Source organism: Euprymna scolopes, chromosome 11, assembly GCF_053919585.1.
Source record: "Euprymna scolopes isolate OS-2025 chromosome 11, ASM5391958v1, whole genome shotgun sequence".
In the NCBI taxonomy this organism is placed as follows: domain Eukaryota; kingdom Metazoa; phylum Mollusca; class Cephalopoda; order Sepiida; family Sepiolidae; genus Euprymna; species Euprymna scolopes.
Genome location: NC_136492.1, coordinates 100,519,383 through 100,663,561, shown reverse-complemented (window position 1 = coordinate 100,663,561; position 144,179 = coordinate 100,519,383). Strand labels below are relative to the sequence as shown.

The window sequence follows — 144,179 nt, the reverse complement described above, 5'->3', positions numbered from 1 at the left end:
TCCGTAACAAGCTGATAATTAGTAGCTTTTGAATAAGGTAGAGCGGTTACACCTGATAAACTTGTTTTTATCCTTTCAAAGGATTCAACTTCCTCCTTTGTAAAATCTATTTTCTTAGATTTTTGATTCAACCGAATACACTCGGTGAGTGGTAAACTGATTTCACTGAAATTTGTACTAATTTTCTGTAAAAATTTGCCATGCCAAGGAATCGACGCAGTGATTTTGAATCGTTTGGTTGAGGAAATTCATTTAATTCGCGGATTTTCTTGTCACTTGGCTTAAGACCATCAACAGATATGTGAAATCCCAAAAATTCAAGTTGAAAAACATTGAAAATACATTTAGAAAGGGAAATTTTAAGGTCGTACTCACTGAGTTTCTGTAAAACAGTATCGAGGTGTTTGGAATGCTCTTCTTCACTATTTGAGAAAATAAGAATATCATCGATGTATATAAAAATACAATCGATGTCGCGGAAAATATTGTCCATCATCCTTTGGAAAGTACTAGATGCGTTCCGCAAACCGAAAGGCATGTAATTGTACTCATATAAACCGAAGGGTGTTGTGATGGCTGTTTTGCATACATCATCCGGATGGACTGGTACTTGGTGATAAGCAGAAGATAAATCAATTTTTGAAAAAACTTTCTTACCGTGCAGTTTTGATGACAAGGAATTTATGTTTGGCACTTGGTATCGATCTGGTTTTGTTATAGTGTTTAGTAACCTGTAGTCACCTACAGGTCTATAAGTCCCATCAGATTTATTCACCATGTGCAAGGCCGAACTCCACTCTGATTTAGAGGGGGATATAATTCCGGCATTCTGGAGTTTCCTGAATTCCTCTTTTGCTATGTTGTATTTCTGGGCTGATAACTGCCTCGTTTTAGAGAAAGATGGAGGGTTACTGCCAGTTTCAATTCTATGAAACACTTTAGGTTTTGTTGCATTGGAATCGCGATGTGGAGAAATTAAGTTGGGATATTTTTGCGAAATTGTGTGAACTGTTGTGTCGGCAACGTTATCCGAGCATAAAGCAATGTTCATAAGTATTGGTGATGGCTGTGCGTTTGAATATCTTTTGGTTGTTTGATCAATCAATTTGTTATTTGTGCAATCAACTATTAATCCAAAATGATTCAGAAAATCATAACCTAGGAGAGGTCTGGTAGTTTCTGCAATGAGAAAGGTCCAAGTGAAATCACGCCTCAAGTTATGAAGTGCCAGGTTTAATACTGCTTGACCGGAACATTCAATGTTCTGACCGTTAGCTGACACAATTGAGATGTTTGTTGGGTATATAACTATACCGCTTATATATTTTCTTGGGATTACAGATATTGCAGCTCCCGTATCCACAACAAAATTCAATTTTATAGCTCCTAACCGTGCGGCTACTTCAAGAAGCGGCGAAGATGTGGAAGCTATCACGCTTCGCCGGGTTAGTTTTCCGATGTTTTACTAAAAGCAGGGGAGGCAGGACGAGAACTGGGTTGCATTTGCACATTCCGTTTGTCTGGCCATTTACACCATGGTTTGCAATATTTTGCACGTTCGGCAAAATATAGATGTGAACGGCAGATTTTGGGTCTCTGATCCTTGTTAAAAGGACGAACTCCATTTGGACAATTATATGATTTTTGTGACGGATTACTTTTTCTTTGAGATCCGTCATCACTCTGGTTACGATGGTTTTGGTTCCATGATATCTGTTGTATATGCGTGGCTTCCTGTCTATTAAAATATAACAGCAGGTCATCGGACATTTTACCAAGTCTTTCCAGATCGAGATCAATTTGTGCTGCTACCACGGGTTTGATCGAATGAGGTAGGGCTTGGATGAACTTATGTCGGACAATGTCTTCTCCAACACCAATTCTACCTGCTAACGACATGAGTTCGTTCAAATAAATCGAAGGACGTCCTGTCATGATTGAAGATGACATTAGTTTGTCCAGCATTTCAGGCTTTGATTTTTCATACTGATTAATCACAGCATCTTTTAACTTATCAAAGTCTTTTGATTCCAGTATGCTGTTTTGTAATTTTCCAACTATATCCGTTGGTAGTGACGCGAGAATATGATAAAATTTTTGTCTTGGTTGCTTAATGTTCATAATACTGAACTGGGCTTCCATTATTGAAAACCAAGCTAGTACATTTGAATCAATAAATGCCGGAGTTTTCATCGCAATTGACTGCACTGGTTTATCTTGTTCTGCTGCCATGTCGACTTCGTTTTCTGCCATTTTAGTTTTCCCTTTTGTTATTCACACTTTTGCTGTATGTTGTCTTTTATAATTTTGTTATGAAGATAGGTTTTTAGGTTAAAAATTTTTTTTTTTTTTTTTTTTTGAAAAGTAGATTTTTATATTCAGAAGGATTTGTTTTATCGTTTTCATACAAAAATTTTTTTATTTTTGTTGAATTTCCATAGTTTTTCGCGACCTTGGTGAAATTGTTTCTTGAGTTTTTTTATTTACTTTTGTTGAAATTTACATCAAAAGTTGATTATTTGAAGTATTAGAAGGCAGTTTTTTTGTTTGTTTGTTGGTCCATGGTGAATTTGTAGTGAAATTATTTCTTGGGTTTTCATTTTGTTTAGTTTCATTGAAATTCACATCAAAAGATTGGTTACTTGAAGCATCAGAAGATAGCCTTTTTTTTTTTTTTTTTTTTTTTTTTATAGAAATGTTTGCGTGTTCAAAATAATCACGTCGGTGGGTCGCCAGTTTTGGCCTTTTCCAATGTTTCTTACATTTGTTTATTATTTATTAATTAATTTTACTATTATTGTGGGGAAAAGAAGTAAAGAGAGCAAGACAGAGAGTCGAATTTACGATGTTCTTTCGTAGAAAATATATCAACAAAACAAATACAGTTAACTCTCAATTTATAAAAAAAGATTTATTACTTTTTAGGAAATATTTCAATGAAAATAATAGTTCATTTATGAGTGAACAAAAGGGGGGAATTAGTTGAGATTAAGGAAGTTTTAAAATAATTGTTTACATAAAATTAATTAAAAATGAGCATGCGATAATAGAAGGGGGAATACAAAAGTTAGTTACTGTGTCTGTGTGTTCGCCCACATTGTTTTATCAGCCGACTCGCCTGCTACGTTCACAGTGTTGTCGCGTTAGTTTTGAGCTGCAGACAGTAGTGATATATATATCTTTCAACACTATCTCTGAATTTTTGTTAACTGCCCTTTTTTTTGGAAAATACAGAGGTTTTTAAATATTTTCACCGGCTCCCAGACACATAATTTTCGACAGCCCGGAAAACTCTCTGATTGGTCAAAAAAAATCAAAACATTGAACCTCCAGAGCAATTCAGTAAAAAGAAAAAGGGCGCCTCTAGCCGCTTGCGCAGAAAACGTCTCGGGGCACTTGAATTTCCGGCAGCGAAAGAGTGAACATCGTAGCTCACCATAATCACCACTTATCAAGGCCCGGAAGCCACTCAGAGGGTTAGTGCAAGTACATTACGTTAGCGTGGAGATTTGATGAAGTGTTTACTTAAGGGGGTGGTTCATTAGGAATTTGTTAACGTTGGACTTGAAGACATCCAAGTTGTAGTCAGGTGGGAAGCAGGCAGACGGAACAGAGTTCCACATGCGTGCAGTTCTAAGAAAGAAGCTTTGTTCATGGAATCCACGTTTTGATTTAGGCACAGATAAAGAGTGGGGGAAATTTTTCACAGTGGATTCAGCTAGACGGACGTTTTTCGTGAAAGATTGGCGAGGGGGAACCAGAGATTGGAGTTCAGACGAGCACCTGCCATGGAAATAACGATAAAACAAGGATAGGCTCGCAACGTCTCTTCTGTGGGAGAGAGGTTGCAGAGTAGAGAAAAGGACATCCCCAACTAAGCCACAAAGTCTATTTTGTACTCTGTCAAGGCAGGATAGGCTGTTTTTAGCAGCTCCTGCCCAGATATGGCAACAGTATTCCACCTTTGGATGTACTTGGCTTTTATATAGATAGAGAATTGCATAAGTAGTGAGATATCTTGTGGAGCGGTAGAAGGATCCCACCATCTTTCCAGCGACCTTGGCAACAGACTTGATGTACGTGTTCCATTTCAGATAAGGAGTAAAGGTCAAAGGTCAGCAACCGAGAAGGCTAACATGCTTGCCAGTCGGTTTGCCTCAAACTCCACACTGGACCCTCTAAACCACCCCCTACCTCAATTTCCTATGCGGACAGACGCCACGCTAGACGATCTGATAATCACCCCTGCTCAGGTGCATGCTATCATAAAAAACCTTGACACTTCCAAAGCATGTGGACCCGACCTCATCCCAGCTGTGCTATCAAAAAAGTGCTCAGCCGAAGTAGCTCCAGTTCTCTCCAAACTCTACAACAAATGCCTTAATGAATCTTGCTTTTCGAGCTGTTGGAAAACTGCTTCTGTGGTACTACTATTCAAGAATTCTGGCGAAAGAACTGACCCATTAAATTTTCGCCCTATTAGCCTCCTCCCACTTTTTGCCAAAATATTTGAGACCTTAATTAACCATGCTCTAGTCCAGCACCTTACAGATGCTAAACTTCTGACCGACCATCAATATGGATTTAGACAAGCTCGTTCCACGGCAGACATCCTAACTGTAATCTCTGAACGCATATACCATTCACTGGACAAAGCGGGAGAGGGCAGAGCGGTAGCTCTAGATATATCTAAGGCTTTTGACAGGGTATGGCATGAGGGTCTCCTCAGGAAGATTAGATCTTACGGTATCACTGGTAGAATACTTAACATAATTAAATCCTTCTTAGATAAGAGAAAAATCCAGGTTGTCCTCGACGGTCGTACATCTAGACAATATGATATAAATGCGGGAGTGCCCCAGGGATCTATCCTTGGACCTCTGCTGTTCCTGATATTCATAAATAACCTCCCCGACAAAATTGCCTCTGAGATGGGTATATATGCTGATGACACCACACTCTATAGCAGGCACGACAGGAAAACAAATGAACATATATCTAAAGCAATGGCAGAAACACTAGAGGATGACTTCCAATCAGTAGTGGAATGGGGACAAAAATGGATGGTAACGTTCAATGCCACCAAGACAAAACTGGTTTCATTCAATAATTACAAGAAACCTTCTCTACCACCTATAGCAATGGCCAACGACTCTTTATCTGAGAGTACGTCTCTCAAGCTCCTTGGCCTAACATTCACAGGAAACATGAGCTGGAACAATTACATCGAGGGCATCGCCAGGGCCGCTACAAGGAAGGTGGGCTCTCTCTACCGTGCTAGAAAACTTCTAACACCCGAAAGTATCCTGTACCTCTATAAGGCCACTATTCGCCCATGTATGGAGTATTGCTGTCATATTTGGGCTGGTGCATCGGCTACTAGTCTCTCGCTCCTTGACAGGATTCAAAAGAGAGTCGCAAATCTGATAGGCCCTAAACTGGCATCTAAACTTCAGCCTCTGTCCCATCGTCAAAACGTTGCATCCCTCTGCCTGTTCTACAAGTATTATAATGGTGAATGCTCTGAAGAACTGCAAGCACTTGTGCCCCACGACGTGAACACCCTCGACAGACCCGACAAGCTGCAAAATCCCACCCCCACACTGTAGAGATCCCTAGATGTAAAAGATCTTTCTACTCCAGTAGTTTCTTCCCCAGAACTGCTAGACTTTGGAATTCCATTCCAGGTCACTGCTTCCCCAACTGTACATGCATAAGTTCAAGTGTAACGTGAACCAACATCTCGCTGCCCTAATCCCTACATAGTACCCCAGTAGATGTTTCTCCTGATAGTAGCCCCCTACACCAAAGTGGCAATGTGCCTTGTTTGGGGTGAAAATGTAATAAAAAAAAAAAAAAAAAAAAAAAACAGAAGCTTGTCAAAACACGGGGCCTCACCCAGACGAGAGCCATCCATCCCAATTGATGCCAGATGGGGATCAGAGCGTTGATGATGTAAGGATAGGAGTTTGGTTTTGGATGCATTAAAGGTAACCAGCCACGTCTTCCTTCACTGAACCACGCGCTCGAGATCAGAGGAGAGAGAATCAGAGAGAACTTTGTCATTTACAGTCTTTGATGTGTTGCCGTAGATGGTCGTGTCATCAGCATAGATGTCAACGAATGATTTAATTATGTGTTTAGGGAGGTCATTGATGTAGATCAGGAAGAGAGTTGGGCCCAGGATTGACCCCTGAGGGACTCCAGCATTTATATTGCAGGCCTCCGATTTTTGTCCATCTACCACTACTCTTATGAGCCTATCGGAGAGAAATGATTTAATGATTGAGAAAACATTTCCAGTTATACCGTAGCTGGAAATCTTGTTAAGTAGACCGTTATGCGATACCTTGTCGAAGGCCTTTGATATGTCAAGAGTAATTGCCATAGAAAGGAAGCCTTTGTCAAGAGATTCACTAATCCTGTGCGATATAACCGTCAGCACATCTGCGGTAGATCTTGCAGAGCGGAAACCATATTGTGTGTCACTAAGAAGGTTGTTCCTGCTGAGGTGGTTGACTATTTCTCTATTTAATATGGATTCCAGCAACTTACTCATAACACGCAGGAGACTTATTGGTCTGTACTGAGAGGGGGATGACTTATCACCTGAATTCTTAAATACAGGGCAAACTGATGAGGTCTTCCAGGGAGTCGGAAAGCACTTCTCCTTAAGGCAGCGCTTAAATAGTTTTGTAAGTATGGGAGCGAGTTCTGGTTGAAGCTTTTTTAACGCTATAATTGGGATGCCATCAGGGCCAGTTGTTAACTTTTCATACAATTGGCATTTAGAGAAAAGCGAATTTCAAAAATATTTTTTTAATAGCTTTTGCTGGAGCCGGTCTGGCACCTATAAAAAAGGCACTGTATGCGAAACCCAGTTAGTCGAGTGAAATTTTCCTTGAAGTGTTAACAAGCACCACGACACTCGCTCCGTCTCACAATGTTAAACCCGTTAATATGATTTTGCACGTCTTGCACATGGAACTTGTAAATCTCTTTGAATTAATTACTAAAGGAAAATATATAACTTTGTATTGCATCAGATATGTTCATGGAACTGATTAAAATAATAAATTTTATTTTCCTATACTGCAAAAATGACAGTAAGAGAAAGATTTCTCTCTCTCTCTCTCTCTCTCTCTCTCTCTCTCGCACATTTTAATTTAAATCCTATCAGACCGTTTTTAAAAAAATATATATATAGTCCTAGCAACTATACATATAGTTACAAACATTGCCTTTATGCCAGGACACTTCTTTTCCACATTTTCACAAACATCGGACTTTTAATTCATTTATTATTTTCTTGCTTATGTGTTACATCGGCACACACATAGAAAATACATCAACAATAAAAGCTTGATTCATTATTCCTTGCTATGTTAAATAAAAACCAATATTGTTAATCAGAGGATCCATAATGAACTAATTAAGTTCAACCACGTCGTAGCTGCACTCACATGAAGTCATGGCTAATCATGGCACCCCCTTGGTCAATCACCTACAACAATTTCAAAACAACACAGAACTCATCAGAAAGATTACAACCTGACATCCTGAAGCAATTGTTCCTCAGCAGATTACCGTCCAGCATTCAGATGATCCTAGCATCTTCCAAAGATAACACATCGGTCGAGGAATTGGTGGATCTGATGGACAAAATTACGGAAGTCAACATTTCCTTAGCTCCGATGCACGTTTGAGCCTCCAGAGATCTTCTCCCCGAAGCCACAGACGTCTCTATGGACGTGAGCAGAGAATGGAAAGACAAACACAGCTAATTTGAAACCTAACTGATAGGCTGCACCACATGGAGCTGGCACAGTGTAGACACCGACAGAAAGCACAGGATTATCCTCAAACTCAACACTGCAGCGAGCAGGACTATCCTCGGCAACGAAGCAGCAGCCGTAGTAGCAGCAGCCTTTGTTGTTTCCACACACATCATGGAAAGAGGGTTTACAAATGCCACAAGCCTTGCTGGTGCGTTAGAAGCCAGCAGAAAATGACCAAGACAGGCAGTAAGGGCGACCAATACTCCTGGTCAGGCCCACACGCATCGCACCTTCTATGTCACAGACAAAAACACTGGTACACGCTTTCTCGTTGATACTGGTGCAGAGGTTAGCATCATACCAAAGAGACTGGTGAAAGAGAAGTGACCCCAGTCAACTTTCTGTTTATGAGCATGAACCACTCACCTATTTCAGTTTTTAGAGAAAAATCTTTAATGTTGAATTTGGGTTTTCAACGTGTTTTCCAGTGGATATTTACCATTGCACAGCTACCAGTTCTGATTCTTGGAGCGGATCTTTTACACTACTTCGGCATCCTCATAGACGTCAAGCATGGGAAATTAATCAAAATTAATTAAAAACACTGGAATTACCGTGCAGGGGAGGATTAATAATACAGCGGGGATAAGCTCAGTTATACTGAAAAATGCAATGGACGTATACCCTGGCCTTTTAAAAGATTTTCCCAGCATAACTCGTCCCATGTTTAGTGATGACAAGGTTTGCCACAACGTTACTCATCACATCCAAACCAAGGGATTGCCTGCGAGCGCACGCACAGACTCAAACCCGATTGTCTGAAAGCCGCCAAACAAGAATTTCGGCACTTAGGCATAATTTGACCCTCCAATAGTAGCTGGTCATCACCACTCCACATGGTGTCCAAGAAGACGGCCGACAACTGGTGCCCTTGCAGGGATTACCAGGCACTCAATAGCGGCAACACTCTGGACAATTACCCAATTCCCTACCTCCAAGACTTTTCAAATTTTCTCCATGGGAATTTGATATTTTCTAAAATCGATCTTGTACACTCGTACAATCAGATTCCAGTCAATCCCAAAGATATACCCAAAACTGTGATCACTACCCCATTCGGAGCAAAAATTACACCATAAATAGCAAATGTGTAGTTTCAACATTTTTTATTAGACTAAATGTAAGACAATCGAGGCTGCCATATTGTTTTTAAAATTTGGCCTTTCTAAGGTTTGACAAATTGGATTTTTAAGGCCAAATTTGGCTTTTTTTACACTCTTTTATTAACCGTTTTTGGCCGCCATATTTTTGGTAATTGAAAGAGTATAAAAAAGGCCAAATTTGGCCTTAAAAAGGCTGGTATGTTTGTTTCTTTTAGTTTACCGAACCCTTGGAATTCATCTTTAATTTGTTGACTCTTTGGTACGCTGAGAACAAATATCGCATTTATTTTTGCTCAAACAAGTAGTTATCCATATTTGAAGATATTCAGTATCCAACGTAATCAATATTGCTTTTGCTGGCAGCCATCTTTTCCCCCCATTTAGGAAAAAACGCCAAAAAAAGCCAAACGGAGCCAAAAGGGTGAAAACATGGCCCCCAAAACATTTTTCGACTTCAAGGACGAAATGACCGCCCACGCTTCCGGATATTTTTCCACTTCCCGATATCGAAACAGACAATCGTTTTTTCACTTTCTTAATTACATTTAATATTAAATTTCTTTATTATTCCTGATATTCATAAATGACTTCCCTGATAAAATTGTTTCAGAGATGGGTATATTTGCCGATGATACCACTCTCTATAACAGGCATGAGGGAAAAACAAATGAACACATATCTAAGGAAATGGCAGAAACACTAGAGGATGACCAATTTGTAGTGGAATGGGGACAAAAATGGATGGTCACATTCAATGCTGCCAAGACTAAGCTTGTTTCCTTCAATAACTACAAGAAACCTTTTCTACCACCAATAGCAATGGCTAAGAACACACTGCCTGAAAGTACTTCCTTTAAACTCCTCGGCCTAACATTTACAGGGAACATGAACTGGAATATATACATTGGCAAGGCTGCTGCAAAGAAGGTAGGCTCTCTCTACCGTGCCAGAAAATTACTTATGCCTGAAAGTATCCTGTACCTCTATAAGGCCACCATTCGCCCATGTATGGAGTATTGTTGTCACATTTGGGCGGGTGCATCTGCTGCTTGTCTCTCACTCCTTGAAAGGGTTCAAAAAAGAGTCGCCAACCTAATAGGTCCTAAATTGTCATCTGTTCCATCGACGAAATGTAGCATCCCCCTGCCTGTTCTACAAATACTTTAATGGTGAATGCTCTGACAAACTGCAAGCACTTGTACTTCCTCGACGTGATTACCCCCGACAAATCCGACAAGCAACTGTCCCACCCCTTTACAGTAGAGATCCCTAGGTGTAAGAAAGCCTTTTACTTCAATAGTTTCTTCTTCAGAACTGCTTTCCCAACTGTACTGATATGCAGAAGTTCAAGTGTAATGTAAACAAACATCTTTCTACTCATTTCCCTTCATAATGCCCCTGCAAATTATGTCCCCGATAGTAGCCTCCTACTTCAAAGTGGCACTTGCCTTGTTTGGAGTGAAAATTGAATAAAAAAAAAATAAATAAAAACATTATTTTTTTCACTTTCTTAATTATATTCATTTTTTTCACTTTCTTGCTAAACTGCATGCACGCGCGTAGTTACTTGACGTTTCATAAGGTGTATGAATACATGGCAGACATTTAAATTACAAGGAATATTTTTCATAAAATAAAAAGTTTTCACCTCATTTAATAGTAAAAATATTGCTGTTAGTAAGTTTTCACGAGCGGTTTACAAAAGCATATTTATATTTTTCGTTCTTTTTGGGGGGAGGGGAGGGGGATATTCAATTATTATATAGTGTAGTTTAACAGGTGCTTCTGCAGTTTAATTAACTGTTTTTTCATAAATATGCGCCGACATTTACCGAGTAGAATACCATTTAAAATTTCACATAAATTCTGTGTTTACATTTGGGGGAGGCGGTGGCGAATGTGTTGTGGCGGCCGCAGCACCACTGCCTCCCCCAAAAGTAAACACAGAATTTCTGTAAAATGTTAAATGGTATTCTACTCGGTAAATGTCGGCGTGTTACTTGTGGAAAAACGGTTAATTAAACTGCAGAAGCACCTATTAAACTACACAAGTTCTGTAACTGAATACCCCCCCCAAAAAAAAAGAACGAAAAACATAAAATATGCTTTTATAAACCGCTTGTGAAAACTTAATTTTTTTAGATCAATTAAAAGGGGTTAATACCATGAAAACCATAAATTTGCAATGAGTTTGATTATCAGCAACATCGAATATCCCTAAAAATACAAATTAGTGGTCGGTTCTGTTGCAGCGAAAGGTAATATTTACCTTTTCATTTATTTTAATAAATATTATTCTAAATACTGTTTTTAATGTGTTGTCTTGTCTTTATGTTTTTCCTTTCGCTCAAGATTTCTTGGAATTTACTCCTTCACCCCTCCATTAATCTTACTTTTTTTTTTTTGCGTCAACGCCGGTGGTGGGGAAGAGGGATTCTAGTTACATGTGGCATATTTAGCCTTTTTTGGCGTTTTTTCGTAATTGGAAAACAAGATGGCTGCCATTAAAAATGATAGGGATTACGTTGGATACTGAATGTCTTCAAATACGGATAACTGCATGTTTGCGCAAAAAATAAATGCGATATTCGTTCTCAGCGAATTATTTTAACCCCCTTTCTCCTATTTAAAGTCAAAGGGACTTATTTTGTGGTGGTTCCCATATGAGGAAAAAACCCTTTTTGTTGAAAGAAAGACTGAACTTGAAACAAAGATTTTCTGCTTTTTGTATGTTCCTTTCTTTTCAGTGGGTATGTGTAAATGAATGCCAATCCTCAAAATGAATAGACATTTTGACCTTTACTTAAAAAAATCACCAAAAATCAGGAAATTAACCAATTTTAATGAAATTTTCAGTATTTATCAAATAATAATCACGAAATATATTGAACCCATTATTTTTATTTAAATCTTAGTGGAAAGGTATTATTTTGTTCAAACAAAAAATACCTTTACTAAAGTTATGGTTTGTAAAAAATTTCTTTCCTACACACCCAATTTCCTCTCTGTAGATAGCAAATGAAACTCCACAAACAAAGCCATACCTTTAACTCAAATTTTATTCAAGATATATCTGAAATGAAAGTTCTTTGATCACAGTAAGTCCCTTGCAAAAACAGTGGCTGAATTTGCTATCCATACGCAATGGAGCCTTTAGATATGATTCCTCTGTGTGAATGTTAGTCCAGGGTTTCCTTAGAAGGATGTCCATGTTGTACATGGTGAACACGGCGTGAATGTTGTCACCCAATATGGCATATTTTGGGACCTCGTGATCTCTGGAAGAAATAGGAATAATTTCCCAAAATCAAATATATCAAGCCGAACACTGTAGAATATCCTCATTGGATAAAATAAGTTCAGCAATTATGTTGTTTCTGTATTTAGTGAAATGTCCTTCGTCCACCCACTGCATGGTGTCCAATGAAGGTAAAATTCTGGCACTCTATAACAGAGCACCGCTGTGTGAGTCTTTACCGTTCCGTGTTCATTTGTCAGACTGAAAAATAACGCACATGTAATACAAAATTGGTACCAAACTGGCGCATTCAAATTGAACCAATCAAAGACCGTCTAGCAAATCATGTTAGGCAGGCAAACAAAATGGCATTGGTTATGGAATTTCTCACACACTGCGAAGGAGGAGAGGAAAAACTAATGGATAATCATTACTTTTTCCCAATACAAATTAATTAATAAAACGGTTGGATAAACAACGAATAACAAGTTACTCCATAAACATAAGTCTTAACTTAGACAATTTTATAATTACAATATTTTTTTTTTTTATTCAGTTAAATTTATTAACCTAATATGATTATTTTTGAAAATTCAAATTGAGATTCAAATTTATAATTTTTATTCAGTTAACTTCTTCATATTACACTGCCAAGGAGGAGAGGAAAAAGTAATGGATAATCATTACTTTTTCACAATACAAGTTAATTACAACTTTAATTCAATAAAATTTTTAATATTAATATGTGTGCCATTGTCTGTTGTCAATCTTCTGTATAAACTTCAACTTTTCATGCATCCAGACATTAGCTAATTTCCACTATATGGACCGACCTGAGGAGCCTCATCCTTATAATTAGAACAAAACCACTCCCCTAAGGTATCTTGATGATTAACTCCTACGCAGGAAATGTCACCCAATATGGCATATTTTGGGACCTCATGATCTCTGGATGAAATAGGAATAATTTTCCATAATCAAATATATCAAGCCGAACACTGTAGAATATTCTCATTGGGTAAAATAAGTTCAGCAATTATGTTGTCTCTGTATTTAGAGAAATGTCCTTCGTCCACCCACTGCATGGTGTCCAATGAAGGTAAAATCCTGGCACTCTATAACAGAGCACCGCTGTTTGAGTCTTTACTGTTCCATGTTCATTTGTCAGACTGAAAAATAACGCACATGTAATACAAAATTGGTGCCAAACTGGCGCATTCACATTGAACCAATCAAAGACCGTCTAGCAAATCATGTTAGGCAAGCAAACAAAATGGCATTGGTTATGAAATTTCTCACAGGTTTTCAGAAAAAAAAAAAAAAATTAAACGGATTTATTTTTGTTTTTCTTTTTAATGAAAATTAAGCATTGTAAAATATAACAATTAAAAACAAATTATTTAATATTTACAGGAACATTACGATAAAAGCCCCTAAATTCTGTATTAATGAATTCGATACAACTCGAAGAAAAGTGAATTTCTCGAACTACCGATATTATCATTGAATTAAGCATTGTTTATTTAATATTTTCACACAAAAAAAATTATAATAGCAAAAAATATTTCTACTTTGTTTTTAATTACAGGCTTCGCATAATTTTTATATGTAAGATTTTAATATATTCCTTGCTTGAAAGAATGTGAAACTTTCGATGTAAAATAATTTTTATATAATATTGAACAATAATTTAAAAAAAAAATTAATTTAAAAACAGCAACGTAGAAAAATAATTAAATTAAAAAATAGAAAAAATTATGTTCAAAAAAACGTTCAGAATATTAATGTACGGATGCATGTATGGGGAAAAAAGAAAAGAAAACTAACATCCTCCTTCCTCAATTACATGACGTCATTTTCACAGTCTGTCAACTGGATGAAATTTTGGGCTTCCGTATATTCCGTGTTTACAAAACTTTCGTTTGTTGCGTTTTGCGAACGGAGGAAACACTCGTTTGGGGGCTAATGATTTATGGATTGTACAAACAAGGTGTTATTATTATTATTATTTTTATTTTAGTTTAATTCAATATCTTAGGACTTTACTAATTGTCTTTGAAATAGACCCAGAAAACTAATATTTATCTTTTAAAGGATTTTTACAATATTTAATTTCAAAATTTAGCTGAATTGATTAGCTCGCCGTGAAAACATTTTTTATAACTTTTTTCTTTTTTTTCACGTGTACAAATATTTTTTTCGTTTTGGAAATTAAGTTTAGTTTGGCCTTTTGGTCAAGATCAAAGTGTAGTATCTGTTCTTCAGATGCTGCACTTCCATTTCTTGTTCTCTTTCGGTGGAGGATCAGTCCTCCACGACTGAGACAATTTTTATTTTTGTACCTTTTCTCCACGTTAAAAAACGACCCTGGTGTCTAACCAAGACCGTCTTAAAAGACAAGATGGCCGGTGGGCAAAAATAATTTAATCTGCTGACGTCATCACGGGTAGTCCATTAGTTGCTTCTTGACACCGGTAAACACCGGTAGTGACTCGTGGATATCTCCATTCAGCAAAGTAAGTTTTAACGTGCTCCCCCCTGTATTTAACACGATGTAACTATAATTTAATTCAATATTATCATCCTAAGTTTTTTACCATTCAAAAGAAGAAGCTTCAAATAAATTGCTAATATTAAAAAAAATTTTTTTACAGCATACAAAACTAATGAAAATGCGAGACAACATCGACTCTTTTGAAGAGACGATTTTTTTAAGCTGTTGACATGTTTTAAAAATTTAGCAAAAATTAATTTTCCTGAAATTTTCAATATTTAAAAATAAATTATGCCGGCTGATAACATTTTGAAACTTTTTTTTAAAGCTAGAAAGATAAAATTTAAAAATACTTATTTATATATATATATATATATATATATATATATATATATATATATATATATATATATATATATATATATATATATATATATGAAACTTAAAAGTAAAAAAAAACAAAAAACGCGCGTTCATTTCGGGTTTGTATTACTGTACACATAGATTCGAAAAAGTTGTCAAAAAAACAAATATATGACAAATAAATGTTACCAAAGGCAAGATCTACCAAACTAGATATATTTTTTCGTGTTTTTATTCAATGTAACATGGTTATTCAGCTCGAAAAACAAGGTGTTATAAATAAAAAAACTAGAAAAAAATATGTCAAGCTATGTCACGGTAACATATATTGAGCGAGTTTTTAACAGTATTTTAACCAGTTTTTTATGAATTTAGGAAAACTCGTCTCGGGAAAACTCGTCTCGGGAAAACTCGTCTCGGGAAAACTCGTCTCCGGAAAACTCGTCCCCTTTCGCTAGGTAGGAAAACTGGTCCCTTATTGAATAAATATCGATTGAAAACACATTTTATGATCGTTCTTGAAGGAGATATTGTTTTTTAAAATAAACTATAGCACCCCCCCATAATATTTTTTTAAAAATATTTTTACTTGTTTAATGTTTTTTTGTTTTGTTTTTTTAAATAAAATCGATTTTCTAAGTGTCCGTTTTCTACCTAACTGGCTAAGTTCTTAATGGTTTAACTTATTTTAAAGCGTTTATTATGTTCATACAAAGTTAATTACAATTTTTTTTTGTTCTTATTTTAACGATGTTTTTTGGAGTCATAAAAACAATAAAAAAAAATAAAACCCAAAAATTAAAAAACAGGGAGCGCTTCTTCTTCGTTACGCTTTTGGTTTTGTTTTTTTAATTATGATAGTTTTTTGTTGTTATGTTTTTGTTTTCTGTCATACCAAATGCACTCATGCGTTATTTAAAATTATGATTTTATCAATTATCAACATTTATTGTCGTCCTGTCAAATTTTGCAAATTAAAAGCGAAATATTTTTTTGGCGCGAGAGATGCCTATGCCATGTGCTAACAATCTCTCGTTAACTCATTTTTAATTTTTTTAATTTTTACTTCAAAATTCTAAAATCAATCATTCAGAGAAAAAGTAATCACTAAATAAATTGGTACTGGTCGCGGTAAGAGTTCCCTGCCGAACACCCTCCAAAAACAATGATGTCTCCCGTTTCACGCGCAGCCGCAAAGGACATGTTTTAGTTGGTGCCGGGAAAACTCGTCCCGGGAAAACTCGTCTTGGGAAAACTCGTCTCCGGAAAACTCGTCTCCGGAAAACTCGTCTCGGGAAAACTCGTCCCTTTTCGCTAGGTAGGAAAACTGGTCCCTTATTGAATAAATATCGAGTGAAAACACATTTTATGATCGTTCTTGAAGGAGATATTGTTTTTTAAAATAAACTATATTTATAATAATATTTTTTAAAAAATATTTTTACTTGTTTAATGTTTTTTTTGTATTTTTAATAAAAGCGTTTATTATGTTCATAAACGAGACCGCATATTTTTTTATATTAATATAAAAAGAATTTACTTATATACTGTTGTTTATAAAAGGGTAAAATCGATTTTTCTACCTCGCCGACTATGTTGTTTATTTAATTTATTTGGAATCGTTTATTTGGTAAAGAAAAAAAAAAAAAAAAAAAACATGTCGAGTGTTACGGGAGAACGAGAAATAATGCCCGGTATATCACATCTTAGGAGGTCTTGATAATCGCTAAAAAATAGAAAATTAAAGAAATTACTGAGGGAGATTTGGTTTTAAAAAGAAAATAATAAATTTTAATATTTTTTCAAACATAATTTAGAGAGAGAGGGGAGGGATAAAACCTATATCTCCCTTCGAAAAGCAACCAACAAAAAATGATAAACGATAGCGGAGTTTTCAATAAAATTGATTAATAAATTTATTTAGTGATTACTTTCTCTCTTAATGATTGATTTTAAAATTTTGAAGTAAAAATTAAAAAAATTAAAAATGAGTTAACGAGAGATTGTTAGCACATGGCATCTCTCGCGTCAAAAAAATATTTCGCTTTTAATTTATTAGTTAATTTTTGCAAAATTTGACAGGACGACAATAAATGTTGATAATTGATAAATCATAATTTTAAATAACGCATGAGTGCATTTGGTATGACAGAAAACAAAAACATAACAACAAAAAAACTATCATAATTAAAAAACAAAACCAAAAGCGTAACGAAGAATCGAATCGCTCCCTGTTTTTAAATTTTTGGGTTTTGTTTTTTTTTATTGTTTTTTATGACTCCAAAAAACATCGTTAAAATAAGAACAAAAACAAATTTGTAATTAACTTTGTATGAACATACTAAACGCTTTAAAATAAGTTAAACCACTTAGAACTTAGCCAGTTAGGTAGAAAACGGACACTTAGAAAATCGATTTTATTTAAAAAAACAAAAACAAAAAAACATTAAACAAGTAAAAATATTTTTTAAAAAATATTATGGGGGGGGGCTATAGTTTATTTTAAAAAACAATATCTCCTTCAAGAACGATCATAAAATGTGTTTTCAATCGATATTTATTCAATAAGGGACCAGTTTTCCTACCTAGCGAAAGGGGACGAGTTTTCCCGAGACGAGTTTTCCGGAGACGAGTTTTCCCGAGACGAGTTTTCCCGAGACGAGTTTTCCGGAGACGAGTTTTCCCGAGACGAGTTTTCCCGGGACGAGTTTTCCTAAATTCGTTTTAGTTGCCATAGTAACAACACTTTTTATCGACATTGTTTTACTGTTTAAAGACATTACTACACATTTATTAATAATATCTCACTTTTATCGACTTTTTAAAACTTTTTTTTTTACTCTTTTTAAATGACAACGTTAATGTTTATGAATATTGAAATAAAACATTACTACACATTTATTAATATCTTTTTTTTTTTCTTTACTGTTTATGTGTCAATTTTATCGACTTTTTTTTTTTTACTGTTTATGTGTCAATTTTATCGACTTTTTCTTTTCTTATATTGAATATTGAAATAGAAGACATTACTACACATTTATTAATAATATCTTTTTTTTTTTTTTTTTACTGTTTTACTGTTTGTGTCACTTTTATCGACTTTTTCTTTTATGAAACTTATCGGCGGTTCTTGAAATTTACTTACCACAAAACTTGTCGGCGGTTCTTGAAATTTACTTAGCACAAAATGATGATAGAATAATAAATTTACTTACGTTTAATCAATGTTATTTTCTTTTTTAAATAGCATTTTCTTTTTAAATGACGACGTTTTTACTGTTTATGAATATTAAAAGAAAAATAATTACTAAACATTTATTAATAAGAAAATGGGTGCTAGTGCACTTATGATCCGCGCTATATTTTAAATCGTATTTCTAAGCTTAAAGTTTAATGTTCATAAACAGTAAAAACGTCGTCATTTAAAAAGAAAATGCTATTTAAAAAAGAAAATAACATTGATTAAACGTAAGTAAATTTATTATTCTATCATCATTTTGTGCTAAGTAAATTTCAAGAACCGCCGACAAGTTTTGTGGTAAGTAAATTTCAAGAACCGCCGATAAGTTTCATAAAAGAAAAAGTCGATAAAAGTGACACAAACAGTAAAACAGTAAAAAAAAAAAAAAGAAGATATTTCAATATTCAATATAAGAAAAGAAAAAGTCGATAAAATTGACACATAAACAGTAAAGAAAAAAAAAGATATTAATAAATGTGTAGTAATGTTTTATTTCAATATTCATAAACATTAACGTTGTCATTTAAAAAGAGTAAAAAAAAGTTTTAAAAAGTCGATAAAAGTGATTAAAAGTGAGATATTATTAATAAATGTGTAGTAATGTCTTTAAACAGTAAAACAATGTCGATAAAAAGTGTTGTTACTATGGCAACTAAAACATGTCCTTTGCGGCTGCGCGAGAAACGGGAGACATCATTGTTTTTGGAGGGTGTTCGGCAGGGAACTCTTACCGCGACCAGTACCAATAAATTTATTAATCAATTTTATTAAAAAATCCGCTATCGTTTATCAAGATTCTTTTTAATTTCATTTTTTGTTGGTTGTTTTTCCGAGGGAGATATACCCCCCTCTCTAAATTATATTTCAAAAAATATTAAAATTTTGGTTTGTATTACTGTACACATATATTCGAAAAATAATAAACTAGACAAAATACTGTTAGAAATTCGCTCAATATATATTACCGTGACATAGGTTGACATATATTCGGTGTTTTTTTTAATAGTATTTTGTCTAGTTTATTATTTATAACACCTATTCCCGAACTTACTGTGTTTAAGACAGAGTCGGCCGCTATTTTGAATTGTCCAATACATCGGTAAACACTGTATGTTTTTCGAGCTGAATAAACATGTTACATTGAATAAAAACACGAAAAATATATCCAGTTTGGTAGGAAAGTAACTTATCTTGCCTTTGATAACATTTATTTGTTATATATTTGTTTTTTGACAATTTTTTCGAATCTATGTGTACAGTAATACAAACCCAAATCGATTTTACCCTTTTATAACAACAGTAAATAAGTAAATTCTTTTTATATTAATATAAAAAAATATGCGGTCTCGTTTATGAACATAATAAACGCTTTAAAATAAGTGAAACCACTAAGAACTTAGCCAGTTAGGTAGAAAACGGACACTTAGAAAATCGATTTTATTTAAAAAAAAAAAAAAAAAACATCAAACAAGTAAAAAAATTTTTTTTTAATATTATGGGGGGGGGGCTATAGTCTATTTAAAAAACAATTTCTCCTTCAAGAACGATCATAAAATGTGTTTTCAATCGATATTTATTCAATAAGGGACCAGTTTTCCTACCTAGCGAAAGGGGACGAGTTTTCCGGAGACGAGTTTTCCGGAGACGAGTTTTCCCGAGACGAGTTTTCCCGGGACGAGTTTTCCGGGCACCGTTTTTTATTTATAACACCTTTTCCCAAACTTACCGTGTTAAAGAGGGAGTCAGACGCCATCTTGAATTTTCCGGGTTTGTATTACTGTACACATAGATTCGAAAAAGTTGTCAAAAAACAAATATATAACAAATAAATGTTATCAAAGGCAAGATAAGTTACTTTTCTACCTAACTGGATATATTTTTTGTGTTTTTATTCAATATAACATATTTATTCAGCTCGAAAAACATACAGTGTTTACCGATGTATTGGAAAATTTTAAATGGCGGCCGACTCTCTCTTTAACACGGTAAGTTCGGAAAAAGGTGTAATAAATAATAAACTAGACAAAATACTCTTAGAAATTTGCTCAATATAAGTTACCGTGACATAACTTGATATATATTCGGTGGTTTTTTAATAGTATTTTGTCTAGTTTATTATTTATAACACCTTTTCCCGAACTTACCGTGTTAAAGAGAGAGTCGGCCGCCATTTTAAATTTTCCAATACATCGGTAAACACTGTATGCTTTTTGAGCTGAATAAACATGTTAAATTGAATAAAAACACGAAAATTATATCCAGTTTGGTAGAAAAGTAATTTATCTTGCCTTTGATAACATTTATTTGTTATATATTTGTTTTTTTGACAACTTTTTCGAATCTATGTGTACAGTAATACAAACCCAATTTTCCAATACATCGGTAAACACTGTATGGTTTTCGAACTGAATAAACATGTTACATTGAATAAAAACACGAAAAATATATCCAGTTTGGTAGAAAAGTAACTTATCTTGCCTTTGATAACATTTATTTGTTTTTTGACAACTTTTTCGAATCTATGTTACAGTAATACAAACCCACGTATTTTAACAAACTGAAAATATGGATATAAAAAAAATGATTTTGCATGTTATTTTTGTTATGTGGTGAAATAATCTTAAATAAGAAACATGATTTTTTCTTTAGGTTAATTATTTTTTTTACTGTGCAATATTTCATGAATTTATTAAAAATATTGTTTTTGATTTTGAAAAAATATTGTGGTTCATTTGCATTTAAAAATATTGTGGTTCATTTTGATTAAAAAATATTCATTTTGATTTTAAAAAAATATTGTTCATTTTGATTAAAAAATATTCATTTTGATTTTAAAAAAATATTGTTCACTTTGATTAAAAAATATTCCTTTTGATTAAAAAAAAATTCATTTTGATTTAAAAAAATATTGTTCATTTGATTAAAAAAATAGTTTAATTTTAATATTTCAAATGTTTTGCTTGTGTTCTGCTTCAAATATTCATAATCTTACATGCATAATTTTCATTTAATTATATTAAATAAACTTCAAGTTTACTACAAATCAAATCGTGTTCCTTCACTTTTTAAAATGTAATTTATAAGTAATTAAAGAACTCATTCTAATCTTTAAAATCTATAATACAACGAAATATTCAATTGCTTATAATACTTAAAAAAACGACTTGTGTTTTATTATTATTTTATTATTTTTTTATTATTAATATTAGATGAGTTTCAGTATAAATCATCGTGTTCTTTCTTTATTTCAATCCAATTTTGAAGTTTTGTAACGCTGTCTGTAAAAATTACTGTTCATTATTGACAGTCTAAGAGTTCCACATATCTTGCTTGTTGGGACCTCGGCGATGACGTTATTTTTTCAGCTGGCCGGCCATCTTTATAACGAAGGCCACGGTCTAACTCTGTCCCGTGGGGAGGCATAGTAAATAGGTACAATCAAAAAGTAGTCGGAAACCTAAATCGGCTTTCAAAACTAGGTCAAATTCAAGGAAAACAAAATGGCTGTGGTGTCGCTAAATTCTTAAAAATGAGAATTTTTCCGTTCTATTTATAGATTTTGTCATTTTTAGAAACTCGCAATATTCCAACCACGAATTTTTGTCTACTTTTTATAAAACATTATTTTATTATCAACAATCACATTTTAATTAATTTTTGCTATAAAAAAAGGTGGTTGCAAACTCACTTGTAAAACAGTTCATTATTTATGAGAAAAGATCAAATGGGATTAGTAAAAAGTGAAATCAGTGAAAAATGAAAGACAAAAATATAAGAATTGCAATCAAGGAGCAGCAAAAATAGTCGAAGAAACGAGAGTAGTAGAATTTAAAAAGAAAACCACGATAATATTGTATTCTCTTGATAATATATCTATAATATAAAGCTGAATGTGTGTGTGTGTGTGTGTGTGTGTGTGTGTGTGTGTGTGGTCACGAATAGGCTCCTATATGGTTGACTATTTTAAAAAAGACTGATTACATATAATGATAGATGTATCGAGACACAGGAATGGGTATGTTTGATCTGGCAGAACAGTGGTTCATTAAAATTGTGGGGTCTGCGTTCGTGCCTGGTCCACAAAGTATGGAAATAAAAAATTTAAAAATAAAAAAAAACGTTTACAAGTGTTTTTGATATAGATGTACATAATAATATTTTGATAAGTATGTTTTAACTTAAATAGGGATGGTATAATAAAATTGTGGGGTCTGCGTTTACGCCTGGCCTCCATAGAATGGAAATAGGCACAAACTTTAATAAAGACTTTTCATATCTATCTGCGTAAGTATACTTTGATAATTATGTTTCAGTTTGAAGAAATATGGTATAATAAAATTATGGGGTGTTCGTTCGCGCATGAACAGGCACGACAGGAAAACAAATTAACACATATCTAAAGAAATGGCAGAAACACTAGAGGATGACCTCCAATCTGTAGTGGAATGGGGACAATAATGGATGGTCACGTTCAATGCCGCCAAGACTAAACTAGTTTCATTCAATAATTACAAGAAACCTTCTCTACCACCTATAGCAATGGCCAACAACTCTTTATCTGAGAGTATGTGTTTCAAGCTCCTTGGTCTAACGTTCACAGGAAACATGAGTTGGAACAATTACATCGAGGGCATTGCCAGGGCCGCTGCAAGGAAGGTGGGCTCTCTCTACCATGCTAGAAAACTACTAACACCTGAAAGTATCCTGTACCTCTATAAGGCAACCATTCGCCTATGTATGGAGTATTGCTGTCATATTTGGGCTGGTGCATCGGCTACTATTCTCTCGCTCTTTGACAAGGTTCAAAAGAGAGTCGCCAATCTGATAGGCCCTGAACTGGCATTTAAGCTTCAGCCTCTGTCCCATCGACGAAACGTTGCATCCCTCTGCCTGTTCTACACGTATTTAAATGGTGAATACTCTGACGAACTGCAAGCACTTGTGCCCCCACGGCGTGAACACCCGCGACAGACCCGACAGGCTGCAAAATCCCACTCCCACACTGTAGAGATCCCTAGATGTAAAAGATCTTTCTACTCCAGTAGTTTCTTCCCCAGAACTGTTAGACAGTGGAATTCCATTCCTGGTCCCTGCTTCCCCAACTGTACTGACGTGCAGAAGTTCAAGTGCAACAAGAACCAACATCTTTCTGCCCAAATCCCTACATTGTACCCCAGTAGTTGTTGCCCCTGATAGTAGCCCCCTACACCAAAGTGACAATGTGCCTTGTTTGGGGTGAAAATGTAATTAAAAAAAATTTAAAAAAAAAGGTTTTTTAATATAGATCCACAGAATATTGTGATAAGTGTTTCAGTGTGAACAGGTATGGTATAATAAATTATGGGGTTTATCTATTTTATTTTTACTTTCATCATATTTTGCTTTGGTTTTGATACCCCCAAATTCGAAGCTATCGCTTTACAACCCTTCCTTTTCATAACCTATCATACTTTAATAAATCAGAGTCCATTTTCTGTAGGCTGCTTTTTAACCCAGTCAACGACGGGTACTTTTGCTAGTATATATATATATATGTTTTTTTTATTTTTATGGCCATTTTATCTGTTTAGTTACATATGTTTCATGTAACTAAACAGATAAAACGGTAATAAAAAAAATAAAACGCATATTTGCTCTGCAATAGTATTGAGCACTTTCTTCAGGTTTTTACTAATTACCAATTTTACTATATATATATGTGTGTGTGTGTGTGTGTGTGTGTGTGTGTGTGTGTGTGTGTGCATATGTATATATATATATATATATATATATATATATATATATATATATATATATAAAAGAGAAAAGAAATTAAAACTGTAAATTAAAATTTACAATTAAATTTATTATTCGATAGAATACTCCTGCAAACAATGACGAAAATCCTTATTCCGTGGAGTTTCAAAGAATGCTAATTCTTCTCATCAGAGGGCAGAAAGAAAGTACCAAATTATATATATCTCTATATATAAAAATGTAACTCTTGGTTCGTTCGCAATTAATAGTCTAAAGAACCACTGGACGGATGGCTCCCACGTTTTGGTATATGTTTACTATACCCATGTGTGTTTTTATATATTTCTTTTTAATTACAACATTATACTTAATTTTTCTATAATAAATAGGTGGTTTTCTTTGTACCGATAGGCCATTTTTTTTATTTAGGGACAATTATTTATTACCGCTTCCTGTCACGTGACCAGTGTTTCCAATTTAGTGTTTTTCCTGCTAGATCTGGAGATTTCGTTTGCAATCTAGCGGGGAATTCTAGAAAATCTGGAGATATTTGGCACCCACACACCCACAATTTAAGATTAAAAAATAAAGAAAAGCGCTTGAAAATACTTTAAAACATAAAATAAACTCATTCATGTAAGTAAAAAAAAGTAGCAATTATTGCCTTTGGTAACAATATTTTATTGATTATTTGTTTTGTTTTTCACCTTTTTTTCAGCTAACCATTCTTAAATCTCGCTTTAAAATCGAGTTTCCAAGTACATTTTAGGTGGGGGGCGGGCATTCCAACCTCCGAAGTTTAGTTTAAAATACGATCTAAGCAACCCCGCTTAATTTAGAAGTATTTAGTCGAAAATTGTAAAAAGCAAGAAACAACAGCAAAAAAAAACTTATACCAATACAGTAGAATTTAATTATCTACCAACCTAAATATTTTTAACATGCTAAAACAAAGTTTTGTTTTTTTATTTTTCTAATTTCAAAATATGTTGCACCATTATTGTGATGTTTAATTTGCAGTATATTTCAATTTAACTTTTATTATAAAAAGTTTGAGTTTATGATTTGTTGCCTGCAAAAAAAAATACCCTCTCTGAAAAAACAAGTAAAACTAGCTGATAAAATATGTAAGCCTTCTGGGGAGCTAACCGCTTCAATATAATTCCAGAAACATATAGTGAGAAAACACGGAACTTTTTATATATTGAATATACTATATTTATAATTTTTTTATGGTAGGAAGTTAAAATATGGAGTTTTTTTTGGGTGGGGGGAATTAGCGATTTTTGAAAACTTCAGACGATAAAAGTTAAAAATCTAGCGATTTTCTGGAGATTTCTTTCTCCTGATCTCGCGGTTCTTTTTAAATCTCAGTTGCCAACACTGCATGTGATATCACTAAAAGGATATTTTGGTCTCACCACTACAGGCTTAATGTAAACAGAATGTGTTTACAATATCGGTAAATTTTCAATGGGTTTAATCACATGATTATTGATAATGTAACCATGTGATTGAAATTTAATTTAAATTAACCACACGTGGTCGCTTTCCTATCAAATATTCATCGAAAAATGGTAGGTACAGATAAAATGAATGCCGACGCCCAAAGTGTATAAACATTTTGACCCCTCCCTTTACTTAAAAATTCACCAAAAATCAGGAAATTAACTAATTTTAATAAAAATTTCCGTATTTATCAAATAATGATCGCAGAATATAATGAACTAATTATTTTTACTTAACTCTTAGTGAAAATGTTTTATTTTGTTTAAACAAAAAATACCTTTACTAAAGTTATGGTTTTCAGTAGTAAATAAAAAATGCAAGAATTTATTTTTGCTTTTTTTTATATAAATAAAGCATCGTAATTTGTAACAATAAAAAATAATTTTTACAGTAACATTATGAAAAAAGCCCCTAAAGTAATGAATTCGATATAACTTGAAGAAAAATTAATTTCTCGCATACTATTCAGGAAATTAAAGATTCAATTAGATTCCTATTTTAGTCACCTAAATTATTTAGGGTGAAATGAGTTTAGGAATTTATAGTTAAACCTAAATTTTCTTTTTTTGCTTAAAAAAAATAGCATTAATACAGTAAGTTAGGTAAAATTTGCATATAATGATCTGCTTTATGGTTGTTGTAAAAATGGAACCGAAATTTGAATTTCGTTCCCTTTTAAATTCGGTACATTTTTACATTACGTCCAACTCATCGTTCACATTCGACACATCAATTTTTATAGCTTTTCGGGTATGCTGACAAGGTTAGGAGTGTCTATTCCGGAAACCGTTCTTAACATGGGTAGATTGGAGTGTTTATTTGTTGTAAACGTACCCGATAACCTATAAATGTCGACATTTCCAATGTGAATGGTAAGCTGGACTTATGTAAAAAATAACAAAAAGATATACCAAACCGACTTTTTCGTTTAAAAATGGAATTATTTCCCTTTCGTTATTAACTTTTTTTTTTTTTAATATATTTTGTGTTTTATATACATAAAGTACAATTGTTGAATGTTACTGTTTTGATTATATTTGTTTGGGGGGGGGCACAATTAAAAAATTAAGAAAGATTAAAACGGAGCGAAATTTAACTTTCCGTTCCATTTTTACAACAATCGTAAAACAGCGTATACTCAGCAAGTTTTATCGTAATTTATAAGCATAATGTTGAAACACTAAATCAACATTTTATTTATTTTTTTGCATAATTAATGATGGAAATATTTTTCTGTTTATTTTCTGAACATCTGTTAAAAAAAATAATTTTTACATTCTCTTGAAAAAAAGAATCAAATTTTTCTCTACTTTTCACCTAACTATTTACAGTGTTCATGTAAAGCATTCATCTGTTCTTTTTATAATAAAAATTCCGTTTTCGAAGAGAAACGTTTACTGCCAATTTCTTTTTTAAAAAAAAGTGCAAGTTTTCCTGAAAAAAAAAACTTTCACCTAACAATTTATGGTAAAAAATTAATCTTTTTGGGGGGGGAAAAAATAACAACTATTATGGATTAAAAAAATTGCAAAAAATAATAAAAGTAAATAAATGAACAAAATGCAATTTTTCTTGAGGAATGTGTTTCAATTTAACAAACTGAGCCACAGCAACACGTGGCCAGGTACAGCTAGTATATATATATATATATATATATATATATATATATATATATATATATATATATATATATATATTCGGACAAATGATCAGTTAAAACCAGAAGTCCTCATTGTGAAATAATGACGCTTGGTTGTTGTATTGAGGTGTGGTATAATGTAACAAAGACATCATTATAGAACTAATAGTTTATATATATATATATATACATGAGGGTAGCAGCGTGGATGTTAGTCAAACCATGTCCAAGTGTGAAGCCCATTATATTATCTATATTCTTACGCCAACGGGTTACAGTTATTGCGCATATGAAAATAGTTCCATGATATCACTACATCTCCCTTACCAGATAGAAAAGAAGAAAATTGTTCAGATATTTGTTAGTACATTTGTTGCTTAAATGTTTTTGGCCTATGTATTTCTCGGCCACATCTTATGTTGTGTGTGGATTCATTAGGGTTAATTGGTGTGAGATATTTGTGTTATTGAATCCAGTTTGTGATGGGGTGATGTGATCATTGAAATAGAACCTGTTTGGAGATGAATTTTATATCCATTCTTATTTGGACTCTGTTTAATCTTTTTGAAGATCCGTCTGGTAGTTGCAGAATGTATGATCTTGGTTCTACACATTTACTCAGAACTGTAACTGGTTTCCATTTCCCAGTTTGATTATCCAGTATACGTACATATTGTCCAGAGAAAAGTGCTGGTAAATCATGAGCTGTTTTGTCATGATACATTTTCTGCATATCCTCTCTATATTCTAGTTGTTCATGGATATGGTCAGAGTCGAGAAATATTGGGTTTGGAACTTTCACAATTATGTTTGATTTCATAATGCGGGTGTTTAAAAGTTCAGCTGGGCTTGAAAGTTTGTGGTTGATTGGTGTTGTTCGTAAGCATACCATTGATAAGTTAGGATCTTTTCCTGCTTGCTTTGCTTTAGTTAATGTTTTTTTTGAATTTGTTGTTTAATAAAACGATTTGATTTTGGAAACTTAGGAGATGATGCTATGCGATCGAATTGTCATTTTTGAGCAAATTCTTTGAATGCCTCACAGGAATATTGCGGTCCATTGTCACTAACAACTCTGGTGGGAATACCATGTTCAGAGAAAATCTACTTCATTGCTGAGATGACCATATTGCTTGTAGTTATGCTGGTCATTTTTTTTTTTATTACATTTTCACCCCAAATAAGGCATATTGCCACTTTGATGTAGAGGGCTACTGTCAGGGACATAAGCATCAGGAGTACTATGTAGGGAGTTGGGCAGCAAGATGTCAGTTCACGTTAAACTTGAACTTCTGCATGTCAGTACAGTTGGGGAAGCAGGGACCCGGAAGGGAATTCCAAAGTCTAGCGGTTCTGGGGAAGCTACTAGAGTAGAAGGCTCTCTTACATCTAGGGATCTCTACTGTGAAGGGGTAGGATTTAGCTGCTTGTCGGGTTGGTCGGGGATATTTACCTCAAGGAAGTACAAGTGCTTGCAGTTCGTCATATGCAATAGGTTTTTTGTTTTGGATTAATGCCGCTCCAAGTCCTTTCAGACTTGCATCTGTTTGTAGTACTGGTATTTCAGCTGTGTTGAAATAGGTTACTGTAGAGTCTTGACTGATTACTGTTTTGAGATTTTCAAAACATTTCTTGTGATGTTCTTCCCAAAGAAAGGGTGCATCTTTTTTTAATAGTCCTCTTACTGTATGCGTCTTGTCAGCTAGGTTAATACTGAATGGTGATAAATATGTAATAAGGCCTTAGAACTCTAGTAGCTCTTTCTTACAAGTTGGGTAAGACGGTGTTTTGTAGGTCTTTGAGCTTTTCTGGGTCTAGGCTGACACCATTTTAACTGTATATTATCCCCCCCCCCAAAAAAAAAAATATATTTAACTTAATTTACATTTAGTTGGATTAAATACAAGACCATTTTTAGCAGCTACAAGCCTGTGTAGAATCTTATCATGTCCACCATCTGTTTTGCTATAGGCAACAAAGTCATCAGTAATTCCTACTTTGTTCAAGTATCTGGTCCATCTTCATTTGGAAAATATTTTGTGATACATTTAATCTGAATGGTAATCTCTAAAAACTGTATCAACCATAAGGAAATTGGAATGTTGTTATTAGCTAGGATTTATTGTCCAGATGTATAAACCAATAACCAGATTTGGCATCAAGCTTAGAAAATACCCCTGGCACCAGCAAAATGGTGCGTTAACCCTTCTAATGTAGGAGTTGCATGGTGTTGTCTTTAAAGTGTTGTATTCAGGTGTCTTGGGTCTAAACAGATTCTCAAGCTCCCATCTTTTTATGTGAATATATTAAACTTGAAACCCATTCTGTTGGTTCTGACACTTTTCTAATGATATTGTTTGTGACCATACTGTCAAGTTCTTGTTTAATCTTGTCTTTTAATGTAATTGGGTTTTTTTCTGTGGTGCATCAATATGTGGTTGTATGCTTTGATAGTTTCACAGACCCTGGCATGAAGCCAATTTTTTCAAAATGGTCTTTGATTTCATTGACCTATGTTGCTGCATAAGTCATCTATCTTTTTTTTTTTTACTGTAATTAGTGTAAGTTGCTATAGTGATGGTAGTCCTAGAACTGCTGGCCCTTGTACAAGTTTAAAAGTTCCTGCAGAATTTGGAGTACCCCAGTCCATTACAGGTATATCGTTATGAGACATCATATATATTATTGAAGAAAAGATTCAAAATGGCGGTCAATACAAAAAAAATAACGTTGGAAAAATAAAAATGAAATAAATATCTTGGTATGTTTTGAGTATTACCTAAAGGACAATTTTTTCCGGCTTCCAGTTGAAATGTTTATTGCCTGTTATTGCAAATAGAATTTCTTTTCTTTCTGTTTTTGTTTATTTGGAGTCAGCTTCCGGTCGAAGTGATTTTTTTAATGATCACTGATGTTCGTTTATCCTAAATGAATGTTTGTTTTATCCCTGCTGCTACCATGTAAAATAAAGATGCTTAATTGTTGTATTGAGGTGTGGTATAATGTAACAAAGACATATCATACAACTAATGATTTATATATATATATATATATATATATATATATATATATATATATATATATATATATATATGAACAAATGATTAATAAAACATGTTAAAAGACATCTTGAAAAAGAGTTAAAAACATATTTAATTTTAAAAAAGGGAGCACAAGATAAGTGGATAGTCCTTAATCCACGGAGTTTCAAAGAAATACTCTCCTTCTCATCAGAGGGCAGGAATTAGCAAAATGCAGGATCGGATTTTGCATATAAAAGTATTTAATGAAACTACAAGTAAGTCACAGATCTTACTTGGTTAAAAAAAAGGGTGAGGTAAGGGGAACAGGAGGCAAAAGAAAAATAATAAAAAGATTTCACATGAATGGATAGTCCGGTGAAGGGTAAAAATCCAAAAATGGTAAATCCAAAACGGTCGAATTTAAAATTACAATCCAATGGGTAAATTCCAAATGGTCCAAAATAATCCAAAAGGCAGAGTTCCTTGGAAAAAAGCGCAAATGGAATGAATTCCAAATCATTAAAAGAAAAGCATTGGAGATAAAATTTAAAACACGTCTGTCAAGGCTGGATGAATCAAAAAAATTATAATTATAATTATATATTATATTTATATGTTCATATTATAAGCTCTATTTCCTTTTCGATTTTATTGAGCTTTTACATCTGGCTGAGTTTATTTTACTTGTAAATATTAACTCTTTAATATTTATAATATATTTTAAGTTTACCATTTTGATTACCTTGGTAAACTTATTGTAATTTTTATTTTATATATATATATATATATATATATATATATATATATATATATATATATATATATATATATATATATATATATATATATATACATGTGGGTAACAGTGTTCATATTAGTCAACACACGTCCAAGCGTGGAGCCCATTATATTGTCTGTATTCATATGCCAAGGGATATTGCACATATGAAAATAGTTCAATGATATCACTACACTCGTCAGGTGACTTAATAAATGGTTACTTTCTACAGAAGAAACCCATCCTCGAATCATATATATATGTTGGTTTGACTTTACTTTTGATTTGATTAGAGACTTGCTTGCATATATTAGCTCTGACCAAAACTAAATGACCAACCCTTTCAAAAAAAACAAAGACGTGCATGTTAATTTTTGTGAAATAAAAATTAATCTGACTAAAGAAAAAACATAAAACGAACACACACACACACACACACACACACACACACACACACACACACACACACACACATACAAACACACATGCGCGCACACACACATACACACGCACGCACACATACACACACACACATACACACACACATGTGCGCATGCACACACAAAACATATATACTGATGAATAATGATTCACAATGTGGGTGTTGAATCACCAAAGGTAAATGTGAGAATTAACTCACATAATCCAATTAGGACTGATGTGTCGGAAATAGACTGCAAATGATAAGAAACACTCACCTGGATTCCTTTGGGAGACATCAGTTCACGCTTGCCAAAATAGTAGTACCCATTTTAGTGGCGTAGCCTGTTAGTATTTTCTCAATTGTTGAAAATATAGTAAAATGACATTTCTATTCAACAGTTCAGTAATTTTAAGTTCATCTTATTCAATAAGAAGAGAAATTATATTTTGGGAGGGATTCATTGAAGAGTAGGAGTGAAAGGAGGAGGAGGATAAGTGTGATTTGACCAATGTACCCAATCAGGACCATATATCCATAGGTCATAGACCTGTCTGAATTTAGTAGAGGAGAGATCTCTATTAAGGAGATCAGCAAGGTTTTCCAAAGAAGGAACATATTTGAATTGAGATAAGATTCCAAGATCTCTTCTAATTACCTCCAACATTTTTCTTACGTCCTTTATTCAGTTTGCAACAAGGTGTTATTAAAATTATTTATTTTAGCTAAAATCAAACCCACAAGGAGTGCTTAACTAAATTAGACCCATGCGAGGAGTTAAAAATTATTTTGCAAAAAAAAAAAACTAACCCACGAGTAGCAATTAAAATCACCATTTTGGCAAAAATCAACCCACAAAGTTATTATTTACTTAAGCCACAGATGTTGATGATGATGATGAATGATGATTAGTTTCCGCTACAATGTGTTTGTTGGTTAGAAATGCTGCTGGATGTTGTCATCACAGTGACACCTTAATATTTAGGAAGGATTCATGGTGCAGGTGGTGACAGCATCTCATCAGGTATTGATACCAAAGAGCAAATCTCCCAAATTATATATTTTATACTGTTTTGTCAGTTGGTGCTGCTACAGTACTTGCATGAGATCTGATTGGTCAGCTACTGCCATGAAAAGTGACGATAAAGAAAGGAACTGTGTTGATTTCTGTTATGCAGGCTTAGCTCTTCAAGAATAAGATATCCAGTTTTCTTAGAAGTACTGAGTCAGCAAGACACAACCCTCTCTCTGGATATAAAAAAAACATTATATGGGGATAAGTAACATAACGGATGTACAGTTGTGAGGAATGTGTATCTAACAACGACTGAAGTGAACAGTGAAGTGTTTCTGTTTGAAGTCAGTAGTGCAAATTGACAATGTAAATCCATCTCTTATTGGTTGCATAGTCCAGGTTGCTGGGTCCTATTAATAGGTGTTGCGGACCAGGATATATATACCCTAACTCGCTACAAGAAAAAATGATGAAACGAATTGAATGAAGGAAACAAAGAACTCAAATGCTGGAATAAAATAAACATGTCGTTTATTTTATGTTGAGAAATGAAAGTCTTGGGTGTACACGTGTTCATTTCGCCATTGACGACTACGCACGTGGAAGGAAAGGGGAATGCAATAGAGAAACGCGAAGTGGCAAGCCGGCCTGTAGAAAGAGAGGGTTAAGCCCAGTAGAGAGTCGCGCACATGTCTGTGTTGATGGACCAAAACGAAAGGGGAGATAGAGTGAGAAAGTCAATCCAGGTTATGGAGATAGAAAGCGTATAAAGTGTACGTACTGTTTGTTGGCTTTTTGTCCCACATAGTAGCAAGTGGTATGAGGCACGCGTGTGCGCGCGCATGCCAAAAAGGCACGCTGTCGGTCCGTAGACCGTACAGCTCGAAAGCTGGTCCTAAAAGGAAGAAACTGCTTATTGCTCTTGCTTTTATAGGTGTTTCCGCTGGTCTTTTGTGCATGTATGGATTTCCTTTGAAAGGGGAAGTGACGTTGTCCTTGTGTACGTACGTGTGCGCATGTGTGAGTACATGTGTGTACGTTAGCACGTGAATATGAGTGTATGTACGCGAACATGAATATATGTACGTGTGTGGATGTGGGCGCATATGTTTGTGTGCACATATGTTTATGACAAGTAATATAGCTTGAAATGTGAACGCGTGTTTTTGTGTGAGACTAAAAAAGGCTCGCGCATAAGCAATCTTCTATCTCTCAAAATAATGACATGCACCTTTGTGTTTTCAGTGGATTTTGGGGGGGGGCGTCTTCAAGCATGGCACTGGAGCCCTATTTGGAAATGGCAGTCTCTGCCTCATGAAAGAAGATGGTGTGCTGGGGTCTGCAGCCTTTTGGCACTGCTTTCGACATTATCTCCAGTCCTCCAGCATCAGGTTTCTATTGTCCTCTCCTTTCCCCACTCTCTGCTGTACAGCACCCTGCTAGGCACTGCAGTCATCAGCCAGCTGCTCTCAGCTGCTTGGGTCAATAGTTTCAAGTCATGTTTGCATGTGTCCTTGTAGTGAAAAGCCGGGTAACCTCTGAGGCGCTGTCTTGTTGCCAGCTCATCATAAAATATGCCCTTGGGGATATGGCTGTCATCCATCTGGTAGACACAAAACCTGCACTTAACGGAGGAGGAGGTGTTGGTGTTGGATATGATGCAAACATCAGAGATAAAAGCTCTCCAGATAGCTTTCCTGGCATAGGTGGTTCAGCACCATAGAGGAGCGTGCTGAGTACACAAGCCTGGTACACACTGATTTTCGTGTTGAGAGTCAGCCAGCTGTTACTCCAGACTCTCTTGCTCAGATTGGCCATCACATCTGCAGCTTTGGCGATGCGTCAATCTTACTATTGAGAGACAGGTTGCTGATAATGGTGGAGTCGAGATAGATGAACTGATCAGTGACCTTGACGACCCAGCTGTCGATGTTGATGGAAAGTAACAAAGGGACATCCTGACCCATCACATTTGTATTTTCAATGTTGATGGTCAGGTCAAACTCTTCACAGGGAGAACCGGCTGATAAGCTGTTGGAGCTCCTCCTTTTTATGGGTGGTGATAGCAGCATTGTCAGCAAACAGAAGCACCCCACTGAGCATTGTGCAAACCTTGGTTTTAACCCTTAGTTAGGCATGGTTGAAAACTTTGCTATCATTTCTGGTGTGTAGGTATATATTTTCCATGGAGTGTTTTAAGGCAAATTACAGGAAGAGTGAGACAAAAGATACTGAACAAGGTCGAAGCCACAACACAAACTTGCTTAATTCCACTTCTCATTGAGAGGGACTTGGAGGTTTTCCTGCCAAAGCTCACAACACCCTGCATGTCCTCATGAAACGAGACGATGATGCTGAGCAGCCAAGGGAGACAACAGATGTTCTTCAGAAACTAAAACAGACCCTTTCTGCTGACCAGGTCAAATGCCTTGGTAAAGCGATGTAGAGAGGCATCTGCTTGAGAATGATGCTGCCCTTGTATGCTAGTGATAGTTCAGCAGAGTTGGCATGCAGTATGTGAAATGTTGCTTTATTTATGCCATCATCAACGCCATGACATTTGTTGATAAGAATAGTTTGAATGACAATGGTGTGTGTCTTGTCTTTTGCAGTTTCTGTTGTAACTTTATTAATTGTCATTGATTGGAGGTTGAAGGTGAGAGGATGTAGTTTACATATTTCTCTACTATTTTCTGTTTCCTGTTGCTTGGTAGCATATGTATTGGATGGTGGCAAGATAGTTTGCTGGGTTGTCATGGCCTGGTTGGTATATGACAGTTAAGTTGTATGGTTGTGTTCATAAAACCCATTGTTCGATGCATACTGATAATTTGGAACAGGTGTTATTGAAAAGTTATGTTAAGGGTTTGTTATCTATGGACCGTAAATGACATTCAAAAAATATAAATGTGAAAGTGCTCATATGCCTATATGGTAGCGAGTTCTTTGTTCAACTGTGGGTAGTGACCGACTTGCCCATCCATTTTGTGATAGCATGACAGATACGTATATATCTCAGTGTGTTTGATTGGGCCAAAGTAGACGAGTGAGCATGCTTTGCTCTAGGTCTTCTTAAGGGTTTTTAGACTTTCGGTGATGTGTTCAGTCCAGGATGTTTTTTGGTTTTTTGTTGTTTTTTTTGTTTTTTTGTGTGTGTGTGTTAATTGACATAGTTGCAGAGTTTGTAATGAATCATGCACCACAAAAATTAGTCATCCCCAACAAGCTTCTGACTTCTGATGCGTTTTTAGGATTAGATAATCCAAGGATTGTTTTATTTAAAGACTTAAGTTTAGACTGATACTTTCATTACTGAAAGTGTGTCTGAGGAATTTCAATGACCTCTTCTTATATTCACATTATGCACCATTCAGAGTGAAGTTATAGGAATATTGCATGGAAGTTTTGGTCAGGGTCTTGCTGGTCTGGTCCAAAACAAGGGATGTCATCACTAATGTTGTTGATATTGTTTCTATTCTAATGGTCTTCTATGTTGGTAGTGGTTTGTTTGATCTTTCAAAATACAAACTGGTTGTATTTCGTGTTGTTTTGTGGGTTGAACTTACTCTTCAAAACCAAGGTAAATTTGTTGAAATGTATTTCATTTCTGCTGGTGTGACTTGTTCTGATAATAGTTCATTGATGAAATCATTCATCGTCTCACTTGAAGTCTGGCAGGTTTGAAGAGACAAGTATAAGTGTGTTTGTACTCTTGTTACGTTTGTTTTAGTTGATGAGCTTTTCATGGAGTTAATCAATGAACGTTCATTTGTCAAGGAATTCTATTGTGCATATGCTATTGTACTTGTTTTAAACTGATGAAATTTCTCAGTAATGACTCTGTTCATTGAATTTCCAGGGATTTTTGTACAGAGTAGATGTCCAGGGAGATTTGATTACAGCATCATTGCTGGGGAGTGTTGGTAGGTCCTTGAAGAGTGATGTTGGTATTTTGCTGAGCCTGACATTTCAATGATTGTAATGCTGTCACTTACTTTTGCCTGTCGATGTCAAGCTGGGTTCACCATTTGTTAGAAGCGCTTGTGCCGATGATTGATCTTGCAACTAAGAAGATACCGATATAAATACAGCAATAGCAATGAAGGAAAACAAAACTTGTGTATGCAACAAAATCTAAAGATAACATTTATTTTGAAGAAATAAAATATGAAACCAATAAGAAAAATCGATAGGAAAGATGATGGATAGTTACCATAAGATGTTGATATTTATTTGAGCTGAATTGTCCTTTGGTCTTTTTGCAGAGAACTGTTGTATTTTAGATAGTTGCTGTAGATATTTGGTTGGTTAGAGAACAAGTGTAGATGATGATGATGTTCATGGTTAGATTTTTGGTTAGAAATGCTTTGCTATATTTGCTGTGATTACACTGATAGTCATTGTTGTCATGCTATAGAAGGAAGAGTCGAAGCTGCTGCTGCTGCTGCTGCTGCTGCCGACTGTTGTCATCGTGGTAGTGAAAACTACCATTCTGTCCAACAGGGATTTGAGAAGACAAAGTTGCTGCTTGATTATCTAATATCAATCATGGGGGTGATCACGATTTGTGAGGTTGGAATGTAGAAAAATTCCCTTTTTATACTGTTTTACAGATGTTGCTGATAGAACACTTTGATGAGATCTGATTGGTTGGCTCATATTACAATATGTGCAAAAATAAAGAAACTGTGTTTATTTCTGTCACACAAGCTAAGATGTCTAATGATTAAATATCCGGTTTTGTTAAGAGTACTGAATCATAAACAGGGTCGGTATAACATGCTAGTGTAGACTAGAGTACAAGTGAGAAAATAAATACTATGAACAGGGGTTGCTTTTTGCCTGACTGCCTAATTCAAGATTGTTGATGATACCCATAAATTGTTGATATGTTTATAGTCTGCTCAAATCATTTCATTCTGAGCCAGAAAAACATGAATGTAAATGCATTGAGGATAGTGTAAAAAAAAAACGATGAAAACTTTTTCTGTATAAGGTTCCTTGATCTTATCCAGTTTGTAAGGAAATATTTGAAGGCAATCAGATGAAAAGAACCAATGCTGCCTCAAAGAAACTGGATCGATAAATCATTGATCTGATCTTTATTAATAACCAAATGATGATCCTTACCCAGAAAACATAGCTGCTAACATTAAAACAAAGTCCTGCTCATTATCTCACTCAAGCCTTAGGTTGCTGACCCATCATCAGCTGTCGTTTGCTACTTTAAAATTTGTTCATCTTTTTTTGGCAGACTGATTGGCGCCTTCTCAATAGATAAGACATCTTGTATATTGCTGAGTCTATTTTAATACGAATCAATCTTTTTTAACTTAATTCATGTCTCTTTTTTATTTACTTCATAAATAATGTGGTATCGTCAATCTCTGCTTTCTCACAACTATATGCAGTATATATAATATTTATATGTGTTTTTAATGTTAATCAAAGTTACAAACACAAAAATATAAGCATACACAGTGTAATATATTGTTAAGCTTGGATCTCGTTGGGTACAATAAGACATTTACAGGATAAAAATAAGAATAAATAAAAAAGGTTTCAAGTAAAATGAATGAACAAAATATAAGGGAAGCAAATTCTAATTCCGTGAAATAAAGACAAACAAGCATGATGTGGAAATGCAGAAAAAGTTCAGGTTTCAAAAATAACATAATTTATTCACCTGTTTCTATCTTCATGCCCCAGACGATTTAGTGCCTTTTATTTTTTCAATTCTTTTTTTTTGTTTCACTTTATGCCTGTATCATTTGTGTTTATGTTCAAAGTGCACACGTTTGCATAGTTCTCAGTAGACTGTCTTTCTCACACAGTCATGTCCGTTTTTTTTTTATTCTTTTAGGGCTAGTTTGTGATTTACTGTTTTGTCTCTTTGTGCACAAAATCTACATTTACTGTTTTCCTGGGTTTTATCTATTTTAACTTTAATATAGTATGCTTCAATTGCATGACTTTGTACAGCTATCAGTAGCAATTCCATTTCTCTGTTCAAGTCTCCTTTTCATAGCCATGTCTACATATTTTCAATATTTTTAATGGTCCATGTAACTGTTTCTCATCCCATTTTGTATTCCTCATCTTTATGTTTTTCAATGTTTTTTGTTTATTTTAGCAGTGTTTTATAATTCTTTATCATATTATCCGCACCATCTCTCCTCCTTTTTCTCTTTAATGAGTTGAACAGTATCATTCTTTGGGGTAGTGTACTGTGTATTGTGTATTTTGATTAGTTTTCTAGTTCTTTGATCCAGCTGTCTGAGATTTTCTTTTAGCCAGTCCAGAATATTTTACTTGTGTCACTTCCAAAATATTCCTTTTATCAGGTTTTTACTACATAATTTATAATTCTTTTCCAATCTTCTCTTTTATTTCTGTGAGTTTGATGATGTTTGCTTCCAGAACTCAATGTATTATGTTTATCAAGTGTTATCATCTTCTCTTGAACATACTCTGTGCCACCAGAGCACATGCTGCTAAGGTATTTGAGTCAGTGTTCATGTTCTCGGTATCTGGTTGTGATAGCTCAGTGGAGATAACAGATTCATTTTGTAGAATTGGTTGAAAGGTCTTCAGGTGATTCTGGAGGATTGGTGGTAGCAGTGGTCTTTGTCTGAGTATTTGTGGACACTGCATTTCTGATTGGAAGTGCTCGATAAAGTAAGCTTAGATGAGCATAATTGACTACATGAGACAGGAGGAACTTGCAGTTCTACAACGTTATGCAGCTTGCACCATTGATCTTTATTCGATATTGCCTGTTTGGGAGGACTTTGACAATTCTGCCTTATTCCACCTGTGTCAACTCTGTTTGCTCTGTATGAATGCATCTATCCACACCTTGAGAATTTCAAGCTCTTTAGTGGCAATGTTATGCCTTTTAGAGTTGCGTTTGGATGTCAACTTTTATTGTTTTTGAGCTGTTAGGATCCAGTCAGGGTCCAGATTGTAATATGTCAGATTAATCTGAATATCATCTAAAAAATTCGGAAACATATGAACAAAATTTGTTCTAAAAACTGCAGATGGGCCACATTAAAGAAGGACTGATACCATTTTAACTAATTATAAATTAGAATATATTTTCTTATATTACTCAAAGATACAAATTCAAATTTCAAGTTTTAGCAAACTAAGTAAAGACAACTGACTTTAATTATATTCCAAGAGTAATATATACACAATCAATAAATCCTCCAGACATTTTTCATTGTAAGAAATCTAGTCTGAAATCAATTTTAGTCATTTATATATTTAGCAAGCCAATCTGTGTAACTTGAACACCTAAAGTGAGCAACTTTTTCAACAATTTCCTTTGGGCCTCAAAATCAACAGAAATAAGACCATTCCTGGAATAACTATTCCCTGTTTATTACTGTGTAATGATGGCTCTGTGCAATTTTAGGAGGTCAACCCTAAAAAACTAACCCCTTCTCTTTGAAAAGGGTTAGTCTAATGCTAATTCTCTGATGCATCCTTACCCGGGGAATGCTGTACAGGCAATTTTGCAAGTATAACATGTCCCTTCTCATGTCACATTTCTCACGGTGAGAGAAAAATAAATGATCTTTAGCCTAGGATCTAGGAAACTCCCCAAAACCAACTTCTCAAATTGACGAGCCCAGTAGCAGCAGCAACTACCAAACTATTGACGAGCCCAGTAGCTGCAGCAACTACCAGACTATTAATGCGAATCAAACCATACTTTTAATGATGACTCACTAACTACCTGAATGCAATACACACTCTGCTTTCTAGTACTGCCTGCCTCCTCGGACTCCACTCATAGCCTACCCCTCTGGTTTCAGCTCACTCCTGTAGCTTCCTGCAACACCAGCAGTTCCAACCACGAGCTCTGGCAGCCCACTGACGTCTAGCTACCTATTTTAGTGCCCATTAACGTCTAGCTATCTGTTCCAGTGCTTACTGATGTCCAGCTAGCTGATCGGGTTTTCGTCAATGTTCAGTTCCTGTCTACATGACTTGGACTAACCTGAGGCATATCATCCTATCTCAGGGACACATGAATTTCAACATCGTGAGACGCCCATTCTCATTCCAAACAATTCAGATACAAAATTTCCCTCACGATTTACCGTTTTCCTGTGGTAAATAAAACACAGTAAACACATTGTATATGTTTGTCATCTCTTTGTTATTGTTGATATCTCTTTGACTTGTGTTTACTAGTTGTACGATCGATTAGCATCTCACCTATCAGCCACATCAGCAGACATATTTTTTAATGCATGCGTCATATACTGTTCTTTTACATTATATTTATATTATAATGGTGTTGATCATTTATAAAACACAGAATTAGTAACTGAGTTGTCATTTTACAATAAAATTTTAAGAATTCCCAAAGATAATGAAAATATTTAGTTTTTAAACACCCTCCTCCTCCCTAGACAAAAATAAAAAATATAAATAAAATTCCCACAGAAAAATCAGCTGTTTTGAAAAGTGTTTTCTTTGTTTGGGGAGATAAGAATGTCAAAATTGTCCGATTACAATTGTATAGATAATAAATAGTTTAATAGGTCATGCACCGAATTGTGACAAAAGTCGCACAAATGTGAACTTATAAATGCTAGGAAGATAACAATAACTAAGAGATATCGCTTGCCGGACTTTTAAAACGATACAATAATAAGCATGCTTCTTCTCGCTTTATTAGTAAGCATTACATGTCTGGTGCTTTATGTTAGGCGTGTGAAGCGTATTTTGAGTCGTCATAGTAAACCCCTTACATATTTTAGTGATGTAATGCTTCATGGAAAGACTGTCTTAATTACTGGAGGAAACTCTGGAATAGGGAAAGAAACTGCATTAGATTTGGCAGGGAGAGGCTCAAGGGTGATACTGGCATGCAGAAACTTAACAAAGGCTAAAGAAACTGCTGAAGAGATAAAAAATATAACAAGAAATTCAAACATTATTACAATGGAGTTAGACTTGAATGATCTTGAGTCTGTTAAGAAATTTGCTCAACGAATTAACCAAAATGAAAAAAGGTTTGTATTCATAAAATTATTATTAATTCTGTTAATATATTGATGATGATTTGTTTGAAAAATCTTTTCTTGTTTAGGTAATCACAATGATGATTTTTTTTGGAAAATCTTTTTTTGTTTAGGTAATCACAATGATGATTTGTTTGGAAAATCTTTTTTTGTTTAGGTAATCACAATGATGATTTGTTTGGAAAATCTTTTTTTGTTTAGATAATCACAATGATGATTTGTTTTGGAAAATCTTTTTTTGTTTAGATAATCACAATGATGATTTGTTTGGAAAATCTTTTTTTTTTTAGATAATCACAATGATGATTTGTTTGGAAAATATTTTATTGTTTAGGTAATCACAATGATGATTTGTTTGGAAAATCTTTTTTTGTTTAGGTAATCACAATGATGATTTGTTTGGAAAATCTTTTTTTGTTTAGGTAATCACAATGATGATTTGTTTGGAAAATCTTTTTTTGTTTAGGTAATCACAATGATGATTTGTTTGGAAAATCTTTTTTTGTTTAGGTAATCACAATGATGATTTGTTTGGAAAATCTTTTTTTGTTTAGGTAATCACAATGATGATTTGTTTGGAAAATCTTTTTTTGTTTAGGTAATCACAATGATGATTTGTTTGGAAAATCTTTTTTTGTTTAGGTAATCACAATGATGATTTGTTTGGAAAATCTTTTTTTGTTTAGGTAATCACAATGATGATTTGTTTGGAAAATCTTTTTTTGTTTAGGTAATCACAATGATGATTTGTTTGGAAAATCTTTTTTTGTTTAGGTAATCACAATGATGATTTGTTTGGAAAATCTTTTTTTGTTTAGGTAATCACAATGATGATTTGTTTGGAAAATCTTTTTTTGTTTAGGTAATCACAATGATGATTTGTTTGGAAAATCTTTTTTTGTTTAGATAATCACAATGATGATTTGTTTGGAAAATCTTTTCTTGTTTAGGTAATCACAATGATGATTTGTTTTGGAAAATCTTTTTTTGTTTAGGTAATCACAATGATGATTTGTTTTGGAAAATCTTTTTTTGTTTAGATAATCACAATGATGATTTGTTTGGAAAATCTTTTTTTGTTTAGGTAATCACAATGATGATTTGTTTTGGAAAATCTTTTTTTGTTTAGATAATCACAATGATGATTTGTTTTGGAAAATCTTTTTTTGTTTAGATAATCACAATGATGATTTGTTTGGAAAATCTTCTTTTCTTTTTAGATAATCACAATGATGATTTGTTTGGAAAATATTTTATTGTTTAGGTAATCACAATGATGATTTGTTTGGAAAATCTTTTTTTGTTTAGGTAATCACAATGATGATTTGTTTGGAAAATCTTTTTTTGTTTAGGTAATCACAATGATGATTTATTTCGAAAATCTTTTTTTTTTTTTGTTTATGTAGTCTCACAATTATGATCAGCATAATTTGCTTTTAACTTACAGTCTCTTCCCACTGATTACTTTTCTATTTCATATCACTTTTCCTTAATTTATTCTAATTGGATTTTATTTTTTAACATAAAAGATTGAATATTAAACCCAACAGATCAAAACATAATAAATAAAAACAAAAAAGAAACTCATTACTCCTGAAGTTTGTTTTGATATTAATTTTAACATTATTTTAGTAAATTAGAAAATGGTTAGGAAACATTGCATTTGTTTGAAGATAAATTTTTATAACGATTTTCTCCTCTTAAAAAGTAGACGTATTTTTAATAGTTGCAACAACTAGTAGTCATGCTGAATGTGAGAAATTCTATTTCTTTTAAGAAAATGAACCATTTAATGATATGTTTATCACATAATACTATTAAAGAGTTTGTAGAGTAAAATGAAAAGAGACGTGAGAAAAGAAAATGAATAGGAGGAAGGGGCTAGAACAAAGGAGAGTCAAAAAAGAAAAGAAAGAAAACAAAATAAGGAAGAAAGAAAAGGATACCCGGATCAATGGATTAAATATACCATGCTTTTATTATTACATTGAATGCAAATATTCTACTTGAAATTTAATGGAGGTAGAATGATCCTTTGTTTGTTAAGGACATTGAAACTATATTGCAACTGAGTAATATTGAGTAATGTATACTATATTGGTGGTGACAAGGAATTAAATTGAAAACAAAAGTTTATACCAAGGTCAAATAACTTTTTCGGGTAAAATTTATTAGGACTCTAAGAATGGGGTTCATTTTATATTAGGGAGATTTACAGTGACGTTGTAAGGTTTACATTCACATCCATAAACAGCTGATAATTATAGAGATTACAAAAATAAGAATAAAAATGATAATATGGGGTTTAGGGCTAAGAGGAAGATTTAGGGTTTAAAATGCTTTTAGGGCACAACCTAATAAAATAAATAATTCAATACAAGCTTCTGAAATGAACGCAACAACTTCATAAAAGGTAACACAGAAAAGGTTTATTAAGGAGAATGTGATATATTCCTTGTCAAAAGCTGGACTCCGGCTACCTGGTGCTATCACGGTAGTTATTCCCAGTGGAATCGTCGATGCCGTTAGAATTCACCGAGGTGGAGAGAGAGAAAAGAAAAGGGAGGTCGGTTCTGTTTGGTGACTCTCTCAGCAAGGACGAGTTCTTATTCCTCAAACCAAATGCTGGTCGATTTCCTTAGGGGGTAGGAAGGATCAATGCACCGTACCCCTGATTGGTCAGTATGCAGAGGGGAGAGGCATTGATTCGAGGAAGAAAAAAGTTCCATTGGTTTCTGCTACAGAGAGTGCAAAGGAGTTTATTATTCAAATCTTGGAACGGGGGGGGGGGCGAGGCATGGGCTACTACTTTGGATATTTGCAGGAAAACTTCTTTTCAACTTTTTCAATAATTGGTCTTTTAAATGTTCAAGTTTAATGGTGTTTTTGTGATATTCATTTTGATTTTTTCTCTCAAAATTGGAGTAAATTTTTTCAAAATAATTTGTTATTATTTCTTTAATAGTTTTATCTATATTATTTCAAATCCAAAGATGGATGGAACTGCAATGAAGTACTGTAAATAGTTCTAATCTAAAAGTGACTTTGTCTGTCGGTGTCAGGAACTCTTCTGTCAATTTTTGGACAACACACTTGAAACTTGATATATAGGGGATTTGGACTTGTGGGATAAATTCGATTTGGGTTTTAGTTGGTAAAAATAGCTGCTAAGGAGTCAAAATTGAAAAAAATTGGAACTTAGCAGGCATAAGTCGACTAAACATGTTATTTCTGTGCATGCACAAATATACATCTTTAACAACATTATTATTTTTAAGTTTTTGTAGGCATATGGATTTAGGTCAAATGATAGTAAATAAGGCTGGAGAGCTATATGTTTTGGTTTCGATTCTAGCTGCTGGCACTCAAGTCATATATATATATATATATATATATATATATATATATATATATATATATATATATATATATATATATATATTAAACTTTTGAAATCACTGCTATGTATTGGATATGATATAATAGTATAATAATAAATACGAAATCTGCATGAATTATAATATCATAGTTAACCATATTTTATGACCGGGCCATGCCAGGAGAGGCATTGAGTACAATACAATAATCAATAGAGAATTGGCTCAATAATAATAAATATGACATCTGCATAAATTAAAATATCATATTTGAGCATATTTTATAACTGGGCAATGCCAGGCAGCCTGTTAGTTATTTAAAAACTTCAACTAACATCCATAAAAATTTCATGCGTTTTTTCATGAATAAAGAAAATTCTTACACTAGTATTAACTAGTAAGTATTAGTATTAGTATTGACCACTTATTGGTCAAGGGAGATAACTAAGTATGACAGTTATTTATCCTGATCATTTGATCCTTCCAGTTTTTTGTATTTAGGTTTTGTTTGTGTTTTTGTATACTCAAGAATACAGTTTCTTTATACCTTCAAACAGTTTCGCACAATATTAGGTTGGTGCAAAAATAATGTCGTTTTTTGACATTCAACTTCAAAAGATCATAACTCCTTTCATAATAAACTTTATTAATCGAAATAAGAAACATTAAAATTGACACATTTTTGCTAACAAGAAACAAGTTTATTTATCCCATTAACATAGAAATTCGGAGTTCTGGAAGCGATGAAGTCATTAAAGCTCGATTCGGCATCATCTCAGCTTTTGAAGCATTTTTTGTGCAGAGTAGTTGTCGAGATGCTTGAAAAAGTGATAATTGGTGGGCAAGAAGTCCAGTGAATATGGCGGGTGAGACAGTCTCGTAGCCCATTTCACTCAGCTTCTGCAGGGTCAGTTGAGCAATATGTGGGCAAGTGTTGTCATGAAGGAGAATTGGTCCCTTCATATTGACCAATCTTGGGCACATATGTTGGAGATTCTGGCACATTTTGTCAATTTGTTGGCAGTACTTCTCCACCGTAATCGTTTTGCCCGGATTCAAGAAGCTGTGATGAATGAGATCAGCTGCAGACCACTAAACAGTCACCATAATCTGTTTTTAGTGCAATTTCGACTTCAGGAAGTATTGTGGAGCTTCTCCAGCATCCAACCACTGTGCTGAACATCACTGGTTGTCGTAGAGGATCCACTTCTCATCACACATCACAATCCGCTCGAGAAGTGGGTGATTTTTGTTGCGCAGAAGGAGCGTGAAAGACACTTCAAAACAACAATATTTTTGATTATCATTCAATTCATGTGGCACCCATTTACCCAACCTTTTTGAATTTCATATTTGCTTTAAATGGCGAACGGCTGTTGAATGGTCGATCTCAAGTTCAACAGCAACTTCTCGTGTGGTTTTGCAATGATCAGCTTCAATTAAGGCTTTCAAATGTTTATTATCAACCGCAGTCAGTCAGCAGTGACTGGCTTCATCTTCAGGGTTCTCGTCACCATCACAAAATTTCTTGAACCACCATTGTGCTACACATTTGCTAGTGATTCTTGGGACAAATGCATCATTGATATCACAAGCTTTCTTGGCAGCTTTTTGGCCTAGTTAGAACTGGAACAAGAAAATCTTGCAGCTTTGAACTTTGTCCATGCTGTCAAAACGCCTGCAAAAAAATGAATGAAGAGATTGAGAACGGTAACAAATAACACGATTCGATAGAGCGAAAAACGCACTTCAATGATGCTTCAATGATATATAACATGGCTATATATATCAATGAATTAATTCAGAAATTATATATAAAATAACATATGTGAAAAAACGATATTGTTCTTGCACCAATCTAATATATTTTTATTTACTGGTAATGGTTTATTTAACCTCATTCGCTATTCTGAAGGATTAAAATAGAACAGTATTTTTTTTTTTTATTGAATAAGGAGTATATTACTCACCAACTAATTAAGCATCTGAAGATAATATCATGAGAGAACTAGACTATCAACGCATCTGTTATACATATATACCATTACTCAAGTATATCTCAGTATGTCTACATGCACCTTGAAGCAGTAGTGCCTGGGGAATAACAAAACTATCTCTTTCTTTGGAGTATGGAAGAATAAAGCAAAATTCTTTACCAAGAACTTTGCAGCAAATTCTACCGTTTGCAATCCTCCTGTGGCTGAAAAAACACTGTGTGGCATACAAATATCTGCATGTGATGTTGCCAAGCTTATCAAAAACCTTGATCTCAGTAAAACAACTCGCCCCAATAGCATTCCAGTCATAGTGCTCAAAAAGCTTGAACTGGAACTAACTCCCATACTTACAAAGTTGTTTAAACATTGCCTTCCCAATACTCTAGAAAATTTCATCAGTCTTCCCCATATTTAAAAATTCCAGAGATTGATCATCTTTCTTTTTTTTTTTTTTTTTTTTTTTTGTACATAGGCATCACCACATTATCAAGGCCCAGAGGCCACTCAAGGATAAGGGTTAAAGAGTGTACAGTAGAAATTGGACAATATAGTAATCATTAGTAATGAAAATTTGGTAAATTTGATAACTTATATGGAACAGCTTATCAAGAACTTATTTACTTTAGACTTGAACACAACCATATTGTAGTCAGCCGGAAAGCAGGAAAACGGAAGACAATTCCACAGGCGTGCAGTTCTAAGAAAGAAGCTTTGTTCATGGAATCTACGTTTAGGTTTAGGCACAGATAAAGAGTGGGGGGAATTATTGACAGTGTTTACAGCTAGACGAGTGTTTCTTGTGAAAGTTTGGCAAGGGGGGACCATAGATTGAAGCTCAGTCGAACACTTTCCATGAAAATAACGATACATCAGAGACAAACTCGCAACATCTCTTCTGTGAGATAGAGGTTGCAGCGAAGAGAAAAGGACATCTCCTACGAGGCTACGAAGTCTATTTTGAACTCTATCAAGGCAAGACAAGTCCTTTCTAGCAGCTTCTGCCCAGATGTGGCAACAGTATTCCATTTTTGGACGTACCTGGCTCTTATATAGATAGAGAATAGCATCAGCAGTGAGATATTTACCGGATCGATAGAAAGATCCCACCATTTTTCCAGCGGCCTTGGCAACAGATTTGATGTACGTGTTCCATTTAAGATCAGGAGTAATGGTCAAGCCCAGAAGCTTGTCAAAACTTGAGGCCTCCTGAAGACGAGAGCCATTCATTTCAATTGATGCCAAATGTGGATTAGAATGTTGATGATGTAAAGAGAGAAGCTTGGTTTTAGATGCATTAAAAGTAACCAGCCACTCCTTTCCCCATTGTACTACGTGCTCAAGATCAGAGGAGAGAGAATTGGAGAGAACTTGGTCGTTTACTGTCTTAGATGTGCAACCATAAATGGTAGTGTCGTCAGCATAAATGTCTACAAATGATGTAAGGATGTGATTTGGAAGATCATTAATGTAGATCAGGAAAAGAGTTGTGCCCAGGATGGACCCCTGAGGGACACCGGCATTAATACTGTGAGCTTCTGATTTTTGCCCCTCAACTACTACTCTTATGAACCTATCAGAAAGAAATGATTTAATAATTGAGAAGACATTTCCAGCTATACCATAGCTAGCGATCTTGTGAAGTAAACCTTTATGCCATATCCTATCAAAGGCTTTAGATATGTCAAGAGCAATTGCCCTAGAAAGATTGCCACCGTCGAGAGATTTGCTAATCCTATGCGATATAACTGTAAGCACATCTGCTGTAGATCTAGCAGAACGGAAACCATATTGAGTGTCACTAAGAAGGTTATTTTTGTTGAGATGGTTGATTACTTCTGTATTTAACACAGATTCTAGCAACTTACTCATGACGCACAGGAGACTTATTGGCCTGTACTGAGAGGGGGATGAGCGATCACCTGAATTCTTAAATACAGGGCATACTGATGAGATTTTCCAGGGAGATGGGAAACTATTCTCCTTAAGACAACGTTTAAACAGTTTTGTAAGTATGGGCGCTAGTTCAGGTTGAAGTTTTTGGAGTACTATAATTGGAATACCGTCAGGGCCAGTTGCTTTACTGGAATCAAAGTTTTTGATTAGCTTGGCAACATCACGTACAGATATACGTATATCACATAGCGTGTTTTCTGATACAGGAGGAAATATTGGGGGTTGGCGGCCTTGGTCGCAAAGGGTAGAATTAGCTGCAAAGTTCTTGACAAAGAGTTTGGCTTTGTCTGATACTGACGAGATTACCTCAGGTCCATTGATAATAGTTGGGATGGAGTGCACGCTTCTGTTCAGGATTCTGTTTGCTATTTGCCAAAACTGGTGGGAACCAAGCCGCTGCTCAGCTACTTTGGACTTAACAGATTGAGCATACAACTCTCTTGCGTTCCTTATTACTTTCTTACAATGGTTGCTGGCAGTCCTGAAAACGGCTTTAGTTTCCATACATCTATTACGTTTGAAGCAGTGGAAAAAGTGATTTCTGTGCGCAATGGCAGCAGCACATTCTGGAGAGAACCCTGGCTGGCTGTTAGGTTTTTGCTGAAACTTTTTAGAGGGTATGAAATGGTCAATACCTACAATTAACTATTCAGTCAGGTCTAATACTATAGAGGACACATCCTTTTTAAACATGGAATGCAGAGGTAGATCAGATATAAATGTACGGAAGTTATCCCAGTCAGCCTTAGTGTATCGATATACTGTACGATGGAGAGGTACGTCTGGGGACTTATTACATTTCATTTTTATCTTAATTGATACAACAGAGTGGTCGGAAGATCCAAGAGGCGACAAAACAGAAACTGAACATAGTTCAGGGCAAGTTGTCAGAAAAAGGTCTAATAGGCTCGCATACTGGCCGTCATTGTCGGGCACACGGGTGGGTTCCTGAACAATCTGAGTGAGGTCATAGGCAATGGAGAAATCATGACAGAACCTCCCCTCATCATCGGTCTTGTTTGAGTGGGTCAACCATTCGACGTTGTGAACATTGAAGTCACCACATACGTGAATGTTAGCTGAAGGATAAGCAGATAGGACTTGGTCAATTTTCTCAGATATGCTTTGAAAGATAGTAACTCCGCTGTTGTGGGGGCGATAGAGAGTAAATATAAATGCAGTAGTGTGAGCTAAAGCAACCCGGAAGCACATATAGGGTAAGTTAGGATCTTCCCTGGAGATGTCCCTCCCACATGGAAAGCTATCTTTAATATAGGCACATATTCCATGCCCATGGCGATCTTGGGGGTCAGATTTAGAAGTTAAGTTAGAGTATCCTGTAATTGCAAACTCTTCTAGGGAAATAGTCTGTCCAATGCCAGTTTCACTTAAAAATAAAAGGTCTGGTTTAGTCTCCTGTAATTGGGCTTCAACCTCTGGAAGGTTAGAACGTAGACCCCTGATGTTGGAGAAGGAGACATGGTAGTAGGGGTCTACGTTGGAAGTTGGAGAACCGGGTTTAATCGTGTATTTTTTCTTGAAACTTGTCATGATGAAATTTACTTAGAGCAGGACAGAGAGGGGAAACTAAGAGAGAAAAAGAAACGAAGAATTTTTTCTTTTTTTTTTTTTTTTTTTTGTAGCTAATGATAAGGTAAAGCCGTAACAATTACCCACTAGTATGGCATCGAGAGGCCCCACCAGAAGCTACTGCATGGTCCAGATTCCATTCACCAAATGGCAATACAGCAGCCCCAGTACTTTGCACCTGCTGATAGGACAGCCTCCTTAGTGGTTAATCCAAGGTTCGGGTCCCTGACTATCAGGCGGATAACGTCAGCCCAGACAAAACGCTTACCTCCAGCACCCTTACTAGTGACATGGCTACAAGGATAGACATAGAAACAGAAAATTTCCACCAACTCTGCCAACTGTTCGCGCAAAATACTGCCAACCTAGAAAACAGCTTTTTCTTCCTCTCAGTACAGTCCAACCAGACTCCTGTGCATCATGAGTAAGTTACTGGAATCTGTGATAAATAGAGAAGTCAACCAACTCAGCAAAAATAACCTGCTCGGTGACATGCAATATGGTTCCCATTTTCAAGATCTACAACTGATGTACTAACTGTTATATCTTACAGGATTAGCGAATCTCTCAACAGGGGCTTTGTTTCTAAATCCAATACAAACCATTTCTTGAGTGAATGCACCTTCCTTCTGAATCAGACCATCGATATATGACCAAGGTTTGCTAGATTCTTCATATCCTCGACGATGAGGAGCTTACTTGTCCCTAGACCTTGAATCAATTACACATAGATGATAAAAATATAACAAGCTTATGGTGAGTGAAAACTGAACAATCCTACTACATTGACATGTTCTCAACTCACCATCTGGTGTGGACAGTGGTGTGTCAAGGAAGATGATTCAACATTCAACAGCCATATGCCTGGGCACTAAAATCATGAAAACCTCTCAGTCTGCCAGACAAGCAGATGGGTCCTCTCAACTCAATGCTGTTGGAGAAATCAAGCTCAGTCTGGAGAGAGGGGACGCAATGTGCTATTTTGAAGGGCTGATTATTGAAAATCTCAAAACTGATATACTTGGTGGTGTCCTATTCATGTTCTGTTCATGAGACCTGCTAGGTCTGAGATATGTATTGGAGACACACAGTTTAGGTAGAGCTTAATTATGTCATCACTTAACACTAGACAATTCAGACATGCTCATATTGTGCATGCCCCACCCCAACAAACCACAGTTTGACCAGATTAGTACTTGGATCTTTCCATGCCTGACAATGAGGATGACAAATTTTACATTGAGCCTTGTTGGGATTCAGGCCACAAATTATCAGTCAAACCTTGGTTACTATCTATACTCACTAAGTGTAGAAGGCAACACAACCAGTAAACCACAACAAATATGAAGATCACAACACAGTTATATTCACGTTCACTCTGATAACAACACCTTCTGGCATGGCGAGTACTTATCTAATCTCAAACAAACACTAATATAATATCAATGCTTGAGTGTTCATTAACCTGGATGACATGTTATGACGTTTTATTATGACCTCACAAGACGAGAGAGAAAGACAAAGGAAAAAAAACCCAGATGACTTGTTATAAATAATAAGTTTCAGTGTACTATAAAAAAATAAAACACCAATTACTTGTTACATCGATGTGGAACCATGAGTGATGAACACTGTGGCCGTCTGGATTTCAAGGTCTGTGGTTGTGGTGATGCAGAAGTTGGGTGCGGCCTATCTGATTGGCAGTTGATCAGTCTCTCTTTCCCTCTGAGAAAATCTACTCTCTCACTAGCAAAAAACACAAGTTTATATATATCGCGATCAGCTCATCATAACACAACCTTTGACCTACCCGTATCCAGCAATGCTTCGCCACATCTATCAAATATCAACCCGGATCAATTCCATTTCATTATTTTCTTGTATGCTATTTTTAGCGATGAGCTTTTGTTTAAACAATTCTAACCTAGTTTTAAATTGGCTCACCTCATTTTTCAAAAAAAATATAATTCCGAGGTGGCTTATTTATTTCACATATTAAGTTCTAACAATTCCAAACTCCACCACTGAAGCCTGATCCACCGTGCCGCACCCTCCCAACATTGACATCAGACGCCTCACAGTATTACAATGTTATCCTCTTCAAAAAAGTTTAAATTTCAACAGCTCAATTCCAAGTTCTACAATGTGATTGAAGAGTATCTACTTGGGTATATAGCGGCTAATTTCGTTACTCCAAAGTCTCCATTAACATTCGCCCTACAAAACTACTCCAGCATAGACAGACTTCCTCTATATAATGAAAATAAACTCAACTCTTTTTTTCAATGTATTTTCCTGTCCCAAAGATATTAAAGTATAAGTAGAGTATGTGAACCCCTCCATCCGTCCTAGTCAATAAGTTTAATGGTGGACATCGCCTGGTTGTTGCATTTTTCAGCATTGGTTGATATGCAGAGCCTCATCCATCTGTCATGCTGAGCATTGACTCCACTGTGAGGAAGATACGCCAGTGTTGATGGCTTATCAAAACTGACCTCTCAAATTTCCTTGGCAAAATATTGTGCTCTTGTGACCCTTTTCAGAAGCATACGTGTCTACACAAGATGTGCAATGGGCATGTCAGGATCAGAAACAGCTCTGGAGGAACTGACGTGTTGAGTACTCAGTGATCTATTAGTAGAAAGATATGTGGTAAAAGTTGTTGATGATTTTTACTGCGGTTGGAATAGCGTTGAGAACTTATCCTCAGTTTGGCGCAGTCATCACGACTCTACGTCTCTGACTAACTTAAAATTATCTGCCAGCAAAAACATATGTCCTAACAAACAACTGTACTTGGATGGATATAGTCTGAAGGATCCTTGTCAGTTAGGCCCCACCATATCACTACACTTACCAAAGGCTGTGAAAGGTCTACGGTCGTTTATTAGAGCTTACAAGGTTTTGATTAAATTTTCGATTTGGAGCGATTATCAAGGGTCTTTGTGAAGAGCTTATCAACAACCATTTTTTAAATTCTAACTCAAGAGTACACACTAAGCTTGTTTTTATCTAAAAACATACTTTAAAATAAGTTTAGACACAAATAAACTTATCCAGGTGGAGTTTTTCATCTCTTTTGTTCTGTTAGTTACAGAAACATATATCCGAATGTAATTCTTCTGGGGAGGGCGGGGGTCTAACTTTAAATGCAGATAAAATTTCCTTTTTAATCCAAAACTTCTAAAGGTTTCCCCTTCATGTATTTTAGCCAAGATTTTGATAAACTCATGAGATTTTTATCTATATTTTTCCTTTGTGCCCAAAGTGAAGAAATACCATAAACATTAATTATCTCACAAGAAACTGATGACAGATAACGACAGTGTCTAGATGGGGCTAACGAAATTGAAAAACTTTGTCCAGAACATTTTAAATTTTTTAATAATCAAGTGTGAACTCCCTGAAACATTTAACGAATATGTGTTAAAGGGTTTTACAAAGAATTATTTACAGTAATGTAGCAATAAAAGAAATAAATTAGACTCTGAGAATCAATGTTAAATCTGGATGTGGAATTTATAACCCATTCAGTTGCCTTTAGTCTTATGTTGCAAATGAACAACTTCTAATAAATAAATTTGTGTTGGTTTTATTTGTTTACTGTTAAGAAAAATTAAAAGAATCGTTTTGGAATAAAAAATTAGACTAAAATTTTTCCAATTTCCCCAAAAGTTCTGATTCTGATTAATCATCCCAACACAATGCCAACTGACCATAAAAACACTTTGAATATTTCAAGATTTCAAGACTTCTAAAGTAATCACATTTTAAAAACCAAAGTTCTCAAAATACCACCAATTTTGTTTGGAAATAAATTTATAAATAATAACTTTCAAGATATATTTTAAGAAATTTGAGCATATAATGTGATAAAAATCATCATCAAGCTGCATTTTCTGCAAGTTTTTGTTTTTAACGTGTTTGTCTGTAAGGAATTTTGCTGAAAGTATGGAACAGTAACAAAATCTCCTATGTTAAGTATGGTTTTCTGAATAATAACATTATTTCAGCACAGTTTGTAATCTGCATAAGTACTGAAAATTTTAAACTGCATTTTATTAAATTTATATAATAATATTTGCTGACTTATTTACCTTTCGACCACACATACACTTTATGCTAATTGTTTATCTGAAACAAAAACAGGACATGTTTTGCAATAAATAAAATAAAATGATCGAAAAACATAAAAAAATAAATATTAAAATAGTAAATCATCTTGCCTTTGAAGGCAAGATGATTTACTCTTCCTGGATAAGTTTTTAGTGTTTTGACTTATTTTTTTAATTTATTTTTTTTTTAATTACATTTCCACCCCAAACAAGGTACAATGCCACTTTGACATAAAGGTGCTACTATCAGGGACATAAGTTGCAAGGATGCTATGTAGGGAGTTGAGCAGCAAGATGTCTGTTCACATTACACTTGAATTTCTGCATGTCAGTACAGTTGGGGAAGCAGGAACCCGGAAAGGAATTCCAAAATCAAACAGTTCTGGAAAAGGCTTTTTTACATCTAGGGATCTTTACTGTGTAGGGGTGGGACTTTGCTGCTTGTCGGGTTTGTCAGGAGGTATTTATGTCAAGGGGGGCACAAGAGCTTGTAGTTTGTCAGAGCATTCACTGTTAAAATACTTGTAAAATAGGCAGAGGGATGCAACATTTCGTTGATGGGACAGAGGTTGAAGCTTAGATGACAGTTCAAGATCTATCAGGTTGGCGACTCTCTTTTGAACCCTGTCCAGGAGGGAAAGTAATAGCAGATGCACTAGCTCAAATGTGACAATATATGGGTGAATGGTGGCCTTATAGAGGTACAGGATACTTTCAGGTGTAAGTAACTTTCTAGCACAGTAGAGAGAGCCCGCCCCCCTCGCGGAGGCACCTGTTCCGGCGGATGCTGCAAGCAAAGACCATTGACCTTGTGGCAATCTTCTGGTCCATGTAGGGGCAACCCTACAGGGGCCAGCTGCCAAATTACTATCCAGCTCCCATTTCGCACCTCTCAGGAGCTGGTCCCCTTTTCCCTTCCCCTTCCCCTTCACTCCTCACTTTAAAAATCGGCAAACCCCACATATCAGACCTTGGTCAATGTAGGGGCAACCCTTCATACCAATTGTCACTATCCAGCTCCCCTACTCCCTGGGGAGTTGGTCCCCATTTCCCCTTCACTTTAAAAATCGGCCTTGTGCCTAATTTGCTCAGTGGGGGAGCAAATAAATACCTCAAAGTGTTGTATCTGTTCCGGCAGATGTTGCAAGCAAAGACCATTGCCCTTGTGGCAATCTTCTGATCCATGTAGGGGCAACCCTACAGGGGCCAGCTGGCAAATCACTATCCAGCTCTCATTTCCCACCTCTCAGGAGCTGGTCCCCTTTTCCCTTTCCCCTCCCTCTCTCTCTCTCCATATTAAAAAATGACCTTGTGCCTAATTTGCTCAGTGGGGAAGCAAATAAATACAGCCCACCTTCTTCACAAGCAGCCTTGGCAATGCTCTCAATTTGAACAAAGTACTTTCAAGTAATGTATCTTTAGCCATTGCTATTGATAGTTGAGAAGTTTCTTGTAATTATTATAGGAAACGAGCTTAGTCTTGGCAGCATTGAATGTTACCATCCATTTTTGTCCTCATTCCACTACAGACTGGTGGTCTTCCTCTAGAGTTTCTGCCATTGCCTTGGATATATTTTAAAGCATTTATTAAGTTTGAAATGCAAATAGTGCTAAGTGCTTAAGTTAAAATAAAAACAAAGATGGGGATATGAGGCTATCACATTTGGAGTCCCAGGAATCATTCAAAACTCAAAAATAAAACAATACTGATAAATAAGAAATTTCGAAGGAAATTCACCCAATTTTGTTGACCTGTATTTTGATAAGTTTTAATAAATATCACTGTGACATTTATTGGGTTCATCCAATGTCATGGTGGATTACTACTAGTATGTTCATCTATTTTCTAGTTTTGAGCGATTATCAGCACTCCAAGTGTTATAGCCTCATGTCGACATCTTTGTTTTCATTTCAATTTTAGTGCTCAGCACTACTTAAAACTGTTTCAAACTTAAAAATCATTTTAAAATATGTTAAGACACAAAAACTTATCCAGATAGGTAGAAGAGTAATTTATGCCATTGATAACATTTGTCATATATTTGTTTCTTCACCATTTTTTGTTTGTTGTGTAAAACATGCCCTGAAAACGATATACATGAGAAAAAAATTAGCAAAGTATATTCAATAATTAACAAAATCACTTCGGAAATTTTTTTTTTTTCCAAATTTTGTAAAAATGTTTTCAAGTCTATCATTTTTTATTATATATATTATGAAATTTCCAAGAAAATTTATTTTTTTAATTTAGGTATAGAAAACAAACAGGAAAAGTGGTCAATAAGCAAATATATAAGCTATATATCTGTTTATTGACCACTTATTTTATTTATAACAAAAAAATGTTACCAAAGACAAGATAAGTTAATCTACCTGGATAAGTCTTTGGAGTTTTAACTTATTTTAAAGTGTTTATTTAGCTTTAAACATGCAAATTTGAAAAAATGAAGGTGTGAAAATTTCAAAGTAATTTGATGTTAAAAATTTAAGCTATAACATTTTAAAAAGCTAATAATAATGTAAGAAAAACCATCTTTTTTAATAAATCTTGAAATAAAAATAGCATCTTGCAGATTCTATAATTTGTGTAAAATATTTTGGAAATCTTGTAATGTATTCCTTTTAAGATAGTCCTGTTATCAGATTTCAGTTTCTTATATGCATTAGAATTCTACTTTGAGTTATCTAACTTATTTATTTATTTATTTTTAAGATAAACAATATATATAGTGCAACAGATTTATGTGTATTGATTGCAGATCACTTATAAGTAATTAATTTCTGGAGATTTTCAGTAACATATTTCTTGCACAAAAAATACATTTATATGATTAATTTTACTGCTTAATCTTGTGTTTTAACAAAAATAAAACATTTAAAAACTGAAAAAGTAGTGCAAAAAATGTGACAAAGAATGTTGTCTTCAAGAGCGAAAAATATCCAAACATAAATTTAAATTCTTTCTTAGATCAAACTCTTTCTATATATACCAGATAACCATATAGTCTTGACGGTACAAAAACACAAATAAAATGGAAGTACAAAAGGCTGGAAAGACTAAATGAGAAAGGCAAATAACCCTGTCATACTTAATTATCTCCAATAAGTGATCTTAATTTAATACTGGCGTGATGCCTTTTTTTTTCTTATTTTAATAATAGGGCCAGTCACTAAAGATTAGTAAAAGAGTCTTTCAGTTTCTACCCTGTAGGAGGAGTCAACTAGAACCATCTCCTCAGTCACAATAGAAGGTTGACTGACTGCTTAATGGTAACCTGACCATGCTGCTAATCGTCTCTGGAATGGTGGGCTTCATATGCAAAGCCAGGTTGCTATCACTCTCGTCACAGTAATCTGGAAATCCAAGATTTATTCCTGGGCTCTGACTTGGATGAGCAAGGACCCTGAAGCAATTATCTCTCTGTTGGCCCTTAATCAAGAACCGGCAAATTTTCAAATGTAAATTCAATCATTTTGCATGAATGAAACCAAGTACCACTTACATCTTTGTATTTTTCAACAAGTTACTGTGACGGTACACAATGTTCCTAACATCCACTTCCATACATAGTCTACATGAGCAGTTGGGAACCTTAGAGCATTCAATATAAACATGGTTGGCCTTGCATCTGCGATGTTGTTCTTCTATCAGATTCTTATTAAAGTGAATGTGTTCATTGGTAAATGGATCCTGATGATACAAGATCTCTCGCGAGTGAATGGTTTTTCCTGATGTCAGATGCTTCTGAGCAGCAATGAAAGCTTCTCTTCTCAGACCAGTTTACTGCATCCTGTGACTCTTTCCCTGCAGAATCTCCATCCAAAAGGTAAGGAAGTGGGAACAGTTTGGAATGATACGTTCAAATAATAACATTTGAAAAATTTGTTTGCATATATGAAATATCTCTTTTTTTTCTTTTTTTTTTACAGATTAGATATTTTGATCAACAATGCTGGAATCGGTGTGAGAGGATCTGACTGTACCAAGCAGAACTATGATGAATTCTTCGGCATTAACTATTTAGGACATTTTCTTCTGACATATTTGCTTTTGGATCTTCTAAAGAAATCGGCTCCAAGTCGGATTATTAACATAAGTTCATACGCTCATATATTTGTGAAAAAGTATCCAGATTTTTACTTGGGCCAGCATGGAGCAAAAATAAAATATCCAAACTTATCGGGATATGCCACAAGTAAACTTTGTAATATACTCCATTCCAAAATATTATCAAAAAAACTAAAAGCTAGTAAAGTGATTTCAAATTCTCTTCATCCTGGAATGGTAAAAACTGGAATATTAAACAATGATCCTTTTCAAGGAAAAGGACTCTTAAGAATTTTATTGTATCGTATTCTCTTTAAATATATGGGAAGGAGTACAAAAGACGGTGCCAAAACTGTGATCTATGCAGCAATAGATGAAAGCCTAAATGATATATCTGGTCAATATTTTGAAAATAATAGCATTGCTAATAACGAACTTAGTAAACTAGCAAAGGATGAAAAGTTAGCCGAGAAGTTGTGGGATATCAGCCTACAAATGTGTGCAGAATATTTAGAAAACTAATAAAATATATTCATTGACAAAAAACAAAATTAGATTTGGTTATTTTAAGACAAGACGTTTTTTAAATACCTCAGTTTTATTCAATAAAATACAACTGATAGTTTTCATGAGGGAGATTGCACTTTGTGTTAATGTATTTTAGCTAATTTATTTTTCAGCTAAACTAGAAAGACTGAAGAAATTAAGTAGTGATGATGCGGCTCAGAATTGAATTAGAATCATGATTATGTACTTTTTCACTATGCTCATTATACTATATTACTTTTTATTTTTATTGCCCACTTCCTCCAATTTCACCCTTAATATAGTCGGAAGATAAAATGTTGGAAAACGCTCTAAATTAGTATCTTATACATATATTTTACATTTCATTTGAAATTTTAATAGACCGTCCCCATGGGTCACTTATAGCTATAGATATTTGACACACAGACAGTAACATACAGATTTGGAACCATTTCCATTGTCTTCCTCAATAAATTTTACATAAGAATGCACTTTTAGATTTTATGTAGATGATTCTTTAACCTTTCTTTCTATAAAGAATACACAAACATCCTGTACACATGCAGTTATATATATATATATATATATATATATATATATATATATATATATATATCAATTAGATAGTGAAAGATTGATAATTATGATTATATATTTTAGAATCCAAGTTGCTAAAAAATAACTAATTCTTCATTAAAAAGAAAAGTACAATTTCAATGCAGATTAAATATTCTTCATAATTTTTGTTATATTTGGTAATAATTAACAACCTTGGAATTGTCAGTTATTTCAGAATTCCTACAATCTTTAATAAAATAACAAAATTTAATTTATATTAAAGTAGAAGAGGATTTTTTTCCTATTTTTACTAATTCTATTTATAAAATCAAATTTTGAGAACATTTCTTAATGTTGCAAAATATTAGGCTTAAAATGAAATCATGCAAAACTCGAATTCCATAAGTGGAAAAGCAGATATACACAAATCAACAATGCTTAGGTTTTAGAAGCTTAATATGTAAAACTTCATTAGCAGAATCATATAATTATTATAGAACTGTTGACTTCCAAAATTTAATTACTAAAACTGAGATTTACAATTGCAAAATTTCTCCAATGAAAAACGTTGTTAGTAAAATATTTTAAAGTCATTGTCTACAAATTAGTCTTAATGACTGATTGCATTGCAGAATTTCTAAGAGAGATAGTGAAATGCAGCAAGTTGTATTCATAGGTTAGTACAAACAACAAAAACGATGGCATGTTACAATTATAAATTACAAGAAAACATAAAGAAATAAAACTAAGATTTACATGAATCTAAAAATAGATTTTCAAACCTTTTTCTTACATTTTCCAATGAAAATGTGAATATAAAAAGAAACATACAATCCTCATGGTCAATATTACTAAAAAAAAAAAAAATCAAATGCAAAACTTTGATATCTATAAAAATTCAATGAACTAAAACGTTTATTTTTATAAATGTCATTTGGAAGAAAAATGATTTTATTACCAAATAATGTACAGTTGAATAATGGGTAAATGATTTATCTACAAGTGTAAAAGTTTAATGTTGAAAATAAAATTCTGACATAATTCATGATTACAATGTGATGATTTCTTTTATTCCATTTTCAATTGTTGGGTTGCTAAACTCACAGCATCTGCAATTTCTGTATGAGTGACAAGTCGCCTGGACAAAACTAATAAACATTGATGAGAGTCAAAGTGTGCAACTGAATTTGACTCTGATGAAAAGGTCACATAATATTTAGGTGCAATCAAACAATCACATCCACACCAACGTTCGACAATTAATTCCAATTGTTCCCGGCTGATTGACCAGAGGTAAATTTCAAGTTGTTTTCGTACTTTTGTCTCAAGCAAATAAGTAGCTTCATCATTAATATCACAATGTTCATACTGCAGCTTTGCTATAAGTGTGGCTGGATCAGGTATCAATGCCTGGTACAAAACGTCAACATCATATTCAGTTAAATTGTTCAATACAGAGTTTGCAGAAAATTTCTTGCTTCCTTCAGATAATTTAACAAGAGCCCAGTAGGGACGCTGAATTAAAACAGTCTGTGCAATCCTTTGAAGAGTATCCATGAGATCACAGGGAGCAGGTACATTCAGAATCCCATATTTACCAAGAACTGTAATCAATCTTTCTTCAAGACTTTTGGAAAATTTTGGAGGTAACATTCTGGCTTCCTTCATCGCAGCATTGACTACAGATAGTTCAAACTCAGAAAGTGTGTTCATAAACGACTTTAGTAAATTGGTTGGGTTTTGAATTTGAGTGAGAACATAACACGCTGAAGCTTTTGCAAAATGAATAGGCCAATATCCATATAAAAGAAGTCCGTGCAGAAGTATCCTACCAAGAATTTCAAATAAATCGCCACCACTTTCAGCACAAACAACTGGATATTTTTCAAAGGAACCCGAAAAATACTTGTGTAAGATTTTTTTCCAAAATGTACAGAACATGATCTTGGCCTGTAATGATGCTGTACTGTCTCCAGGTTCAACATCTTCTGAAGATGCTAAGTTCAAGCAGCAGTTACAAATATCTTCATCATAACGATACATGTGGAAAACATCTTCAACCAATGAAGCTTTTGATGGCATACTAATGTTTCTCATGGAAGTGAGCTGGTTTCTAGCATCTATAAGTTGCATAAATAAATCTGGTCCACTAGAATCTGTGAAAAAAGATGATAGATTTAATCATTAATTGATAAAAACTTTACAATTTATAAATACAAAAGATGTGATAGATTTAATCATAAACTGATAAAAACTACAATTTATAAATACAAAAGATGTGATAGATTTAATCACAAATTGATAAAAACTACAATTTATAAATACAAAAATGTGATAAATTTAATCATAAATTGATAAAAACTACAATTTATAAATACAAAAGATGTGATAGATTTAATCATAAATTGATAAAAACTACAATTTATAAATACAAAAGATGTGATAGATTTAATCATAAACTGATAAAAACTACAATTTATAAATACAAAAGATGTGATAGATTTAATCATAAACTGATAAAAAATACAAAAGACGTGATAGATTTTAAAATATTACCATATTACATATATTTAAAGTTTTAAAAATATTTGTAGAAAAATAATGGTTCGATGAACATTAAAGCATTTTTATATTGATTTTTGCTCTACTTCCTTTAAACCAGTTTTAAAATGACTATCCTTAAACTAATTAAATGAATAATAAAAAATGAATTCTTTATTAAAATTGTTCAAAAAATGTATTTTTAGTCATTGTATTATTATTGACTTATTATTGACTTATTTATAGCATTAAAAAGTTTTTATAAGTATCTATACTCCTATAATTTTTTTTTTTGTGTGTATTGATATTCATATTAAAAACCCTTTTTTCTATTTATTTAAAAAAAAAAAATCCAACTTTGTGATATATGGGTCCTGTAATTGCATTTGTCTGCAAAAGATCTAGCTAATTTGCATATTCTTTAAAACATTCATTTTAATTAATTCCCTATTAGTTTTTTTTCGGGTTTTTTTATAAGGTGATCATCTTTAGTTAACTATTACATGTAATTATATTCATGCAGATATTCTACATGATTTATACTTTATACTTGCATAATATTTGTGTAAAAATAAAAAAAAAACTCTTCCTATATATATTTATGTATGCGTATATATATTTGCTTAAAAACTTTTGTCTACCAAACCCTCTATCAGTTTTTGGTGTACAGACATGAAACTTAATATATAGAGTATTCAAACCCATGCATATTTGGGTTTTAGTCGGGGAAAATTGGTGCAAATGTGTGAAAATTTAAAAAAATGGAATTTGCCAGGTGAAGGTTGAATGATGGCATTACAAACATGCAATGCTATTGGTTCATGTTTTAATTTTTAGCCTTGCAGTAAACATGTCTTCATAGCTCAGGCATTAACATCAAAGGAAAAAGTAAATCGTAAGTTAAACATTTTGGTTTTGATTCTCAGTGGTGGCGCACGAATCATTTTTTTTTTAACTTTTTAAATCATTGCTATAATATTTTTAAATCATTATTATTATAATAATGAATACGAAATCTGCATTAATCAAAATATCATATTTAAGTGTATTTTTTACGACCAGGCCACGTTGGGAAGCCTTCTAGTCTGATTATATACTTACTGTAAAAATCACCATATTGACTTCGGTATTGATTCTCTTCATCTATTCTCTGCTGAAGAAAGAAAATTACAAGTCATATTAACAAAAGTTGCTTTTATACATTATACATGAAGGAAAAAAAAAAGAGTACAGATGCACTAAATTTATAAATGAAATTCGAACATAGTTGTAAGCTACGTTTAGTTTCAAAAAAGTTTCCGGTGGGTAGTTGTTCTATACAAGTCCTGGAGATGACGAGTTCTCAGTAGACAGTTCTCCTGTACAGGTTCCAAACTTTATAATTTTGCAGCCACAGAGCAAAAGATTCTTCCTGACACGAAGAAGACATATGCAAGTTTACTAAAAAAAAGGTTTAATTTTAGAGCAATTCTGGTTTCTGATTGGTTGATAGCAGAATGTGAATTAATTTAATTTGTCAGTTCCTAGCAGCAGAATTTATAAATAGAATCTCTCTACTGTGAGGGATCATATCCTCATTACTTGTGATGGGAATGAGTCTCCTAGTGGCTTCGTCTGCAGGGAGACTGGGTAGAGTGCACGTCAAGGATCCATTCTTAACACTCAGCCCGACAGGTGCGGGGCCGGGAACTGGCCCTGTACCTCTTGGACTGAGGTACACCGCCTGGGTATCACCCAGGAGGTCTACCCTCCCAGGCCTTGTCACCCGGCTTTCGAGTGGAGCAAGGTTATTGCTTGTCGCATGAGGCACCCCTACCAGGGAATGCCAATGGGAATGGCCAGGCAATTTTTATTGAGGCAAGAGTGCCCCTCCTTTAGGGGAGCTTGCCTATTTTCCACCTTCTGACTTTGTATCATACTTTGGTGCGTGGACACCAAACAAATATCTACCTCCATTACGAGTCAAAAATATTGCACCCCCCCCCTATTTTTTTATAAAATGGGGAATTCCTTTTGGTTCATTTTTAATTCTGTCCAAAAACAAATATATATTTTTATATTCAATTATACATAATAAAAATAGAAGTCATTTGGATCTTAAAATTTGAGCATGTAAAAGGAAGCCATTTTAATTTTGTTCAAATGTCAAAATAAAAAATAAAAAAATATGTGTGTGTGTAGAAAATACATGCACATACATACATATAAATAAATATACGTGTAATATCCGTAAAAAAAAACAGAATTTATTTTTTTGTGTGCTAATTAAAACAAAGCAAGAAGAATAGGAAATCTTTGGTAAATTAGAAAGAAAACTATTGTGCATAAAATAAAAGTAAAAGTCAATTATAATTTATGCGTGCCTTAAAATAAGCATGCAAAAAGTATTTGTAAAAAATATATATATATATCGACTTTTCATTGACTCTTTATCATTCGTAACTATATATTTCACTTCTATTTTTAATATTTTATCTCCACCTGATGATGATTCAAGAAAGAATCGAAAGTGCTCGTGTGAACCATGGAACATTTGTAAATACCTTCCATCTTAAGTTAAAACAATCTTACGAAAAATCGAAAAAATGAAAAAAAGAATCATTAAGCAAGGTATCTCTGTTGTTTTTAATAATGTTTGTCTTAATATATATATATATATATATATAAGAAAATGTTTTCAAAAAGTGATTTTTTTGTTGATTTATTTTTTTATTTTATTTCAGTAAAAGTATTAGTTACGCATTAGCATGTTAAAGTGTTAATATAAACAAAATGGATGTAGTTTAACATCTTGCCCAGGACAATTTTCAATATATATACACACATATATATATACATATACATAGGCTTGTGAAAAGGTATTTAAAGTTAAATCCCAAAAAGTTTGGAGGCAGAAGTACTTTAACTTTATTTTTGCCGCAGGTTTTGTGAATACATCAGCAATATTTTGTTCTGATGACATGTAATTCAAAATAATGGATTCCTTTTTCACTTAATTTCTGATGAAGTGGAATTTTATATCTGTATGCTTAGAGCTTTGGTGTATTACCATGTCCTGTGCTAAGACTAAGCTGGCTTGATTATCACAATTAATTACTAGGGGGGGTTTTAGTTGATTCTGGTTCTAAAACAGTCTTTAGGATATTTTTAAGGTAAAGTGCTTCTTGCGCAGTATGTGTGAGTGCAATAAATTCTGCCTCACACGTAGAGAGAGATACAATCTGTTGCTTTTTAGATTTCCATGAAATAATAGGCTCATTTTCTGATAGTGTGAAACAATATCCAGATATACTTTTTCAATCTTCATAGTTTCCCAAATTTGAATCTGAAAATCCTTCTAGGGGACTTGTTGATTTTCTAAATACTAAATTCTGTTCCTTAGTTCCTTTTAAATAATGAAGGACTTGTTTAGCTCTGTTTAAATCCTTCATTGTCGGTCTTGATAATTTTTATGATAGTTTTGTTACTATGTAGCATATGTCGGTATAATTTATCATTGATGATTTCAGATTCTGTGTTTATATTTTTATTAATATTATTTTGGATCCGTGTAGAGCATTTTTTACACTCTCCCATTCCAAATTTCAATAGGATTTTGTCAATGTATCTAGATAGATTCATTTTAATAAGTCCTTTTTCATGAATAAATTCTATACCCAAAAACCATGATATTTTGCCAAGATTGGTCATTTTGAATTTTTTATTTAATCTGTTCTTAACATCGGTCAACATTATGTTACAATTTGATGCAATCAAAATATCATCGACCCATAAAACCAAAATCAGTAGTTTATTGTCTTTGTTTTGGGTATACAAACAGGGGTCTACTGGGCATCATTTTAATTGTTGTTCAATCATAAAATCATGTAATACTGTATTCCAGCACCAACTGCTTTGCTTTAAACCATACAGTGATTTGTTAAGCCTCCACACGCAATTTTTATTTTTCATTACAAATCTCTCTGATATAAATTTCAGTCTATTGGGACATTTAAATAAGCATTTTTTACATCCATTTGATGGATGTTATGGTTATATTGGGATGCGATTTGCAATAAAATTCTGACTCTCGTTAGGTTTGTGGTCGGTGAAAACGTAGAAAAATATTCTACTGTAAATCTAAGAGTATCCTTTAGCAATAAATCTAGCTTTATACTGTTCAACGCCTGATGCTGTAGTCTTTTTTGTTGTTAAAATGTTTTTGACATAACCGCCATCATGACTAAATGGGGTATGACACCAATGATTTCGATGATCGTTTTTATAACCACAAGTTATAATAACCAACCAATCAGAAGCTTCTAAAGTTACAATAAAAAATGCTGAATTTTGGATACAATCAGTTCGCCGTCATCTCCGTCACGAGCTGCATTTGATTCTTCGCCGCTATTTTTGTTACTAGGAATTACTTAAAACTCTGGATCAGAACTGTACTGATTCTTCATCGCCATCTTTGTTCAACATAATGTCTCAACACTTAACAGGTTATGCACCCAGCCATTGTCTTTTCTTTAACGGTTCAGAATCTAAATTTGAATTGTGGCAGGTAAAATTTCTGGGGTACATAAGAATTCCAACAGAGAATCCTAATGACCCCAAATTTCTCAAAAAGAATGTGACTTTTTGTAGAACTGATTCAATGCTTAGACAATAGAAGTCTGTCTCTGATTATAAGAGATGCCTTGGATGATGGACAGAAAACATTGAACATATTAAGAGAGCATTATTTATCAAAATGGAAACACCGAAAATTATACCACTATATACAGAACTAACGTCTCTAAAACGTAACGAGGATGAAACTATTACCAACTACGTTATAAAGGCAGAAACAACTGCCAATGCCTTAAAACTCTTGGGTGAAATAATTAGCCTGTTTAATATCAATGACCCTAAAGGAACTTTTTTTTCAAGGGATGATTTTAAACCATTTACAACTGTTATAATGCAAAAAAGGCAAACCCATAAATTTCAGTGAATTTAAAGTGGCATTGTGCAGTTACGAAGAGACAAATCGGATGCTCGTGGACAATAATAATTCCAGCAAAATCATGAAGTTCAAATGTATACATGCTATCTTACTTAATTTTGTTTTTCTCTTGTTTTTCTCTTTGTTTTATTTATTTATTGTCATATTTTTCTTGTTTTGCAAACTTTCTCTAGTCTTAAGATGAAATTCGTTACCCCCCCCCTCTCTCGTACGGGCAAAACAGCTTCACTACTGCTATACTCCAAATAAACTAGCAATAAAAAAAGCCTGGCAAACTAAATTCCAGGATTTACCACAAACCAGGATTTATTTTTCCCTACATTAGAAGAAGATATGACTTTATTTAAGTAATATACTTAATATCTACAATTCCTATAAGCTCGTTTGTATTGAAAATGTGGCTTCCTTGCTAGCTATATCAAACCACTGAATATAGTTTGTCTTATTTTCAATTATATCTGTAACTAGACTAGGACTATTTCTGAATAGATACACAATGTTTAGAGCCTGACCTAATTGACTGTCTTTAACTATGAATATCGATGCGCCCTGTACTAATAGTTTCTCTGATTTGCATGTTAAAAAATTAATAAAAAAAAAAAATTTTTTTTCTCTAACTAAACTTTACTTGACACTCTAAATTTTAATAATTAATTCTACTGTATTCTGTCAGCTTAATCCTCTCCTGAAAACTAACAATCTACTCTACTCCCCAAGCCACCACTAACACTCATACATTACACATGCCTTGGAGGAGGGTCCTTAGCTTTCAGCCCTTAACTTTTGCATGCTGACTGATTGGAAGTCATTATCACTAAACATCTATACATTTCTACCTCTATGGCATGCATTAGTTTATTCTTATTCAGGTAGATACTTACTAGCTACAGTCTGTACATTACATAGCAATAGCTGCTTCTTCCTTAGCTTCGCAATGTTAAATACAAAAACTGAACCGATACTCTAATGCAAAATACAACTTCCTGATTTTTAAACAAAAGCTGAAGATATCTTCATTAGAAATGGAAACATTAAATACCTACAACCTCCATATATTGGCATCTACTGGAAATCTGCCCATATATCTATTTACTTTATTATACATACTGAATACGCCATAGTTTATAATTTACTTCCAATTATACCTGTAATGTATTGTACTTCATATCAAAAATGATGTTACTTGTATCTACATTGAATATACATCTTAACCCTCCTGCCATCTAAAATATACAGAGCTTGGGCAACAAAATTTTTAGTTAATTCTTAATATCAAGCCATTCTGTAATGCGTTATCCTATTCCTAAGCCAACATAAAAATAAGAAAAAAAAAAAAAACTTTACTTATAAATTTAAAGGAAAAATATTAAACCATATTAACTACTTCCAACAAACCTGTTGCAAATATAGCTGCTTCCACTGCATCGCTCCTGGACAAGGTTCAAAAGAGAGTCGCCAACCTGATAGGTCCTGAACTGTAATCTAAGCTTCAGACTCTGTCCCATCAATGAAATGTTGCATCCTTCTGCCTGTTTTGCAAGTACTTTAACGGTGAATGCTCTGACAAACTGCAAGTACTTGTGCCCCCTTGACGTAAATACCCCCGACAGACCTGACAAGCAGCTAAATCACACCCTTTCACAGTAGATCTCCCTAGATGTAAGAGAGCCTTCTACTCCAGTAGTTTCTTCCCCAGAACCGCTAGAATTTGTAATTCCCTTCTGGGACCCTGCTTCCCTAACTGTACTGACATGCAGAAGTTCAAGTGTAACGTAAACCGACATCTTGCTGCCCTACGTAGTACCCCTGTAGCTTATGTCCCTGATACTAGCCCCTACATCAAAGTGGCAATGTGCCTTGTTTGGGGTGAAAAAGTAATAAAAAAAATGAAAAAATAAAAATGCTTCTCGAAAACAGACACCACCAAATTACACATCACACCACAATGTTTTCCCCAAAAGTAATTTTCCCAAGAAAAAGAATAAAATTATCTGCTATAATTGTGGACGACCCAACCACAAAAGTTTCCAATATCGATATAAAAGCTAAAAATAGGACTCCATATAAAACGTTGATAACTTTGAGGAAGAACATACATTTCTATTCACATGTAACTTTGACAATACCACAAACGGTAAAAATCTCCTTGTAGACTGTGGTGCTACAGCACATGTCATCACCAAGGAATCTGATTTTATTAATTTTGATTCAAACTTTAATCCACAAAGTCATTTTGTCGAACTTGCCGACGGTAGTCAAATAAATGATATAGTCTTGAAAAGAGGCGATGCAAAACATCACTAAAAAATAATAATGGCAAAATTTGTAACTCTATTCTAAAAAATGCTCTTTTCATACCTACATTTAAGCAAGATATATTTTCCGTGCAGGCTGTCATTAAACAAGGCGCGAATATAAAGTTTGGCCAAAACAAGTCAAAATTCATATACCCTAACGGAACTGTATTTGACATTAAAGAAAATGGCTGACTATATTATTTAAAAAGTATGGTTCCCTCAAAAACTGCCTGTCATGACTTGGAAACCAGGTATAAAATTCTAGGACACTGCAATACAGCCGATATTAAAAAATTACCAAATGTAGTCGAAGGCATGAAAATAATACCTTCAGACGATCTCCCAAATTGTGATGTTTGTGCACAGGGGAAAATGACAAAATATATAAGCAAAACACCAGACAAAAAGGCCACGAAAATTCTCTCCTTTATGCACTTTGACTTGGCAAGAGAAACAATGGGGAGAAACAATCTAAGGTATGTTCTGGACTTTATTGATGATTATACAGGTTTAATTATAGTTTATTTTCTAAAAAACAAATCCGACACTATCCTTGCCACTAAGAAATATTTAGCTGATATCACAGACAATGGGACTGAATTTACTAGTAAAGACTTTGAATTTCTATTAATTAACCATAGTATTAAACACGAGAAATTAGCAACGTATTCCTCATTTCAAAATGGCACTGCTGAAAGAGCATGGTGGACCGTTTTTGAAGTAGGAAGATGTCTACACAATCAAAATTAGTGCATAGTTTATGGACGTATGCTTTAATGCATATATCCAAAACAGATTGTTCAATAAGCAAAACACTGTATAAAGCGTTTTGTGGTGTAAAACCAAAAATGAACCGAATGCATCTATTTGGTTCAGATTGCTTTGCATTTATAGAAAATACCAGTAAACTAAATATTAAAAGTGATAAAGGGATTTTCATAGGTTACAATAAAAACACTCCAGCACATTTAATCTACTTTCCAGCCCAAAATGCCATAAAAAGAGTTAGATGTGTAAAATTCAATGATACATTAAATTTAAAAAATGACGAGCCAGTGGATGAAAAACGTGAGGAAATATTACCTAGTATCTTAATCGATCACAATGAAAATATTAATATTGACAACAATTGCAGTAGAACTACTGACGTAAATATTAACCAGACACGTCGATACCCGATAAGTGAGCGAAAAAGGCCAGATTCTTAAAAATTGAAAAAATACAAGACTATGCAGTGGATTACTGTTACTCGTTGAAAAGCGCACCGGAAAGTTATAATGAGGCAATTAGTTCAGAAAATCATCAAGAATGGGAAAAAGCTGTGGAATCCGAATTGAAAGCTTTATCTGAAAATAACACATACAAAATAGTGGCAAAATCAAAAGATAAGGATATAATTTCTTCACGCTTGGGTTTTTTCCAAAAAAAATCACAGCTTCTGGCAGTGAAACTTTTAAAGCAAGATTTGTTGCAAAAGGTTTTTCACAAATTTCTGGAGTGGAATATTTTGCCACATTTTCACTGACAAATTTAACAACAATTAGAATTTTATTGCAATTTGCCGTTCAATACAATTTAAAAATACATCAAATGGATGTAAAAAATGCTTATTTAAATGCTCTGATTAATTGTGAAATCTATATTTACCCTCCAGAGGGATTTAAAATGAAAAATAAAAATTTTGTGTGGAAACTAAATAAATCGTTAATATGGATGAAGACAAAACGCTCACAAATGGAATTTAACACTCCATAATTATTTAATAGAACAAGAATTCAAGCAATGTCCCGTAGACACATGCATGTATACCAAAAATGTAGGTAATAAATTGTTGATTTTGGTTTTTTGGGTTGACAATATATTACTCGCCTCAAATTGTGACAACACTTTAAAAGATGTTAAAAATAAACTAAATAAAAAATTTTAAATGGCCGATCTTGGACAATTGTCATGGTTCCTAGGTATAAAATTTAACTGTGAAAATGAAACTATAACAATGAACAAATCACGGTACATTGAAAAATTCTGCTCAAGTTCGGAATGCAAGATTGCAAACCACATACAACTCCCGTTGAAATGAATATAAATAAAAATATAGAGACCGAAACAAAATTAATAGACAATCGATTATACAGAGAAATGATTGGAAGTCTCATCTATTTGATGACCGATACTAGGCCTGATATATGTTACACTGTAACAAAATTATCTCAAAACTTATAAATTTAGAAGGATTTCAGATACAAATTGGGATAACTCTAAGGATAGAAAAAGTATCACGGGATACTGTTCTAGACTGTCAAAGACTGGACCTGTGATCTCTTGGAAAACTAAAAAACAACAAATTGTTGCCCTTTCTACTTGTGAAGCAGAATTTGTGGCCCTCACCCATTCTGCGCAGGAGGCAATTTTTCTGAACACCTTTCTAAAATCTATTTTAAAACCAGATCTAAGTAAAAAACCTATAGTAATTCATTGTGATAACCAGAGTAGTATCTTATTAGCAAATAATTCTATGATTCATCAAAAATCAAAGCATGTTGATATCAGATATCATTTCATAAGAGATGAAATAAGTAAAAAAAACTATTACTATTAGTTATGTAACATTTGAGAATAATATAGCCGATAATTTCACTAGACCTATAAAAAGAATAAAATTAAAACATTTTATAACCAAACTTTTTGGAATCTAATCATGAATAAATCTCTTTTCAGAAACCCAAAAAGAGAAGCATGAACAGTTGAAATCACATACACACAAAAAAAAAATCAATAATAGATTGTAAATTGTCCCGGCATGACATTAAACTGCGACCATTTTTATCTTACTAACAAAATTAACCAACTAATACCTAATAGAATGTTTCCAGTTTTTGTTAAAAAAAATGTATATTTATATGTATTTGTGCATTTGTACATATATATATATATATATATATATATATATATATATATATATATATATGAGCAAACAGTTAATAAAATATGTTAAAAAACACTTTGAAATAAGTTAAAAACATATTTAATCTGAAAAGGAAACACTAGATAAATGGATAGTCCTTATATAGTCCATATTATAAGCTTTATTTCCTATTTGGTTTTATCGAGCTTTTTTATCTGGCTGAGATAATTTTATAAATATTAATTCTTTAATATTTATAATTTACTTTAATTTTACCATCTTGGATCATTTTGGTAAATTCAATTGTAATTTTCATTTTATATATATATTTGAATAGGATTATATTTGTATGTATATGCATTTGAATAGGATTATATCTGTATGCATTTGTATGTATATATATATATATATATATATATATATATATATATATATATATATATATATATGTTTGAAAAATGTTTATTTTCATATGTATTAAAAAAAACTTAATGTGATTTAAAAAAAACAAAAAAAAAACAATGGCTTCTTTTTGCACACATTATACCAATATATTGATAATTCTTTTTGACCAATGAGAATAAAAATCCCCCCATGTTATTTTATTTGTTCATTTATTCGTTTATTTTATTTATTTATTTATTTTTTTCCTTTTCTCAAGTCAAACCAAATTGAATCCGAAAGGATTTTTCCATTATATCAAAAAAGGGGGTGTGTTAAAATGTTTTTGACTCCTAATGGGGGTATGACACCAATGATTTCGACGATAGTTTTTATAACCACAAGTTATAATAACCAACCAATCAGAAGCTTCCAAAGTTACTATAAAAATTGTCGAATTTTGGATTCAATCAGTTCGCTGTAGTCTCCGTCACGAACTTGCATTTAATTCTTCGCCGCCATCTTTGTTACTAGGAATTACTTAACACTCAAGATTGGAACTGCACTGAATGCTTGCCGGCATTTTTGTTACTAGGAATTACTTAACACTCATGATGATCTGCACTTGTGATTAGGTCACCCACAATTATAGCAAATAATTTTCATACTTTTCTTAGGATAATATGTTTTTGGAAAAGTTGCATTTTTTTTTTAGGTAAGTGTATAATTAAATTTTGGTGTTTTTAAGTGGGCATTTTTAAATTTCATATTTGTAGATTCATTTTTTTCTGTGATCATTTTTTCAGTTTCCTTGTAACTCTGGAGTGCCACCTTCAATTGACTAAAAGTCACGTGTTTTTCTTTCTGGGTTATCACAGTGGTAAATGGCTTGAAATCAGTCGGTAATCTTTTAAGGACCATGGAGACTAACAGACTGTCGCTAACTTTGCCAGACATTTTTCATGAATTTGCTGTTGTTTTGGCCCTTATAATATAATCTGTAATCGTCTCGGCTTCCATACGTTTTAGAAATGTCAGTTCAGTATATAAATAGATAATTTTGGGTTTTCTTTTCGATAAGTAATGCTCTCTCAATATGTGCAATGCTTTGCAGCCATCGTCTAGAGTTTCTCTCATTACTAGTGATAGACTTCGGTCATCTAAGCACTATATTAATTCTGCAGACAGTTGCATTCTTTTCAATAAAGTCAGGGTCATTTCAGTTTTCAGGCTGTGCCTGAATTATTTTGTGTAACTTTTGGATTCGTAAATATCCTAAAAATTTCACTTGCCACAATTTGAATTTTAATTCTAATCCATCGAAATAAAGTCTTATGCCGGGTTCATTTGGAAGCCATGTTTAGTTTCAGAAAAGTTTCCGATGGGTAGTTATTCTATAAAAGTCCTGGAGATGACAAGTTCTCAGTAGACAGCTGTTCTGTACAGGTTCCAGACTTTATAATTTTGTAGCCACAAAGTAAAAGATTCTTCTCATGTTGACACGAAGAAAACATATGCAATGTTGCTAAAAAAGGTTTAATTTTTATGGACCAATTCTGGTTTCTGATTGGTTGTTAGCAGAACATGAATTAATTTTATTTGTCAGTTCCTAGCAGCAGCATTTATAAATAGAACTGTGAGGGACCATAACCCCGTTACGAGTCAAAAATATTGCAACAGCAACATTTCTTGATTGTCTAACTAAAGTTAAAGTTCAATCATGCACTCCTCAATAGACACAAAAAGTTTTGAACTTTGTTAGAAAAGAGGTAGGGGAGGCAAATGATTGGAAAAAAACTGTTCCTTGTAAAAGTTTTTTTATAACCAACTCTTTCCTCTAAAATCATGATATTGTATCTATGTATATGCACAGATGATACCATATGGACAGAATATGAATAGGAGTGCAATACTAATGCTGACTCCTGAACATGATGTGATAAATATACATATATATATCTTCTATAATATAAAGCTGAACGTCTGTGTGTGTGTGTGTGTGTCTGGTCACGAATAGGCTCCTATATGGCTGACTATTTTAAAAAACCGATTACATATAATGATAGAAGATGTATCGCGGATCAGGAATAGGTATGTTTGATCTGGCAGAACGATGGTTCATAAAAATTGTGGGGTCTGCGTTTGCGCCTGGCCTCCAAAGTATGGAAATAAAAAATGAAAAAAAAAAATCCGTTTACAAGGGTTTTTGATATAGATGTACATAAAAATACTTTGATAAGTATGTTTCAACTTAAATAGGGATGGTATAATAAAATTGTGGGGTCTGCGTTCGTGCCTATACTCCATGGAAATATGGCACAAAGACTTTTCAGATCTATTTGCGTAAGTATACTTTGATAATTATGTTTCAGTTTGAAGAAATATGGTATAATAAAATTATTGGGTGTTCGTTCGCGCCTGACCTCCATAGAATGTAAATATGTCACAAAGTTTAACAAGGTTTTTTAAAAGGGGTGAGGGTCCACAATAACACCTTAACTTTAATCTTAATTCACGTTAGCTTTTATTTATTTTTTTGAGTTGAATCATATTGTGTTGAATAAATTCACCTCATAAATTCACGTTCTTCTTAAAGTGAAAGCAAAAAAAAAGTCAGAACTTTAGACAATTCTCGACGCAAATTTTGCATAACTGTTAAAAATAGTTAGATACGATAGTTAAAGGAAAAATAACAAACCAAAAATGTGAAGTAAAAAAAAAAAAAAAATATGCTTACAAAAAATATTAACGATCAAAGTTTTTACAAAAAAACAAACCCAGACGCCATTTTCTTTTTTAGTAACACTCTTTAGAGTAAGGAAGACGAAGTGTGTGAGAGAGAGAGAGAGAGAGACGTACAGAGAGAGAGAGAGAGAGAGAGAGAGAGAGAAAAAAAACGTTAACTTTTTCACCCCGAAATCGACAATTTTCGACAGGGGGGAAGGGGGGTCAACAATGCATGCGTCAGATGATGTCATGACGTCATGACCTGATTTACTTTAAATAATTGAAAAACCGAACAAATTTCATATACGTCACTTTAGCTCAGGTAGTTAAGGCCTTGGTTCATTATCTAAACGTTTTGGGTTTGAATCGTAGTGTGAGATTTTTTTTTTTTAGATTTTTTAAATTTAAATATTGAACCCTGTATTATTTAAGCCATTTTTCACGTAACGTTCGTTTTCCTGTTTTGTTTTTTACTTCGCTTATTCTTAGTGACACTCCAAAACACCCGAGTACCCACCGATTTTTTAAATTTTAATATCGAAACAGGCTTATTTAAGCCATTTTTCACGTGTTCGTTTTTCTGTTTTCATCGTTCGTTTGCCTTACGTTAGTTTTTTTTTTTTCGTTTTTTTTTTTCGATGTTTTGATTACCCACCCTTGCTTAATTAAAACATTGTTTTCTTTTCTTACTTCGCTTATAACAATGCTTACATCGTCATCGTAACGCTCGACGACTTTCAAACATCTTTCACTTATTCGCTTATAACAATGCTTCATTCTGGCTGCCCGATTTTATTTTCAAACTTCGCCTCAGGGCTTCGGCTTCGATCGCCCCCCCCCCCCGGTTTCTTTTTTATTTAACACCACACACACCTACAAACACCCGGGCAACACCGGGTACCTCTCGCTAGTCTATAATATAAATCTCACCTGTCTGTTTAAATGTATGTAAGTATGTTTGTATCTCTGCCTAAAACTTTCAATAGAGCCGAAGGATTTTCACTAGATCAGTATCATTTTGAAGCTCGACCCTTCAGATGACAAATATCGAAAAATTGGCTAAAAACATTATTCCTTCACCCTCAACTGGACACTTTTCTACAGGGAGGGGGCACTTTTTCGCCGATATTTTCAAAAGTCATCCCCTCTTTTCGATTGACTAGCCTTAATTTAAACCTTCACCACTTCCAGTTTAGCGATAGGCGCAACAGCAAGGACGGCACGTTTTTTTCATGTTCTTTTGCTCCTTCGCGGTACGGGTTCGAGCCTGCCTGCCTACTACCACTTTATATTTTTTTTTTGCTCAACACACATTTCCAAACACCCGGACAACGCCGGGAACCCAAGCTAGTATATAGTGTTATATATAACACTGAATCAAATCCTATAAACTAAGTTTAATTACTTTACTTGTATTCGAAACAAAATAGTAACAACAAACAGCTAGTCATCTGGAATCACTGGAAACTTTGTTTGTTCTAATGGGAATGCAAATACAAGCACATAGGTAGATCTTTAGATTTCAGACAAAGTTTGTTAAATCATGTGAATAACTTTCCATTGTGCGAAATTATTTACAGATATATGAAACATTAAAGAAAGACATTGTAAGTCTATGATTATCAAGCCAAATGATTCATTTCTTGTTGAACTGCATATTAACTGTTAAACTAACATAGGAGACATATAATTCACTGTGATTTTCTCTCTCTTTTATATTCCATTAAGGCATCTCATATGTAAACCAAATGAAAACTTGTAGAAATACACACGTCCAGAAGACTTTGTGATGAGATAAATAATTAAATGGAAGTTCTAGGATTCCTGAAATGGTAGATTACATAAACCAATTTTGATAAGTTCTAGAGAGTTATTTAATTATATCTTTCATTTTTTTTTTTTTTTTTTTTTTTTTACATGGGGGGGTCACCACTTATTAAGGCCCGAAGGCCACTCAGGGATAAGGGTTATCGTGTGTACAGTAATCAATGAGATAGTATAGTAGTAATCATTAGTATTGGGGGTTTTGATAGAGTGTCTTACTTAAGGGGGTGGTTTGTCAGGAGTTTGTTTATGTTGGACTTGAAGACATCCAAGTTGAAATCAGGAGGGAAACAGGCAAGCAGCAGAGAGTTCCACTGGCGTGTAGTTCTAAGAAAGAAGCTTTGCTCATGGAATCTATATTTGGATTTAGGCACAGATAAAGAGTGGGGAAAACTATTGACAGTAGTTTCAGCCAGACGGGTGTTTCTCGTGAAAGATTGGCGAGGGGGGACGAGGGATTGGAGCTCAGACGAGCACCTGCAATCGAAATAACGATAAAACAAAGACATGTTCGCAACGTCTCTTCTGTGGGAGAGTGGTTGCAGGGAAGAGAAAAGGGCATCCCCCCACTAAACCACGAAGTCTATTTTGTACTCTGTCAAGGCAGGATAGGCTGTTTTTAGCAGCTCCTGCCCAGATGTGGCAGCAGTACTCCATCCTTGGACGTACTTAGCTTTTATACAGATAGAGAATTGCATCATATTAAATAAAGTAGTCAACCACCTCAACAGAAACAACCTTCTTAGTGACATGCAATATGGTTTCCGTTCTGCAAGATCTACAGCAGATGTGCTAACGGTTATATCACATAGGATTAGTGAATCTCTTGACAAAGGTTTCCTTTCCAGGGCAATTGCTCTTGACATATCATTTCAGAAAGTAATTTATTTTTCATGTATTTTATTATTTGAGAAGTAGGTACATTTTCAAACAGCATGTGTGTGACAGTATTTCTTGTAAGTGTTCTCATATTTTTTACAATCTGTTAGAATAGGTTAGAATAGGTTGTGATGAGTTGATCACAAAAGATGCACAAAATGCAGCTTCTGCTTTTGCATGCGTTAGGCATGTTTGATTCTGATCATTTTGTGATGGAGCTTCTAAAACAAAAAAACAACTAGATTGAATCATTATTTCACTAAATTGACTCAAGACAAGCATATTTGTTCAGAGAAACAGGGTGGAGTAGAAAAAGGAATGTGTAAAAAATCTGGATTTAATTGGCATATCAATTCGCTAATATTTTCAACAAAAAAAGGCACATTTGACAACAATCTTACAGGGATTACATTTATAATTGTAGAGAATGCAAACAGTTGTCTCCCTTGACACAAGAACTGTAGAAAAATAAACAGAACTTCAGAAATTGCAGGTTACATCCAATTCCAAAAGATTAACACTTATGTCTAAGATAGATGAGGGATTGAGAGAGGATAAAAAAACTTTGCAACATATATGTTAATAAATTTTTATTCTGAGGTAGGAGAGACTACCTCATCCTTTTTTTATTATTATTAAGATATTCACTCGATTTCATATATAAAGAAGTTTCTTTAGAATAGGTTTGAATCTCATGTCTTTATTTGCAGAAGTAATGATGTTCTGATTTATGCTACAACAAAAAAATATTATTGAAGAATAAGGAAATTATCTTTTTATTCATATTAACATTTACATTTAACTAATTTTAACACCAACTTCTTTCTCATCCTAATAAAAATAAGTGCATTAATAAAATTCTTAAGCTCCACCCTAAAGTTCAATGGAATTAAAAAAAAATGTATATTTATTTATTTGTAGCCTATTATCCTCATCACAATGCTTTGGCCAACTATTCCTCTGGCCTTCGTCAAGTGGTAAACTGCAATGAGATAGAAATGCTGAGTCTTAACTGTATCCCCAGCAATTGCTGCCTTCCATAGTTTTTGTCATCTCACCACGTTTTGCCCAACTTTGGCCAGCTTTGGGTAAGAGTGAAACTGCTATCTTTAGACAATGCTCACCTGGAACCGTAGAGATTCAATGTCTCTGTCCACTGCGCCACGGGCTCCAAATAGTTGACCGAAATGTTGTGAAACAACAAGTAGAAGATGAGGATAAAGTCCGTAAATAAATAAATATATAAATTACTCATCTCAAAAGGATTCCAATAATAAAAATTAAAAAAAAAACGTAATTTCGTTTTTTCTAATTATCAATTTATCTTTTTATATATGGAATGAAAATTGTTCCAGACAAGGTGTGAAATCACTTGATGCAAGAAGCTAACAAGAACAAAAATGATTATTGCAAAAACAAAAAATGCCTGAGATTGTCTTAAAAAGACAAAGGCTATAGGTAGGAGGAAAACAAACAGCAAGAAAGGAGTTCCAGAAAGTTGCAGTTCTTGGGAAGAAACTACTGGAATAAGAAACAGTATTTGCAATAGACTAAAACTAGCAACATCATGTTTGTCAGAAAAAGAGAGATTGCAGAGAAGGGGGTAGACAATCAAATTACCAATACGTTTCTGCATTTTATCAAGAATCTTCAAATGGGACAGAGATTCACCAAACCAAATATGACAACAGAACTCCAAGAAGGATTTGATGAGAAAACAAAAAAAGTTTAAGGGTCAATTTCTCAATAGCAGAGCCATCCATAAGAATCTTGGGAAGAAAAAGGGCACATCTATGATTAAATGACACAGGTCGAATCTTAACAGGATTAAACAAAAGAGATTCTGTGTCCCAATTCACAACTCAACCTAGGTCAACTTCTAAATTAGCTGCATATTTCAACTGACGAGGGAGATCGGTAAGAAGCAACACCAGCAAAGAATGATATCAGCATAGATGTTAATTTTCTGATAATATCAAATTATTTAAAATGTTCAAATAAATGTTAGCTTACCTCATCAAATGACATATAAGATACTGACATTTCTCCATATGATTGTTCATCTTCTGTTGATGCAAAACTCGCATTCCCAACAGTATGTACAATTTCCAAAGGTGGAGAATTGCTCATGTCCTAAAAATTAAAAAAAAAATAAAGGGAAATTTTATACAAAAAATACAATCCAATTAGTTTTATTTTGAAAAATATCAAATAAAATTTAAAAGTTACTTGACAAACTACTATTTATGAAGATCTAACACTTATGGAGCACAAAAAGTTTACACCGGATATCATGATTTTATGTCATTTCCTCACTGGTGTAAGAATTTTGAAATAGCTTGCAAATAAAAATTTAAAAATTGGGATTTCTTTTTACTTGAATTGAAATAATGATAATGACACTTAGATCAGTGAGATTTTAAAATATTTTGGGATCAATAAAGTTTCAACTAAAAGAAAAAAAATTATAGGCAGTAATTGTTTTTTTTTTTTCTTTCATAAAAAAATAATGACTTTATTTAGTAAATCATAAGTTAGTTTATTTTTTAAATTTGTAATACACACAAATTAATCTTCATTTAATGTATCAAAGAATATATTTATTTATAATGAGGCTCAACAGTAGGATTATTGGACAATCCCAAGACAAAAGTCCAATCGCTTATTAATTGAGAATAATTTTTTTTTTTTTTGAGAATTCAGACATCACTAGATCATTTCTTAAAAATTTTGTCTCAATATAAATCCTGGTTTTCTTCAAAGAAAATTTGACACGGTTTCTCCAATGTTCTTGGACACATTATCAGAGAGGTTGTTAATGAATATCAGGAATAATACTGGTCTAGGATCTACCCCTGAGGTACTCCTCCATTAATGTTATGCTGTGTGGATGAAGGATCTAATCATATTTAGTATTCATTCAGTCATACCATATGATTTAATTCATGCCAGATTTTATCAAAGGCTTTGGATATATCAATAGTTACAGCCCTAGCTTCGCTTACCTTAGCCAGTGCATGGTATATACATTCAGAGATGATTGTTAAAATAACTACAATAGAACGACACTGACTAAATCTATACTGTCAGTCAGAGAGAAGATTAGCTTTTGCGAGGTGGTAGACTAGTGCTTGATTGATTAATGTCTCAAGGATTTTAACAAAAAGGAGTAGACTGATAGGGTAATAATTGAATGGTTAAGTCCTTTCATCAGAATTATTGTATACTTGTATCACAGAGGCCATCTTCCAACTATGTGAGAAGCAAGATTCAGCAAAGCATTTATTGTAGACTTCGAAAAGTACAAAGGCTAGCTCAGTTGAGCATTTCTTAATTAGAATAGCAGAGATGAGATCAGGCTCACATATCTTGGAGGTGTCTAAGTTTTGTAGGATATCGCAGATATGAGAAGGATGATTTTCAGATTATCAAGTGTGGCTTCAGTCCACATAGAGAAATTTGGGAGGGTATTACTTGTTGGGTCTAAGGTGGAGTTAGAGGCAAATCACCAGGCAAGCAGTTCTATCTTCTCAGTTTCTATGCATGCAACATTTTGGTTGTTGCATAGCAGAGGAATTACTGATTGTCCTTTATTTAGTGCACTATTATAAATTTTCCAGAAGTCAAGAGTTCTTATCTTCTGTGATTCTATGTGTTATTTCAACATGCTTTCTTTCTGTGGCTATTTCATTCTTACAATGATTTCTAGTATCTATAAATTTTTGCCTATTTGTACTTGATTTATGACGTATGAACCAGCCAAACGCATGGCAGCTGGAAAATTTGAAGTGAACCATTTGGGAGATTAAGAGAGTGGGGTTTGCTATAATACTTCTATGTAGAAACATGTGCTTCAATGCCTGCTTAGTACTATTTGGTTGTTTCCTTGCACAGTTCAGCAGGAAAAGAAAAGATATTGATCAATGGGGCATCTTTGATGTGTTCTCTGATAGCTTCCCAGTCAACTATTTTTTAGTATCTTGTCGTTTGAGCAACAGCTCCTCACCTTGGGGTTGGGATTTAAGGGTGATGTTTACTGATACCTCTAGATGGTCTACATTTCCAAGTGAACTATGGACATTAGTCACACAATCCTCGGATACTGTGTTAAGGAATAGGTCTGAAGTGAAGCTTGCTGGTAATCACTATGTGGACGGTGGGTTGAGAACATGAATGGCTGTGTAAGGGAATGAGCTATAGAGAAACTATAAGTATAGCATCCAGTTGCAACTGTAGAACTTGAGAAACCAAGCCAATTTTTATGGTGGACATTAAAATAACCAAACATGTACTTGGGTATTAATATCTAAATGGAGTGCTGCATCATCAGAGACATGATCAATTTAGGTAGAGTCTTGACTTGGGGGAGAACAGTAGAGAAAATATAAGTAATTAATACAGTGGTGAAAGGCTAGTTGAAAACACATGAGTCCTGACAATCATCCTTTTAAAATTTCTCTTAAAAGCTTGAGCAGAAATCGAGTTGCATCTAATGATACAGAGTAAAAATAGCAGAAATAAAATTTAAAAAAAAACAGGACAAAGGAAAGTAGAGAATCAAAACGGTTCATACAGAGTTTTCTAAAACAAAAAAAATAAATAAAATCAATACACTTTTTTGTTTAAAAAACTTCATTTAATTTAAAGAATTTATTGATGTGAAATATTTTCTGCTTAATTCAAATTAAAAAAGATAAATTGGTAACCAATGTGAAAGAAGAAAATTTAGTCAACAGAATGAACAATTTGATAACATGATTGTGGGTTTCTTTATTTTGCCAATTATTTTTTGATTTTGATTTATTGATATTTTAAAGTCATTAGTAAAAAATAGAGACAAATTGATAGGGTAGTAGAACCACTAAATATTGTCAAAATATTTTACTGTTTTTATTTTGTTTATATATATATATATATATATATATATATATATATATATATATATATATATAACTATCAATTTATCAGCATATGATAGATGATAGCAAAGAAATTCAAAATACATTTTGATTCAATCCAGAGATTTTATTAGAATACATTTCTCCACTCGGTCAGAAACATCAGGTAACTCTGCCGGTTTTTGTTTTCATTTACAAATATTAAATAAAGAAGCAAAACTTTTGTAATCTTAAGAAACATTGAGCTTACCTGACTGCACCTTGAATCTGAATTCATGTCAAACATATTTGATTCAGAATTTCCATTGATAAAAATGGAACTCTGCAAAGTAAGAAAGAGTTGGTTATCAGAAAGAAAAGAACGATTCTCATACTTTTTAAAGCATTAAGCAACATTTTCTTGAAAGAAAAATATTCAACGAGAACAAAAGAAGCAAAATATTTTCTTTAAATTAAAATCAAGACTAGAAAATAGGCAGGAGAGATCAGCATCTAAAATTCTCAGTTATAATGTCGGTTTTTGATGTTTTGTAATTAATATAGCTTATTCTTTTTATTTATTTATATTATAATTATTAGTTTTATTAAAAGGTTCTGTAAATAAATTAAAAAAACGCACTCAGAAAGACACCCATTTATTTAAATATATTTTGTTTAAACCCGTTCATTTTGTTACTTACATTAAAAAGTTTTGTGTGAATAGAAAAAAGTTTTTTTTAATCCTTAAAGGTTTTGTAAATATTTAATATTAAAAAAATGTTTTGTAAATATATATATCTTTTCTTTTAAATCTTAAAAAGTTTTGTAAATATATTTTAAAAAAAACAAAAAAAAACGAACATTCAACCATGTCTTATTTGATGTGTTTACAAACAACCAATGCCAATATCACTGGTGTAACATGAAATGTGCGCTGGTCTTTGTCTTCTGCTACAGGTTCTCTATTCTTTACTTGGTCTGCAAATATTTGTAATCTGAAAATTCCTAATTGTCAAATATTAAAAAAGTGAACTAGAAGCGTTTAGATCAGTTCTGCATTGATATTTGTTTTCTCAATACTTACATAATTTGAACCGCTTCAATATAAACATAAATTATATTGGAAAAATCTGGAAAAATGTATTAAATTTGTAGTTTTTTCCAATATAAATCTATACTTAATACATATACAATAACTTGAAAACCACTTCTTAAAAGAATTTTCAGAGTATAATATTTATCCAATACATAATTAAGATCATCAATATGTTCATTTTATTACAAGTACCAAATTATAAATAAAAATAAGGACATCACAATAAAAAGATAACCTGTAATAAAATAGTTGTTTTTTATTCGTAAAAATTACAAATTTGTTTTATGCTTACTTGACTAAATTGAATTTCAGAATTAGCATCAATTCTATTTGGTTCAGTTGATTCTCCATCATAGGATCGCTAAAAATATATGAGTAAAACTATAAACAAATTTAAACATCTATTCATATATATATATATATATATATATATATATATATATATATATATATATATATTTTCACAAAAATCAAGATAACAAAGTATAATATGTGTATTTTATGCGTATTTATTGTGTATTTTATTATGTGTTACAATCGTTTCATAGCTGTTTGGACAATTTTAAATTTTATATGATTTAAAAATATTCCAAAATAGCTACTCTTCAGACAGCCAAATACACTATTTATACATATATGAATACATTCATAATCTATTTTTAGAGAAAAAGCAGTTGGACCTACCTACACACAATCCTTATATTTTCATTTTGTTTTTTATTTTTCAGTAACCTTCATATTTAGTAATCGTCCTATTTTAGTATTTTTTCTTTTTAAATGATATTTCAACCAATTACCTATTTTAATATTAATTTAATCTTTTGTAAGTTCTTTTTATTTTAATAATTATTTTTCTTCCCCAATTTATTTATTTGATTTATTTCCAAATACTAATCCACACCTTCAAATTCTAGTTTCTACTTATATGCTCGATTATTTCTTTCACAATCTCCGAAAGTTTCATACAAACTTTGTTTATATTCTACGATCTCCTGATTAATTAATGCTTAACATTTTATTTCTTAAGAAGGTTAATTGAAAAATTATTAATTAAAATTTATTTTCATTCTATCTTGGTTATGCCAATAATTTAAATTTAAAATTTATCTTATCAATTGTTATCATTATCCAAGTATTTTATTTTAATTTATTATTTTTCTTTCTTTTATCATCCGTAAAATCCTTACGCTCAAAGGGAGATAACTATTTAGTCAGTTTTTACCAATTTATCGAAATTCCCTGGATTAATATTTTAATATTTTGATTTTAGTATATTTCACCTTTGTTTAATTTTAAACTTATAATTCTAATATTATCTTCTTTATGACAATCTCAGTTAAATTTCTCACTTAGTTTTCTTCAATTTTATATTTTGATTAAATTTATTTTAATCTATCCTAATCTTTCTGTTATTGAAATTACTCGGGTATCCATAACTATTATTAAAATTAAAATTACTTTTATTTCTCTTATTCAGGTTATAATCATTTTTGTTTCTATATGTTAAGTTGATGATCTAATAATTTATTTATTGCACCATTTTAAAATCTTAGTATTAAATTTAAGCATTCTCTTTCCACACTTACATTTTACCCTCAACATCTTCAGTAAATTTTCTTTTTTAAATTTATTTTAATCAGGTTTTAGGCGTGATAACAGGAATTTATTTCTTTGAAGACAGCTTTGTATAATATCTAACTTTTGTGTAAAATTTCCTCTTTAGAATTCACTATGTGGTATGCTTCAAATAAACACAGATTTTGATTTACTTGATTCATACTTTCTAGCTTTATCTACTACTGACCATTTTAATTCAAAATCTTTTTTATTCTTATGTAGTTATAAATAAATATATATAAAATATATATATAAATATATATATGTATGTGTATATATAAAAAAATCAATATGAAAAATATATGTTTATATCTTTTCTCTATTAGTCTCTTATTTGTTGATGTGTAGGAATACAAAATTTCTTTAAAAAATATACCATATATATATTTCATGATGATTGTTACTTCTTGACAGAAGTTTGCTATATTTCAAGTTCATGTTTTGTGTCCATATGCACACATTTAGCTCTTTAATCCAGCTTCACTTGTATAATCATTCATAGATGTAGCAGGGTAACTTGCCAGTATTTGGTGGCGCTTATGAAAGGATTTTTACTCGTTATAATTTTCTTATTTTGTTTTAAGATTCAAGGCCTTGCAATATTCACATGTTGGGCACATTTTCATATGTGTTTTGATAAACAATCCAAGCTATGCACCTTTGAATGTCTTGTCAAATCGCTTGCTGATTTACTGACAAACTCAGATATTACAACACTACTTGGGTGCCAGATCCTCATAAAATTGTTGGTCTTGCCTAACATAGTGTAACTACACATGGTTCACCAAACTAGCTTTACATAAAATAAACGATTGAAAGGTGCGACTCGGGAAATATATCGGCAGCTTCCGGAAGAACAACAAAATGATATTGAGGAAATCAAACGTGCCCTACAGAACAGACTCATTTACAGCCTTTGAGCAGTTCACAAACCGCCTGGGAGAGACTGTAGACGAGTTCCTGACAGATTTGTAATGGCTGTACCAGCTGGTAGGCGAAATGCCACCAGAATGCTGGATGAAAACTTCCTTCATTAATGGACTACCATGCCACGTCAGGGAACTTCTGTGGTCGTCAACTACGATGGATACCCTATCATTAAAAGAACTATTTGAAAGAGGGTGCCTCATGTTGGTGGACAACAAGAACGAGGATCTTGCAACTGCAGTGCAACCTAGACGAGTCTCATATGCACCAATACCTGGCAGGGATAACAGAAGTGGCTATGTTAACTGCTCTAGATGCGGGGGTCTGAACCACCTGGTCAGAAACTGTTGAATTAACTTGGAATAACTTCAGTAGCCGATTTTTTTCTTTCCCCAAAAAAATAAAATTCATTTTTGCAACAGTTGCTTCCTGGTAGTGGCTAAACAAAATGCCTGTTGACTTCATTACATTCCTCCTCTCCTCTTCTACTTCTCACACCATTCTTATCCATTCCCCCATCACATGACCTGTAAACAGGTGACTCTGGTTTGGTATAAAATCTCAATCTTCATGGCGTCTCTCTTTCAGATCCCACCTGAACCTAAGTTCATTATTGCTGTCATTTTTATGTACAGCCACACAAGGCACAAACATGTGGGCGTTTACTTCTTTGATGATTATCACAGGAACTGCATGCAGTGCGGCAATGGTAGCAACCAGAGAGAGAGATCAACCTTGCGCTCTTATTCTTGCAACAAAACAGGGCACATAGCAAGAGATTGTCCGGGAAATAAGGGGCAAGATATTAGCGCCACTCTCTCCTCATTCAAATTAAAAGGGGTGCTCCCCATGATAGAAGTTGTTGAGAAGAACGCAGAGTACTAGTGAATTCTGGATGCTCTCGATCCCTTGTAACTGGATCAGTGTGACCCTTGGATCAGCTAGCATTGGAAATTCTAACAGTCGATGGTGAAGTCCTCTGTAGCAAAGGGTGTCAGGACTATCACATTGGCAATAGAAGATGCAGACCTCATGAAAGTTGAGGTTCTGGTCATGGACATACCGCTGTTGGGCTTTGATATGTTAATTGGAATGGACATGATCAAAATGTTGGGAGGAGTTCGTATAACCGTATAACTTTTGCTAGGACGGAGTCTTATGCCTGTGCCGCAATAAGAATAGAAGAATCTGACTTCAATGCCGAGTTCAATGAGCAGACAAAGACTTGGATGGCGTCGTGGAAGTGGTCAAGCAATCAGCCACCTAATGGACTCACCAACAGGGTACCTGAGTATCTGATGTCTGACCGAATTTGACATGAGTATCGTCATGAACTGGAGACGTGGTTGAACAATGGATGGTTACTTCCCTATTCTGAGGAACAGCTTGGTCCCATGAAGGGTCTGATTTCATTAATGGCCATTTTTCAAAAGAAAAAGTTCAAGGTGCGTCCGGTGTCGGACTTTCAGGAGCTAAATGAACACGTCGAGACCAACACAGCACATGCCAATATCTACGCACAAAAAGCTAAGAGAATAGAGGAGGAAAGGCTCCAATATGTTGTTATTTGACCTTCAAAGAGCCTAAGTGCATGTGCATAAATCCTAATGACCGTACCAGCTTGTGCTGTTTGAAAGAAAGAGGTACTGCCTGACATGTATGGGTCTTGGGCTTAATGTAGCATCCTCCATCATGTGAGCTATTGTTGAAGCTACACTGTCGAGGAAAAACAATATTTGGCAGGCAACATCAACGTACATTGATGTTTATCAACAAAGATGTGGTTTCCACAACGAAAGTGAAACAGGATTTGATCGATTTTGGATTAGCAAACAAAGAACCATTTTTCATCTACAATAAAATATTTTTGAATAACTCATACAAGGAGTTAGCCTATTTATTCCATGAGGAAACAAGCTTAATTTTGAATATTATAATTAAATAAGTTTAGATAAAAGTGGCATATCAAATTCAATTGTTTAACACTGAATGGACCAAATATCATACTTATCTAAGGAAACTAGAAACTATTGAAATTTTCTTTTAGCTCTAAAACTAGCTAAATTTTATTGATTGTCTGATTTTGCAAAACGGTTAATTAACCCACCATATTAATTTTTTGTCTGATGATTATTGCAGATTGTATTTATTTTTACATTTTTATTTTACCATATTGTTTTCCATCTGCAGCTGAAAAATAGAGATTGTTTGGTGATCCAACTCATTTACACAAAGTTATACTTAAAAGGCACAAAAATAAACCTGTTAGTACAAGTTTCACTACTTATTTAAGTATATTTATTAGTTACATTATTTGCAACTATGTTCTTGCATAGCATTTATCATTTCAAGTAATATTTGGATTTAATTGTTATCAACCTGAATTCTTTGTTTGTATTTTTTTAATATATAATGAAAAATTTGTTTTTCTTTTTCAAAAAAGAAAAAAGCAAGCATAACCACATCAATTTTAACAGATTTTCTAAAATGACATAGTCGACATAAAAGTTGTTAAAAGTTATTGAATTCAATTTTTTTCAAATGCCATCTTGTAGTAATAGGATATGTGGGTTATGTTAGTTATATAGAAATAGGAAATTTCCACTAAAAACTAAACTAACAGGACAGAAAGTAATGTAGGAGATAGAGAACATGACAAATAGGCTTGTCTCTTAAGTGTTGAACTGCATGGGAAAAGACATATTCATAGATCAGTGGGGATGAATTGAACGAGTAGGCATAATACTAATTGAATAGAGAAAAATAATATGAAATATATAATGGATGTGTAACGTGAGACTTACACACAAGCTTAATTTTCATGACCTCAGAGCAAGATTAAATTTAGACAATATAGAAAAGTGTGCAGAAAAGAAGATTTTGATAGTATAGTCATGTTGAAAGAATGGCTGAAAGTTCTTGGGTTAGTAGAGGTAGTAGGGTAGTAGGGTCAGTTCACAGGAGGAAGTCAAACATGAGAAGTAGTAAGAATGGACTTGAGGGGAAGAGGGATAAATGAAAACCTGGCCAGAAATAAGTTAGTTTGGAAGTAATTTCTAAGTCATTTAACATGTGAGAATGTAAAACAAACCTTAAAATGAATATGATGATGATAGGTAAATGAAAGGTTGTCTATTAATTTTGTGTGATAAAACTACCCCAAAAAGATTAAAATACAGAGGAACAAATATATTTTCATTTTAGTAACGAGATACAACTAGGTCTGCTGTTGTTACACATCAACATACATGCCATAAGATCAATGAGAACAATTTTTACAAAGAAAAGAATCCATTCTACTGCGACTAATTCAACAAAGATTTCTGCTACTACGAGATAGCGCCAACTATATATTTTTTGCAGTCTAAAGATCAAGAACTTGTAATTATCAATCTATAAGCATAAATGATATACAGATTGAAGATTTAGATAAAAATAAAAACTATTTTATCTTCTAATGAAAAAGGTAACATTTTACAAAGAAAAGATATAGATTTACAAGCAATCAAAAGAATTACAAAACTTTGTATACTTACAGTAAAAGGTATGATGATAACAGTACCTTGATATTTTGTATCTTTGATAGCTCGAGGAGTGCGGTTATCAATACGTATGAGATTGCGTTGTCTATCTACACGATAGAGTTCATATTTTTTACCTTCCAATACTGGATAAATGCTAATAAGAAATTGTAAAAATCGTTCTTGATTTTGTTTAAGGCACAAATAAGTTTTTCTTGGAGTTCCAGACATATAGTCTTGTGCTGGAAAACCTTTAAAAAAAAAAAAAAAAAAAAAAAGGAAAAGTTATATAGGCTTAATTTTAATAGTACACCAAGGCAACGATAAATGAAGGCTATACTAAATGCATGAATTAAAGTAAAACAATTTCAATTTCCCTAACAAGTTGAAAATTAAACACAACCACATTAGACTACCGAAGCAAGTAGGTGGCAGCCTCCTAAACACTAACACAATTCCAGGTTATCTTGCAAATTTTCAGGTTATATATTAAAAATAATATTTTTCAGAATTTCATATTAACAATGTTAATAGTTCATGCATTAAATATTAAGTTAAAGAAATACATTTTTCCAGTTAAATGTAGAAGGTTAAAGAAGCTGAGAGAGAAAGAGAGAGCTTGATTCTGAAGTTTATTGGTTGAATGAGTCACATGAGATATTTGAAATTTATTTAATATTGTTGCCAGTCAGTAATATAGAATTAGCTTGGATAAAGGGACATTTAAACCATTTCACAATTTAATAAGTTTAAGGTAACATTCCCAGTTATTTTTTTTTAATTTTACGTTATTCAATCACTTAAATTATAAAAAGTTCAAAAATTGTTTGAATTATACAAATATTCCTAATAACAGTGTCCTTTAAGGAACATTTGAACATCAGTTTGATCATTAGTATTACAAGTAGGACAGCTAGTGACTTTTTCAAGTTAGTTTCACACATAATAGGAGTTACAATCAGGTGAATTGAAGAATCAGGTGTTGAGACCAATGAAACCATGAAAGTTCGGACAGTCATTTCTGGGTTTTCCCTCAAGGTGTGACATGCTGCCATAGCCACTCAATGGACAGTAACTCAATATACCATCTAAATTGAGTCTGATTTTTTTTTTTTCAAAACCGTGGAGCAGAAAACATGCAAAACAAATACAGGTGCAACATCAACTTTCCAGCATCCTAGAGTATAGAGACTTTCCAAATTAACAGATTATCCAACTGCATTTTAATATCCTATAATTTGATTGCAGAAATTCCCCTTTGTACCAAATTAACGTAGGTTTGCAATAACAGATGTCACATACAAATTGAATATGTCTAAACTATTATCCACCATGTAACTGTAGATCGCCGTTATAATAAAATGCTATAATCCATCCTAGGAGCGCCATCAACACTATCGTCAGGACTTACAGAGGAAGTAGTTCATATTTTTCCCTCTATTTAAAAAGTACTTCCACCAACCCCACTCAATACCGAGATATATTATTCACACTACACATATACTGCCCAGTCTGCCTTCATAACTGGATCACGAACTCATACACATACCATTACCTTTCCTTTTTCCGTTAGAAAAATAATAATTTCTCCCTTACAGACATCTGGCAAATCTCATTGGCTGAGAATAAACAAATCACTAATTACCGATTACGACTACTCATAAATAAATAAACACACAATACTTTTACAAAAAAAATGTTTGCACACTACTCATCATGCAATCCTTACAACGTGAAACAGAGCCATTGCTTTTTTCACTTCTTTGGCACACCAGTACTTAGTTAAACAGACACACACACACATGTATGCACATATCCACAGAGAGAGTTACACATAGATAGAGAGAGAGAAAGATAGAGACCGTTATTTTGAAGGCCTAAATCTAACTCACATACAGAACGTTTTCCTAGGTAAACAAATGAATAATATAAATTAAGAGTTTGAAATAAAATAATTTCTTTTATTTTAAAAGTAAAACTTTTCACAAAGAAACATAAAACAGAACTTTTCGCAAGTAAACAAAAAAAAGCGGAACATTTTTAAATCCTGGATAAAATACTTTTCCATAAATCTATATATCTGTAAAAGTGAACGTGTGTGTACGTGTGTGTGTACATTTCCTTACGCAATAACTCTGTCAATTTTAAGTCTACAGACTCAAAATTTGATATACAGGGTACTGAGATTTGGGAAAATCTTTGTAATCCGTTTTTGGCCAGAAATTTGGCTGTTAAGGGGTCAAAGTTCAATGATTTGACCTTCAAGAACTCTACCAAACTCCTCCGCCAATTTTGGGTCTAAACACTTGAAATTTTAGATATAGGTTCCTTGGACATGGATCTAATTTAATAACTTGATTTGAGCCCAAAAACATTTACTGCTTTTATTTTTGCTCAACATACACCTCCAAACGCCCAGGCTGAAATGCTAGTAAAAAATAAACCAAATTTTATCGCTACTGGTTTCAGGATATCATTTCTTTTACACCCTAATTTCATTCCCCTTCCTTAATTTTTCTTGAATCCTTCAAATGGCATTTTTAATCATTAAAAAAAAAACATCTTGAAATTTTCTTAAACCATTACGTTTTAGTTTTTTCCGGAATTTTTTTCTTTAAGGAAACATTGAATAAAAGTTTGGGATTCTTCATCTTTTTTTTGTTTTTTTTTACTTGGGTTTGCTATCGTCACAATTTTTAGTTAAATGTACATGTTACATCATGTTTGTGCTTTGCTCGAATCTGGTAACGAGTTACAAGACTCAGAAGGCGACCACACAAAATGAAACAATGGTTCTTGCGGAAATGAAAACAAAAAGGCACTGATTTAATTGAAAAGTTCTGTTTTCTGTTTATTTGTGAATAAATTATTTTCTTAACTTATAGTATTCATTTGTTTGCTTGTTAAAACATTCTGTTTACATTCAGTGTGATAGCGGTGTGACCCACTTTATTCCATTTTGCATGATATAGGGTTAGAGAGTATTCTTACAATTAAAGGACAATCCTGCCAATAGAGATAGAGAGAGAGAGAGGAGGAGGAGGAGGAGGAGGAGGAGAAGAGAGACAGACAGAGAGGGCTTTGACCTTATTTCATTCATATGTATTTTTATTTTTACATACAAATATGTCAAAATACCATTGAAGTTTAAAACTATTTGTGCATACTTTAATCTATTATAACTATTATTGAATGTTTTGTTATTAATTTTTTTTACCCAAATAGCTCACAAAGCTAAATATATTGCTTTTTTATTATTACATACCTTACATTTCGAGCTAATTTCTTGCCACCCACAACCACAAAATGGGGTATCTATTCCGAAAGCCGTTTTTAACATGAGAAGGTTGGTGGTTGAACTACAATAACAGCACCAACCGTACTTTCATTTTTTATGTCGTGGGGGGGATGCTACCAACAGGCAACACCGGTTAACAGGTCCTGTTAGTTAATAAAAATCCACCAATAAACTGCTAACTCAAAAATTATGTTTCACATTTTTAAATCACTAGAGAATGTTAAAATCTTAAACAAACATTAAATATAAATGAATAAATAAAATTTGATGAAACTGACTGATATTTACAATTAACACCATGGTTTTTGCTTAAATTTGCCCTTAAAGTCATAACTAGGATTAAATTTTTAAAAATATATAATTTTTAAATAAAGGGAGACTAACACTAGCAGTTGTAGTGTAAACAAAAAAAATTGATGGCATCGTATACAAGACCATTTGTTGGCTGCTTAGTAAAATTTATCAAATTTCCTTTTTTGATTTTGTCTGGAAGTGCTAAATCATCATCATATGTATTTTACATGCTGGCATGCGTTGCATGGCTTTTAAAAATTAACTTTCAGACGTTCATTTCTGACCAAGTCTTTTTTTATCCCTCTTTCTCTTATCTTTACACTTCCTACCATGTTTTCCTTGGCCTTCCACTACCAAATGACCTTGCTTCCATAACTGTTCTGCATCTACTAACCCAATCTGCTGCATGCACATGCCTTGATCGACAGTGGCAACACTCTGCTGGTTAGTAATGGCAGAAGTTCTTAGAACTTATTTCATTCGGTCTTTTTGAAATCATAGAATTAGTTGCCGGATAAGTTGTTAAAAAATGGATTTTAGCAAATATTTTCAACTAATGGGACCTTGGTATTGCCTAAGAAAATTGAAGAACTCAATTCATACCCCCACCTCTGAAGCTCATGTAATTTTACTTTACTTTTAATCAGCTATAAACATTAATTATAGCAGTCTGTAACTATTAAAGTTATAAATAATAATGAAAATCACAATACATAAAGGCAAGGAATTATTTTTTGTGTGTTAGTGGAGGAGGAGATAAATAATTATGTGTATACACAAACATTGGAAGGTAATAGTTGATATGAACGTAAAAATGAAGTATGTGACCTTAAAAAAAAAAAAAAAGACAGAAATGGGGTGTGCGCAGTTTAGTTTAAACCATTATAATTGTTCACTTCATTGGTTTATGATCCTGAAAAAATTGGTGTTATTAGTCTCAGACAATATTACTTTAATAATCCAAGCTTAGGGTGTTGGACAATCAAAATTTGAGAAATATAAGGATAAAAATATACTATATTTTCTGATTGACAGCAATGAAAAAGTTGCAAATTTTTATTTAAATCATAATCATCTGATATTGAATTCTTATATAAAAAAGAAATTGTAATAGTCTCTCTCAACAGACAAAAATTAATATTTATTCAATGACAAAAAAACGGTTTTTTTTACAGGCTTTCTCTAATTTTCAGTTTATAGGCCTTAAAAAAAAAAAAAAAAGTCATTAGAATGTAATTAGGCAAGTATTGATAATAAAGAAAGTTTCTTACCGTAACCCTGCATTTGATAAGATCTGACTATTTCTTGTTCTAATGGGTCACATGATGTAAATTTGGGCATTTTTGCATACATGTCTGGCAAACAAAAAAGAAAACAACGGAAAAAATCTTTCTCTTTGGGGCCACGTTTCATTTTTTCTCGATGTGTTCGAAGACGCTTCTGCATCATGAAAGGTGCATTGTAACATCCTTTGTCACCCATCATCCTCTTGATTGATCCAGATTCATCATGATGCAAGTTAGCAAGTGTTGGATTGGCTATTCCCTGAGAAGTAACAACTGACTGATTGATATTGCTAGATAACGAATCAGAACTAGAATGGAGCAAAGAAGGACCTAATACAGATGAAGAATTTAAGCTGTCCATCAACTGTGATGGAAATTGAAGGAGTTGCTGTTGCTGTTCATTTTGTTGGGATTGCTGCAGCATCAACTGTTGTGCTGTTTCAGAATGCTGTTGCTCTTCCTGTTGTTGTAACTGAGGTTGTTGAGGTTGTGCTTCTGTATTTTCAAGTTGCGATAATGTTTGTGCAGTTTGTGGGTGTGGAAGCAAACTATTTGCTGTATTAACTAATAGTTGTTTGGTTAGTTCGGCCATCGATTTTCTTGGTGTTAAAGAATTATCTACAGGTTGAATATCAGGATTGTCAGCACTGTTTGATATAGCAGCAGTAGCATTTCCAGCATTTTGTTGATCAAAAAGATTTTCAAGTTGCATTGTAGCTTTTGTATTGTTTTCCATTGTTTTTTGTATCTTCTTGTTCATCCATCTGCAAGAAATTATTGAATATGTGACATCAATTTAATTCATTGCAAATAAAATTAAAAGTTAAAAAAAAAGAATTAAATATTGTAACAATTTTTGAATCTGCAAGTTTCTAAAATTCATAAGGTCACAACTGAAACACACCAATCTACATCAAAAGCATTCCACTTGTTTGATGTTTTTTAGATTAAAACTATTTAATATTAAAATTTCAAAAACAAAATGAAAACATTGCAAATACATAACACATTTGTCTCACAGCTCCTAATTAAAAAAAAATCAGATTATTAAACAAATATTTTTCTTAATCTTACTTTACTATCCTAAAATAAAATAGGGCCCACTTTTTATGTAGACAATTATATTTCAAGCATATTCATTGGCTTCATATGTAGATAATATAAGAAAAGAAAATGTACACGGAATCAAAGATTACGTTAGGTTCAACTTTTTTCAGAGTTAGACAAACCACTTTTTTTTGTTTCTACTGTAAAAACTGAACTTTTTAATTGACGTAAACATACAAACTTTGATGATCAAGGCAATTAAACATAGATTTTTAAAAATTTTCTATAAATAAATTATACAATGAAAAAGCTATCATTAATATATTCAAGAACATCTGATGATTAATGAATTCAAAGTTCAAAATTTACCTGACTTTATTTTTATGCCTTTTAGTTAAAAAACTGTTGACCAAAGAGAGACAGGGATTTTTATCTTATTTATGTATTGATTTATAAATACGAGTGGCTAAATTTTTAGGTCTTAGTTAAATAAAAAATAATAATATGGCTATAATTCTTTTATAATTATTTCTGGGTCTTTCACATTATAATATTATGCAGAATGTGTTTTTACTTTTTCTCTGTAATCTTTGTAATTAAAGAAACACGAGTGATGCCAGGTAGGTTTGCTAGTTTAACATGAAAAGACAAAAATGATAAAAGCAAGAAAATGCAGATTAATCATAGAATCATACATAAATTGTAATATAATTAAATAGAAAGTAGCTTTTTAAAAAAATTCATGGAAATCACTTCAGATAAGACATGAAGCCACTTAATATAAGCAGCTAACAAGAACAAAAAATGATTATTGAAAAGACAGGAAATGTCTGGTATAATTTATTTTTAGCAAAATAATGTTAACGCTTTCCTAATTTAGTGAGCATAGGTTTTGTGTGTCTACACATTTAAAAATAGTCCTGTCTTAAAGAAAAATTGACACTTGTTAATATGATGAGCTCAAAATATGGTTTTACTCTGTTTTCATAAAAATAAAATTTAAAAAAAAAAAAAATCCCACTGTGTTTCTTTAACTACAAAGGCTTCTTCTGTGTAATAAGTTCTAAAAACACATTGTAAAAAAAAAAAATAATAATTTCTATCCCCTGTAATTAAAAAGAAAATAGTTGAATTTTCTATTCATTACAAAAGTTTTCAATGCATGTCCCATTTCACTCCAGTGGCTCACTTAATCCTTTGGCAAAGTGTTCTCTGATTCTCTTCAGCATTTACATCGCTGTGCCATCAGATATACATACTAAATACTCCTTGCTGTAACCCTGTTCCCTCTGGAATATATGATATACTTGGATTAGATCTGCTGTCTACTCATTGGAATATAACAGTTGCTTCTGTTGCCTACAGATTATTTCATGGTTCTTGCTCCACCACAATGATTAAATACTGCCCTAAACAGACCAAACTTGCAATGATATACATTCACATTAGACTCTCTGCATAATCACACTGATGTTTGCTCAGAGATGTACCAGTGATCTCCTTCCGCAGTCCTGAACATGCTGCCTCAGAATTGTGTGAATGAACATATATCATTGTCACATTTTTGGAGTTTTGTATTGGTTAACTATCATGATATTCTTAAGTTTTATGCATTCCCTAATTAGTTTAGTAGCTTGTCTATTGCTAACGGTTTAATAAAAAAAAAAAAAAAGTTAATGGTGTTAATCTAAAATAGTAACTCAGATTTTTATTCTTCAGCAAGTAAAAGAAAGAACATTATTAAAGTTAAAGTTTTTTTCTGTTTTTAGTATAACAATAAGGCAATAAAAGTTAAGATATATTCTTATAGGAAGGTACTAGTGGGGGTAACCGGCGTTGCCCGGGTGTTTGGAGGTGTAAAAGAAAAAAAAAAAAAGTGTTAGTAGGGAGGGAGGCTTGAACTCGTGACACACCCGAAGGCAGAAAAGAAAGTGAAAGAAAACATGACATCTTACTGCTACGCTACGAGGCCATAGGAAGTGAAAAGCGTTCAAATTTAGCGATGTCAATCAAAAAGTTGACTTGCTAAGTGAATACGCAGGTGCAAAAAGTTGGCTGAAGGCCAGTTCAGCTTCTCGCTGTTTCATTTATTTGTTTCTCCATAATGTTGGGGAAACAAAGCTCCCCAGAAAGAAGGTAAACTTTCAATGAATAGCAATTGTCTGATATGAAGGGTTTTCCTCACATTGATCAAAGCTAATTGCTTTCAAGACGTCCCAGCAAGAAAGGCCGCTGACGCTTTGCTTTGATGAGTTTTGCTTTATACAAAAAAGACCAACAAATACGCAAAAGGATAGCGGGAATTTTATAAGAGTCAATCAAAATAAATCTAGAGACAACGTCCATACGCAAATCGTAGATATTATAATCTAGGGAGTATATAAAAAGTTTTAAACATAGTAACCCCCCCCCCCCCAGAACCCTGGCGAAAAAAGCCTTTACTGGACATACAAAAACGTGCGCACCACTTTAGCATTTTATATATATATAGATGTTCTAATTTGTGGAATTGCTCCCATTAATATTCATTTACTACAACATGACAATACATTTCTAAGGATTGTTCACCTGCTTGCAGTTTCCATTTGGCACTATTAAAATTGGCTTCTAAATAAATAACACATCAGAAAATTTTCTAATTTCTGACAAATTTTTAATGGTCTTATTTTGGTGGCTAATTGAGTTACGAGAATAAATTCAGTATCATTGTTCATATTTTGTGAAGACCAGCATGTCTACATTATGATTTTATTTAGTAAAAATTTTAGCTGCAGAAATCTAACATGGATTTATGGATTAATTAAGTTTTAAATAAAGAAATAAGCGGCTGTGAAAGTGACAAATTCAAGTCTATACTAGCTTTTCCAGTCGACCTTTATTGCTATACAAGGTGCTGAGAAAATTGGTAGCATAATTTGGGGATTATGTTCTATACATGTAAAGGAGCCTCTTTGTGTGAATGGGGGGGTGCATTTGCAACAGCACTCCATTATTGCTCGTCTAATTTCCTTTATGGCTACTTTCTCTGTGTGGTTTTTGGATTGTCTTGTTCATATTTATTTACTTGTATTTGATCTGTTGTCTTATATTCTCAGAATGCTAACTGGGTTTCCTCTGTTAGCTATTAAAGGAGCCTCTACCAATTATGACTCTTAGATCTTTCTTCTGGACCCCACAAATTTCATATTTATTGGTGTCATTTTTTCATGGTGTTATTAGTGTATGTGGCAATACCAAATCCAGACTTATTTTACCTATGATTCGATTAGAGGGATAATATTTATCCATCTCATATGCAGTGCACTACCAAACACATTGTATGTTTTAGATATTTATAATAAAGAATGTGGATTTCTTTAATGTGCCAATAACTCAGCACTCAAGTGTTTCCAAGCCTACATATGCATATAGACTATAATCCCAAAGTTATAACTTTCCAAACAAGAAGATTGGAAAAAATAAAAAATGAAATACAGCCTAGCAATAAATTTGTTCAAAATTGTGTAAATAAAATTTAATAGAACTAAAATAATATTTACCGTAAAGATTTGCAGTTGATAATTTATGCAAATATAGAATTCTTTCGGACCTGATAAAAAAAAAATTTAAAAAATCAATCTACAATTTTTATTTGAAAATCTTGTAATTTGACAGTAAAATTGTGTAAAATGTTTAAATTCTTTTAGCAAGGCAAAAATAAACCATTAAAGATGCATTTAAGAAATAAAAATATGTAAAATGAAAATCAAATTAAATGGTATTTTTAAAAAATGTATCTATTGAAAATATTTTATTTTTGTAACTGTTGACATTAAATCTTTGCAACTTTTCACAACAAACATAATATTTAATAATGAACTTTGTCTTGCTAGAATTGCATCTATCCCTATTCAACACCCCACAAGTACAAATTTACATACAAAGTCGATTTTCAATGAGGAGGGGAAGCTTCTCTACAAGAAAGGGGAGCAGATTGGATTAGAGACTGTTACAGCGATAAAAGGGAAAAAAGCTTTAAATAAAAAAGTAAGAATTATCACCCCTTATAGGTCCTTAGAACGACTAGAGTGCTAGGAGAGAAAAGCAACATCACAAACAAATTATGTTTAAAAATACAATGAGATTGCCTACTTGTTCTATGTTATCCAATAATCACAATTTCTCCAAACACAACAAAATTTGGCAATGAGATGAGATTGGATAAAATACCAGATCTCAAAAACAAAAAACGCACAGGGTCTAAAAAAAAAAAACTTTCGCAAAGTCTTTTCTGCACAAACGGGGGAAAAAAAAATCTTTTGCTCAATAAATTTTTTGTGAACACACAAAAAAAAAAAACAACTTTTTCCACAATAACTTTTTTGTGTACACAAAAAAAAAAAAAAAAAAAAATTTGTGCACAAACAAGAAGGAAAACAAAACAAATTATTTACATCATGGATCAAAATTTATTGGATAAAATATTGTGAAACCAGCAAGCTAAATTTTTTAAGGCTCAAAACAGTTTAATTGAAACTTTATCAGCACAATTTCACAAACAATTGAAACACCAAAATCAATTTCTCTGGACACCATAGCAAGCAAAATAACAGATTTTTCGTTTAATCCAGATTCAAAACAAACTTTTACTGTGTGGTATGGATGGTGGAAAAATACGTTTCAACACGAGTTTGCATCCATGGGCGACACATGAAAATTGTGTTTACTACTTCGCAAATCGAGCACAGCAGAACATGAAAGATGTTCAAGTTTTATTCTTCTGAAAAAAACAGATTTCATATATGATGAAATGTTAGCACAGTTGTCAGACATTTTTGGTGCGTCAGCATCCTTTTTTAATATTCGTTACAACTGTTTGAAATTAAAGAAAATAGCTACAGACGATTTTGTCAAATATGCTGGAATTGTCAATGTACAATGCGAAAATTTTCGGCTGCAATCACCGACAGAGGATCAATTCAAATGCTTCATTTTCATCGCAGGTTTACAATCTCCAGAAGATGCAGACACATGCATACGTCTACTGTCTATGGTTGATAAAGATAAAGAAATGACGGTAAAAATTCTGACGACAAAATGTCAATGACTAATAAATATAAAACGAAAGACAACAATGGTGCAAGAACAAAACCCATTGGTTTCAAACAACATCAAATCGGTAGAGAAATCCACGATTGGAAATAGAAAGAAGCCTCCAACACCCTGTTGGTCATGTGGGAAGATGCACTATGCTAGTTTTTGTTCATTTAAAAGACACACATGTCAACACTGTTCACATCGACGGATTTTGTGGTAAAAATAACCACAACACTTCTCGGGTGAATACTGCACAGCCAAGAGGTAAAAAACACAGAAAATACCAAGACGTTTCTAGAATGCCACTTCGAATTCAATTTTTGCCACTTTTAACATAAATTAAGTTAGGAGAAAATATATACTTGCTGAGATAAATAACAAGCCAGTGACCTTTCAGTTTGATACTGCTTCGGATATCACTTTCCAACATGGAGTTGTTGGGAAAACCAACTCTTAAGAGAACTCATGTTGCTTGTGGTGCATCGGGAAACAAGATACAATTAACTGGTGAGTTAACATGCAATATCTTTCAAAGAAAAACAATTTTCAGGTGTGTGCTATATTTCTGATGCATCAACTCTGAATCTTCTTGGTTTAGATTTTATTGAAAAACTTGATCTTTTCAATGTTCTCCGGAACTCGATTTTTAATTCTTTCAATATTAATGCTCCAGCAGATGCTGAAACACATTTTAAGAACATACTTAAGGCAAATACCAGCAATGCTTTTCAAGAAAGTCTTGGATGTTGTTCTAAAGTTAAAGCGACTTTAAAACTGAAGGCAGATGCAAAGCCAGTCTTCAGACCAAAGTGTCCCGTACCATATGCGGCTTTAGTTACAGTAAAAAAAAGAATTGGATCACCTACAAGGAATAATCCAACTTACAAATGACTCATTTTGGGCAGCACCTCTTGCCATTGTGAAGAAGGCTAATGGAAAAGTACAGGACTAAATGAGAGACTCCACTACTCGTACTGGAAAATCTGTTTTCAAACCTCAATGGTTGAACTTGGTTTGCAAAACTGGACCTTGCAGATGCATATCTACAAATGGAGTTGAAGATTCAAAAAATCTTCTCACCATTAACACCTGCAAGGGATTATTTCAATTGAACTGCCTTCCATTTGAGGTTAAGTCAACTTCAGCAATATTCCAACAAACTCTGGATACAATGCTCACAGGATGCCAGGATTTTCCACCTACATTGATGTGTTTTTTTTTTTTGTTTTTTTACTCACCTTCATCTCAAACAAGGCATATTGCCATTGGAGGACGTAAGAGGCTACTAATTGGGACGATGCCTATAAAAGACTAAGATGTTGGTTTACGTTGCATTTCAACTTCTGCATATCAGTACAGTTTGGGAAGCAGGTAGCAGGAAGGGAATTCCAAAGTGTAACCGTTCTAAGGAAGAAGCTATTAGAGTAGAAAACTTTCGACATTTAGAGACCTCAACAGCGAAGGGGTGTGATTTTGTTGCTAAACGGGTTTGTCCGGGATATGTACATGAAAGGGGCACAAGTGGAATGAGTTCATCAGGGCACATTTCATTAAAATACTTGTAAAACCGACACAGGGATGCAACATTGCAGTGATGGGACAGGTGTTGGAGCCTAGTTGACAAAGTGGGACCTATTAGATGGCAGATCCTTTTCTGGACCTTATCCAAAAGGGAGAGGCTAGTGGTAGATGCACCAATCCAGATGTGGCAACAATACTCCATGCATGGGCGAATGGTGGCCTTGTAGAGGTACAGGAGACTTTCAGGTGTCAGCAGTTTTCTAGCACGATAGAAGGAACCCACCTTTCTCACAGCCGCTCTTGCAATATCCTCAATATGTTTGCTCCAGTTCATATTTCCCGTGAATGTTAAGTTGAGAAGTTTGAAGGAAGAATTCTCACGTAGGAAGTTATTTGTCATGAATATCAGTGGTTGAAAAGGCTTCTTGTAATTGTTAAAGGAGAGCAGCTTAGTCTTACTAGCATTAAAATGTTACCTTCCATTTTCGTCCCCATTACACTACAGTCTGAAGGTCATTTTCTAAGGATTCAGCCATCATCTTGGATTTGTGTACATCTGTTCTTCCCTTATGCATGTTATAGAGCGTTGTATCATCAGCAAATATACAATATTATCATTACAGGCACATTCCAAGAGAAACTTCTGCATCATCTTACTTCCATGCTAAATCAAATTCCACAATATGGATTTCACTTAAAATCAGACAAATTCTTCCAAATTTCTGTGAAATACCTTGGATTCATATTTGACAAAAATGATCAAAAACCAGAGCCAGAGAATAGTCAGGTAATAAAACACATAGCAACTTCAAAGGATGGTGCAACACTACGATCCTTTCTGGGCCTTATAAGTCATTATGGTTCCTTCGTATCTGAACTGCACAAATTACGAGGGCCTCTGAATAATCTTTTATAAAAAGATACCAAATGGAACTGGTCAAACACATACAAAAAATTTTTCCAGAAAATCAAAACACTTCTTAGTTCTGATCTATTGCTGACACATTACAATCCATTACTGTTGCAACAGATGCTTTAGACTAGGAAGTCGAAGCAGTAATATCACATATTTTTCCTGATGGCAGCGAAAAAGCCATTACACATGCATCAAAGTTGCTGATATCTACTGAACGAAAGTATAGCTAAATTTAGAAAGAAGCCCTAGCAATTATCTACTCGATAAAGAAATTTCACAAAATACTATATATGGTCAGCATTTTATTCTGACCACAGACCACAAGCCCTTAATAAGTATTTTTGGTTCCAGGAAAGGAATTCCAGTTTATACAACAAATTGCTTACAAAGATGGACAACTTTTCTATAAAGTACCAACAAAGCAGCAAAACTGGCCAAGCAGATGCATTATCCAGACTTATCTCTTCTTATTAAAAAGTAGTGGAAGACACAGTGTCACTGCTGCTATATCTGTGGAACCTGAAGTCGTCTCTGCACTGGTTTCCACAGTGAGATTGCTACCTGTCACTTCAAAGATGATCCAGGCAGGCTATAGCAGCAGCTCCATTATTATAGAAAGTTTGACATTTTCATCTTACAAGCTGGCCAAAAACATGCAACTTCAACCATTTTTTCAGAGATCTTTATTTGAGATCAATGGAACACTTCTTTTTGGAGAATGTGTTGTTCCATTCAAAAAGTTATGCCAAATGTCAACTGGTTGCAAAGTCTCCTCGGAAGACAACATTGCATGCATGGCCTACCTCAGAAACTCCTTGGCCGTGACTACACATGGACTTTGCAGAACCAATTAATGGACAACACTACTTAATATTTGTTGATGCTCACAGTAAGTGATCAGAAGTCTTCCAGATGAACCATACTACCTCAAATGAAACTGTAAAGAAACTACAAAAAATTTTCAGCAGATTGGCCGTTCCTGAAATCTTCTGATTATGGTATCAGCATCTCAGATATCCACCTATCCATCCACAATCAAATAGCCAAGCAAATGCTTTGTCAACACATTTAAGACAGCACTCTTGAAGTTAAACAGGGAAGGAACTACTCAAGAGATCATAGAAATATTTCTAAGTAGCTACAGAGCTACTTCAAATCCAAATTGCCCAAATGGAAAATCTCCTGCTGAAGCACTGATGAACAGAAAAATATGTTTACCAATGGATGTTATTCGTTCATCATCAAATAATATTCCCAAGAAAAACAGGACAATCGAAAATCAATTCAATCACCATCATGGGGCAAGGTCACTTAAATTCCATACCAGGACAACCTGTATTGGCAAAAGACTACCACAATGGTAAAGAAAATGGACACATGTTCACATAGTACGTTGTTCTGGTATGATGTGGATGTACAATCATTTATTTGGGTCAGACATGCAAATTATTCATATCTGCCAATTAGATAATCAAATAACACAAGCATTCCATTAAATATTTTACCTCAAAATGCTCAAGCAACATGCAGTAAACAAAGCAAGATCCAACCTGAAAGACGCAATGAAGGTGCAAACCAACTTCAACTCAACAAATAGACCCACATGAAACATCCTACAAGCATCATATTTCAAAGGGGAGGTGTTATAGCGATAAAAGGAGGAATAACTCTAAATAAAGAAAGTAATAGTTATCACCCCTTATAGATCCGCATAAAGACTAGTGAGTGCTAAGAGGAGAGAAAAGCAACATGGCAGACATCGCGAACATTCAATATTGTCTGTAATTAATTTAATGTTTCTGCCATGAATAAATTGTGTTTAAAAATACAATGAGATTGCCTACTTGCTCTATGTTATTCAATAATCCTGACATCAATTTCTCCAAACACAACAGAGACAAAAAATAAAATTGCTTCAGTCTAGAAGGATTTCTCCTTTAATTGCCAACAAATCTCTCATAACAGCCCCAAAAATGGATCCAGCTGCTGTTGGCATAATATTCCCTTTGGCTTATTGGTGTGATCCACTGTAATTAATGTGACATCAAATAATGTGATATGCTGTATCAATATTCAAAATGAATACTTCAATTATGTAGCGTCCTTGTGAGTCCTTCAATTATATGTTGAATACTATCATTACCGGACACTTGTTAACTTATATTTTACTGGAACTTGGCTTGTAGGTATGTTCTCTGAATTTTATAATGATGTCTGTAGTGAAACATATGAAATGAGACAATTGGCCAAAGAAACACAAATGGAAATAGTTAATGCATCAACAATTTAATGTTAGCATCATCTAAGTCAATAAAAATAATAATGAAAAATGTTTCTTTTTTTTAGAGTTCATAATACTGAAAACCTATTCATATTTAGCAACAGTTCAAAGTTCAATTATCTGTTTATATATTTTTCTCTTGATAGGACATCATATCTCCTTCAATCTAAGATAATTGGTAAAAGAAATAAAAACAAGTAGTTAAAAATAAACAGGAATATAAACAGGCTAATGCTAAAATAAATAAGAATATGATTCAATGAAAAAATAATGAAAAGTGTTTCTTTTCTCAGAAATTGATATTGTCTGTAACCTGAGAATATTTCCTTCAAACTCTTCGGCTTAACATTCACGGGTAATATGAACTGGAACAAATACATTGAGGACATTGCAAAGGCTGTTGCAAAGAAGGTAGGTTCCTTTTATTGTGCTAGAAGATTACTCACACCTGAAAATATCTTGTACCTCTACATAGCCACCATTTGCCCATGCATGGAGTATTGTTGCCACATTTGGGCTGGTGCATCTACCGCTAGTCTCTCCCTCTTGGATAGGGTCCAAAGAAGTGTCTCCAATCTAATAGGTCGCATTTTGTCAAATAACCTGTCTCATTGCGCAATGTTGCATCCCTATGCCTGTTTTACAAGTATTTTAATGAAATGTGCCCTGATGAACTCATTGCACTTATGCCTCCTCAACATACATACCCCTAACAAACCTGTTTAGCAACAAAATCACACCCCTTCACTATTGCGATTCCTAAATGCTAGAAATCTTTCTACTTTAATAGTTTCTTCCTTTGAACAGCTAGGCTTTGGAATTCCCATCCTGCTGCCTGCTTCCCTAACTGTACTGAGATGTAGAAATTTAAATGTAACATAAACCAACATCTTGCTCATCTTCCCTAAGCATGGGCCCAAATAGTAGCCCCTTATATATGCCTTGTTTGGGGTAAACGTGAGTAAAAAAAAAAAAAAATTAAAAATATATTTATGCTTGTCAATAGTTCAAAATTCACTTGTTTATATAACTTTCTTTTTTTCCTGGCAGATATCATATCTTTCTTCCTCATGTTTTTCTTAAATACCTTTCTCTCTCATCTCTGTCCATGTCATAGCAATTCAAAACTCAGCAAACAGCTGATGTCATTCGTCTTAGCTTCTTATCTCACTATTGCAAGCTTGTTAACACATGATGTGCATTTCTATTTATTAGTTTTCATGGATCTTTTCGTTTTGCCTTTTTCTCCAGACTGTTTCAAAGCCAAATATTCTTTTTCTAAATTCATTATTTACATATTGATTTTCTTAACACATCACACTAGTAAGAGTAAACACTATCTAGTTTATTAGCATTACAATTATTTTTGGTAAAACATCAAAAAGAATTTCTGTATCTAACGTGAATCAGAATTAGTTGCCTTGGAAACCGAACACCTGTCAAATATCTCTATATAAGTGAGAATCCAAGCACACTCAGGACAGGATCACAGCTCCCTAAATGAACCATTGTCACCTGAAACAATATCCATAGCTCACTAAACAGATATTTGTCAGTTGAAACATGACTACTCAGACACTAGTGAACAACCCAAATTAGCCGTGGGTGTTGGTTCTTGACAATCAAAGACAACCTATGGTTATTAATATCATAGATATAACCCTATATATTGAGAACAAAATGACAAGAAGAACACTTGAGATCAAATGCATTCATCTCTCCATGAGAACAAATAATGATCTTATCAAATATTTTTCTATAAAAATGTTAAAATGTTTTTGATTATAATGGAGGATATGATTGCCAACATTGATACAATCTTATTTATAACTACAGTTAGGACAATCAACTAATCAGAAGCCTCCGACCTCGTTATAAAAATATCGAATTTCGGATGCAAGTCAGTTCACTGTCAGTCTCTGTCTTGAAACGACTGATCCAGACTACATTGATTATTCACCACTATCTTTGTTCTTAGGAATTACTCAACACTCGAGATCTTAATTGCATTGATTCTTCACTGATTTGATTTACTACCGTCATCTTTGTTCAACATAATGGTTCAACACTAAACAAAAAACAATGATGAACAAATATCACTACTACTGCTATTATCATGGTGAGCATTAAAACCGTATTGATGCTACTATGAACTAAAACTGACCTTCGTTGACATCTTAAGCAAATGATCATTTACTTGAAATATTATAAGAAAATAAATGAATATTGTAATAAGTTAAAAATCCATACTGTGTTTATCTGTTTTTTTCTGGTTACCATATACTTATTAGTAATATAACAGATCCAACGGTTAAGTATGACTCAACTTTACGGAACTTTTGATCAACATAAAAAATGTATATTAAATGCTAATTACCTTTCTCACACCTCATTAAAAGAGTAAAAACTCTTTTTCCTATATTTTTATTTTCATTCTCTCTTATTATGTTATAACATTACATTATTTTGTTTATTGTAACCATATCCATGTGTTCATCTTTCTTCTGTCAGTTATCTTATCAAACAGGTTTTTGCCTGCAGACATCTTTAATGAGGTGAGATCATACATTCAACCAAATGAATTCAAGCAAAATTTTAAATACTAATTTGTGTCCGGTATTATCAACTGTCACACTTTGTTTGATAGAACTTTTTGACTAAAAAAAGAAAAACTCTCTGGCAACACAGTGTAGAAGTATCTAATTTATTCATTTTTGTCATTATTTTTTATATTATTTCTTTCATCGTCTTTATGTTATATCCAAGATATCTGTCCCACTTTTCTAAAAATATCAAAAATTATTCCTTACTGTTGAAAAGTGAATCATTCTTTGAATTTTATAGCCCATATGCAAAGGCTACTACAAACAAAACTGAAATAAAAATAAAACCAAAGCAATTGCAAATTACAAAAACTAAATGCAATTAAAAAAAAATCCATGTAACTAAAAAAACTAAAAAATAAAAACAAATATAAGTTTGTTTTGTCATCACAGGAACCTGGATTTCATGTTTTGTGGTTGCTTTAATTGGTTGATAACTTTCATTTTTTTAGTGATAATCACACATAAAAGAATACAGTCTCTAAATGAATTGCACCAAGTTAATGTTGGCAGCCATGAGAGTTGATAAGCACTAAATGATGTTACAGCATCAAATAGATAAAAGGAATATATGGTAAATAAATTCAATGAGCAAATGTATCAATGTTTTTCCCTTTTATATAAGGTTGGTGCAAAAACAATATCGTTTTCTCACATATGCTACTTTTATATATTATTTCTGAATTAATTCATTGATATATATATAGCCATGTTATATATCATTTTGAAGCGCGTTTTTCGCTTTATTGAATTGTGTTATCCGTTACCGTTTTCAATCTCTTCATTTATTTTTGTGTAGGTTTTTCGACAGCATGGACAAAATTTAAATCCGCACGATTTTCTTGTTCGAGTTCAAACTAGGCCGAAAAGCTGCCAAGACAGCTTGTGATATCAATGATGGGTTTGGCTCAGGAACCACTAACAATCATGTGGCACAACGGTGGTTGAAGAAATTTCACAATAACAAGAGCCTCGAAGATAAAGACAGTCACGGACGATCGACTGCAGTTGATAAGGAGCATTTGAAAGCCTTAATTGAAGCCGATCATTGCAAAACCTCACAAGAAGTTGCTGTTGAACTCGAGGTCGACCACTCAAGTCGTTTGCCATTTAAAGTAAATAGGGAAGTAAAAAAGTTGGATAAATGGGTGCTGCATGAATTGAATGATAATCCAAAAAATCGTCGTTTTGAGGTGTCTTCTACACTCCTTCTGCGCAACAAAAACGACCCATTTCTTGAGCGGATTGTGACGTATGATGAGAAGTGGATCCTCTGTGAAAACCGGCGAAGTTTGCCACAATCATTAGATGACGGAGAAACTCCACAACACTTCTCAAAGCCGAAATTGCATCAAAAAAAGGTTATGGTAACTGTTTGGTGGTCTGCAGCCAGTCTCATTCATCATAGCTTCTTGAACCCGGGTGAACGATTACGGCGGAGAAGTACTACCAACAAATTGACGAAATGCACTAGAAGCTTCAATGTACGTGCTTGTAATTGGTCAATATGAAGGGACCAATTCTCCTTCATGACAACGCTTGCCCGCATGTTGCTCAACTTACCTTGCAGAAGCTGAACGAATTGGGCTACGAGACTGCCTCACCCGCTGTATTCACCGGACCTTTCGCCCACCGATTATCACTTTTTCAAGCATCAACAATTTCCTGCGTGAAAAAATGCTTCAAAAGCCAAGATGCTGCCGAATTGGCCTTCAATGACTTTATTGCTTCCAGAACTCCAGATTTTTATGCTAAAGGCATAAATAATCTTGTTTCTCGTTGGCAAAAATGTGTTGATTCTAACGGTTTTTATTTCAATTAGTAAAGTTTATTATGAAAGGAGGTATGATCTTTTGAAGTTGAATGCCAAAAAACATTATTTTTTGCACTAATCTAATAACTGCCAAAAAAATATATTTTAAAAGAAAAAACGGAAAATTAGTATAAAAAAAAAAAAAAAAAAAAATTTGGTGACTGTTTGGTGGTCTGCAGCCAGTCTCATTCATCATAGTTTCTTGAACCCGGGTGAACGATTACGGCGGAGAAGTACTACCAACAAATTGACGAAATGCACTAGAAGCTTCAATGTACGTGCTTGTAATTGGTCAATATGAAGGGACCAATTCTCCTTCATGACAACGCTTGCCCGCATGTTGCTCAACTGACCTTGCAGAAGCTATACCTACTCATTTGTGACCTATTTCCATTAAAAAAAAATATTTAAGAAAAGTCATGAACATTATAACCCTTATCCCCGAGTGACTTCCGGGCCTTGATAAGTGGTGACTACGTTGTAAAAAGAAAAAAAAAAATTTTAAGTTCATGATTTTGTTATTAAAGAAATAAGGTGTTAGATATCTTGTTTATCAACAAGTAAGGTATCGAACCCCTTATTACTTACTCACTGATAGAACTTAAAATTCTTAATGTCTTGATTTGTTTTTATGAAAATACATCATTAATCAGTAGGTAAATCAAAATTAATTGTTTTTCCTTCAAAATAATTTATGTTGCCGATACCTCAATTGTTAACAAAAACAAAACTTATTAATTCTAATTTTCATTTCTACATTGAAAAACATTTTACTAAAAGTTAATGTCGAAAATAATTTATTAATCACAAATTTATCTTTAAATGAAAAAGATACATATGGGACATTCCATGCTAAATCATATAGTAAAAGATCGAAATTTCACCACCTGCCTCAAAATTTTTTATCCTTTTGACCTCTGTAAGATATACATAAATTATCATGAACGACCAAATTTCAGACCCAGCAATCAATGGGAACCCTGTTTTTGAGCCCAGCCAAAATAAGGCCAAGAGGCTGAAAAAGAACTGTTGCGATGCGTCGTAACGGGACTACCCATCATTACAAAATTATAGATTTTTTAAAAAGTATTTAGTTTCTGGCCTAGAAAATTGCACCTCTGAGGGGTTTTTGACAGAGAAATCCAAAAATCAACCTAAGAAAGCCAGGGAGGTTCATCTTGTGGGACTTTTTTTGCCCTTTATATGCTGACAATTTCCGCAAGAATCCACAAAAGGGCATAACTTTGGGGGTCAAGAAAAGACAACTCTACGGGTTAGAGGTGATATTTATTTTAATATTTAGAAAGCCAAAAGATAGAACTTTCAGAATATATAGAGGTTCATACTTGGTATTTTATTCTTTCACATTGAATTTTCATTCTGGTTATAGTCCAAATGAGCTTGTACTTGGATCAGATATGAACACTCCCTCAATTTTGAACGATCGATTACGTGCATTGGAAACTGCAACAAGTGATGTGGTTAGAGTAAATCTAAATGCCCTACGTACAGCAAGGAAAAGCTTTGTAGCGGTTAACAAACTATTTTATATATGCGGATCAATGCCCTTTGCCAACATGATTAAGCACAACTAACCAATCGGTTGGCAGAGCGCATTGAATTTAGTTGTCCCCTAAAGGACTATTTTTAGCCCTTTGGAAACTCAGCTGATTTGGGCAGAAAGACATCAGCCAACGACCAGAACAGATCTCTCTCACAGCACTCCTAACACCGCTACTCACTGGCTACTACTATCCGTCGCTCACCTACCATCAGCAGAGAACACCCAGCCAGGCAGATTCCTTTACCCTTTCTTTCTTTTCAGTTTAAGAAACAATCTCGTCTTTCTTTTGCAATAAACCCCTTTTGTTGTTATTTGTTTCAAGGAGGTGTTTTGTTATTTTTGTGATTATTACTTAAATAATTATTAGGAGAGTAATGCACCTACATTTCTTCTAAAATATGGTGACCCAAAAGAACGCAGACCTTCTGATCACAAAACATCTCTTCCTTGAATAATAATAATAAAAACAACGAAAAGGAACCATATCGCAAAGGCGCAAAGACAGTAAGAGACTTTTCTCACAAAAACAACATCAACAAGAACAAAAACAAAAACTAAAAAGTTATTAATTTTCTCTTTTTCTCCATATCGCTGATACGAACAGTGCAATCAAAACAGAAGTAAAAAAATAAAACAAAATTCGAAAAGAAATGAGTTTCCCATCTCCCTTCTAAAAAACAAATTAACAAAAAGAAAAAAAAAAAACATGTTTTCTAATACTGATGAATTTTGTTTAAAAAACAAAAAACAGAAAACGAAATACATAACATTTTGTTTACGAAAGGTTTGTTTTTCTCTGCATGCTCATCACCCACGGGCAGACGACATTTCGCCTTCCAGTTTCTTTACTAAAGAGACCAAAGAAAGAACTTTTTTTCCAAATATTTTTATTTATTTTAGCAGCCAACTACACTGTAAGTACCTCACTTCATCTCACTTCACTTATAACAAAAAACACACACACACACACACATATATATATATTGTCCACTCTTTTACCACTGCCATTCCTTTTAAAAGTATATTTTTCTATTTTATTTTATTGTAAAATATTTTTTTTTTCAGTCTCTTATTAGGTATTTTCTCTATTATTTTTGTCTCTGGCTAAATATTTTCCTTTTTCCCCACATGGTCCGTCGACAATGTCCTTTCTGTATTTCGGATAGTTGATTTTTTTGGTTTGTTGTCGCTTTCTTTATATATATATATATATATATATATATATATATATATATATAATAGTTGCTGCAAGCCGTCACAATGATGTCACAACCTAACGACATCACAACTTAACCACTCGTGGATATTGCTATTCTAAAAGCCATTGAGAGCCTCGCTCATGAGGTAAAAAAAACTTGGCAAGCTGGAGCCACAGTCGCCGACTCCAGACTAACTACTCACCTCACGCCACCACCGCGACTCAAAGAAGCCGAAACTGTGCTGTTATCACAGTTGCTTTGGCATGGAGGCACGGTGCTGTAAAATGCCTTGTTCGTATTTGAACCAGGGAAACTAAGGTCTGGGGAGCTAAGCACGGCAAGCTCTCCATGGGATATTTACAACAACCGTGCCTATTTTATCACAGACTCCCTATCCCAAGCACGTTGCTTGGTTGATACTCGAGCTGCTTGCAGTATTTGGCCACTGAAACTCTTCACCGAGAAGCCGCCAGTTTCGTCCATCACACTGCAAGCAGTAAATCACTCATCTATTCCCACATACGGTCAAATTTCTCATTCTCTTGACTTGGAATTACATAGACTTTATGTGGGTTTTTACGATAGCTGATTTACCCTATCCCATTCTAGGCGGGAAGCAGACAACAGCTGACAGATGCTAATACGGAACTTTCCATCACAGGTTCAAAATCGAACGCCATATCTATCAGCCCAATATTTTTTATCACTTCTGCCGATGACCCATACCAAACTTTCTTTACTACACTCCTACCCAGATTTAATAAACTTGAATTTGTTGTGAGTGAACCAATTCACTCAACAACTCACCATATTGAGACTACAGGTGCTCCTGTATTCTCACGACCTCGACGCCTCACTGCTGATAAACTTAAAGCAGCGAAGGCAGAGTTCAACCATATGCTGCAACTGGGAATCATACGCCCCTCGTCCAGTCCATGTGATTCCCCTTTGCATATGGTCCCAAAATGTTCCAGAGATTGGTGTCCGACTGGGGACTACCAACAATTGAATGCCACTACGGTACCTGATCGTTACCCAATCCTACACATACAGGACTTCGCTTCTTCACTGCATGGTCGTAAGACCTTCTCCAAACTTGATTTGGTTAAGGCATACCATCAGATTCCAGTGAACTCGGCTGGCATACCGAAAACTGCGGTAACAACTCTGTTTGGAGCATTGGAGTTTTTGACTATACCTTTCGGTTTGTGAAACGCGGCTAGTACCTTTTAACACTTCATGGACAAGGTAATGCGTGATTTAGACTTTGTCTATAACTACATAGACGACATTCTAGTGGCAAGTGCCTCACCTGAGGAACATGTCACTCACCTCCGCCTACTGTTCAAACGGTTTCAGTAGTACCAGGTGAGAATTAACCCTGTTAAATGTGTTTTTGGTGCTTCAAAGCTAGTTTTCCTGGGCCACATCATCAGCCCAGAGGGTATATCACCTTTACCTGAAAAGGTGAAGGCTCTACAGGACCTTCAACCATCCACTTCAATTCACCAACTAAAGCACTTCCTTGGCCTGCTAAACTATTACAGGCGCTTCATCCCACACTGTGCGGATCTCCTGTCTCCTCTTTCCAACCTGTTACATAACAGGAAGAAGAAAAATGAGCAGATTTCACTGAATGAAATTTAACTGAAATCCTTTAATAAGATGAAACACAAACTAGCAGCACATACCTTACTTGCATATCATGTGCCTGATGCCCAGTTTTCACTGGTCGTGGACACATCAGGCACAGCTGTAGGTGCAGTGTTGCAACAACAGCATCAACAACAACTACAGCCCCTCGCATATTTTTTGAGGCAGCTGAAATTGGCAGAACATTACAGCACGTTTGGCCGTGAACTCCTGGCTATGTACCTTGCAGTGAAACACTTTCAGCATTCACTCGAAGGCTGACAATTTGTGATCTACACTTATCACCGTCCGCTTACATTTGCACTGCGTGCTAAGCTGGACAAATATTCACCTCGCGAAACTCGTCACTTGGATTTTCTTTCGCAATTTACCAGCGATATCCGACATATCTCTGGGGAACAGAATACTGCGGCAGATGCCTTATCCCATCTCCCTATTAATTCTCTGTCCTTACCTTCGGATATCGACTTACAGTAGATGGCTCTAGACCAGCCAAGTCTGGTCACTTTGGATCTGTTGTCATCTGAATTCGCAACTTGCAAATTCACGTATCTGCCCATGCCTACTTCAGACACGCAGATCATATGCGACACTTCAAACGATTCAGTATTTAAGTATCAAATGTATTCGCATGACAAGCTATCACCCGGTTTCGAACGGGATGATAGAGTGCTTCCATCAACAATTGAAAGCTGCATTATACGCTTACCCAGATCAACAGCGATGGAGTGAATACATACCTGTTGTCCTTCTTGGATGTCATGCAGCTATCAAAGAGGACCTGGGATACTCTCTAGCCAAACTCGTATATGGAGTATCTCTATCGCTGCCAGGTCAGATGCTGGCCCCAATAGACTTAACATTGTCTGATCCAGCTCTGTTTATAAACAGACTGCGAACTTACTTTAGTAAGCTCCCACCGATGAAACCTAGGGAACAGACCATAAAATCTTCGGTCCCTAAAGACATTTCTACATGGACACACGTTTCTTAGAAAAGACGCTGTAAAAGCCCCTCTAACCCTAACCCTTATACTGGCCCTTATCACGTGCTTTTGCACGCTGATAAAATTTTTACATTAAACATTAGTGGCAAAAAAAAGAGAGACAGTATCGATGCGAATGAAGGATTTGACAGGTGACTACTATAGAAAACAAAACTACAAAAGATGGCATGAAGTTTTAGATAAAGGTCAATGTGTATTGATAAAACATGGAGGAGCATTTTTCAAGATGCATTCATGTCACTTGATGAAGGTAGACAAAGAATTGAATTGCAAAGTTCAAAAACTGAAGAATACACAAATCTTCAAATGAGATGAATGAAGTGTTGGCGAAGGAAGATGTAGAATATAAAAGAAATTCTAACTGCAATATAAAGGAAATGAAAGATAACAGTATAAAATCATGTAATTCCTTATGTTATCAATGTTGGCCATTTTGTACGTGCAAGCGTGCATGTCAAAAAACATGCGTGCGCTTGCGTGTACAAAACTGCCACCAGTGATAACATAAGAAATTACATTGCTTAATAGCCAGAAAACTACTTGTTTGCATTAAATTTAAATGCGTATTGCATTAGATTTTAATGCGTATTCCAAAACTCATAAAAATCATCATTTTTAAGGGGATTGTTAAGGTAAAGGGGAAGTTAAAATTTACCTGATTGAAAATGATAAAAACTTCTGCAAGTGCTTTAAAAAAAAAAAAAAAAAAAAGACACACACATTCGTAATCAATTTAAATTTTAACCACGTGTTGATTATATAACGCAACGCCGTCGCAACGGTATAAATTTACAAACTGTCTCTTTAGTCATACAAAGGTTTTACAGGCTGCACATCTGCCTTATTTGCTTCCAAAACAACAGAGTAAATTAACTACTGATTTGAAAATATAAAACTAAAAGGGGAGGGAGCCTAACCCGCTCCTTATGAAAGATCCTAATTTTCCGTTACCGAAATGTTCTTTTGTGCTATTTTTTTTTTTTTTTTTTTTTTTTCTATTTATTCACTTGTGCGATTTTTACCGATATTTTGCCTATAGATTCACTGGTTGTCATTTTGAACATTGTTTACAAGTCAACCTGGTCTCGTTAACTTTTCTTTTTTAGGGGGGGGGTAGGAGATTCGCCATTGGAGAGTTCCGTCCGCACAAGAAACGTTTTTTTTTTGTTTTTATTTTTCATGGCGGCCAATTAATTTATAAGGAATAAATCGGAAAATGTAGGTCTTAATATCATAAGAACCATTTGCCGGCGACAATTTTTAAATATGATATGCGTTCGAAACAAACGCGAATACCATAAGTCTTCATTTGGTCTTCCAGGCCACAAATACCAACAATGATAAAAAACACGTTTCAGTTCAATTAATAATTTAATATTAAACAATAACGTATTAAAATTAACTTTAAAAATCCTAGCAAGTTGATAACAAGGAAAAAAGAAAACGCTAGTTTAAAAAAAGAAAGGAGAAATAATAATAATAAAAAAAAAGCTTCCGGACAACGCCGGATTAGTACTAAATACAACTTTGTGATAACCATAAACTAGAAGTGAGTGTTACAAATAAAATTTAATAAATTATTTCGTTTTTTTATTATTATTGAACTTTATCACACGTGTTATGCTTGTTTTTATTTTTTTTTATCTCGTTCTTTTTGCGTTTAAAGAAGCAACAACACATCCAATGATTTGGAAAATCTTTCGCGTGAGGAAAATCAAAATTACTCATTTCTCGCAGAATGAAATTATATATGAGAGAGAAATTTCTAACGCGAGGATATTGTTACTTGGAAGTATTTTGCATTCGATATTAAAAAAAAAAAAAAAAAAAGGTTTTCGTTGTTAATTATTTTGTTTCGGTTGGGTTTCAATCTATTGTAGTACTGGACTGGACTGGACCGTTAGAATAGGTCATCTATTTCACTTGATTTTCGTCCAAATTTTGTATAAAATTGTCCTTCAAATTGAATTCTTGTCATATGCCCTGAAATAAAAAATTACTTTCTAAAGTTTTCAAAATTATTATTCATAGAGTATTATTTTTTAATATTTTAATTTGTTTACTGTAAGGCCAAATTCTTATGTGATGGACGAAAAATACAGGTTGTCGACTAATAGTAGCATCCCCCCCCCATCAGCGGAGACGAATAATTAGTTCAGTTCATTTAATAATAATTAAAAACTAATTTTTGACGAATACTTTACCATGTAATTCAAAAGTATCATTTAAATTTTAAAACCTTGTCTTCATGGGAAAATTTATTCTCTAAACCTTTTGTTTTGAAACAGTTGGAATGGAGGAAAACAAATACCTGCATCTTCATCTAAAATTCGTTTCGAGAGTGTTATATTATTATTCCTGTTTACAATGCCTCCCCATGGGACAGAGTTAGACACCAGGGTCGTTTTTTTTATGTGGAGAAAAGGAACAAAAACAAAACTTGTCTCAGTCGTGAAGGATTTCTCCTCATCTGACATAACAAAATATTGAAGTGCAGCGAAGAACAGATACTACACTTTGATCTTGACCCGAACGCATTTTTTTTTCATAAAGTTTCATTAAATAAATTATAATATAAATTGCCAAGATAATCGAATTGTAAACTAAAACTGGAAATATAAAGTAATACACATTCATAATAGGCAATTAATTATGATTTAGCTTTGTAAATTATTAAAAAAAAAAAAAAGTGAAACTTAGGAAAATTTAAAACAAAAATCAATAAAAATAAACCCAAAAAAGAATAAATAAATCTATTTTCATGAAGAGTGTTGGAAAATTGTCTATTGTGTACAGGGGAGGGGGGGCACAATAGACATTTTGTAACACACAATTATGTTTATTAACATGTTCAGTGCAATAATAAGCGATTTTACTACGTATAACATCATATATATATAAACTAATAAATGGTCGAAATTATCGCCTCAGAACTGATTAGGGCGAGTTCATTTTTATCTATAATTTAGTCCATTTAAGATGGCAATAAATGATGGCGACCGAAGGAGGCGATCTTTAAGAAGACCAGGGCAAAAGGAGGAAGAAGAAAAGAAAATAACTTTCAATTCCTTTTTTTTTTTTTTTTACTCACGCGTGCAGATTTTACCGAAATGGCGATCAACGCCGGGTGCCAGAAATGCTGAATTTTGTTTTTCTTATTGCTTTTTCGATCGTTTCATTTCCATTTTTTTTTTTTTTTTTTTTTTTAGCTGTTGCCGTGTTTACTCATGTCCTGTCCACATTCTCTTAATGGCTTCAGTCCACTGCGATATCTTTCTTTCACCGCTTTCTCTTTCTCTCTCATTCGAGTTTTTTTTTTTTTTTTTTGTTTTTTTTGTTTTCTTTGTATTTCAACTTTTCGAATTTACTCGCTTTCCCTGTATTTCAACTCCTGCGTATTTTCTCCTTTTATTTTGAAGGTGAAATTTTTCAGAAGCCATTTTCCCACAAGTCGACAACCCAAAAAATCAACGACGTTCCTCCTTCCCTTGCTCGTCTCGCACTTGTTTTTATGCTGATGAGGTTTCTGCGGTTCTCTTTGACGCTCTCTTGCGTCGGCCAATTTCATGTGCTTTCTCATAACTCTTCCCTTTCGGGAAACTTTAGCAGAAAAAAATGTTAGATTAATCTCAATTTTTTTAAATTCTTTTTATTAAGGAAGTTTAGAAATAGACTTTTAAAGGTAATCATTTCTTTAACAAATGCAGGTTTCATTTGTAAAAATATAAGAATCACAGTTCCGACCTGGTGTGATTTTCAACTCATTTATTGCTTAAAGAATTTTTTTTTAATTTTCTCTCTTGAAAGTTTTTCGCTGTAAAAGAAAAACTCTTATGTTTATTGATCTTAAGAATGTTTATAGATTTTTTTTTTTTTTTTTTTTAAGAGTCACTTTTATATACAAGTAAAACATTTCTATAAAAAAAGCTCATAAGCTTCTGTCAGACGGGTAAAAAAAAAGAACAGGCTTTAATTTATAAATGTATATTTGCGCATGCGTACGAGCACTTCGAGTCGACTTCCGCCTGCCAAGTTTCGGTTTATTTTGGAATTTTGACTCCTTAGCAGCTGTGTTTACCGGCTAAACCCCATAAAAGAACGGTCCATAAAAAATGCAATCATTTTACCTGCCTCACGTCGCTCTCTGTGATCTTACGTCTTTGAGATGCACGTTGAAAAAATGAAAGATAGTGAGTTTTATAAATTGGATTAAAAAAAATGTAGTTCCTATAAAACATTTAGCTATTAATGTAAACACATTTTATATACTTTTTGTAATAATAATAGTAATATATAGTGTTTATCGGTGTAAAACAGTAATTTTATCATCCACAACATCGTTTATTAAGGGGAATAAGCTGCCCAGTTATTTAGTAAACTTCAAAATTCAAGTAGATTTTTGCTTTGTTTTATTACAAACTTTTGGTGTCTTTTATTGCCATTAAAAGTTTTAAAAATTGTAATTTCGCTTTCATTGATACTTTTTATTAGTCATGCATTCAAATATATATCTTAGACATTTCCTTCGATTCATTTGAAAAATGTACAATTATTATGCATTATGCATGTTTGATTCTAAACAAATATCTAATCAAAGAGCGCTAGAGTGCCAACTCATTTTTGAAAAGACCATTTTTATTCAGGTCTGTTTTGAATGAATATGTAGTCTAAAATGTAATTTAAAAAAAGTGAATGCAAACCAGCGGTGAGGAGTGAACCCAAGACCTTTCGGTTGCAGATCGGGAGTCTGCCAATGGGCTAGATCCATCCTGTCTACAGCAATGGTTGGGTTTTGCTCAACGGCTGTAGAAAACTGGCTGATAGGTCATTCGGTGTCAGTTGAGAAGGATTGCTTTGGTTACATGTTGCTGCGTTTGTGCTTGGAATCGGGTTCTATCAATTTGATGATATTGCTCAGGATTGTGTTCATTCAATTCGACAGTGTCGCTTAGGATCGTGTTCTATCAATTTGATGGTGTTGCTCGAGATTGTGTTCTGTCAATTTGATGGTGCCTCTTTAGCAGACATGAGTTCTGTGAATGTGCATTGGATTTTGATAATACCAACATATTTAACCACAAGCTATTTCGGTGAGGAACAGATCATGGAATCCAGGATGCTGAGATTGGGCAAAGATGTGATACCATTTTTTAGTAGAGAAGGTGATGTAATCAGGTGGATAAAAAAAGTAAAATTGGTAGCTAAGTGATATGTCCTAAGGTGGCCTATTATACAGAAAATCAAAGATAAAGTATTCCTTGAAAGGAATAAATAAATATACCCTGTGGTTTGAATACTGAAAGAGAAGTTTATTTATGTATTTACATAGAGACAAATAAAGTGTGTTAATGTCCAGGGAGGAAGTCTCTGTTTTTTCAAGGATCCGGTGACTCGGTTCCTTATGTAGAATGTTCTGGGTTGGTTACCTATCTCCACATAACACTAAGCTACATATGCCCTTGTCAGTTTTATTCCACTTTTTCTACCTCAATATGCGTTCGCCCTCTATCTTGAGATAATGAAGAACAAGAAAATGCAGAACAGATAGAAATGAGACTAGTGACCGTAAGGCCTTTTGAAGCCAACGAAAAGCTACAATTCAGGTGGACAGGTGAATCAGTTGATGTTTACACCAATGCAATCAAGAATGGCTGAACTCTCAAAAAGAATCGTCAAGCCTTCTGTGCTTTAGATGTCAAGGACCACACTTGAAAAAAGATTGCACAGAGATACCTAGAGCCAGAGTAATGTGCTACAATTGTGGCAAGTTTGGCCACATTGCTAGGTATTATCCTCAGATTCAGGGAAACGGGCAAGGGGAAGCTTCTGCATTAGAAGCTACCCTGACAACAGAATGAGGGCGCATTATGGGCCTCTTCCTATAATAGAAGTGGCAGTGGATGATTCAGTAATGACCGCACTTGTTGATACTAGGTGCACCACCACTTTAATCAACTCAAAACTCCTGAGTGGATATGGTAGGAATGGCACAATGAAAGCAGTTGATGGGAGGGACATAAAATGTAAAGGAACTAGTCAAGTGGAAATAAAAGTATGTGGAGTACGAGGAAAAGTGGGGTCGATCTTGATGAATCACATCATTGACGGGATCAACATCATAATAGGAATGGATGTAATCAATGAGATGAGAGGTGTAACGATAAATCAAACTGAGGTAAAGTTTGGAAATGTACACTGTGCAGCAGCTGCCCATCAGCTGAATGTTTTGCAAAATTGAGGATAAAGACTTTGAAGCAAATTTTGATGGAGAGAAATGGACTGTAAGATGGAAATGGAAAGGAGAGCCTCCGTTGTTACAGAATAGAGTGCAATATCATAAGAATTACCTGGAAAGTTAGAAAAATTTAGAATTTTAGAAAGAGGTGGAAAGATAGATATCAGACGGTATTCTTTTATCATGGAAAGGAGAAAGAAAAGGTGTGTTACTGTTGATGGCAGTGTTTCAGGCTACAAAAGGGAAAATCAGGCCAGTTTTAGACTTTTGTGAATTGAACCATTCTGTGGCGTGTTATACATGGAGTGACATCATTGGACAGTGAAAGCAATAGCCGAGAGAGGAAGGATATTACCTGAAGAAGCCACATTCTGGTACAACATGGTTCCTAAGGTCGGAGAGAGAGAGAGGACACAGTGCCATGTAGATCAATTTTTAATTATGAATGGAGGCACTCAAGAGATATGTTTCCAAAAATTGATGAGCAAGGACCAGCCAGAATCCAAATAGAAGAGGTTTGGGTGAAACTTCCTAGTACACAATGCATGATGCAATGGGGAAGAGGGGTGATTACAGGAGTGCAATCCCCTAACAACTTGAGTGTCAATGGAATGCAACAACATATGATATATTTTATACAAGGTGTGTGGTTCATGAAGATGATGAGGATGTCGGTGCTGAGCCAGAGAGTAATGAAGGTGGACCGGTTTCAATGCAAAGATCTCAGAGAGAATGCAATGCTTATCTGGGCACAGATTTATATAATGTGAAATGATCTTTAACGATCATGGAGGCATGTAGTCTAAAATGTAATTTAAAAAAATTAATACAAATCAACCATAAGGAGCGAACCTGAGACCTTTCCGTTGCAGATCCATCCTGCCCACAGTGACGGTTGGGTTTTCACCGACGGCTATAGAAAATGGGCCAATAGGTTATTCAGTGTCAGAGTTGTTCCTTATCGCCCATGCTCTATGTGCTTGCGTTGGAACCTTTCTTTCGCAGGCAAAGAGTGAATCTGGTCCTTCGCGGAATAACTGTGGCTCTTCCCTGGTAAAGTACTCTGCCTATGCCGATGATGTAACAGTGCTTGTAACAAGCAATGCTAAGATTAGTGTCATTGGTGTAGAAATTAGATTGTATGAAACAGTAACAGGAGCCAAAATTAACTGCGACAAGTCCTCGAGCTTGCGCATCAATGCCTGGAGGGGTATCTCCCTTCAGGGACCCTTTAGCTGGAATGATGGGCCTTGCAAGATACTCGGCATCTGGTTCAGTCCTGGCTTTCAGCTGGAGAAAAATTGGTAGTAGGTTCTGAAAGCGGTTTGGTCCGCAGCTAGTCTGTGGATCAGCAGAAACCTTTTGGTTAAGCAGAAAGCGAAGGTGTGCAACTCGCACATCTATCCAATATTTATTTATCGTCTTTCTGTTCTTCCTATCCTACTAGATACACTGCTATATTTGTAACGGGTACTTTTCAGGCTCCTATGGCTTGGAAAAGCCCCTATGGTCTACCGCGATATCTGTTATCTCCATCCTTCTGAAAGCGGTCTGGGTATGCCAAATGTGGAGTTGCGTCTGCACGCACTTCAGCTTTACTACCTGGATCGAATGTGTACACAAAATAAGGGAAACGGTGGCCTCTGGAAAGAGGACACTAAGAAAGTCTCCCTGGCTTTGAGGAGTGTGCACTTATCTGAGAGAGAAGCATACAGGTTGCCCCGAGGTGAGTGCTTCTTCTATCGTGAGTGTCGTCACATCGAAGTCCCTTTTAAGAGTGAAGGAAAGCCTCTCTAACATTCTGCTGTTGCCTGAAAGGCATTATATCGGGTTTTAGTGAGGGGATCTGTTAGGGATGATATTGGTGAGGGGCTCCCTTTTGATAAAGGGGCAGCTTTGCTCAGTCTGGCCTTGGGCGCCTAGGTCAGGGTATCTCATTAACAATGAGGCTTCTCTGGTCTGGCTGGTGATTTGAGATGCTCTCTGGGTTGATAAGAGACTTCACTCAGCTGGCTTGGCTACTTCGCTAATATGTAAGCGGTGTGGCGATGAGGTTGAGACTTTATGTTATGCCTTCGTTTATTGCCGTATGATTGAGTTTGTTGCAGGTCTCATGGTCTGCATCCTGAATGTATCATCTCTTACTCTGATTCCTATCAATGTCTGTAGCAATTGGACACCAACAATTAACAGGCTTAAAAAAGAATTGTGTTTGATCTTGCTAGCTGTTATGGGAAGTGTGGTTTAGAACATACGTTTGAAAGTGGTCTATAGATCTAAGGACTTCACTCCTCTCAACCTTATACGAATCTTCTGTTGCTGCTTGAAGAATCGTATTACGCCTGAGAGGGTTAGACTCTCTTCGTCAGACTTTACACAAAGATGGGTATCTGTTGCGCGTGTTTGCTGATTAGAGCAAGGTTTGATTGGTACTTGAACATGGCTTAAGAAAAGAATTTTGAGAAACAAAGACGAACATCAGCCTTGACCCGTTTTTTTTCAGTCAAGAGCAGGTCATGTTTTAGACTAGGTTAAGGACCAGTTTTGTAGGCATTTATGTTCATAATCTAGCTAGTGTGATAGTGATCATTAGGTTCTGTCTTTAGTTTTTTTTACCCCCATTCCCTTCCCCAATTAAGTGACAGATTGCTTGATTTATCAGAGATGCAGGTTCTCCTATCTAAATTTTCGTAAAAGGTGTTTTGTACCCACATCACCCTTTCGACTGGCAAATTGGCTCATCTGCCACAGTTTAGTAAAAGGGGGTCTTTTGTTACTAACATTGTAAATATCATTTTATTTTTGTACATAAAATTTTTATTCCCTTAACCCTCTTTTTACTTATATGGGTTTTAAGTAGGTTCTCATGGTATGATGTTCTTATGGTGATTGATAAAGGATGTATATGCTGATGGATGTATAGTATAGATGCAGTATTGTGGTAAAAGTAGAGTGAACGAAGGAACTAGTTAGATTAACTTAGACTATGAAGACCATCCTTTCCTCATTTCTCCATTTTTCGGTGTTGTACCAAATTTTTCTTATAAATTAATTTTGTATTTTTTGGAAAAAAGATATTCAGTTGAGGAGGATTGCTCTGGTCACATGTTGCTGCGTTTGTGCTTGAGATCGTGTTCTATCAATTGTATTCGTGTTGCTCAGGTTGTGTTCTTTCAATTCGACGGTGTCTCTTTGGCAAACGTGAGTTCTGTCGGATGTGTATTGGATTTTCATAATGCCAATGTATTTAACCACAGAATATTACATTTAAAACGGTCGCCAACAGGTCGTTTTTATGATATTAAATAATTTATTAATGTATTCCCCAGTGTTTTTACTATTCACTATGTTTGTTCTTGCACATACAAAAATTGAATGCACACACAAGAACTGGATGGTTAAGATTAATTCCTGGATTGTAACCTGGGTGAGCAGGGACCCCGAAGCAATCATCCTTGTAGACCTTGTATGTGTTAGCCCTTAACTGGGAGCCGGTAAATTTTCACATGTAAATCCTATTTTGCTTGGATGAAACGTCCTTTATTTTTTTGAAGGGTCACTGTGAAGATACACAATGTCTCCAACATCCACTTCCATAGATGACTTTTGTGATCAGTTGGAAGTCTTAGAGTCCTCATTGTAAACATAGTTGGCTTTGCACCTGCAATGCTGTTCTTCTATAAAATCTATATCATTGAATTAATGTATTCATTGGTAATTTGATCCCAATAATACAAGATCTTTCTGGAACACAATCTGAGTGATCCAACACTACTGTTCAATGCAGAACATGCTATAGAGAGTGAGACTGTAGAGATATGCAAACCAGCTGGGTTCAACTTGAGGAACTTTTACTGGACATCTTGGATGGCTTTTCAGCAACAGGGGTATTGTTGGAGTCTTTAGGATTACCTGTATCTATTGAAATAGCAGAAACCCATTGTTTTTGAGTGACTGTAAGCTGAGGGGAAAGTCTGTCCTAACGACTGCAGGTGAATTATTGATGGGTCTGATAGGCAAGCAGGTTTTTAGAGTGACCTCCCACAACATGTCTCTTTGCTCATCTGTTATAAGGAGTATATGATCTGACATAATCTTGTAAGACAAAAATCAGTTGTTCCTCTTGATGATGTCAGCAGTGAACCTAAACCCAAGTGTAAATGGGGGATGGGGTCTTCAGAGAACTGAGGACCAGCTATGAGTGGGGAACTGCTCAAGGAAGCACATTGGTGACATAAGGATACAATTCTGTTCATGGTTTTAGTCAGATCCAAGGCATAAAAATACCGGCTCACTACCTGCAACTGGTGTTTGGTAAAGTGTCCCAGCTAAATATGCAGTGCTATCAGTAAGGCATGCAGGACATGTCGTGGGACAATAATTGCATACTGTTGTGGGAGAAGATCCTTCCAGCAAACTACAAGACTGTCCTAGACTAATGTTGCAGTCTGAAGATATCTCTTTACATTCTTAATGCAGTTAAGCCACTTTGAAGGGTAAGTCCCCTGCATCGGGTGGATGCATGTCCATCTAAGGTCTAAGCACTCATTTTGGATTTCTTTCTATTGATGACATAAGTTGGTATAAGGGAGGTTTGAGGATCCTCTGATTATCTGTACAAGTGAAGTCCTAAATATGTCGGCCTCCTCCTGCACATCTAAGGGGCAGACTTAATATATTAGATGTCTGAACTCAGGAGTTTTATGGCTGGCAAAATCAGCAGGTAAGTTCGCTTTACTAGCATGATGTTGGACAGAAGTCTGTAAATGGCAGACAGTTGACAATAATGATGTCAATCTGGGCTGGTTGAGAACTGACCTTGGCAGAACTTTTCATAGGCCTGAACACAGGGCTTGCTATCAGTGAGATGATGTTCTGACTGAATCAAGTATAGGTCAAAATGCTTGACTGCCGCAGCAATAGACAATGCCTCAACTTCATATGGTAATCAGATGGGTTAATGATTATGTAGTCTTGCAGAAAAATGACCACAGAGCAGTAGCTTCCTTCCTCTGTCTGCATACATCAGGGTGCCAATGCAATGTTGCTTAGCAGAACTGTCAGTCTTGATCCACAACGGCAGTACAGAGTAAGTGAATGGTTTTTGCCAATGTCAGGTGCTTCTGAGCAGCAACACAGGCTTCTTTTAAGTCTTCTTTTCAGTTTACTGCATCCTGAGACTCTTTTCCTGCAGAATCTTTATCTCAAAACTAAGGAAGTGAAAACAGTTTGGAATGATATGGCTTAAAACATTGTAAAGCTATAATGAATGACTGTAGATCCTTCACAGTTTAGGGAGATTGACAGGAACTAAATGTAGCGATATGGTGGGCCCATCTGACAAAGATCCCTCAGATCATATCCATCCAAGGACAGTTGTTTGTTTAGGACTTATTATGGTTTTGCTGCCAGATAATTTTAAATTGACCAGAGATATAGAGTTGCAAGGATTCTATACCAAACTGAGGACTGGTCATCAATGCTGTTCCTGCCACAGTAAAGATCATCAGCAAGTTTTGCCATATATCCCTCTACCAGTAGGTCACCAAGTATTTAACGCATCAGTCTCTCCAGAGCAGTTTCAGATCCTGATATTCCCATTGCGTACCTTATGTAGACACGTATGTCTCTGAAAGGAGTCACAACAGCACAATATTTCATGGATTCCTTTGCTAAAGGAATTTGAAAGCAGACGTTAGTAAGGTCGGTTTTGATAATTCATCACCACTGGCCTATTTTCCCCAGATTGAAGTTGACATTCGACATGGTAGATGGCTGAGGCTTCACATATTGACCAATGCTAGAAAATGCAGTAACCAGGTGATACCCATCATTAAACTTGTTAACTAGGAAGGAAAGCTTCTCATACTCCACTGCTACTCTGATATCTCCGGGATAGAAAAATACACCAATGTATTCTAAGTCCTCAAACTTAAGTGTAGTTCTTGGAGTTTTTTTTTCATTATATAGGGAAAATCTGTCTCTGTGCTGGGGTAGTTTTGTAGGACCCATGTTAATGGAGGCTTTGAAGTGATTAAATGAGCCACTATACTCATGTAGATACTCTCTGAACATGCCAAAGAACTCGGAATTGAGCTGTTGAAATTTAAATTTAAACTTTTCTGACCACACAGGAGATGATGTTGTCTTGGTATTTTTTTAAGATTAAATAGGTGCTAGAAGGTACTGTTATTGGTGGGAATGTGGATATAGCTTGACAGATGTGCTGTGATCTTTGTATTTGTTTTGGTTCACTAGTGGTGTTAGCAAGCCACACTCTGTTTCCTATCCACTTTGTGAGTATAGATAGTGGCCAAGGTTTATCTGATACTATGCGGCCTGAATCCTGAGACTTAATGGCAAATTCATCATCCTTATTGTCAAGCATAGAGAGCTTCAAGTACTCACAAGGCCAAACTGTGGTTTGTTGGAGTAGTGCATGCAAAACATGAGCACGTCTGACCTGTCTCGTGTCAGGTGGTGATGTAGTTGAACCATAACTGAACTCTGTGTCACCAATACATTTTTCAGACTTGGCAAGTCTCACTAACAGGCCATTCCTGACATGAATAGGACACAACCAAGTATCTCGGTATCAAGATCTTTAGTAACTCAAAATAACAAATTGTGTACCCTCTCTCCAATATTGAGTGGGAGAATCCGTCTGCTTGTTTAGCAAACTGGAAAGTTTTCATGATGTTAGCACCCAGGCACTTAGCTGTTGATGTCAAATCATATTCCCTGTGACACCACTGTCCAGAACAATCCATGCCAGATGATGATACGAGAACTTGTAGATGTAGGGGGATTGTTCAGTTTTCACTCGCTGTGAGGTTGTCATATATTCATTCTCTATCTGTGAATCATTTAAGGTTGTGGTACAAGTCATCATCATCATCATCATCATCGTGCATTTCGTCAATCTTGACGATGACTAGTTGGGGCCTCAGTACTTTATCCTTCATTGTTAGCGTAGTCTCACTCCATCACCACAGGACTTTCCACCTTGGCTCCAAACTTGTTTACGCAGCTTAGGTGCACTATCTGTTGCGCATCAGATAGACACCCTCTGAACCTCGAATGCTCATGTCCCACTGGAGCAAACCCGCGACGACTGGCAACAGAGGAGGCCACAGTTTCTGGCCGAAAGTAATCTCAGTGAGGTAAACAGTCACTCTATTGTGTCCGCTACTATGCTGGGACAACTAAGCTCCTCATCGTTGAGGATGGGAAGGATCTGGCAAGCTTTTGTCATATATGGACGGTCTGATTCAGGAAGGAAGGTGGATTCATTTAAGAAATGGTTTGTGTTAGATTTCTTAGCCTGACTACAGAGTGAGCAAGTCTTCCTCTGTTGAAGTTTCTTAGGATGACGAAGTGGAGTAGTAAATGACTGACTCACAAACGCCTCATTTTCTAACTCCTCAAGTAAAGAATCCAATCCCAGGAAGATCTCAGGCTTGATTGATGCCAATATGCATGACCTCAACTCTGTCCCATAATGTTGCTTGACTAATTCAAAGTAGGGCTGGGTGAAATAGGCACAACCATGTGAGGACTAATAAATTCTCTAATTTAGGGGTGACTTCTTCGTCTTCTGTGGGAACACTGTTCTGATGTCTTATATTCGTGTCAGTGTTTAGTAAGAAGTCATCGATGAAGACTGCACATCTCTGAAATAACCCTTTTGAGTGGTTGTCCGGTTCAAACCTTATGGAATTAAGTCCCAGGAATAAGAGCCGCTAGTCTAGAAGCCATAATGCTGTCTTATGGTCGGCCAAACATCTTAACAGTGTTGAGGTCTTAACAATGGCACTAATGACATGTTGGGACAGTAATTTGCCACCTGTCCCAACATCGTCTCCACATTATTATTTTTTGGACAATAAAGAGTCTGTTGACATCAGGTACCTCTATACCATAATTTGTAAACCCCCTGTGTGGGTGTGCACATGACTTCTTCTCCCCATTCGTCTCAAGAAATGGGACAGAGGTTGCTGTCGAGAGACAAGCAATATACAAGGTTATTCCTCCATGCTCAAGGAAGTGATAGTTTTATTTCCCAAGGACCACTGCATAGGAACGTGTACAAACATACTGAGATATACTTGCATAACTGGTATATATGGATAAGAGACGCATTGATAGTACATTCCCCTCACTATAATACTTCCAGGTGGTAGCCCAATTAGTTGGTAAGTAATATACTTCTTATTCAAATATATATATTGTTTTTGGTTAATATTTTCCAAACATGAAGCAACCAATGAATTTTTAACGCGGTTCATACAAAAGTGCTCATTACCAAAGTAGAGCAATATATACTTTTTATTTGTTTTATATAAGCATTAATATGTCACTGCACATTCATGACCGTGTTTTGGTCAGCTAGTTAGAAGTAACTAGAGACTACAAGGCAATATTGCTTAAATTAAAGTAGAGTCTTTAATGAAAATAATAATTCTCAGGAATATGTAGCGACATATAAATGTTTATGTAAAGCAGATAAAAAAAAAATTAAAAATATATATATATATATATATATAAAGTAAAAGTATTTATAAAAAACCCTATTTTTGGTAGTAATTTATAATTTTTCTACTTAAAAAAATACCGTTTTAAATTAGTTGAACCATTAAAAGTCACTAATTAAATTAAAATTCAGATAAAATATGTGTCTATTTATACATATATTTTATAAATATAAAAAGAATTATTTGTGGAGGAGCTAGTCCAGGGATTTATCAAGAATGTAAAAATTTCAAACTGAAAACAATTTTTTTTTTTAATTATTTTTTGTAGAAATACCTACAATATTTCGGGGAATGAGTAAGTGAAGAAAAATGATGATCCTTTCTTAAAACTCATCTCGATTTAATTGAATTATTAATTATTATTAAAAAGTCTCCAGTATTTCCTTCCAAGACTGAAAATAATCTGAGTGGCATTCACATATCTTTTCATGATATTGCCACACTCATCAAGAATCTTGATTTCAGCAAGGCAACTGGTTCTGACAATATTCCAGTTATAGTACTCAAAAAGTTACAACCGGACCTAGCACCCATTCTTGCAAAGCTGTTCAATCGATGCATAAAGGAGATTGTAGCAGAAACAAATAGAACTCTTTTCTTGTGCGTCAGTGCCTCCCCTGACTGTGCAATATGGCACATACAGACCAATCAGAGGCATAGCACAGGAACCTTCCTTACCCACTAAGGAACTCTAACTGCTTCCGTTCCAGACGAGAAAAACTCCTCCTTTTTCCAGCCAGACGCCAAAGAGAGCGGACCTGTTTCCTCACTCTCCCTCTCTGCCTACACCGGTATCAACGATTCCCACTTGGGAATAACTACCGGGCAAAGGCAGACAAGTTTTATCTGAGTTATATCTTTTGGCCATCTTACCCTGACTTACTTCAATAAACCTTTTCCTTGTTAAGTTTTACGAAGTTGTTTGTTGGTTTATTCAGTAGTTTGTGTCAAATTATTTACTTTATTAGGGAGTACCCAAAAAGCACTAACTCAGCTCCCTAAAAGATATGTTTTCCAACATTATGGAAACCCTCATTAGTTTGCCCAATATTTAAAAATAGTGGAGATTGGTTTTCTGCACTGACGAATTAGTCTTCTGTATGTCATGAATAAGTTGCTTGAATCTGTATTAAATAGAGAAATTGTCAACCACCTCAGAAAAAACAACTTGGTTTCTGTCTGGCAAGATCTACAGCTGATGTACTGACTGTAATTTTACATAAGATCAGTGAATCTATCGACAGGGGTTTTCTCTCAAAAATAATAGCTCTTGACATATCCAAGGCATTTGATAAGGTTTGGCATAAAGGTCTACTTCACAAGATTTCCAGCTATGGAATATCTAGAAACCATTGCTTTCTCTCAGACAGGTTTATACAAGTAGTGGTTGATGAGCAAAAATCTGAAGCTCAAATTATCAATGCTGATGTGCCTCAGGGATCTATCCTGGGATCAACTTTCTTGCTTATCTTTGTCAATAATCTCCCAAATCACCTTTTAAGTTCATTCGTCGACATATACACAGATGACACTACAATCTATGCCAACACTTCAAAGACCAACAATAAGAAAGATCTGAGATTCTCTCTCCTCAGATCATGAGCATGCGATGCAATGGAGTAAAAAGTGGTTCATTTTAACGCATCTAAAACCAAGCTTTTATTTTTTCACCATAAACGTTTGTTTTCCATTTGACCTAAATTGATACGAATGGTTCTTGTCTAAAAGAGGATCCTTGTTTTGACAAACTTCAGGGTCTGACTGTTACTCCTGATCTGAAATAGAAGACTTTCATCAAATCTGTTGCCAAGGTCACAAGAAAAATGGTTGTTTCATTTTACCACTCCAGAAAGTATCTAATTCCTGATGCAATCCTCTCCCTGTATAAGAACCAGATACATCCTAAAATGGACTATGGTTGCCATATTTAGGCTCAAAACACCCTATTCTGCCTTGATAAAGTTCAAAACCGGCTTTGAAATCATGCAGGTATTACCCTTTTTTCTTCCCTGCAACCTCTTTCCCACAGAAGAGACATTATAAATCTGTCTCTGTTCTATCATTATTTTCATGGCAAGTGTTCATCTGAGCTTCAATCTTTGTCAAACTTTCATAAAAAAGCACTCGTCTAGCTACAACAACCATCAAGTTTCTCCTACTCTCTATCGGTACCTAAATCTAAATGCAAATTCTACGAACAAAGTTTCTTTCCTAAAACTGCCTGCGCGTGGAACTCTTTTCTGCTGGCCTGCTTTCCAGTTCACTACAATATGGTCATCTTGAAGTAAACAAGTTCTTGCTGAGCCCCCCTCCCTGAATAATCCATTTCTACCCAATTTCCACCACTAACTTCGAGCCTTGATAAGTGATGACACCCATGCAAAAAAAAGAAAGAAGTTTTTTATTAATATAACTGTAGGTACATGCAAAATGAATGCTGATGCTCAAAATGTATAAATATTTTGACCCCCCTCCCTTAACTTAAAAATTCACCAAAAATCAGCAAATTAACAAATTTTAATGAAATTTTCAGTATTTATCACATAATGATCATGGAATATAATGAATAGGGCTAGGACAACAGCATATTCTCTTTATTGTTTTGACTCTCGAGTGTGTATCCATTGATATCTTATATGCTTTTATACAGAGTGATGTGGTTCTTGGTTGATTAACTGTGTCAGATATATACTCACGAGTCAAAACAATAGAAATAATATTCTGTTATCATAACCCTAATAATGAACACATTATTTTATTAGAATTTTAGTGGAAATTATTATGTTTAAACAAAAAACACCTTTACTAAAGTTATGGTTTTAAGTAGTAAAAAAAAAAAAAAAAAAATGAATGTATTTATTTTGCCTTTTTATGAAAATTAAGCATCATAAATTGTAACAATAAAAAAAAAGAAAAATTAATTTTTTCAGAAACATTAATACAGATTTTAGGGGCCTTTTTCACCCCTAAAGTCCATATTAATAAATTTGATATAACTCTAAGAAAAATTAATTTTTCAAACTACCGATATTATCATTGAATTAAGCATTGTTTGTTTAATATTTTCACATAAAAAAAAATTATAATTTAAAAAAATATTTCTACTTTTTATTTTAGATTACATGTTTCGCGTAATTCTAATATTTTCCTTGCTTGAATGAACATGTAACTTTCGGTGTATGATAATTTTTATATAATCTTGAAAAAAGAAATTTTTTTTAAGCAAGAACACTGAAAAATTATTGAATTAAAAAATCGTAAAAATTATACAAATGTTCACAATAGGAATGTACGGATGCACGGGTAGGGGTGGGGAGAAAAGAAGAAAACCAGCACTCCCTATCTCCCTCCAACTACCTGATGTCATCTTCAGACAGCTTTTTGACTTTCTGACATTTTGGGCTTCCATAGAACGCATTCTTAGACGACTTTGTTTTCTTTTGTTTGAATCTCTAGTTCTTGGGAGCTAATTAAGCTATCTTTTTTTTTTTTTTTTACAAAAAGGTGTGTATCTGTTTTTTTTAAATTATTTAATTCAATATCTTAGGGCTTTACTTTACTAATTATCTTTGAAATAGACCCAGGAAACTAATATTCATATTTGAAAGGATTTTTACAATGAATTTATTTAACTTCAAAATTTAGCTGAATTTGTCAGCTTTCGAATGTCGCCGTGAAAATATTTTTCATTATAACTTTTTTTTTTATGTGTACAAATATTTATTTCTTTTGAAAATTAACTTTAGGCTTCAATCTTTCAAATACAATTAAAAAGTAGTCGGACACCTACAAAACAATTATGATAAATCGTTCCCCCATATTTTTTCCGACATTATTGCCTGTACCTATATAATTGAGATATTAAATTCTTTATTCAAGCTAAAATTACAATGTAAGTTTCAACTGAACAAAAAACTTAGGCACAAGGCCAATTCAAAAGGGGAAAAATGGGGGTCATTGGTCATCCTTGTCACTCCAGAACTAAACAAAAAATTCCTCTTAGCTTCTTTCACCATAATACCGCATTCACCCTTTCATACTGGGGGATGTCCTACTTAGAACCCAATTGTTTAAAGCATTTTTTTATTTACATGTAAAAACAAAAAAGATAACAATAATGATGATACAATAATTCATTTGTGTCGAGGGCGGGGGAAGAAAAAATACAAAAGTGGTTAGTAGGACCCTCCCAACCACGTCTAGTTGATAAACCGCCTGTTCCACTTCAGTTTGTAAAGGAACCTTAGCTCCTGCAGGCCGGTCTCTAAGTGGGGATGCTCTATAGATGGGACGAAATGGAGAAAAGAAAATTTTGTGGGTGAAGGATGGGGTGTTAATGATTGATTTCTTTCTCTCCAAGATGGGTGAAATTTAGAGTGGGAGGGGGGGAAGAAAAATTGCAGATAGGAGGGAATGGGGATCTTGGGAGCTTTCTAGTTGGGAAGGGATAAAGCATTCACTTGGCTAGTTATGAGGCTGAAAATTGATTACGCTTGACGCGACTGCGCGTTCCACACCTAAGCGGGCAACACATATTCAAATTTGGCTCCTTTTCGTACACACAGACTTGCTACATGTATCCATCTTCTGTCAAATGCTGCACGATGCAGCCTTCTTCTATCACATCTGATCTTTATCCGTAGTTGGTGTTTAAAGAAAGTGATCAGATCCTGATCAGAAAAAGACAACACTCCCCCCGGCCACCTTGCAGACCCGACGTCCAAATCACCATTCTCGCCACAGCCAGGATCGTAATGTAGACCATTTGTCTTTCCCGACCTCACGTTGTCAACAATATTGGATACAGTAATTGGGCGAGGTAGCTCGGGATCGATGTGAGCTATCACCTCGCTGACATACAACCAGTATTTGCGGAATTCGCAGCAATTGAAGATAGCATGATCAGTCATTTCTACGGCCGTTATTCCGCAACAGGGACAAGCAGGCGACTCCAAAGAAACAGAACTGAATTGTATGATGTTAAGTGGAAGTGCATTTCGGCCCAAGGTCAGAGAAAACTCCAAATTGTTCAGATGACTCGAACCTGGCGCTCAACTCCACACGGAGCGGATCTCACTCTGCTGCCAACCGAAATGCGCACATAGCAGGTCTGCGGCGCCCCCCCACCCCTCACTAGATTCCTGTGAGTTCCCTACAGGTAGCAGTCACAAGGTTGCAGGACCTTGGTAGCTGTTTTAGTGTGGCTCAGCACTCTTTCAGGAAGGCTGAATCTCCCCGCGACCTGTGACGACTCTCGATAGAGGGGTCGAGAATGAGGTCAGGAAAGGCGGCAGTAATCGCGGGGTGCCACGGTTGATCTTCTTGAAGGTAATGGCTCAGGAAGACCAGCCTCTCGGCGTCTCAATGACACTTCAAGTCTGGCATTCCCAAACCTGCCTCACACGAACGTTGAATGCAGACCTTTGTTCGACAAGAGCTTTTAGGTGTTGTACAGGCAGGGGAAGTATGGCCAGTCGGTAAAGGATGAGAGGGAAGACATACCCTTTAAGGAAAGTTTCCTAGGAAGCCATGAGTTGACCGCAGCCTTCACCTTTGACCATACCTCTGACCAATTCTTATCAAGCTGGAGACCCGGTCTGAACCATACGCCGAGGATCCAAACTGGGCCATCCGTCCAGCTGAAGGGCGCCATGAGGTTTGCATTGCCACTCCAGGCGCACAACCACAGTCCGACTGACTTATTGTGGTTTATCTTGGTCCCTGTGATTCTTTCGTACTGTGCAAGCACCTCCGACACGATCTCGATGTCTCTGAAGCTAGACCCTTGACATCATCGGCGAATGTGGATACCTTAGCAGAAGAGCTGCCAGGCAGAGCCATTCCACACAGGGCTGAATTTGCCTCCTCACGTCTCAGCTTGCAGAGCAGAGGCTCCAAGGCCAGGATGTAAAGCAGGGGACAACCCTGACGAACCGACTAAGAGATAACAAATTTTGAGCGCTTTCCGTTGACTTGCAAGACAGCCGTGGGCTGTCGATACATGACAGAGACCCCTTGCAGAAGTCCGGTTTAAAACCAGCGGCCTCTAAGACAGATGCCAGGAAACAATGGTCGATCCTATCAAAAGCTTTGGACTGATCTAAATTGATCAGCGCGGCTTCCGTGTCATCATCTATTCCCCCCTCCTGGATCGTGCGGATCAGGTGCAAGTTGTTCTGAATCGATCTCCCTTTTACAGCGTAGTTCTGTTCTGGTTCAACCAACTCGCCGATAACAACCTACAGCCAATTTGACAGGACCTTGGTCAAAATCTTGAACTTTGTGTTAAGCAGAGTTATGGGCCTGTAGTCATCTAACTCTTCCCTTCCATACCCATCACCTTTCTTCAGCAATGTGATCACTCCTTTGGTGACTTGCCCCGGGGATACCTTGAGCAAACCAATGGTTGAACACATCCATCAGAAGAGGCATAAACATGGGCAACAGCCTCAAATACAGTTCGTATGGAAGACCAACAGCTGACCTGCTTCAGCACAGTAAAAACCTTCCACTCCTCACAACTAGCCGTTCTAGCCGCCTCAAGGTGGGGAGAGTCAGCCAAATAGTCGCTGAACTCAAAGACTGGAAGATCAGGCTGCTGCGTAAAACGCTCCTCGAAATGTTCTTGAAACTCCTTGCAGATCTCCCGAGTTGACTCCTGGATGTCTGACTTTCGCAATGTATTTGTCCAAGCCATGCCTAGAAACCTCACGACGCACGTCTGCATCAGAATTGACTGCTTCGTTGTCTATCTTTCTAAGCCTAGCTCTAACTACTTGGCCTTTGTAACGCTCGCTAGTCTCACGTAGAAGTCCTGCTTAGCTAGTTCCTGACTAACCCTATCACCCTCTCCCATAGCCCGGGCTAGTTTCTGCTCTAGTTGCTTCTTCGTCTTGGCCTTATCTAGTGCAAGGCACTGGACATACTTGACAGAGAAGCTTCTCATCTTGGCTTTGAGACCTAATCACATCTTACTCCTGGTAACCCCCTCACTAGTTCCTTTTTAATTAATTCTCTTAGCTGATCTCGGAAGTCTTGTATCTTCAGAAGGGAGGTGTTTAACTTCCAGTACCCTGCTAACTTAGGCCTATTTCTTAGCTTCAGTCGGGCCATAACTAGTTTATGGTCCGTCTGGCCTAGCCAAGTGAATATGGGGCAGAATAGGAATTTTACTTTACTTCCCCTAACTAACATCCTGTCCAAATAGATGTTTGGATAGGAGGAAATGCTATTGGTCCACGTTCACATCTCCCACCCCGGATGCTCGACCCAAAACCTGTCAACCAGACTGCATCTAGCCATCAGATCAGCCAGGCTGGACTCTCACCTCTCCGACCCTCTAGCTTCGCCTCCTACCTTGCCTATCTTGGGGTCTAAGATAGCATTCCAATCCCCCATTAGCACTACCCGCTTCCGACAATCTACAAACACGTCGAGCTGACTGAAGAATGAGACCCTCTCACGAGCGGTGCTGGGCGCATGAACCGCAATCACCCGAAACACAGAATCTTTTACAGCAACATCGGTCACGACCAGCCTGCCCTCTGCATCCCTATGAACAACGTCGACTGTCGCCGACAGGGTACATTTAACCAGCAAAGAGACTCCCTTCCCCCACAGACTGCCATATGCTGAGAAAACCTCAAAATCTCAGGTCAGCACCTGACAGTCGACAGAAGAAATGAAATGCGTCTCCTGAATCACAGCCACATCCACTTCCAAGGACAAGAGGTCGTGCCAGAGGCGAGCCGCTCAGCCCGATGATCTCAAGCCCCTCGCATTCAGACTAGCCAAATTTAAAGCCATGGTACCTACCTTAAGGTGTGTTACACTCAACTCCGAAGTCAGTCGGGGAAAGGACGCCGACGCTGTATACAATGCTCAAGATGGTGAGGTTTTTCATGTCCTGACCTTCTCTCGCAATACCGCCGACGTTTCAGGGCCTATTATAGTGACGGATGAACCAACACTGGGACTCTTCCCTTGCATTGTTTTGAGAGTTCATCAAGGGAAGCGTCATTTTTCCTAATGAGTTCAATTCCCGGAACAGCCCCTTCAGCGGCTTCCAGCATTGTTCACAAGTTGGTCTTGCAGGCCTCTGGAAGCCTGACGAAAGTTATTAGCAGTGGGGTGTCCGGGAAGTTAAAGGGGACATTAACATCTTTTCCCCGTATCTGTTGGCAGTCCAGCAGAGGTTTTAAATTTTTTCTCTGCCGGTGGTGTAAATCTGTTGCCACAGACAGGGGGTCTATAAAACACAGTTTCTTCCTTGTTTCAAGGGGGAGGGTCCCTGTTGCATTAAGTTAATGAGCGGGAGAAGCTGAAGGGTCTCTCCCCCTCTCGGGTTTATTCTTTTCTTTCTGGGGTGGTGGCTCAATTTGCATTGGTGTGGTGCTTGTGTGGTGTCTTGTGTTGGTGTTGGTGTTTGTGTGGTGTCTGGTGTTGGTGTGGTGTTTAAAACACATTTAATAATTTTAAAATTTAATCTTTCATTATTTCTTTTTTTTTTATTTGTTAAAGAACGTGGTTCACATTAATCGCTATATACCAGTGTCGACCCAACGTGTCCCTTTTTGTGATAATAGGCTTTGAGGCTATTTGTACAACTAAACGGCAAATCTGCCAAATAAAAACATTAGAAAATTATCCAGTTAGGTAGAAAAGTAATTTATCTTGCCTTTGATAACATTTACTTGTTATATATTTGTTTTTTAACAACTTTTTCGAATCTATGTGTACAGTAATACAAACCGAAAAAAAACAATTTGTTATGATACCGAGCAGCTAGTAATAAAGATGGGGAGAAGGGAGTGTCGACACTTTATATTGAGTTATCTCCCCGTAGCGTGTTCAAAAATTCCATAATGGCTGACTTCAACGCGAACGCGCTCTCATAAAAACGTGTTTTTTCGCTGTAAAAAAAAACTACTTGATTAAATGAAATTTTTGTTCGGAGATCTTCAGTCCAAAACGGATACATTCAATATAACCTTTTTTTCCGATATTTTCATTTTTGAATGTCTTGATTAAACTGTAAAAGTACCGTTATGGTAGGTGTGTCAGAAATTTCGTGAAAAATATTGAATAATTCCACTCTGTCTTTCCAAGCTTATAACTCCTCGAAAAATGTAATTCAAGCCCTAATTTTTTTTTTCGATTAAAGGAGCAAGGACCAAGGTTTCATTAAAAAAACAAAAACAAAAAAAAAACAACAACGTGGTTTTTTTAAAAAATGGTTTTAAACTTCGGACTTTACAGGTAAATTTCTAAAAAACACTACTTTTTTGTTTGGAATTTGAATATATTATTTATAGATCTTTTATCTTCAATTTGTGATATATAAAACTTTGGTTAGTAAATTAATTATTTACTTTTTAATAGACACTTGAAAATGGGGGGGCGTGAATTTAAAGAAAACGTTTGTCTTAAATATTATATTCGGTTTATTGGAAAGAGCATAAAATTTCACATTGACACTGAAAATATCGTAAAAATTGAATCAATAGAAAAATTTTGATAGATTTTTAAAGTTTAAAAATTGAAAAATACTGAGCTCGTAAAATTCAATTAAATTTCATTAGTTTTTAAAAAAATAAAAATAAAATATTTCTATTACTTTTAAAACAACTTTAATAGTTTATTTTGGAAGTATAATTCATAAAGAAAATAAACAACCCACTTTTAACAGAGAAATTACCAGTTGTTTATATTTTATTCGCAGTTTCGTGTTAGGAGTGTCAAAAATTCGTACAAAAATTCTGATACACCTACCGTTCTGGTAATCTAATAATTTTGGCTTTGTTACGGAAATTTAAATTTTATAAAATGAATTACTAATAATAACACAAAATGAAAGTTTTTCTAGATTTATCATAATACAGAAAGTTGTCAAAATGTATGACTTTTAAACTTTATAAATAGTTTTGAACAATCATTATTGGAATGCGTGTGATTGCTTTTCTGTTTTGAGAAAACACTTGTTTTTTTATACAAATTTTAATTTTCGTAATAAAGTGAAAATTCTGAAAATTTTGTAAGAAATAAAATATAAATAATCGGCTTGTCGTGTCCGCTCACAAACTGCATTGTCTCCCCCTGTTTTTCAATCTCCAAAATGAAAACAAAATAGTTGTTCCGTCACACTAACATGATAATTTTCTTTGTTTCCACTTTCGTTTTGTGTTTTTCCAGATTTTTGAAAATAAATTATATGAAAAAGAACGGCGATTGTGTAGAATTCCAAATGAAAAAAGGGTGAAAACAAAGTCAACAAATAACTGTTACCAAAGACAAGAAATTTTACTTTTCTACTTGACTATTTAAGTTTTAAAGAATTTTAAAACGTTTTTACTTACCTAATTTTTTTATCAAAGCCTTGTAAACTTAACGTATGGCGCTGGGTTTTACTTGATGTGCAACCTCGGTATCGTAAGGTTATCAACTCCAAAAGTCAAAACTTAAACAAAATACAGATAATAAGTAAACAATCGGTCAAAACCTTAATTATTAAATTGGTGCATTTAGTAAAACCCGGCGCCATTTTTAATACGTCTGGTTTACAATGTTTCGAACGTATCGGTAAAAACAGACAGAAAAATAGAAAACTTTCTTGTCTTTGGTGACAGTTATTTGTCAACTCTTTTTTTCTTGTGAATTTTACACAACTTGAAATGAAACAGTGAAACACTAAGAAACAAAAGAAAGCTAATTACCAAGAGTTTCAATTTTTGGTAAAACTATACAAACACCGTGACAGCGAATTAACCCTACCCCTAACCCTAACCCTAACCCCTAACCCTAACCCTAACCCCTAACCCTAAACCCTAACCCTAACCCTAATCCTAACCCTAACCCTGTCACGGTGTTTGTATAATAATACCCAATTTTTTGTAGGATTTATTAAGCGCCGTCGGTGAACAATGGACACTCCTTGTATTTTTTAAATCGTCTTTTTCAATTTTTTTAGCGGGTTATTATCGATGTGACACCACCACCACTACTAGATTATTAAAATATATATAAAAAAAAAAATATCAATATTTAAATATTTTTAAGGTACTCAGTTTCTAATACAACGTCTTAGTAAATTCATCCCCGATATTCGAACCAGTGACTGACTCACTGACTCGACGACCCCCCCCCATATTGTTTTTCTTTTCGTCTCCCCCCCCCCCCGCCCCCAAATTTTTGGTGCTTCTAAACTTTATTGCCGAAATTGGAGACGCCATTTTATTTCACGCACCTGCTGTCCAAATGTAAGGGAGACACCATTATTTTAAACTATGACCGAAGCATGAAATAAATAACAAAAAAACTTCCGGAAAGAACTATGGAAAAAAGTAAATAAATTACTGAAAACGGGAAATTTATCAAAATATAATCGTAAAAACATTTATTGAAAAGTTTCCGTAAGAAAATATAATTTTAAAATAATATTGTAATGAAAGCAACATTGGATTTTTATAAAATAGTTTGAATTAAAGCAAGTTTGAAGGGTCAACAACAAATTAATTTAAATTATTTTTTTTCTTTTTTTAACGGAGAAGTGGGTTGTTTTTATTGTTTTTGTTTTTTTTACTGGAAATCGAAATATAATTGTAAAAACATTTATTGAAAAGTTTGCGTAAGAAAATATAATTTTAATAAAATAATTTTGTAATGATGAAAGCAACATTCGATTTTTATAATATAGTTTTTCTGGGTTTTTTTTTTTTCGAACAGATAAATAATTGTAAACATGCAGAAAGTCTATCATCCTGATGTTATTATCTGTAAAAAAAAAAAAAAAAAAATAGATGCCTTCTTGAGTAATACTGTCAAGATTCATTTTCTCCAGTAATTTCGCTTTTACCACGTTTCTGGAAGTAATAAATGTTAATTTTAGGTTAATTTATCCTTTCCCTTTCCGGAAGTAATCGTTCTCCACTTTAATTTTTTTTGTTATTTATTTCATGCTTCGGCCATAGTTTACAGCATATAATCAAATAACATTATGGCAAATATCGTAACCAGGGGCCGAAAAAAATCGTATTTCACATCGTAACCTGAAAAAAAAAAATGTATCCTAGGGCTATCGTACCCAGGTTTCTACTGTGCCACTATTGCAGGTTTTCGGAGGTGCTGAAAACAAAAATAACGTTTAAAATTCCAATGAGTGCTCATTTTTCGTTGACCGCCCCCCCCCCCCGTTTCCTGGTATTTTAAATGTTATTTTCGTTTTCAGTGCTCCAAAAACCTATACTAGTGGTAGGTAATTTTAAAGGATTTTTGGAGGGTGGAAAGATGTTGCAGCCTGCCACTAGTATAGGTTTTTGGAGCACTGAAAACGAAAATAACATTTGCTGCAGAGCACTGCTGCAGGCTGCACCTTTACCATACCATAAAATCAAAAGAAAAAGCAAAGAATTCGGTAAATTTTTACGACGTGCCCCAGTGGGGCACTGCCCCAGTGCCCCACCCCCAGTGTATTATGAACACCCCCAACCTTCCAATGTTAAGAACGACTTTCGGAATAACCCCCACAACCTTGAAAGCCGTTCTTAACATGGGGAGGTTGGGGGTGTTTATACTACACTGGGGCAGGTCGTAAAAAAATACCAAAAATTCAGTATCTAAATATTTGTAAGGTGTGCTCTGTTGCTGTTTCTAATACAACATTCGTAAATAGATCTCCCATATTGGGATCACTCGCTGAGAACATGGCATGCACACCTCACCTCTCTTATATAAAGAGTTTTTCATTTATCAATTTAAGGTCAATGATCCAATATATTTCGTATTGTTTTCACTGGTCGCCATCTTTGTTTTTGCGCGCGATTTGAATTTTTTGCGTACACACGAAAAAAAAAAACATGGCGACCAGTGAAAACAATACGGAAAGGTCTTACTCTTAGTCGCATTGCCCGTAAATTGATAAATGAAAAATCCTTTATCGGTGTGAGTATTCTCGTCGAGAGGTTCTAATATGGAGGATCGTTGTATTAGAAACTGCCCACCCCTTACAAATATTGAATTTTTTGTTTTCTTTTTATATTATAGTAGATTAGTGTCTCATCGATTATAATTCGCGGGAAAAAATTGAAAACAAGACGAAAAGAAAAACAATATAAAATAGATGTCGTCGATTGATCGATTTACTAGAACGTTGCAATTGGAAACTGATCACCCCCCCCTACAAACATTTAAATATTTTTTGCATTTTTTTTTTAAATATATATATAATATGGTATATTAGTATTCAATCGATAACAATCCGTTAAAAAAATTGTAAAACGACAAAAAGAAAATATTCAAGGGTGTGTGCATTATTGGACAGTGCACAGACAGCTCCCTTCAGCGCATCTTCTAGCTTGCACAGAATATTATTTCAGTTGAAAATCTGAAACTGAAACGTACTTAGAAATTTTCCTTTTTATTGCACATCGTCATGCCAATCTAATAAAAAATTAAGTTGAACAAACTCGTAATACGTACTCAAATACATTATTAAAGAAATACTAATCAAGACAGTCGGCGACTCGGCGACTGACTCAGTCACATAGAATGAGAATCCAGACCTCTAAAAAAAAAAAAAAAAAGTGGAAGGGGTCACTTAAGTTCGGCTGCAAAAAAAAAAAAAAAAAAAAAATGCATAGTCGGCCTCGTCAACGCCTTATGAGGGCGG

General features: G+C 34.5%; 2 protein-coding genes across 6 annotated transcripts; one reads left to right on the top strand and one right to left on the bottom strand.

Moving 5' to 3' along the window:
- The first annotated feature begins 40,956 nt into the window (after nt 1-40,956).
- On the top strand, nt 40,957-59,178 carry LOC145287996 (retinol dehydrogenase 12-like). Its single transcript, XM_080135996.1, has 2 exons — nt 40,957-41,433; nt 58,405-59,178. Exons 1-2 carry the CDS (start codon nt 41,075-41,077, stop codon nt 59,042-59,044), a joined length of 999 nt encoding a protein of 332 aa, XP_079992122.1. The 5' UTR covers nt 40,957-41,074; the 3' UTR covers nt 59,045-59,178.
- A 1,344-nt stretch (nt 59,179-60,522) lies between these two features.
- On the bottom strand, nt 60,523-138,350 carry LOC145287995 (uncharacterized). 5 transcript variants are annotated; one of them, XM_080135991.1, is made up of 9 exons: nt 138,332-138,350; nt 99,655-99,704; nt 95,054-95,832; nt 90,206-90,441; nt 84,418-84,486; nt 83,301-83,372; nt 80,166-80,285; nt 63,251-63,302; nt 60,523-61,764 (listed from the first exon to the last, which is right to left on the bottom strand). In XM_080135991.1, the coding sequence occupies exons 3-9, from the start codon at nt 95,826-95,828 to the stop codon at nt 60,677-60,679; spliced, it is 2,412 nt and encodes an 803-aa protein (XP_079992117.1). In that variant the 5' UTR covers nt 95,829-95,832; nt 99,655-99,704; nt 138,332-138,350; the 3' UTR covers nt 60,523-60,676. The 5 variants fall into 5 exon arrangements, with proteins under 5 accessions (XP_079992117.1, XP_079992119.1, XP_079992118.1 ...); XM_080135993.1 differs by lacking the exon at nt 138,332-138,350 and adding an exon at nt 118,839-119,508; XM_080135992.1 differs by lacking the exon at nt 138,332-138,350 and adding an exon at nt 118,839-119,266 and having other exon boundaries at nt 63,251-63,299.
- Nucleotides 138,351-144,179: the final 5,829 nt, after the last annotated feature.

Excerpts from the sequence above, each read along its gene's own strand:
- LOC145287995 (XM_080135991.1), bottom strand. The coding sequence starts at position 95,828 with ATGAACAAGAAGATACAAAAAACAATGGAAAACAATACAAAAGCTACA. Across the intron at positions 90,442-95,053 it reads TTATCAAATGCAGGGTTACG|GTTTTCCAGCACAAGACTAT; the intron begins GTAAGAAACTTT and ends TTTTTTTTAAAG. Across the intron at positions 83,373-84,417 it reads CTGAAATTCAATTTAGTCAA|AGTTCCATTTTTATCAATGG; the intron begins GTAAGCATAAAA and ends CTTACTTTGCAG.
- LOC145287996 (XM_080135996.1), top strand. The coding sequence starts at position 41,075 with ATGCTTCTTCTCGCTTTATTAGTAAGCATTACATGTCTGGTGCTTTAT. Across the intron at positions 41,434-58,404 it reads ATTAACCAAAATGAAAAAAG|ATTAGATATTTTGATCAACA; the intron begins GTTTGTATTCAT and ends TTTTTTTTACAG.